The sequence below is a fragment of the Scleropages formosus genome, chromosome 3 (assembly GCF_900964775.1).
Source record: "Scleropages formosus chromosome 3, fSclFor1.1, whole genome shotgun sequence".
Lineage (NCBI taxonomy): Eukaryota > Metazoa > Chordata > Actinopteri > Osteoglossiformes > Osteoglossidae > Scleropages > Scleropages formosus.
The window spans coordinates 21,080,200-21,207,383 of record NC_041808.1 but is presented as its reverse complement, the minus strand read 5'-3'; the positions used below and the strand labels follow the sequence as shown (position 1 = coordinate 21,207,383).

Below are 127,184 nucleotides of genomic sequence, written 5' to 3'. Positions count from 1 at the left end.
AGGGCACTATACTAACATAAAAGGAAAGCAAGTGGCATAGTGATTAAATCTGCAACCTTGCAGTCAAAGAACCCAGATTTGGAGGTATTTCAATACCCTTGAGAAAAGTATTAAGCCTGGCATGAGACAATAAAAATTACCTAGCTGTATAAACAGGTAAATCGTTGTAAGGAGCTTAGCATACAAACCTACAACTGCACATTGTTTTGGAGACAACTGAATAAATAAATTAATAAATTAGTGCATGAAAAAACTAAATAAAATAAGTGTCAGCTGAAGGATTAAATTGGAGAAAAAAAAAAAAAAACTCTTGGTGTCATCATGGGGACCTTAGGAAACCTGATCCAATCCCCTCCCCCCAAAATTACATGCTGGTGGATTCAGTCAGCTACTGCTTTGTCCTGCAGACAAGGACTTTCACAACCGCCTCTATTAATACGCCTCAGAAGTGCTGCTGGGAGGTCCTGGAGACCTGTAGAGTGAGTGTACACCATCCAAGTTTGCTCCTCTGCTCCACTGAGCCATAGTGGATGATTGATTGAAGAACAGCAATGGTCATGTCTTCGTTTCCTTTCCTAGGGAAGCCTGTTGGCCTTTTCTCCTGGTCACAAAGACCAGAGAGTATTAGGAATGGGCTCAAATTATATCAGGTTTAGCTGCTCCCTGACCCTGAGGGGTCAGACAGTGGCTTACTTCTTTCTGGGAGAGGCAAAAAGCTACCTGTTTTATTACTGACAGCCTCATTACTGTTTCCTGTGCTTTGCCTGGGGACACACAAGTAAGGACTGCAAGGACATGAAGCATTTGCTGGAGAAGTGGACACCTCTGTCAAGGACTGTACAGGCCCTCACCGCTGTACCCAGTGTGGGAGAGAGGAGCATGTCCCTCGCAGCTGCCTTCAGTAGAAGCCGTCCTACGCCATGATCAGATGTGATGGAAGTCAGTGCGGTATCTTTGTGGGATAGCACGAGAATCAGTCCTCACTGCTTGTCACTGTGGGATGGAGGGTATCAGTGGCAAGGGCCAATGGAATGGTCAGCTGTGACCACAATTGTCGGGTCGTCACTGCCCCATTCCTCTTGCAATTTCACCTGTGCAAGGAGAACTCAGGTACTCCTGGTTACATGGACAAAGCATATTGTAGGTGACCAGGAGGAAGAAGAGGCTCAGGAGGGAGGTCGGTCAAGTCACCACTGCTGCAATGGGAGTGCCAGTTTTTAGAAGGGCTGAGAAGACTCCCCCCTTCTCCAGCTGACCCAAAGCACTCAGGATTGCTACTTACAGATTTTTCCCAGGTGGAATCTCCCCTTCCAGGTTCCCCTGGTGTTGAGTTGAACCTGGAAGCTGGTGAGAAGGAGCAACTCACTTGGTGAGACTTTGTTATGTTCGTAGGTTCTGGTTTTAACTTTCGATTGATTGATTGATTGGTTGGTTAGTTGGTTGATTGATATAATTTTAACTTTTTTTAATGATTTTTCCTGTGAATTGATAATTTCATGTTGTGCGAAAGCAGTGAAACTTGTTTCAAGTCACATTGACCAGTCACGCATCAAAATGTTAATATCCTTTTAATGTAAGTGTGCTGATAATAAGACTGATCATGAAAGAATGGCTTTTATGTCAGCGTATTGTATTTTGCACTTTTTAAAAATACTCTGTCTGCTCTCAGCTGTAACGCATGTCTCCGTCTCATTTTGCTACGGTCATCATTTTGTTTAAAATATGTGTAGCCCACATAGTTCAGCTGTATGTTTTTACCAAAATTGTGCACAGGGGTGCAAGCCAGGCTTATGGCTAGGCTGCATTCCTAGGCAAAGTGGGAGGGAGGGAATCTCTGCATTCCTAGACCACTGTTGTCCATAGAAGGGCATATCAGTGAGATCACACTCCAGACCCCCGACACCCCCTACCACTTCTCCAACCTCCGTAAAACCTAGGTCGCGTCAGCAAAATCCAACTGCTCTTCACAAGTCCTGCAGTTTGCCAAGTTCAAAATAGTTTCCTGTAGAAAATTAAAATACTGCAATAGCAATTACCACTTTGAAAGGGGTCCAGGGGAATTTTTGTACAATACTGCTTATTATATAATCATCTGGAGCATTCTTTAGTCCTGGGGTGTTCCAGGGGCCATGATGAGAACTGAGATCTGAAATAATTATCATCCATTATATGCTTTGGTTTGATTTGTCCAGGCCCTCATGTGCAGAAGGAGTCTAAAGTTGTACTCAATGCTTTAAAAGTATTGGTGCTCTTTAGATTATTTCATTTATAATAGGCAAGTGACATTGGGGTAAAAAAGAAAACAGTACATACATTTGTTCATTTAGCTGATGCTTTTCTCCAACATGACTTACAATCTCAGTGTACCTACAATTTTTTACCCATTTATACAGCTGGGAAATGTTATTGGAGCAATTCTAGGGTAAGTACCTTGCTCAGGGGTATGACAGCCAGAGGTAGGGATCAAACCTGCAATTTCTGGGTCCTAAGGTAACACCACTAACCACTACACAATCAGCTGTCTCCAACAGCACTCACAGTATTAACATTTGCCTCTTCCAGAAGGACACACCCCAAGAATGAATTATTTGAGAGAACTGAATGTTAGACAGTTCTGTGTCCTAACTGCCATATAAATAGAACTTGAGTTCAAAGGTCATGCAAACAGCTTGGTGAGCGCTGGGTGACCAGACCAATATACCTCTTGGTATCAATGGAAAAAATAATGTTTGCAACAACAGGAGAGAGGGGTGGAGCCAAAATTCTTGTCCTGAACCCCTACAGGGAAAGTGTGTTAGGAATGTTTGGACCAGGTTTACGAGTGGAACCCTTGTAAAAAAGGGTTTTGGTGCAGCAACATCTTCTGTAGGAGGTCTGAACATCACAATGCCAATTACGATGAAATTCTGCCATAAGTAAAAATTGTGGTAAGTCATATCTTTGTGTAAGGCGCATTATCTTTTCATATTTTAGTCCTGAGCATTGTAAAACAACGTAAGCAGCAACGTTTGGCCGCAGAAACCATGTTAAGGGTTTATGATCTTTTCTTTTTTAAATTTATTTTTTAAATTGTGTTTTTCTCACTTGTTTATGCTTCTTTGTTTTCTGTTGTTCAAATTTGCATTGTATATGTAAACTGAGGGGGGAAAAAACTTCCATGACAAACTTCACTATGTTGTTGTCACTCTTTTGAGTTCAGCTGAATCCAGGCCTCTTGTTCTAAGAATGAGTGGATCCAGCCATTCACACCCTTCTTATCTCCAGCCGCCTAAAGTATGTGTCTGCAGCTTATTTTCTGTTCCTGTCTGTGACCTAATGGCGTTTCAAGGAATGTCGATGTCAACTGATATTGCCGGGAAGAAACACTTGGACATTCATATAAAGGTTTTTCAAATACAGCCTAGCCTTTCCCTGAATGACACCGTTTTGAAAGCTGCAGTGATTCATTGAACAGACAGTCTGGCATGTTGCCACTGTCTCTGCTCCTGATTTTCCAAAGTGTGTGGCAAGACAGGAAGAAGGTATTCATTCTATACAGCTGTGGTTTCATGCATTATTCATTTCTAAAGAAATAACCCAGACAGCTAAAGCCACAGAAGCAGCCCCTGGTGTCCTATAGATCAGACGGTCTGAACAGTTGCACACACAAGTACCAGGCTACCCGCAATGTCGGTCTTCCTTTATGTCACGCGTTACCCCAATGTCAAGCATAGATCATCACAAGCTTCATCTCACTCTGAGATTTTTAGACAAACTGTGAATTATATTTTAATTATTTACCGAGCAATTTTATCTAAAGAGACTCACATTTTCGCTCAAACTGGAGCTAGATATGCTTTAGTCCTTATGGAAAGTATCTTCTTTAAGGACATTTTAACAGGATCCCTCCAGGTGCTTGAACCAGCAATCTTCAGGTTATGGTCTTATGCCTTGATCCCCTGTGCTACCTGCTGTTCATTTTTAAACTAATTGGTTTTTGGTATCTTTTGGTATTTTTTATTTGCAATGAACTTTGCAGCTACAGTAGTTATAGTGCTTATGGCACAATATGACGATATTAATATGCTAGGGTAGAGGGCACCACTCCTGCATATAGCAAAATTAAAGGGAATCGTGTTCCTCCAGAAGTTATTTCTCCTGAAAACACCAATGACCTATCAGAAAGCATTTGTAAATGAGAAGCATTTATCTAGTGAACACCAGCCTTGAAAGCCATGGTTCAAGAGATAAAAACCCCTCTCAGCCAGTGTGTGGTGTGTTTTTTGTCAATATGTGTTTACTGATGGTGAGTTTCCATTGTATAGACATCCTGTTTGTGATGTTTGCTACAGGCAGGAAGTACATGGAATAACACAGATGGGGATCATAGGCAAAAGGGCATTTAGCTGATGCTTTTCTCCAAAGCAACTTAGAGTGTTAAGATTGCAATTATTTACCCATTTATACAGCTGGGTAATTTTACTATAGCAATTTAGGGTAAGTACCTTGCTGAATAGTGCAGCCTAAGGTGGGAATCAAAGAGCCAATAGCTCTTACCACCCCTCCTGTTTACAAGCCTTGAACAACCACTACACCCCAGCCAGACCCTTCGAGCACCTACTTCTGCTCGCTTGGTGGTCCAGCGCACGAAAAGTAAAGCACGGAGGTTCTCGGTTCTGGCTCTATTCTGGTGGAATGACTCCCCCCCCCCCCGCCCCACTCAGAACTGCAGAGACATTCAAGAAGGGTCTGAAAACTTACCTTTTCCGGATTCACTTCACCCATGATTTATCCAGCTCATGTAAGATGTAAATAAATGTTCACGCACCGTAACTTCATGATCATCGCCAGATAAGCCTTTAGACAGCTGCTACTCTGGCATTGTACATGAATGTTTGTTTGTGTACCTTATTATAAAAAAGAAAGAAAAATTTGTAGAAAGGTTATCAGGATTCATCTATCCTGCGTTTTATGCACCTACTCGAGTGATGACGATCTGAGCATCAAGTGGAAAGTAACAAACTAGGTTTATTTAAGAATCACATGTCTGCAGCTATGTCTCTTCCTCCTGATGTAATGCACAAATTTGTATTTTTTATGTATGTACATCACTTTGGAGAAATGCATCTGCTAGATGAATAAATGTAAATGTAATGTAAAAAAAGAAAGCATGGGGTGTTCAAGTACTTGTGTATAATTCCTCCGATTACTAAAACTATATTTTTTGTCCCATCGACCTGTTCTAGAATTACTAATTGTAATGCAAGGAAAAACAATGTATAATATACTATGGCACACAGTACTCCTGGTTCAGATGTGGCAAGGAAGGACACATAGGTAGTGTTAATTATGCATGTTTATTAGTACACCAGCATACAGGGAAATACTGCTTTCAGTCAAAAGACCCTGTTTCCTCATAGACACCCAGCCCAAGATTTCTCCCTGTTTTGCTGCCTAACACAGCCATCCCCCCTTATATTTCCCGTAAGTCCCCCCAGTGGTTGAACAGTTTATTGACATCTTACCCACAATCCAACTATTTACAATAGACCTGCTTTCTTGTCTAAACTCTTGGTAACACAGGTTGTTACGATACTGTATGCTGTTGAACAGTTCAGGGCTGTTCTTTGAACTTTGCACAATACACTCCTGTAGACAACAGCACCTGTAAGAAATATAGGTTTTGAATTGTTTGGTTCTAAAAATGCAGGTTTCAAAATATGCTTGACAATTTAATACTTTTTTGTGACTGCACAATGGTCCAGAAATGGTGCTGAGAGCAACCCTAAGATTTTGTGCTGACAGGATCTCAAAACGTTGAGTTTCTGACACTACAAGCATCTAGGTAGCGGTGATTGGATGATTGTATGGCTCATACAGTAGCATTATAGCATGTGGTCCATGTGATGTCTGCAGAAGATGCACCAACTCTTCAGAGAGTGCAAGAATTGAAGGTGCTTGCATGCCGAATGATATTTCAGATCTCAGTGAAGCCATAATGAGTCCATGGATCCAAAATGAGCTCTTTTGATTTCGTTGACAAGGACAGGTTGTTGTCATGGCACTACTGTGTTAGCTTCACCAGCTAATCTTTGCATGAATTTCTCTGCTGTTGTTTCTTATTCTGGAGAGAGGAAGGTGTCTTGGTCATGGGGGGTGTCTGTGTTTTAGATCAGTGCTGCACTTGTTCAGGTGCTCAAGTGCAGTGTGAAGGGCCGGTCAGATGGTTTCATCCATAGATATGTTTGTTAGTTCACCAAACTGCAGGCAGTCTGAGAAGCCATGAACATTACCATTCATCTGAGGCATCAACAGTCTTTCCAAGCTCTTTGCAGTTGAAAAGTACTTGTTAATGGTCATTTAAGCATGACACCTTGGATTTCTTTGGCAGTGACACAGTGGTAGCTTTCTTGAAGCACAGTAGGACAATGGCAGAGACAGTGAGAGGTTGAAAATATCTTTGAAAACAGCAGTCAGCTGCTCCACACATGTTTTGAGGACACTGGGTGGAGTGCCATAGGGGCCAGCTGCTTTGGGAGTTTTCACTTTCATTAAAATCTCTACATCTCTTTTTAATGTTCAATTCTTGCAAATACTGATATGACGGAAAAACAAAACACACACACACATTGTCTGAAACCACTTGTCCCAATGGTTCCTCGCTTTTCGTAAGTCATGCGATTTACAAAAAATTCCCACAAAAATTCAAGATGCACTGCAGATAATGCACAAGAGCTCCCTCCAAGAGACACAGAGTTTCACCATCATTAACTGGTGCCTGACTTTAAACAGCATTTAAAGTTTTGCACGGGGGACTAAAACGGAGCACCAGCAGCGTGATTTTAAAGGTCGTTACATTCTTGTAAACCGAAAAACTGCACCTTAGTTTTAAAGATGCAGAACAGAGACATGTTAGCAATTTCATACAACACTGCAAACTAACACACTACATTGTTTGGGATAGAAGAGTCAGTAAATTTACATGAATTAGTCTAAAATAACTGATGTTAGAAGACGTGTTCTGTCAGTTAAAGCATGAAATGTGTAGCGGACGCCAGTTGATGGATAGGGTTCACCGAGAGTTTGAGCGGGAAACCTGTTTAATGTAAATAGTTGCATTATGGGGAATGTGAACGAAGTGTGCAACCACGCCGGGGCGGACTTACGGGCAAAATAAAGGGGTGTCCGTGTTTGTAAAGCGAGAGGGAGCGAAAGTCTGGCGGTAGGAAAGAGGTTGGGGAAGCTGCTTTGTAGTATATGTTCTTAAATAAAGAGGGTTCTTGAACCGAAAGCATTATTTTCCTGTTTTAAAATGAACGCTCTTTGTACGTCCTTCTTCATTTTATCTAAACCCTCAGAGCCATTCGCCCCAACATAAATATATAGCTTATAGGAGAGACACAGCCCCCCGAGTGTGGACTGACTAATGTTCTTATGAAATATAGTGTCATTACTTACAAAAAAAAGTAATTTAAAAAGCACCAATATACAAAACGTACACCGTTAAGGTCCGCGCACGTAAACGTCCCCCCCCCGTACGTCCTGCCCCGGGCGCTGAAGAGAACCGTCAGGGTTCGTGTAGCTGACTAGGGGGCTATTGATTTTTCACGCGAGGAAATCCATTTTGACATGCTTTTTTCCTCTAAAAACTTCTTCCATAGCTTCCTTCCTAAACTGCGCAAGTAAAGGCGAAAAAGCAGCAATTTTGCTGTAAGCGAAGGCTAGTAGATCGCCTGCTGTTTTCTGCACAAAAAAAAAAAAAAAAATCCTTTGACATTGCTTTACTTAAGCTTCAGCAGGTAAGAATCACAACCATGATCATTGCAAATTATACTAGCGATGTCTGCAACCTGTATACGTCTATATAATATGTTTATACGTATATGATGTTCACATATGTTATGGAGTATTTATGTGGGGCAACTTTCCTTTGCCTAAGGAAATTTTTACAGGACAGGTTATGTGCATATTTACCTGAGTAAACTCAGAAGTTATGTGCATATTTAATTGGTACTTACACTAAAAAAAATCAGGGCCTATTCCTATATTATTTTAAAATTTGTTATTTCAGCTACGGTGCCATGAATTACAAAACTATTCTTAGTGTTTATATCTTTCACAATCTTTGCGCTCATTCGGCGCGATACCGTTCTGCCCAACAAAAGGAATCGAATTCAGAAATAAGCCCCCTGATTGGTCTCTTATCGGGCCTCTTTGTGCGCTGAATGTTCTAACAGCCCTGATTGGTTCTGATCGGTTTCGATTGATCTGATTGGTTCGGATGAGCCGCCAATCATTCCTCCATCTCAAAAAGAGCTCATACAGCCAGAACTTTCTCCGTTTTTTCAGTCCTCCTGAATGAACTCTCGAGAGTAGGGGGAAGAAGATACTCACAGGTTTAAAACCCTAAAGCTGGGTGGTGCTAAATTTAATAAATCAAAGTACATTTTTTCTATTTTACTTTAGACGACAGAAGGACCCGTACCGTTGCTGCTCTTGTTGCCATTGTTTGTTTTGTCAGAAAACAAAGGAAAATGTCTCAGTTCAACAAGGGACCAAGCTACGGCTTGTCTGCAGAAGTGAAAAACAAGGTAAAAATTAGAAGTTATTTACCTGTGGTTTTGTTATTATTGATATTCCGTGGCTGTTTTATATCTAGAAACAAACTAGGCAGCCCTGGCTGAAGCCTTTTTTTTGTGTGAGAACCGTTCTGAAATTGACACCAACTGCATCAAATTTGTACTGTGTGAATTGCAAAGTTTTGCAAATTTTATGTTTACTGGCTGCAGGTTTGTTCCAGATTAGCTGATCAGTTTTATTTTTTCTAATTTATTAATTTCAGTGATTTAGATCATGGATGGCTTTTTTTTTTTTTTTTTTTTTTCGTTTTTATGATGTTGGAACCATGAAGTTACCTTATTGAAGAAACAAAGAAATGATGGTGAATAAAATTCAGTGACTGCTGACTTCCTGCTGGAAGTGTCCATACTAAACTTGAGTTTATGGAGGTGTATTGCTCTGATCATGCGTGTTAAACTTGTTGTCCAGGCTGCAGCTATGGATGGGGTGAATAGCCACCACCAGGTCCTAATTCCTGATGGAAAGGGTAATACTTGAGTGGAAATAATAGTTTGCTTTGGATAAGTGCTACTCAGGTCCCTTGCAGGTGTGCTTTATATCTGGTGTTTCACTCATAGGTGTACTTGACATTGTGTGTTGGTCCGGATGACAGTTTTCACCAGCAATGGGATACAAATGGACTAGAGCGGCAGTGCACGGAGAATGTATGTGAAATAAGCTGGAGATGGACAAAGAGTTGATTCCGAATGCATCCAGTATGTGATGGGAACAGGCCGAGAATTTGCCTGGAGTGGGGTGCTTTGCATTCCTAAAGCATTTCGTCATCGGAAACTAAACCACGCAGTCTGCATCTCTTCAACACCCACATCACATTTTGCCCCGTTCCACTTTCGCGTTCATTCATTTAGCTGATTCTTATATACTGTTAAGATACTTACAATTATTTGCCCGTTTATACAGTTGGGTAATTTTACTGGAGCAATTCAGGGTATGTTCCTTGCTCACGGGTGCTACGGTTCGGATTTGAACTTGCAACCTTTGGAGCCAAAGGTAGCAGCCCTAACTGCGCTACCTGTTCCAGATTAGCTGGTCAGTTGCATTTCTTCTAATTTATTAGAACCTGGTTTAAATGTCATGAATTATGAATGTTTTGGTTCATGAGTTTCCTCTCCTGCTGTTTTACACTTAGTAATTTGATTTTGCATTTACATGATGTTTATCATTCCTTTTTGGCCTATAATTATAGTTATAACTTATTGCAACCTTTAAGTTGCATTTTCAGTTGTGAAATGTACTGTTTATATATCAGCAAAACTAATGTTTGTGTTGTATGGCGAAGGAAATTAGAGGTGACACATGAGAACTGTAGATTGACTGACTGTGGTGCATGGTATTTTAGTCTACTACAGCTTAAAAAAAATTCATCAGCATCTGGTACAGTAGAAGCAACTGACAAATCTGTGGGCTCAAATTCCAGGAGTGAAATCAGGCATTTATCTGTCCTCTGTTAGTGGAAATGAGATGGAAAAAGAACAGTTTAAATGCACACATGCATTTTCAGAACCGCTTGTCCCATACGGGGTCACGGGGAACCGGAGCCTACCCGGTAACACAGGGCGTAAGGCCGGAGGGGGAGGGGACACACCCAGGACGGGACGCCAGTCCGTCGCAAGGCACCCCAAGCGGGACTCGAACCCCTGACCTACCGGAAAGCAGGACCGCGGTCCAACTCACTGTGCCACCGCACCCCCCAGTTTAAATGTTAGTTTGTAAATACCAAACTTAAAGCATTCTATTGCCGGGAGAATGAACCTTTTTGTATTTTGCAGAAATCTCTCATTCCAGTTTTGTCCAAATGGAATTTTTGAATTTGAATATAATTTTAAAACTTCCCCTGTTAATTTAGCTTTAAAACAGAAAGTGGGTTAGTTAGTTGTGCAACATCTAAATTTCTCACGCTGGCTTTTAATTACTCTTGAGTGGAAGTAAACAGATGGAAGTAGTTACAGGAGTTTGTGGATTGTCATGGTGACCACTCTAGTTGCCTGGTGGAGCTGTGAGCATGGCAGAGAGCCTTTGATGGGGTAATATTACCACAAATTCATCTCAGCTTTCCCACAGTTTCATTTTTGTCTTCTGGAAACCTGAATGTGGTTTGAGTTAGTGTCAAAAAATGCATGGATGTGCTCTCTTAAAAAAAGAGGTGTCCTCCTGCCAAGTTCTTGATGCTTATTCAGCCTTCAGGGCAATGTAGGTGTGCTCCTTGGGGATTCCCTTGTAGTACTTCTTACTTGAAAACAACATTGGCCCTGTTCAGCGAGACTGTCTCTGTTCTATGGTAACAGACAGACCAGTCCCAGGCATTTTCTTTTTTGCAGCCTTCTGGAAAAGTGGCATCACTGCTGGAGCGGCACTAAAGATGAGCATACAAGCAAAGTTATGAGCAGTTGTTTTGTTATAAAAATTTGTTAAATATGAAACTCATATCATGCATGAAAAAACTGAATTTAAGATTGGGTTTTTCTTTCCATTGTCTGTTCCATTCAGAATATATTCATTAGCTGAGCCTTTGACTCCAGTTCTGAGGTCTTTGATGCCCAGATGTGTGTTCCTCCTGTTAGTTTTCATAGTTCTTTGTTTATGTATCAAACTTGTTGCTTGTATGTGATCTGTGTGGCTGAACCCTAAATTCTCTTTCTAAAGCAGAGTGCTGAAAGTTGGTCTTTCATGACTTGAATAACATGTAAAACAGTAGCCAGTGATTTAATTTTGAGTTTCACAGTCTAACTTTCAAAACTTAATAGGTTTTTCCAGGGCAACGTAGGAAAGGGCATTGTCAGGACTTTACCTCTTTCTCGACATCAATATTAATGGTTACTTAACTGATGCTGTTTCTCAGGATGACTTACAATGTTGGATGCGTTACAGTTATGTAGCCTTTAGGATAGAGTAGTTTATTTCAATTTATGTTGTGTCTTTCTGAAAGTTAGCACACGAGAATGGGAATTTTAACCTTCAGTCTGCACCAGCCTGAACCACCAGCCACCATGCCACCTGATGCATTTCTGTACCTGCATTGTGAATTTGCCAGGGTTATTCTGGGAGTATGAAATATTTCCTCCAACAAGTCCTTTGGTTTCTACTTTTATAAATGACACAATACACAAGTTAGTTTGTTTTTTCTACAGAATGAGTAACTTCATTTTTGGTTGACAATTTTGTCATCTAAAGCAAAAAACCAAAAAAGAATGAAATTGGTTTCGAACAAGTAATTACCAGCTGTGCAGTTTCAGATTACCTTTGAATTTGCAGTGTTTGTAGGACTGGCCTGCTGACAAATCCACTTTTTCAATATACAGGATTTCTGCAATAAGCGGTATTATCAGATGAAAATGGTGTGAATGAAATAAGATATTTTTTTTTGGGTTTTATTGACAGCAATAAAAAAGACAATTGAATTGTAAATATTTTAAAAATCAATTTTGTGACTAAGTTGGCAATTTCTTGTGCCCAATGCTTTCAGGATAGGCTTTAGTTCACCGTGACATGACTCAGTGAAAGCAGTTATTGCGCTTGGATGGATGGACTAAGTTGGCAGTTTGTATTATTGCGATACTATACGAAGGTTGCACATGAAGCAAATGAAACGAGAAGCTTTAAATCAGCCAAACATGTCTGCCTTAATCAGCATTAACAAAATTACACACTCTGTAGACTGAGCAGGTGTGCCATACCAGAAATACCATTATCCTTGTCTAGCTTTAACAATGACTACACAGTGAACATCCATTAAGGCAGAGAACTTAAATCAAAGATGCACAGGTCTTTCTATCTTGTTGTCTTTGTAAATCTAGTCTTTCCCTAATGCCAGAGTCACCTCTAGAACCTTGTCACCTCTTTTTATAAGTTACATGAATGGACTTCAATGAGTCATGCTGAAGTGCTCAAAAGTACTGTTGCTTTAAAACAATAAGAGTACTCATCCAAGCACACACACACACACACACACACACGTGAAATTATTGAACTCGAGTAGTGAAGTTTAATTCAAGTAAGCTTTTTAATGTTCTGAAGCACTAGCAGTGTTAGTTTTATATTTAAGCCACTATCTACATATCTTTTCAATGAATTATATTGGGTCAATAACATTAGATCTTGTCAGACTAATCAATTAAATGCAAAGCAAATAAAACCACAGTCTGAGTTTTATAATTCACTCACTATTGATAAGTTTGTTCTCTTCAGGGTTACAATTCCAAGAAGCCTACCCGGAAGCGCAGGTTACTCCCTGAACGGCATACTAGGCTATCGCAGGGCAGTCTCACGCATGCTATGTGCAATTTTAACATGAACATTTCACCTGAAATGTGTGTCTTTGAACTGTGACAGGAACCAGCGAGACTAGAAGAAAGGTATACCAATAAGTGGAGAATACAGAAATTTCACACAAACTGAGCCAGATTTGAACCAGTCTCTAAATGCACAGTGCTGACAAGAAGCTGATGAAAATGGCAAAAAAATTGTATTTATACTGGAGTAGTTCAGTGTAAATGCATCGCTCAAAGGCAAAACCGCAGGAGCATGATTGGGGAACTGTTACGTATCATTAGCCCTAATCGCTCCACAGCTGACCATCCTGCAATAAGAAATCCCAGAACCCAAGTTAAAATGTCCAAATATCCAAGCAGTTCAGCTGCTCAGAATCCAAATTAATTTCCATTCTATGAAGTTTCTTAATGCAGTCTAGCTAATTTAACAATAAACAAGGCAGTGATTGACTAAGAAGATTATTAGTTAGTACCAGGCTTTAGCCTGAATGCAAGTTATGTTGCTCCGGTAGTTTGTTGCAGCTACCCGAATGCCTATTATTTAAGGGATATTCTTGTGCTAATGCAACTTTAAATTACAATTTATAACAAATAAGAACACAATTAGTACTGAAACATTTGCTGTCATATTAACATAAATGAAAATTTGTCACCATGTGATCCCAGGTGTCGCCTTATTTGCAAATGGATAATTCACCAAAATGAAAAGGTTTACATAAAAAAACTATGTATAGCTATTTCTCACCATTTTGCACCCCAGACTACAAGGCAATGCAGTTAGAATATTATTCAATATGTTAACCCATTTTCAAGAACTTAGTTTTACAATTATATGATCACTTTTTCAATTCATTTTTATAGAGTGCTCTTCTCATGCAGTGACAGAGCGCTTTAACACAGGCATAAGGCAAGAAAGACAAATACATCAAACAAAGATGACAGTTGACTAATGACTACCATAATACAGTACTGTTATAGCACTACAAGTATGCCTACTGGAAAGGAACAAAAACTCCCAACTGAAAGTTGAGGGAGAAAAAAACCTTTGGGGGTTCAAAGGCCAGTGGCTGCCCACCCCTCCTGGGCGTTCTAGATTAAGTTACAATTCTAAGCCAGTTAACAAGTAATAATGATATTGTTGCTATATGGTAGCCTGAATCCCCAGCTTAGTATTGTACGCCTCGTCCGTCATGGCGGTTGGTCATCATCTTCAGTCAGCACGGGATTTCTCTGTCACCACCGGCTGGCTTCCTGAAGTCTTATGTAGCGAAGCAGTGCTCAACAAGAAGAAAGAATAGAGTTAGTAATTTGTAACTTAAGTCAATTTAATATGCATTTGTATAAAGGTGGTTAAAAACAACCAAGGCAAGTGGAATTACATTTTGAGGTTGAATGCCTCAGTAAACATGCAAGTCTTTAGTCTGGATTTGAAAACGGAAACAGACGGGGCATTTCTGACAGTAACTGGCAAAGTATTCCATAGTTTAGGTGCTCTATAACTAAAGGTGCGACCTCCTACTGAGGTCTTATTGATCACAGGTACTTTAAGGTAACCTGCGTCCAATGAACAAAGATATTGTCCTGGGATATAAGAATCAACAATCTCACTGTTTATTTTTTATACAATTCTCGTTTTCCTCTCTTGGAAACATTTTAAAGTAGACTTCAGTGTTGCTTCTTGTTAGTAACAGGTAATATAATAAAATAAACTGGTGTCCCATTCATGTATATACTGTCTCCTGTCCTATCCTGATGTTTTCAGTATGGTGGGACATACCTCTGCATTGCACCAGCTGTTCATGAGGATAAAATAAAGGTCTTATGATGAAGTTCAATTTTTGCTTTGTCTGTTGCTTTCCCAAGAACCTAACCCATTCATAAATTAAGGGATTATTTTATCTGATACTTCTTTCCAAAGCAACCTATAGTGTTAAAATACCTACAAGTATTTATATACAGCTGAGTAATTCTACTGGAATACTTTTGTGTAAATACCTTGCGCAAGGGTACTATAGCAGTAAGTGAGATTTGAATGGGCAGCCTTCAGATATGAAAGCAGAAGCTTTAATCACTACAGTATCAGATGGATTAAGATGTATTATTAAGATTGTATTGATTATTATGTAGTAGGTGAAATTGCAAACGATTGAGATAAGAACCCAGTTCCTGTTCAGTTTATAATTTGAGGTACAAGTGTGTACATGGGTTTTGTTACGGAAGTGTGATCCTGTTAATAAACTACTGAAGTAGTATCTGTTTACATCCAGTACTTACACTGAAAGGGAAGAGTCTAGCCACAGCTAGTAGATACCCATCTCTGTGCTATCAGTCATGTCCAGGTTCATGTCGAGGTAATATACTAGATTTAGCCCAAAAACGGCTGACTGACACCACTGAGGGACAAGAAGTTTTTGGGTTTGAAACAATGTACGGTATATCTCTGGGCTAAAAGGTCTGATACAGATGGCAGTGCTGTTCAGCATGAAATTTCCATTGTGGAAATACAATGACTGTGTAATAGCCAGTGCCCTCGAACTAAGTTTATTGCATGAAAAAAGGTATATATTTTCATCAGCTATTGTAGTGGTTCCTCCTTGTGTGTGACCCTGTAATATAAAGGCTGCGGGTAACTAGATAATGATTCAAACTGCATTGGGTTTTTGCTTTACGTAGGGAAAATGCAATTGGAAATTAACACCTTGTATCAAATATTTAGTTTAAATTTTGTGACCCGAGTCAAAATAATGCATAATTGCACAGTTATGTTGCTGGTTATGAGAAGCTAATGGCGCAAGTGTTGTGTTAGCATATTGTGGATGCTGATATTCTGTCACGTTATGATGTTGTCTCAGTCTACAGTTTTATGTACTACAGGCATGTTGCTTCATGTGCAATGCTGTTATTACTTATGTTTCAACTGTTATTTTACCCTATAAACATTATTTTTCTGTGTGGGCATGGCTATTGATCATCCTGCTAAGAGTGAAAGTGACGGTAATGATTGAACGTGTGCAAGAAAGTAAATTTCTTCAGAGCTGAAATGGGATGCGATGGCGCATTATGCGTGCCACGTTCTCACAATCTATCATCACATCCAGTTTCATCTTAGAAAAAAATCTCTCTTGCTCTGGTCTGAAATCCTTTTCCCACATGTACCACTGTGGTAGTTGAGTATTGAAGCTATTTCATGTAAAGCAGGTCCCATCATTCACAGCATCTCCAGTGGTCCTACCTCTCTCCACTTTGTTTTTCCCTTTTTGGGTTCTCCTCCTAGATGACTGTTGGTACTCATTGTCACCTCCCTTGTTGAGTGTAGTTGCAGAATGATGCAGGAACTCAGTGAATGAAATCAGAAAGAAAGTGGGATTTGGTTCAGAGGATGGGGGAAGCTTGAGTAGCACAATACTAGGGTGAACAGTCAGAGTGTGGTAATCCCTGCAGTTCTGAGCAAACAAGCACGCTGGTTATGTTTCATCCTTCAAAGGGCTGACACTGGAGTTTCTACTGAGTCTCATCTGCCTTGTTCCTCCCTCTTGTTTTTCTTTGTCCCCACCACAGAACTACCAACAATCTAACCTTGCAAACTGCATGATTACCATGAGGTGCATGATTTTCTGAAGCTGCTGACAGTGAGAGACCTTTAGATCTAGGAGGTGATGGCTTAGTTTTACTGAAGTTTTGTGTCTACCAAATTCAAGCCACCGGAGTTTAAAAAAGCAACTGGAGGTCAAAGCTGTCTGCACTTAAAGTATTGCTCCATTAATTGAAAAACTATATCTTTAAATGTGGTACTTTTTTTGACCAGAAATATTTCATTTTCACCAACAGTGGTCAGTAGTTCAAAAGTCAGAGGCTAAGAAAGAGCCCCTGTGGGGGTTAACATAAGTTTTCTGGCACCAGAATGTTACAGCAATAGTGTGTGACCCTGATATTGAACATGTCCTTTCTAACTGTAAAGAGTCAGTTTGTCATTTGTCCATCCAGAAACCTATAGTGAGCCAGTGCAAAATGTAGCATTTTTTTTTTTAATAATTCAGAAGCTTTGCCTATGACGTCAAGGTTGATGGTTCCAAGTTTTGCAGTGAATGCTGCTGTAGTTCCCCTGAATGATGTATTCAGTCTACCTTGTACCCATGGATTCTCAGCTCTAGAAATCCATGAAAGGATAAAATTTTAAGGTGTACAAGTGATCTTGAACCCAGTCTTATGAGGAAATGATTTAAAGCAATAATGTGATGTACAGACTCCTTGGGTAAATTGTTTCGTGATGAAGCCATATCTTTCCAGAGCTGCTGCTTTGGGAGCTGGATTTCACAATTGTGCTTTTTAAAGAGACACTGGGCCCTTTGTGAGTATTGAGGAGTTACTGGAAGTGCTGGAATCAAAGGATAATTCCATCCATGGACCCCCTCAGTGCTGGTTTTGGGGAGATTTGATGTGTGTTCTTGCATTAGACAAGGTCTGTATCGTGGCTTTTTCATCACCATGTATTGTGTCAGAGCCTGTATTCTAAAGTTTGGAATTTATAGGGTGAAAAGTAGGTCATCTCCAAATACTTTTGGAAATATCATGGAAGGATTGTAAAAACATAAAAGAAAGCCATTATGGCAGTGTATGGGTTTTACCATTGGTTCATTGACTTTGAAAGAATTGTTCATTGTTCTTCTTTTATAAAGGCTTTTTCCAGTGACAGCTCACATTTTCTAGCGAAAACCCCTAACTGACAAGTGATGTACTGGAGGAGCGCAATAAAGCTTGGCCTATATGTGGAAAGGTTAACAGTCTACTTTACATCTTTCCAGCCATTTTTGTTTTGAAGAGAACTGTTTTTTTTTTTTTTTTTTTCTGTCAAAGATTTCCTGTGTCTCTTTTTTGTTTTTTTTTTTTTTTTTTTTTTTTTTTTTTTTTCCAAAAAAAAAAAAAAAGGTCAGTATGTGTTTCTCAAACAATGGTGAGGGGTGTCCAACTGGGAGGAAGTCTGGCGCTGTTCGCACTACTGTTGCTATTCTTTGTATGTGCTTTTTTAATAAATCTAAGGCTACATGAATTTAGAAGTCCATAAATGATGCCCATTTGCCTTGGTTTTTCTGCAAGTTTCTTATTTTTGGGCTTTTGTATAGCTGATTCTGTTGTCAGTCCTTGAATGACGATGTGACTCTTCAGTATTCGAATTATTCGTATGTCAGTACGCTGGTTCTACTTTAAAACTGATACTATGAAAGCATAACAATACAAATGCTTACTACAGAATTGATAGAATATAGCTTAACTGCCTTCTACAGGACTCTTTAGTTAATGTCACAAACAACTGAGAGTTTAAATTGTCTTGGACTGGTTTTCAGATGTCTGCTGTGTGTACGCTTTATATGCATTCCTTAAGTGACAGCACCACTTCTGGCCACTTCTAACAGGTCACGTGAGTTTCCCTTGCTGTGAGGAGAAAGATTTTCAATCAGAGAGAAACCCTAATACCGGTAGCCTAGTAGGTGTAATTTCTTCAGTTTTGACTGAATGCAGTTTAGAATAAAAAGGGTTATGGAGGATGTGCAAAACAACTGGGCAGTAATACAAACTTGTTTGTGTGAACGTCTGAATTGTGTGTGTGTGTGTGTGTGTGTGTGTGTGTGGTTTTTTTATTTTTTTTTTTATGTTTCTTTCCAATGCATTTCCAGACATGCTGATGCCTTTATGACAGACTGTCTACTGGTATGCAAGTTGGACTCTGAAAGAGCCCGGCATGAAATGGGGCCATTATTAAGTGAAAGTTCATGCAATTTCCTGTCTTGCCTAGGTTGGCAGTTCTCCTGAACAAACACTTAAAAAGTCTTTGCAATAAATTATCTTCTGGTGTGTCAGCACCTCAGCTATTTAAGTTGAATTCTCCTGTTTAATTCAGAATAAAGGCTAAACTGCATTTCATAAGTTTTTTAAATAAAGATTTCACTGCCAAGAAATGAATTTGACGTGAAGACTTAAGGGTAGTGTGGCATTCTGCCTATATACACTGTCAAGGTTATGTTTTTGCCAAAAGTGTAAATTGCCAGTGTTAATTTCATGGCCTGTTTTAGTATTTGGCACTATATATATAGTGCTTGGCTGGGTCCCGCTTTCTGGCGGGTCTGAGGTTCGAGTCCTGCTGGGGGTGCCTTGTGCTGGACTGGCATCCCATCCAGGGTGTGACCCCACTCCTCCAGCCTTGCACCCTGTGTTGATGGGATATGCTCCAGTTCACCGCGATGACACTTAGGATAAGTTGTTTCAGACTGTGTGTGTGTATTTTCTTTAATGACATACAAAACCCTTATTGTAATACTGTAACTTTTTGCAAAAGGAATGCTTAGAAATCTAAAATATGCTCTTTCCCATTGACACTAATGCAGAACACATTAAATAACCATCTAAAACAAATATTTTTGTGAAACATCTAAGTGCCTAAGACTCTTGCACAGTACTGTATGTATAATGTTTTTTTTTTTTTGTTCGCACAGTTGAGTCCACCTTTAACAACTTTCAGTGTCACATTTCCAGATGCCTTGGCTTAGGAGTTTTGTTAAGCCTTTAATTTGCAGCATATGGTACAAACAGACCTTACCACAACACCATCAACAAGCAGGCCAGACATCAACAGCACTCTCCACAATGTTTCTGGGCCTTTGATCTGTAGGAAATGAGCAAACATCTGGCCCTTTGACTGCCGTGTTCTGTGTTTCCTTTCCATGACCGTTCAGACTTCAGCCAGCCTAGTTGCAATCTCCAGTGTATATGTAGACTGTGTTCCAAACTGTTTGAGTTATTAATCGTTGCTAGTTGCTGTAAGAATATGTGGTTTTGCGTATTGGGGAAAAATCTGTTTTTGGTAAGATACTTTGAGATTTTTTATGACAAGTGGAGTAATCCCATTGTAAGCACTTAATGAACTTGGATGTGGTATGGAATAACACATCTGTCTGGGTGCTGGTCAGTGGCACACACCTTGTATAGTATTTAGTGCCAGACTGAGTTGAAACAGCCAATAATTTCTCTTCTTACAATGACGACTGGCCTTTTATAGACTCTTGGTAAATTTGTCGTCATATGGATTACAGTCAAATTTGTTTTTGAAGCCTGTGGCCTCATTAGTTTAATTTAGATGTTTGTTTGAAAAGAAATGTGAAAAGCATTGCTTAAAAAGCTGTTTACAGTTGCACTGACTGGTTGTCCCCACCCCTAACCCCATTCAGATTGCCCAGAAGTATGATATGCAGAAAGAGGAGGAGTTGCGCTACTGGATTGAGGAGGTGACTGGCATGCCCATCGGGGAGAACTTCCAGCTGGGTTTGAAGGACGGGGTCATCTTGTGCGAGTGAGTGTGTATGTGTGTGTGTGGGTGTGTGTACACTTGCCCCAGTGCCTTGGTTTTGGACTTCAGCCCTCACCAAAGCCTGACTTTGATGTTGATTCAATATTGAAATAAATGCACCCTTTCTTTACATAACAAGGTTAATTCATTCTGTGAAATCAGCACCCTTTAGGCATATTTCGGATGTGAGATAGTTGAATTATCATTGTTTCTTATGGGGAGGGAGTCAAGTTTCCAGATTGGGGGAGGGGGAGCCTGAAATTAAAATGCCAGAATGAAGTGTAATTTTATTCACGACAATAACACCAGGATATTTCATCATATTTGTACAAAAATATTTCTAGCTTTTTATTTTATTTTCGTTCATGCTTTATCAGTTACCACTTGTCCAGTGCAGTTTTACAGAAATCTGGAATGTATCCAGGAAGTATAGGAGATAAGATGGGGTACAAACTGGACTTTTTCTTTGCAAAGCATGCAGTTGCAGTGATGTCAGTGGCACTGTGTAGCATTACTAATATTTCATGTTGAATGATCACTGGATTTGTAAGAGGTTTTAATTATGCTACTATAAGGGTATTGATGTTAAAGCTGCTCATATCTTTAAAATTTGTTTGTGGTTTATTTCTAATATTTATTATTTAGAGACAGCTGGTTTGGTAGTCATCACTGTCAAACCTACCTTAGCCCCTAAATGGTTCATAAATCTGTATCACCATCTGTTATGATCACCTTTGTATTTCCTGTGAAATTTAATATTAAAAATTGCAGAGATTTGAGAATTTTTCACATCACTGGTTTCATCAGCTACTACTACTTTTTTTTTTTTTTTTTTTTTCTTCTCCTTCTTTTTCAAAGCAATTTTGTGCAGGACCTTGTTAAGTAAGGGCTGAATGTACTTTTAAAAAAAAAAAAGCTGCATAGGAGATAACAGCCAACCATTGAAACTCTGGAAAACTGGTATTTCTTATTCTTTTCTTTACCTTGTTACTGCCATGGTGTTCTACATCTTTCCACCATGTAGGAGTTTGTACTAACAGTATCATTTATAAAGGTACTGTGATCATAGGAGCTCTGGGTTCAGCACTAATGTGTTCAGACTTTGTGTATTTATAATAAAGGCAAGGTGTAAGCTAATGCACCTTCTGACCTTTATCTACTATATTTAGAAAAAGTTTGTTCATCTGGTTTGCTTGTGTTTTACAAGAGTAATTTTGTTTATGCATGTTGGTGGTTGTGTGTATGCACAGATTAATAAACAAACTGCAGCCTGGATCAGTGAAGAAAATCAACAACTCCAAGTTGAACTGGCACAAGGTAGGGTTTATCCAAATGTGGGTTTTCGAAAGGCGAACTCTGTATAGCTATACATCTTGATCGGTGTTTGAATCCCTTCGTGTAAAAGTAGTGAGTCTTATAGGTGAAACTACAAAGCGTTGACCACTCGCACAAAATAACACATTTGACCATTGTCTGTAAGCAACATGAGTAAAAGCTTGCTTCTTTCCTTAGCTGGAGAACCTTGGGAACTTCATCAAAGCCATTTTATCCTATGGATTGAAACCCAATGATATCTTTGAAGCGAATGACCTCTTTGAAAATGGAAACATGACACAAGTACAGACCACACTCCTCGCCCTGGCCAGTATGGTACGTTGCCACTTCTGCAAAGAACCAGAGCAAGTCCTCCACTTTGCATGTAGTCAGTATGGAAAGTTTGGGCTAATGAGTGGCTTTGAGATCAGGTATGGTCATGTTTAGCTCTAAAAGTTCTTTTGTACTACACAGCTTATTTTCTTGTTCAGTTTGTCAGACACAAACATTCTCACTGTTTGACAGGCAAAGACCAAAGGTATGGATACAAAGGTAGATATTGGTGTTAAATACGCAGACAAGCAAACGCGACGTTTCAACGATGAGAAAATGAAAGCGGGTCAGTGTGTCATTGGGCTGCAGGTGAGCACCGTTCATGGACATTATAACATTGATAACTTGCAGAATGTTTATGTGATGAGATTAAGTCAACTTTTTAATTCCATGTAGTGTGTGTGTGTGTGTGTGTGTGTGTGTGTGTGTGTGTATATATATATATATATTTTATATAGTATTGCTGGCACCTTCTAAGGATGATCAGAACATAAGCGCTTACAAGATTGTCATATGGTAATGGAAAATGAAAAAACAGAAGATCAGTCTAGTATTAAACACTTGATACTGTTGTAACAACAGAGCACAGCAAGACTAATGTGATGGGGGAAACTGTTAAATTAAACAAGAGATGTTATAGTACCAAGATACCATGAGAAAAGGATAACGCTTAGAATTCTCATTTGTAGAATTTGTTTAAATCCAGTCATAAGCATTTTAGGTGGTCTTTTGCATGGGTTTTCTCTTGTCTGAGAATAGATGGGCACCAATAAATGTGCTAGCCAGGCTGGCATGACAGCCTATGGGACCAGAAGACACCTTTATGACCCAAAGACTCAAACAGACAAGCCTTATGACCAGACCACCATCAGTCTGCAGATGGGGACGAACAAAGGAGCTAGTCAGGTAGCCACCCCTCCATCAGATATTCGCTTGTCTGTGTGCTGCGGTGGTAGATGGCATAGTGGTAGTAAAATTGAACTTCTTTCCACTCATAAATAAATCTCATGAAGAAATGATAATCATTCCTTCTGTCCTCAGGCAGGGATGGCAGCCCCTGGCACCAGGAGAGACATCTTTGACCAGAAAGTAGCACTGCAGCCAATGGACTCCTCCACCATCTCCCTGCAAATGGGCACCAATAAGGTGGCCTCTCAGAAGGGCATGAGTGTTTACGGCCTGGGCCGCCAGGTGTATGACCCCAAGTACTGCGCCACACCCCTGGAACCTGTCATCCATACCAATGGCAGCCAAGGCACAGGAACCAATGGCTCGGAGATCAGCGACAGTGACTATCAGGCAGAGTACCCTGATGAGTACCAAGGCAGCTACCACGAAGAGTACAGCGGGCACTACAATGACCAAGGCATTGACTATTAGCCTGTGCCAGTTATGTTCAATGTACTTGTTCTTTAAAACGGAGTTCTTGCTATCTTTGCTAGTCTTTCCTTTTGAACTGAGGCCTTTCAGAGAAATAAAATGCCATATGTGTACATTCCTCCCCTCCACTGTTCTGACCATCAGTATTTTAATACTCTCTAGAATGTACCATTTTTGAGTTCAGTTTCTTGATGTCAAGGACATTCTTATTTTTTATACTTTTAACATTTTTTTATGAAGTATGGAATAACTGTGAAATAACAATTCTCCTAGCCGCAGCTATGACGCATCCTGTTTGGTATACAATGCCATATAGTCCTTGTTTTTTAAATTAGCTTTTATGAAATGATTTCTCTATAAAGGAGAATCACAGCACAAAAGTGCACACTGACAATAGTATCCTGGATTATCTGTTAAAGAGCAGATTGTTTTTAAGACCAGAAAGATTCATGAATGTTGGGGCAAGTAGAGGAAACGAGTTTGTAAAGTTTCCTTAGCTTTAGGATAAACTTGTTTGAGAGCACTGGAACAAGTTTTGTCTTTTTTCTCAAAATATGAACAATTAGGGGTGTTTCCCATCCACTGACCAAATGTTTTGTTTTTATTGCATTGTCACATTATTAGTGTGATAATGTCCCTATGTCTGTAGAAACATTTCTCTTTATATTTATTACCATGTCTCCTTCTGTGGTTTTTTCATATGAATAAATTTTTAATTCTCAGATGAGATTTTGTTCATTATTTGCTGTATTTCTATTTAGCCCAGGGATCCCTTGACACTGTGCAAGATTGTTTTTAGCTTCAAGGACAGCAACTTGGCCATCAGCGGTTCATGAGAAAGGTCCTGTGGCTCTTATTCAAGAATCAACCCCCTTGCCTTTCCATTACCACAGCTTGTTACTTGAGAATAATCACTTCTTTGTGTACTAGTGGAATTCAGGCCAAGAACACAGAACTTGATTATTAGAACTCCAGGAAATGGTGGTTGCTATGGTGAGCATAGAAGCCAGAAGGCTAACCGGTCCTACAGCACAGCTCAAGGTTTTGTCACCTTAAAAGCTGTGTTAGAAACACTGTTCTGGACCTGCGTCCCCTTCTGCTGCGAGAAAATCCTGTGAAACAACATCGGTCGGCTGTGGCTACAAGCAAATGGAAATTTCTGAGGCTGTTAATGGACTGCTAGACCCTGCTGGTCTTAGCAATAAAATAAAACCTTATTTAAAAAAAAAAAAAAAAATCAAATGTGAAGCCTCAGTTTCAGTCCTGTCAATCTCTTTGTTTTATGGTTGTTCACTTACTGGAACAACCAAGTGGATATGCAGTAAAGTATCAATTATCTGGCCTAAATGGGAACAGCAGAACAACATAAAATCTGAATAATATGGATGTAATATGAGCTATATTTGTAAATGGATTGTTGGACAGGTCCAGTAATGAAATGAGGTGCCGTTTCTTAAATCTCGCTATGTGCTGTGTAGAAATGTAGCTGTGAAACATCTGTGGTATACATGTAATATCCAAAGCCCTTAGCCAACATTATATTATTCTTATACCAAAATGAAAATATTGTTAAAAGTGCGGTGTGGTGGCACAGTGAGTAGCGCTGGTGTCTCACAGCACCTGGGTGATCGGAGAGGACATGGGTTTGATCCCCACTCAGTCTGTATGGAGTTTGCATGTTCTCCCCGTGTCTGCGTGGGTTTCCTCTAGCTGCTCTTGTTTCCTCCCACAGTCCAAAGACATGCTTTTCAGGTTCCCCCATAGTGTGCGAGTGACAGAGAGAGTGTGTTTTACTGATATATGGATGAGTGACCCAGTGTAAGTAGTGTATCGAGCAGTGTATGTCACTGTGGTGAATAAGGTGTGTGGGCTGATGACACTATGTAGAGCTCATTGGAAATTGCTTTAGAGAAAAGTGTCTGTTAAGTGAATAAATGTAAAAGTTCATGTGTTTCTTCAAAAAATTCTTAATTTTTCTATTTCTTAGGGGATTTGCTTGTGTTCCTGGAAAGGTTGAAGTCTTTTCATAACCTTCTCCATCTTTAGATTTCTCAGTTCTTTGGTGTTTCTACGACAGTGTTAACATATGTTCTGTCAAACTTGTGAGACCTTATAAAATAACTAATGTTTGTTCTCCATTTATGCAGCAAAGCACAATACGTACACAAATCCATCTTGACTTCATCATCCAGACAATTCCTTCTCCTAAAATCATGCACAATTTAGGGTTTATAAGTTCTGCATTAAATTTGGATGCTTCTATTTTTACTCTATGTCCCTGGTACTTAGCAAACTGTATAAATTCCTCATGAGCTGCACCGCCATTCTATATATTTCTTGAAGCTGGAAATGAGTGCCACCTCAATGAAAAACCTCCTGCAGTAGCTTTTGCCTCGACTGCTATCTCGCAGCACGTGAACGCGGCCACGGCCAGAAGTCGCTCCGAATGGGACAACGACGGAGAAGGTGCGGCGAGTTTCCCTTCGCATCACCTCCCAAAGCGAGATGGAGCAAACAAAAGGATGCTGTTCTTCCCGTCCTCCTGAACTTCCTCGCCGCGAGCCAGCGGTCCGGCGAGATCAGGGCTCCGTCCAAAGACAACACCAAGCAAGCCCAAGAGCGCTCAAGAAGATGTCTCACGTGGACAATCTGGACTCTATTAGCCGTAAGTTTTACGGCGGCTTTTCAGGCTGTAATTTAAGGTACCGCTCTGCCGGGAGGGGGCTGGGGGTGAAGGAGAATATATTAGGCTTAGCTTGACACACAGGAAGAGAGATTTTTCCATGTGATCATACCGAAGTACAGTACGGGAGAATCGGGGAGGCTTAGGGGTAAAGCAGCTTTTCAGTTACGCACCGAATTGCCAATAAAACGAGTCGAAATGAAAACCAAATGGTGACTTTGCAGCTCATTGGAATGCAGCGACCCTGAGGTGAAACTGAAGACAGAGACAATGCGGAAATAGCCACTTTTCAGAACAGCGGTGCCCCTTTATTTCTAGGTATGGCTGGCCGTCATGCAAAATCGGAGACCAGGTGTAAATTTTACTTTAATGCCCTGTGTCGGTACTGTAACATAGGGTGCGGTGGCACAGCAGTTTTGGCTGGGTCCTGCTGTAGGGTGGGTCTGGGGTTCAAGTCCTGCTTGGGGTGGTGCCTTGTGACAGACTGGTGTCCTGTCCTGGGTGTGTCCCCCCCCCCTCTAGCCCTACGCCCTGTGTTGCTGCCTTAGGCTCTAGTTTGCTACAACCCTGGTTGGGAAAAGTGGTTTCAGCCTGTGTGTGTAGTATTGCAACAATCTGTGTTAGTGTGTTTGGGCAGGAAGATTTGTTTATTGTAAATAGTTGAATTGTGGGTAAAAAGTAATAGAGGGTTCAACCGCTAGGGTGGTTTATGGGGAAACTAATGGGGTGACTGTGTTTGGAAGTGTGTGGAAAAAAAAAGCCTGGGGGCGCTAAGCAGGCTGGGAAGGCTGGCTTGAGGTGCAGATCCTTGAGGAAACGGGGTCCTCGGACCGAGAGCCTTATTTCCCCGTGCGCTGCTGTTCAAATAAACGTTCAAAAATGAACGCCGCCTGTGCATCCTTCTCCGTCCCATCCAAACCAGCAGGCACTGCAATGGGTTCAGATTGAATATCCAGCTCAGCCAAAATGATGCTACAGACCACATAACAAAGCTGCTACACGGCAGGACAAACTTGAGAAAATGACACATTAAAGCTGAAGTTTCCGTCTGACTGTTGCGTACAGTGCAGGACATTGCTTGAGAGCATCTGCAAGTAGATGGTCTGTACCGCATCAGTGAATTAATGGAATTTATAAATTAATTGAATGGGTGCTGGGGGCGCGGTGGCGCGGTGGCGCAGTGGGTTGGACCGGGTCCTGCTCTCTGGTGGGTCTGGGATTCGAGTCCTACTTGGGGTGCCTTGCGATGGACTGGCGTCCCATCCTGGGTGTGTCCCCTCCCCCTCCAGCCTTACGCCCTGAGTTGCTGGGTTAGGCTCCGGTTCCCCGTGACCCCATATGGGATGAGCGGTTCAGAAAGTGTGTGTGATTGGGTGCTCATGCGCTCCTTGTTTGACGCAGCAGAGTTGTCCGTAAGCTTGGATACACCCATCGGTGTATTTAGACATTTATTTATTTTAATTTTTTTATTTTTGAGATCTCTTGGTGTAGCTACTCCAGTAGGAGCCGCTTTTTCTGTGGCAGCGCCTTACCCGGCTACCAGACCGCAGGGATTCGAAGGCCTGCGACCGTCCCCTTAATTCTTTTTCAGCTGCTCAGTGTGGCACTTTGGCAATAACAGAAGTTTGATTCTGGAACAGGTAACGCCAGGTTCTGCCAAAGCAAAGTGGACAAGTGGACATATCAATGTTTGACTTGTATTTGTACCTGTATTTTGGACCCAGTCATGTTGTCAAATAAAACACTGCAGTTGTCCACATCGTAACTTTACGTGTCAAAGGGCTGGTTTTCCATAGGCCAGGTTAAAGGTTAAATTCACTGCCAGTAGTCGTTCCCCCTTTTCAGCCTGAATGCTTAAATAGTTAATTTAGCTGAAATGACCTGTGGACTGCTGTGCTGGGGGTGAACGGTGCCATGTTGGCACAGCTGGTAACACTGCTGTCTCAGAGTGCCTGGGTGGTGTGGGAGGATGTAGGTTTGATCCCCCCTCAGTCTATGTGGAGTTTGCTGTTCTTCCCCTGTCTGTGTGGGCTTCCTCTAGCTGCTCTGGTTTCCTCCCACAGTCCAAAGACATGCTGTGCAAGTTCCCCAGAGTGTGTCCCACTGATGCATGAATGAGTGAGCCAGTGTAAGCAGCGTATCTAGCAGTGTAAGTCACCTTGCTGAATAAGGTGTGTGGGCTGATGATAACACTACATAGAGTTTGTTGGAAGATGCTTTGGAGGAGAGTGTCTGCCAAATAAATGTAACTGTAAATTGTTCTCATATTGTTTGCTCTTCCCTAATGTGAGGCTCTGCTGCTCTGTGTCTTTTGGACACAGCTGTACATTTGTGACGCACAGCTGCATAAATAAGTGTACTGTGGGTCATCAGAAGCGGAAGCAGCCTGCAGATTTTCTCCCCATAGTGTTAAATAAACAGCATCTCCAAGGGCTGACTAACCGCTCGGGGGAAGAGTGCTTTCCTTGTACGAGGTGAACGCAGGAAGAAAACTTGTTCTGCGTCTAACATCGATGGAGGGGTTGACTTTCAAAGTTTAATAATGTTAATTCCACCAGTGGTGTATCCTTTGTCTCTGATGTACGTCGCACACACATCGACTGAGACTACTTGTCCTAAGCAGGGTCGCGGTGAACCGGAGCCTAACCCAGCAACACAGGGCCCAAGGCTGGAGGGGGAGGGGACACACCCAGGACGGGACACCAGTCCATCACAAGGCACCCCAAGTGGGACTTGAACCCCAAGCCCACTGGAGAGCAGGCACAGGCCAAAGCCACTGCACCACCACACCCCTTCCTTCGGCTTTACTGTACGTTGCTTTGCAGAAAAGCGCCTGTTAGGTCAGTGAACGTAAGCATGATATGTCAGCAGTCCAAGTAAGTGTAATACAAAGGATGGCGTACTCCCTTTTACTATGTGTTCCAATCAAAACAATTTGTTATGCATTTCCCAATCCAATTACATTCATTAAATTACCTCCCTTCTGACATTCCTGTGCACTCCCGCTCCATTTCACTCAAGCAACCATTCCCTGCTTCACCCCATCCCCCACACTTAAGAACAGAGCCATCTATTCACTTATGTCCGTGTTCTTCAGTCCAGGTTCCATTCGCAGGCACGCATAGTACTCGGATTATTCGGAAAGAACGGATAGAACTAAGAGCACAGCAATATCGTATAATTGTAATATGTGTCGAGTCTGGATTTACAGTGGCTGCTGATGGATGTCGCTGCAGCGGGTGGAGGAATGCACGTTGCTGGGGAGACGCAGCTGTCTTAGAGACATGTGTCAGGCTGGGTTTCATAATTCCTGTCTCTAAATAATGAGGTGATTTTGCTGCTGGAAATATTCTTGCCATACGCAAGGAGAGGGCAAGTAAATCACCACGCTTCTGCGGCATCTTCACGCTCCAAGTGGAGCGGCCAGCATTCCTGCATTAATTCGATATAAAGCGGCCAGTGAGTTTTATGCATAGGCTGTGACACTAACTGCATTTTGTGTGCTCACGGGTCTATGGCATAGCTCTGATATAAACACCTATTTATGTTATCTCGCTGCTATTGTTATTGTTCGATATGCTTATACACACCCCGGTCAGTAATTGCACAGTCCTGTTTGTGCTCTTTGTGTATCATTTGCTCATATACGGGGACAGCTGGAAGTGTGCTGTGAGAGCTGCTGCCTTAGGACCCAACGGTTGCAAGTTTGAATCCCAGCTACAGTACCCTTGAGCAAGGTACTCAAAACTACCCAGTGATATAAGTGGGTAAGGGGTTGTGGTGGTGCAGGGGGTTTGTCCTGTGCCTGCTCTCTAGTGGGTCTGGGGTTCGAGTCCTGCTTGGGGTGCCTTGCGACAGACTGGCATCCTGTTCCGGGTGTGTCCCCTCCCCCTCCAGCCTTACCCCCCTGTGTTGCTGGGTTTGGTTCTGGCTCTGGTTTCAGTCAATGTGTGTATAAGTGGGTAAATAATTAGTATATACAGTAGCTTAACATTGTAAATCTCTTTTGAGAAACGCATCAGCTAAATATAAAACTATTGCATGTTCCCCAAAATGAGTCACTGTGATTGTTCTGCTTATTGAATGTGTCTTTATTGCTTTGTGCAAGACATGTATGATCATGTATTAAAGGCTTGTTATGATGTTAAACACACACACACACTTTCTGAACCGCTTGTCCCATACGGGGTCGTGGGGAACCGGAGCCTAACCCAGCAACTCAGGGCGTAAGGCTGGAGGGGGAGGGGACACACCCAGGACGGGACGCCAGTCTGTCGCAAAGCACCCCAAGTGGGACTCGAACCTCAGACCCTCTGGAGAGCAGGACCCGGTCCAACCTACTGCACCACCGCACCCTCCTATGATGTTAAACAGTATTGTTAAATTATCATTAAGAAAGGAAAGCTGATCTTGGCACGTGATGCCATTAATTTGAACGCTATGTTGTCCGTGCTTCAAAGCTGTGCTATTTCAAACTATATCCGTTTTCCCTGAAACAAGCCGTGACCCACAATGCCATGAAACACTAACAGCCCTCACTGCTGTAATGGTGACTGCCGTTTCACCGGAAACCACTGGAAGATCTGTTGGAAGATGGAATCCGACCAGTAACTCCACCGCTAATGCTGTGGCACATCCATTGGGGCTCTGATTCTGCGCAGCGTTCACACGGGAACAAAAGCGGTCAGCTGCGTCGGGACAGCTAGATCAGTGACGCAGTGGAAGTGCTTCCCTGCACATCCAGCCGCCCCCCTTCAGAAGCACTGTGCACATGATGTAGGATCAGCCAACCCTGAGTCTGCCTTGCTGCCTATCCTGTTTTCCCTCCTCAGTTTTACAGGGTCGGGAGCTGGGCTCAAGATCTGAGATGGGAGTGCAGCGGTCACAGCTTCTGCCTTTGGAACCAAGGTTCGAATCACACCTTCACCTATTGTACCCTTGAGTAAGGTACTTACCCTAAACTGCCCCAGTTAAATCACCCAGCTGTATAAACGGATGAATTGCTGTAGGTAGCTTAACATTGTAAGTTGCTCTGTAGAAAAACGTCCGCTAAATATGTAAGTGGAAATTTTTTGACCCGACTGCAGGCGGGGGCCGATCCAAAGGTCCCTGGTTAGTGTTTTTCCCGCAAAAAGTTTCCAGTAATGATGTCAGCCCTTTTAGCAGATCGCACCCATTTCGGAACTCGAGGTCTCCGTTGTGATTCTGGAGAAGGCCTGGAGATGGCATCCTCCACAATAGAATAAGCAGCGGTGAGCGAGAGAGGAAGTGCAGTCACGGGGTGAATGTTGCGCTGATGTCTTTGAGGTCTGTAACAAGAAAAAAACTAAATGTCAAAAACTGAGCGGTTTTCCATGGGAAGTGGCACTAGTACATACATACATACATTCTTTATTAAATGTATGTAAAGGCTTCATATGAAGTCCTAGAGATATTTTACTCCTGACTTTTGTTTTCTGGAATGTCTGGTGACTTTTTCATTTGGAACCCTATACATTATTTTATATGACAACCTGAAATTCTGTTAAATTCAGACATATTTTTTGACATATTCATCTGTTTCTCTATCTGATGTATTTGTTTTTCTTGCCTTATGTCTGTGTTAGAGCGCTATGTGTCACTGCGTGAGAAGAGTGCTCTATAAAAATAAATTGAATTGAATTGAATTGAACTAAATTGAACTGAATTGAATATTTAACAGGTCTGTAAAGTCAGTAGGCATAAAGCACAATCCTGCATGTACTCAAAGCCTAGTGGTTAAGGAATCTTACATTGTGATATTTAGCTGATGCTTCTCTCCAAAGTGACTTGCACTGATTTAACCATTTACAGATGCAGCAAAAGTTAAGTAAAGTCCTACTTTTTTCTGTAGTGCATGGAAGTCTGGAAGCTTCGAGCCCAGAGGCAGTAATTGTAACGTTACACCACATACTGCCCCTGCGCTGCCCCATACACTGCTCTTAAAGTAAGAGGTTTCATAAATTTAGCGCTGTTTCTAATCTTTACAGTAGCGTTAAAAATGATGGAAAACACGTTTCTATGAGTATGAATGTTTTGTGAGCTGGACAGCATGAAAATGTAGATTTTGAAAATAGGTATACATAGAACATTTACTTAATCAGTGAGGTACATTTAACTATCTTTCTGTGCAGATTGTTGTTTGCAGTCTTGTTATTATTAATCCATGTTGCCAGATGAATACTGTGCGTTTTTGGAAGACGTGTTCTATTTTTCTCGTGTTTTGGTAAATGGCAGGAGACAGGAAAGGAATGCTGATAGTTTTTTCAGTTTAATTTTTAAAAGTATGCGCTACTAAATCTGAGCATATTTACATTCATTTTGCAGATGTTAAAGGTACGTCTCACAGAAAATACAATGAGTGCATTACATGAGCAGAAAGAGAGACTTAGATGCAGACGCGTGATTCTAAAGCACAGTTAGTTTGTTGCTTTCCACCATATGAACCAATGTTCATCACACGAGTAGCTGCATAAAGGTTTATGTTATTCAAGATACGATCACAAAGTTATTGAGCATAAACATTTACACATTAACACGGAATTAAGAGATCATATAAGTGTTTAGATAAGTATAGCTGGTAGCGTAGTGGTCAGAGCTACTGCTGTTGAACCCAAAGGTCAAAACTTTTAATCTCACATCCACCTGCAGGTCCCTTGAGCAAGGTACTAACCTTAAATTGCCCCAGTATATCCCAGCTGCATACATGGGTAACTGTAGGTAGTTTGACATTGTAAGTCGCTTTAGATAAAACTGTCAGCTAAGCATAATTTATTTAAACATATGTAACCATACAGAGTAGCAGGTAGTACAGTCATTTAAAGATACCAACTGCCAAAACCTTGCTGATTCAATTCCCACAAGGGTCCCTGCTGTTGTACTTTTGATGAAGGATCCTCATGTGTATTACTGTGTGCACATGTAAACAGTGCATGATCTTTCCAAATTCACGGTGCTCTGTTCCTGTTTTCTGCTCAGGCTTTTGACAGGAGCTGTAGAAACTTCAAGAAAGTTGAATGATAACTGTGTCACTAATGAGCGAATCAAATTTTTTTCAGCTTGGTGTATCATTTCTGGGAAGGACCCCTGGTTTTTATCATTTGTTCTTATTTCCCTTAATGCAAATATTCATTGCTAGGGAGGTAACTTTCTACCTAGGATAGAGGACAGGGATTCCTGGGCCCTGATGAAATATAAATTATATCAGTCATACAGCGATAAATTATGACGCACTTACTTGCGTGATGAACTGTTCAGTTGAAAAATTAATCAACAGCTTCCATCCTACAGCTGCCTAACATATTTCCTACAAATAATGACCAAACTGTGAATTCTTGTAACTTTAATTCCGAACCAATATTTTTCCCATGAACTATTTCTCTCTGTCAGACTAGCAAGGCTACCTTTCAAAAAGAAAATGTGGTAGAGACGCAGCTAACACATTACAAACACCCTTTAACGGATCAATGAGGAAAAAAAGGTCTTTTTGCAATACGAATTAAAGGTTACTATCAAGACATCATTGTCTTTTTTGACCAATGCAAAATAATTAAGGCTTACATTTTATGCAATCGCTTCTGAATTAATTTGCTTGGCTCTTGCAGTAACCATTGACCAATTTGTGCTGATATTGCTGTTCATTGGTAAATGCAGCAATTCAATGCTTCACATCCAGGCACAAAGTCTGTCAATGCCTACAACTTGTGTGCACTAATAGTGTTCATACGACTCTTTGTGTAATTAATTCCAGAGGTGTGTTTCTATGGGTTGAACCTGCAGCTGAGAAAGATTTTGGAAGCCAGAAATTCCATACTGACGGCAGGTGTGTGCTTAGGTGTTTTCTGCTTGTTGTGGGTGAGCCATGTCTACCGATAAAGCTGCTAATTCAGCATCCATAGGTGCTCGTGGAGAAGTACATTAACTGAAATACACTCATCCCTCACTGAATGGGGTTAGTTTGTTCCCTGAAACCATCCTCTTTGGCATATTCTCTTTATGAGAGGGTTAAATTAGCATAATTTCTCATGGGGAAAAAATAACAGATGTAAAAGTGTGACCCAAAATTAAAGTAAAACCCAAAATAAAAGGTATTTTATGAATGATTAAGACAACCACACCAACTTGTTTTATAATATTTGTAACAAAAATATTATTTCTAGCTTCTCTATTAATGTTATATTTTCAGTTGTGATGTTATACATACATTGATTGATAGTTGTGATTGGCTGAGATAGTCAATGCTATAGGGCTTCGTTCTCCCATGTTATGCTCAGCATTCTTTAGTACATAGTTAATTTATTGCATTATTTTCTAATATTTTCCCATGAATATTTCTTCCAAGTCTGCTTTGCTGTTGTTGTGCTGACTGATTGCTCTGAATCTATAACCAGGGATTGTCACAACCACAAGGTCCACCGGAGGCACCAACTGGGATCCATGTAATAAAGCCGACACATCTGCATTCAGTTAACCTAATCAGGGATTGAAGTCACCTTACTAGTTTACAGATTCTGGATCAGCTCTTTACTAGTTTCCCTGTTATTAACTAGCAACTCTTGTTCACTGATCCTGTTTCTCACATTACTGTTCTAGTGTGTTTCCGTTGCAGTCTTGGGCTCCTGTCCTGTCTACGTCAGTCCTTCGTGATACTGTCCAGGTCCTGTGAGCACTGTGCACTTGTATTTGCACTCTGCTGTTCAGATCATTGCATTTTACGTCCGTCTCCGGACAATACGGTAAAACACGTGTGTTCATTTTACGTCTGGATGTTACAGGGATGATAGCTATGTTATGAGAAAGTACCTATGAAAAGCTTACTTCATGTGTCATTGTCCTCTGTCACGTGTTTGTCAGGATCGCACGATAAAGAGAATAAATGCCTTTGTAAGAAGAGTATACATGATCACATTGTCATATAAAATATCCTTTTACCCTCACCTGGGCACTTTTAGTAGGTCGTATGTATGACAGCTTAAACTGTTTAACTTGGTTATTTTCTCAGCTCTTCAGTAAAAAGGATGAGATTCTGGTTTTGGGGTATAAGTGATTGGGTGGAACATGGCTTTAATGTGGCCATATGCCCAAGAGAAAACCCATCTGTGACACTGTGGACCAAGGAGCTTAGAAGGGTGGACTGCAGCAATGTGTTCTCATTTAAAAATCTTCCTTGGGTCCAAATTCTGCAGATTTGTTTTTGTTTGCTTTTTGCTAGTAATCCTAGCAAGCAATCCTAGGGGTTACTTCAGGGAAATTCCCTAGAGGTACCAGAGATTTTGTCCTTCTGGGACACTATAATCTGCAATCTTTCAAAAAAATGTTCTCGTTTCAGAGTATATAATTAGCTGATAATGTGTAAACTAGGAAAAACCACAACAGATCCATACTTGATGTTTTTCTTGCGCAATTTTATTGCGCAAAACATCAGCTGCTTCTAGGGTAGAAGTGGAGAGGGGGTAGAGTACAGTGCACTGGTCCACAACTGCAGAATGGACTTCACTGGAAATTGATCTTATATATTGTCCTCCTTGTTTGGCCTCTTGTTCTTGTGTTCTTGTATATTTTCATTTAAATTATTCCATAGTAACTATATGGCTTCTGTTGTTTACATCTTCACTTATTTTGCAGTTGGATAGTGAGTGGATGTTTCTGAACTGTACAACTTCAGTGTACTCCTGAAATTTGAACCTGCAGTCAAATACATTTAAAAATATAGACTTTTATTCATTTAGTAGCAGCTTTTCTCCCAAGTTTGGGGGGGTGGGGTGGTCCCGCTTGCGGTGCCTTGTGACAGACTGACGTCTCGTCCTGGGTGTGTCCCCTCCTCCTCTAGACTTGCGCCCTGTTTTGCCGGACTTGGCTCCGGCTCGCCGCAACCTCACTTGGGACATGGCTTCAGACAGTGCGTATGTGTATGTTTTCTCCAAAGTGACTTACAACCGCATTTCACCAACAGATGGAGAGATACATGTGCAGAGATGCAATTCTCAAAGTACAGTACAGCATACAAGAGCAACCCAGTGCAGTATGTAATTGACAGGGAGTACATTCTTAAACAGATGAAGTGACAGTTGATGGAACAATCAGCAGACCAGGAGAGTCTAGGGTCTGGAAGAGATGTTTTGAGACCCTTCTTGATGTTGAGAGGGCTTCAGGAGCTCTGAGGGACAGAGGGTGCTCATTCCCCACATTGAAGCCAGACCCTAAACCTTCGGGCTTCTTGGCCATATCATACACCAAACAGCCATGAATTGTTTGTGTTTTATACCTTTAACATGCAGATAAACACAATAAAAGTGCAAATCAGATGTTTGAGAAGCCTAGGCTCTGACAACACTGGTGTAATACCAGAAACATATGGAAAAGACCAAGGCAATGGTTGCAAAGCAAAGTCCACATAATGGATTGTTTTATTGACACAGGGTATGGTAAATGGGGTACCTCTCATAATGAGTCTTGCGTGGCAATGTGAAGCTGGAGGAGGTTTATCAACCCCATAGACACTCCACTGGCATCTGTGGTATGTGGCTGAGATAAGGACCGTGATGCTTTCAGTAGCAGCTGAGCCCCACAAAGCACATAGAGATTAAGCTGTTCTCCACCTTCCCTTCCTCCCAGTTCCGAGGTAATCTCTATACGCATCCCCTCCTCTTCATGCCTGGAAAGCATCATTTGTCTGCATGTACAGTTCATGAAAAAGTTTGTACAAACCGGCACGTGTGTCTCGAGTTGTAGCACAGTTCTGAGGAAGTTCTTGCGAATGCTTGGGTCAGGCCACTATTTTCCAGTGACCCCAACCAACTTTCCATCATCTCTAGCTTGTACTTGAGACCAGAAATGCTCTGACAAGAATGGTTACACTTGTATAAGGGATCTCTAGGACTGCAAAGCAATGGAAAACTCTGGGCCAGTCTTTGATTTTCAGGCTGCTCTTGTGATCTGGTTTAATGCCTCCACATTTTTTTTCATTGAAAAATGAGTCTTGAAGTTTGTGGATGGGTGGTATACTTAGAGCTTGCATTATGCTAACTAATAGTCCGAAATGCATGGGAGAAATGGACAGCTGGGAAGTTGAACCAGGGTGCGTGAAACAGGCATCTGGGTTCAGCATACAAGGAAGATCCAAAGACCACCACCTAGTAATACCTGAAGACACGCCAACTCAAACATAAGCCTGATCCTCTCATTGGAGAGGCAAAAAGAACCTTCCCAACATCTTGTGTGGAACAATAACCCCTGAGCTAGAGTTTAAGAAAACACAAATGTCTTTCAATGTCTTTCAGATGCACCAGATAAGGTGAACCCACCAGTCCTTGAAAATCCTTGGGTGTTTTGAAGAAAAAGAGAAATAGACCTTGGATTTTGAAGGGTTGTTTAATCTGGTCATTGTCCAACACTATCTCAGGTTCAGCCATGTGTTTTTTCTGCAAGTCCACCCAACTGTTGCTTTTCTCTGAGGGGAGGGCTAGTTTGTTTTAATAAAGACAAAAGTAACTGGACAGCTTCTGGGGGGAATGTTGATTAAAGCAGCCCTTCCCTGTCTGCACTGGGCCAAATGGTTTGCAGCTCATAGCCTACTCGTATCTGTAGTGTTGAGTGACTTTTTCCAGAATTGCTGATACTGCAGGCCAAGTGCTCTGGAGCATCCAGCTCTGCACTCCCACAAGCACATGCTCTCCAACTCATCGTTGATACCGAATGTGCTCTACAGCTGCTGTATGCAGTGAAGAATGTGCAGTTTTTCTCAGAAACTTCACAAAATATCTTTGCTTCATTAACACAGAGTCAATTTATTCCCAAACAGAACAAGTCAGATTGTACTCTTGGTAGCTAATAATAATCAGTAAAATTAAACCAGGAGCTAAAGTTTGTTTACCATTGCTTCATGTTCCGTTTTGACTGTACTGAGGATTTCTTTCTTGCTAGTTTAGTTTACTGTAAATAGAGGAATGGAGAAAAAACAAGTGAATTATAGAAACAGGAACCTAATAACTAGTTCCTAGAACTAAATGCTGCAAACATTTTCCTGGTTCCATTTCTGAAAAACAGCACATGCGACAGTGGTGACCAACGAGGGAAACTGAAAGCTGCGTTTAGAAAACGTTTCGTCAGTCAATGAATCCCCTTGTAGCGCCTTACAGAACGAAGTGTCTAAAAATCCTTACCGCTGCCTGATGAAGTCTAAAACTGTGACACTTCTAAAATGAAATAAAGTAATTATGATTCAAAAACTGTAATGGACATTTTTTTCTTTTCTGTGTGTGGGTGTGAAGTTTTGAGAACAGATGAAGCTTAGTTAAATGAGGCATGGTTAAATTCTCTTGGGAGGCAAAGGCTTTGAGCTGCGTTCCACATCTGGTAAATGACATCTGGTCAATTCTTCTAGCAGAGTCTTGGGGCCTCTAAATGTTGAATTAAAGCTGTGTCACACTGGATGGAGGATACAGCCTGCGAATGGCATTTATGTATAAAGCACAGCATGACATAAGCGACTAAACATGGGTCCCAGAAGATAGACTCATAGTCAATACAAAGTGAGCATTTATTGTGAGATGGCTGTGTGTCTAGGGTGAGCTCAGAAATACTAAAAAACAAAAATTATCAGCCAATTGGTTGTTAGCCTTTTTCTTTCTTTGTTAGGTATCATTTTCTTCCAGAAAAATTTACAACATAACAGCATATATCATAATATATGTTAAGACACATATAGCAGGAATGCCCATTGGAGACTGCAAGAACATCTGTAAAACTATTAACCTATTTCTTCTTCTTCTTCTTCTTCTTCTTCTTCTTCTTCTTCTTCTTCTTCTTCTTCTTCTTCTTCTTCTTCTTCTTCTTCTTCTTCTTCTTCTTCTTCTTCTTCTTCTTATTATTATTATTATTATTATTATTATGGGGGGGCGAGGTGGCGCAGTGGGTTGGACCGGGTCCTGCTCTTCAGTGGGTCTGGGGTTCGAGTCCCGCTTGGGGTGCCTTGAGACGGACTGGCGTCCCGTCCTGGGTGTGTCCCCTCTCCCTCTGGCCTTACGCCCTGTGTTGCCGGATGGGCTCCAGTTCCCCGTGACCCTGTATGGGACAAGCGGTTCTGAAAGTGTGTGTGTATTATTATTATTATGAGCTTATTATATTATGTATTATTAATGTAGATTCTTTTGAATGATCTAATAATACAATTAGACAGACACACACACACACACACACATTTTCAGAACCGCTTGTCCCATACGGGGTCGCAGGGAACCGGAGCCTACCCGGTAACACAGGGCGTAAGGCCGGAGGGGGAGGGGACACACCCAGGACAGGACGCCAGTCCGTCGCAAGGCACCCCAAGTGGAACTTGAACCCCAGACCCACCGGAAAGCAGGACCGTGGTCCAACCCACTGCGCCCCCGCACCCCCCTTAGACAGACACATCACACCTAAAAAAAACTATGAAATACATAATAATTTTGCAAGCAGAGTTGCCGGGTGGGCTCCAGTTCCCCGCGACCCCGTATGGGACAAGCGATTCTGAAAATGTGTGTGTATTATTATTATTATTATTATTATTATTATTATGAGCTTAATATATTATTATATTATGTATTATTAATGTATTAATGTAGATTCTTTTGAATGATCTAATAATACAATTAGACAGACACATCACACCTAAAAAAAGTATGAAATACGTAATAATTTTGCAGTTTAAACTTTTAAGATTTAGAATGTTACATACTATGATTTTTCATAGAAGCAGCCCTTGGACCAGTTCACAACAGTGATTGTGTGGACTGGCCAAAAAATGTCGGACTGAATTAGAATAGAAAGATGCAGTTCCATATTACAGGAGGTGATCAGCAAATGAATCCAGTTCCTGGGTCCGCTGGACTCTAATGGGTGTGCAGCCAAGGTGGCGGCAAAGTAATATGGAAATTAAGAGCTCAGTGGACGGAGTTTTGAGCGTCCTCCCTGGTGCACTTAAAGAACAGCTGCTACTCTGATGGCCACCTGGGAAGTATTTCACACCTCATGCTCAACTGTGTCGCATATAGGAGTCACTTTAACCCGGTTAGTTGGCTGGAAATTACAAGTGATCAGTTGTACTTCTTTCATGGAAGAATTACAGTAAAGTCACATTATTAGAAACTTGAGACCGACAAGTACAATGAAATAGAGAACCAGACTCTTGTTCCTCATTTTTTTCATATTTCATGCAGTCTAGACATCGGTGAAAGAAAGAGATTGCTCAAACATCTGATTCTCTTCACTAGAAACCCTCTGACTGCAAATTTGGAAACTGTCTGACTTGTATATGTCTATTTATCTACACATTCCTCATATGTGCAATAAATGTTGAATACGGCAACAGACAGAATACAATACAGTATGTACACGTATATGAGGAAAATACCATTAAATACCTCCACATTTCAGTAGGTACCCCTAGATCTGTCCTACTCCTTTATCCGCTTCAATGCTTTGTCACCCCTAAAGGAATTCCTCTACAAGATCTTCATAACCAAGGACCAGTATTTTCTGATGTTTCTTGTACTGCTTTTACACAGTCTGGGACGCAAGCCCTAGAGACACGTGTGAACATCTGCCTCTGATGAAGCTTACGTCTATTTCGGGGTGAATGAGTCACATGATGGGTATTTGCTAATACAGATTTCTTCAGTTGATACTATTAACATGGGCAAAATTACAACAAGTGGCATGAAGCAGTCATCTTACTCAGGTTACTAAAAATAAAGTTTGGTTCTGTTAATACCCACCAGAATTTGAATGTGATTTAGGTTTCATAGTTCAGCATTGAGACAGCAAATAATTAGCATTACTCACTCAACGGTAGTGTAGTGGTTGGTGCTGTTGCCTTTGGCCCTGAAGGTGGCAGATTCAAGTCTCACCTCCAGCTGTAGTACCTTTAAGCAAGGTACTTACCCTAAATTGGACCAGTCAAATTACCCCAGTGTCTAAATGGGTAAAAAAGTATAAGCTTCTTTAGAGGAAAAGTGTTAGATAAGCTATGAATAATTCCGAAAAGCAGGATATCATTGTTCTGTGTAATCTGGAAAATGAAGTTAAAAATGAGTTGCAGCCCAAGTACCTAGTTCTTGTGCTTTCAGGTGAACAATCAAGGACCACAGGTACAGAAATGTGTATCCTGAAGTTGCTAGTTGCTGTCCCAGGAGCACTCCTACGCCTGCTCTTCAGAGCATGGTACTTAACCTCAACCGCTATCTTATCTTTCAGTTTTACTACACGCAGGTGTAAAGCCGACGCAAAAGCAGTGGAAGCCCTGTATCTCACCTTCTTTGCTACCCAGCCACAGGGGTTTGTTACCGTTTTATTCTGGACATTTTGCAAAATGCCTCTGGTTGAAAACCGGTCCACTTGAGGACTGTGTGCAGCTTCAAGCGGTGATGTTTACCCACGTCTACATGTCTCACTCCCCACGGAGATTTGTTTCGGAAGTTTGCCTTTTTAACCTCCGTTGGTTGCGTGCTGAATTGTGGCAATGCGATAACTCCGGTTTGATTTTGTTTTAGGTTTTATTTTAAATGCATTTACTCGTTTAGCTGACACTTTTCAGAAAAAGAACGTACAATGTTAAGATACCTACAACTGTTTACCCAATTAAAGCACTGGAAAATTTTCCTGGAGCAATTTTGGGTTAGTACCTTGTTAAAGGCTTTTACAGCAGTACATGAGATTCAAACCACTAACCTCTGGCTCTAAAGGCAGCAGCTTTAACCACTCTAACTGCCTCCATTGAATACACTGGTGTAGTGGTTACTGTCTAGAGTTGAAAATGAATAACTGAAGGTTTTCATTACTTTTCTTTTCTTTACTGAGCCTCACTATTCTATTTCCAAATACAGCTGATATAAGATATGATTCCATGTAACATTTTTTCACCTACCTGTTTTTCCTTTTTAGAATGGATAACTGATGCTCTACTGTATGGTTGGTGAAGGCTCAAAGTAACATATAGAACCAAACTTCAGATTGAACATAGTTTCCACAAATCAGTAGAAATAGCAACATCTTTTACAAATACACAGCACAAATACAGACATAATAAGTATAACTGAGACAAAAGAACACCAGCCACTGATCCCTGAGGAAGCAGCAACAAAAAGTTAAATATTATATTTAATTTTATAAAATTGTACCGAACACCTCTCAGTGTTATAGTGATATTTAAGTCATAAAACACAGTATTGTTGTAACGGTAAGCATGAATTTAATATAATGAACAAATATATTAATAAGAGCATGCTATTTATTTCCTTGGCAGATTTTTTGTTCAAAATTAAAACGGACACTTTTTTCATAGCAAACATCAAATTTCGATAGAGCAAACATCAAAATGTGTGTTAAAATCACATGTGAGGGGCTGCAGCGCTTGCGAATGAACAAAGTGTCACGCAGCGCCCTGTCTTACAAGTTACAGGCTGTGCCGTGTGTCAGATTGCATGACACTAATATACACACATACAGTATCTCCTAGTTTCACCGCAAACATTAATTACTTCACTAAATACGAATGCTGGATATAAACAGGATGTGAAGGAAACTGAGGCGCTCGAGCAGGCCGAAATGAGAAACTTCTCAGCTGGAGGGCATTTCTTCCAAACATATTGAGAAAAAATGGAAAAGTACGTTTAAACCACAGAAAAGGAAGCTTCTAATACAACTTCCTTAAAAGGATTATCTGTAAAATCTGACACATGACACCAAAAACGGGAGTGTAACAGTGTTTTTATTTCCTCCCTAAGGCTGCACACGTTATGCTGCAAAGTGATGTAACTCTGAACACACACTGGCTGAAGCCGCTTGTCCCAAGCAGGGTCGCGGTGAACCGGTGCCTAACCCGGCAACACAGGGTGCAAGGCTGGGGGGGGGGCACACGCACCCAGAATGAGACACCAGTCCATCGCAAGGCACCCCAAGCAGGACTCGAGCCCCAGACCCACCAACGAACGGGACCCGGCCAAGCCCGCTCCACCACCGCACCCCCCCCCCAACACTGAGAAGGAATGTACAAGGTCTCTTTTCCTTTAAAATGCAGGAAAGTTGGGGCGAAATCATTCCACGATGAGTGTGAAGACGGCCGTCCCTCACCAGTCCCCAGCTTCCTCCTAGTTCTGAGTTTTAGTCATGGCGAAGAACACATCTGACGGCGACAGGGCACAAAGCGACGCCGACGTGCTGAAACGCGGCAGAAAATGTGAAATTGGACGTTTTGTTTCTTGTCGTCCTCCTTTTGAGTTAGCAAAGGACGGTGGTGCATAGGAGGAGAGCTCTTGGAGACTGTACACTAAATTTCCTTGATCCCCTGCAGATACATCGGTAACACTGCGTTCGCACCATTGGCAGAAATAGATGGAAACTGGCTGATGTAAGCCCCTCTCTTTACTACATTCCTAGTCCAGACTAGGGAATCTTAGTCTAGAATCCAGACAGATTACATATTACAAAACAGATGTGGAATATCACTTTTGACTCACTGTACTACTCATGCAGTGTCCATAAATAAAAGGGTAAATCACGCCTTGGTCAGCCGGTCTGTGTACACCTGCACAAATATTTGTGTTCCTTCATCCGTCACTCCTGGAGCTGGTCTTACGTGGAGGACACCGGGGCGCTGGCGCTGCATCCGCTTCGGTCCTGCTCGTGTGATGGTATCGGTGCCAAGCTCTGCTATCTCTGCTGGCTTATTCAGGAATGTGCCGGAAGGGTAATGCCAACCCAAGTCACGGAAACAAGTGCGCTGAAATGTCACATGAAGTAGCAGGACAGGCTTGGGTAAAACGCAAATAGCAAACCCTAATATATAATTATATATATAAGTGATATAAGGCAAGGGGGGTGCGTTGGCGCAGTGGGTTGGACTGGGTCCTGCTCTCCGGTGGGTCTGGGGTTCGAGTCCTACTTGAGGTGCCTTGCGAGGGACTGGCGTCCCGTCCTGGGTGCGTCCCCTCCCCCTCCAGCCTTATGCCCTGTGTTGCTGGGTTAGGCTCTGGCTCCCTGTGACCCCATAAGGGACAAGCGGTTCAGAAAGTGTGTGTGTGATATAAGGCAAATGTATATGGACCGCGGGTGGCACAGTGGCGCAGTGGGTTGGACTAGGTCCTGCTCTCGGGTGGGTCTGGGGTTCGAGTCCCGCTTGGGGTGCCTTGCGGCGGACTGGCGTCCCGTCCTGGGTGTGTCCCCTCCCCTCCGGCCTTACGCCCTGTGTTACCGGGTAGGCTCCGGTTCCCTGTGACCCTGTATGGGACAAGCAGTTCTGAAAATGTGTGTGTGTGTGTGTGTGTGTGTGTATGGACCAGACATGGGATAGAGGTGATTGTTGGCAATGGTTGATGTTCAGTGTTTTTAACATGACGTGGGCACGGTGTAGGCAGCAGGAACGCAAGTGAGATGTGACGTTAGGGTGGTCTTGGTCAGTCTTGTCCAGGAGTTAACCGAGACTGTCGTCCACACACTCTATAACGCTCACTAACAAATAATATCGGTGATTATAATGAGGATGATGATAATTGTATGACTTATCAACATAATTTTAAAATTATTTTTATTGATTATTTAAATTTTACATTTTTATCACCAGAAGCATTCCTTGTGGTCAGAATCGGTTTAACCAGTTTGAAGGCCTATTTATTAACAGTGTACGCACACAGTGGCTGAAGGCGGTTGTCCCAAGTGGGGTTGCGGTGAACCGGAGCCTAATCCGGCATCACAGGGCGTAAGGCTGGAGGAGGAGGGAACACACCCAGGACGGGACACCAGTCCATTGCAAGGCACCCCAAGCAGGACTCGAACTCCAGACCCGCCAGAGAGCGGGACCCGGCCAAACCCATCGTACCACCTCGCCCCCTATTAACAGTGTTAATAACTGAATTTTTCACTCTGGAAATTATTGCTGTGTAGAGGTAGCACAAGCATAGGTAGCACAAGTCTTGCAGAACATGAGAAGTTCAGTGATGCAAACTGCTTCTGTCACATGATTTTTCTTTCATCCCATCCCACGATGGATGTCTCACCTGCTGTATATCTTTTGGAAACCGAGGACACGCTTGTGTAAGTTTTTGGTTTATGACATACCAGTGTGACGCTTTTTTTTTCTTAGTTTTTCGAAAGGAAGTTAGCCAAGTCACACCACGAGAATGGGAAAACCGCATACTCACTTCGTTATTGCCACAGGCATTAGGAGGGTTCTGTCAAGTAGGGTTCCCCCTGTTCTGGTTGATGCAGGAATTTGACAGTTTTAACACGAAGGAGACACTCGGCACGGGTAGCGCTGAGCTGGACAGCCGTGCTCAGACAAACCCTGTAGTATTGTCTCTGATATTATGAGCTGCACAGGACGAGCAGTTCATTAACAGACGTCTGTTTAAGGCATTAAGTTTAATTCATGGCTGTGAACCTACCGTAATAATCGATTCACCACTGCAGGATCCACATGGCAGTCACTGAAGTTGCTTTGTCCTTCGAAGGGATGGACACAGTAACGCCGCAGATAGTGCCGGTGCCTCGCATCGTCTGGGCCGTGGTTTTGAGTCCAGCTCAGCCCGCGTGGAGTTTGTGGAAGTCCTCATTGTTTGTGTAGGTTTCGTCCCACAGAGATGGAGCTTGAAATCGGTGGCTCTAAATTGCTTGAAGTGTGTGTTTTCGTGAGACTGAGTGAATGGCTGAGTGTGATTGTGCTGACATGGACCGGTGTCCCATCCCACATGTATCATGTCTTACGTTCTGTGCTTCCGGGATAGGGTCTGGATCACTGCCACCCTTCATTCTGGTATCTTGGTTCATTGGACGCAGGTTACCTTAAAGTACCTGTGATCAATAAGACCTCAGTAGGAGGTCGCACCTTTAGTTATAGAGCACCTAAACTATGGAATACTTTGCCAGTTACTGTCAGAAATGCCCCATCTGTTTCCGTTTTCAAATCCAGACTAAAGACTTGCATGTTTACTGAGGCATTCAACCTCAAAATGTAATTCCACTTGCCTTGGTTGTTTTTAACCACCTTTATACAAATGCATATTAAATTGACTTAAGTTACAAATTACTAACTCTATTCTTTCTTCTTGTTGAGCACTGCCTCGCTACATAAGACTTCAGGAAGCCAGCCGGTGGTGACAGAGAAATCCCGTGCTGACTGAAGATGATGACCAACCGCCATGACGGACGAGGCGTACAATACTAAGCTGGGGATTCAGGCTACCATATAGCAACAATATCATTATTACTTGTTAACTGGCTTAGAATTGTAACTTAATCTAGAACGCCCAGGAGGGGTGGGCAGCCACTGGCCTTTGAACCCCCAAAGGTTTTTTTCTCCCTCAACTTTCAGTTGGGAGTTTTTGTTCCTTTCCAGTAGGCATACTTGTAGTGCTATAACAGTACTGTATTATGGTAGTCATTAGTCAACTGTCGTCTTTGTTTGATGTATTTGTCTTTCTTGCCTTATGCCTGTGTTAAAGCGCTCTATCACTGCATGAGAAGAGCACTCTATAAAAATAAATTGAATTGAATTGAAGAAGCAGTTATTTATGATGGATGTGTTTAAAAGGTTTTGACTGCATTATTACAAATAATGTTATAAGGTTCGTAAGATGGTGTCACACACGCACATACACACACACACACAGACACACACACACAGAGGGTTTGTCTAGCCTCCACACCAACTGCACTGTCTTAAGAACTTCCTGTATTTATATTCTAGTGGATAAATGAGCTCCTTTATATGAAAATAAACAAACAAAGCTGAAACTAGCATACGGGGTTGTGGCCGCACAGCGAGTTTGGCCTGGTCCTGCTCTCTGGTGGGTCGGGGGTTTGAGTCCCGCTGGGGGTACCTTGCAACGGACTGGTGTCCCGTCCTAGGTGCGTCCCCTCCCCCCTCCGACTTTGTGCCTTGTGTTGCTGGGCAAGTCTTCAGTTCACCGTGACCCACTCAGGACAAGCAGTTTCACACAGTGTGTGTGTCTGTGTGTAACCAGCATGGGTCTGGTTCTGGTAAATATTACAGTGTTGTATATATTCAATTTTCTGTCAAAAGCATAATACTAAATGTTACATAGAATTGAAGTGCTGAATAGTCAAAGTCAACTTTATTATTGTTCTGCCTACAGGTGAGTTTCCCTTTGGACCTCTGTGCCATGCCAGACATACAGTGCACTTTGTAAAAAAAATAAATACAACAGACAAGTGCAGAAAAAATACAAGACAGTGCAGCACACAGGCCAGAGTCTGGCAACAACATACACAATATGTAATGTATACAGACAGTGTACGCAATGCTGAAAAAGATTTACATATAAAATAAATATAAATACAAAAATTAATGCTTTACAGGACATGTAATTGACACTATAACTAGAGGCAATTCAACATTAGATACTAGAAATTAGACTAGACACTAGAGACACTAGACACTAGCTATAGGAGGAACAATAAATGAAATAATCATTTGAGTAGATTTGATTGAGTAGTGCAGACTTTTCTTTTGTATGTAATGGAAAACTAAATAGGGAAAAACTGAATAGTGCAAATGTGTATATTTTATCACTGGGTTGCAAAACTACTATGTTTAATGAGTTTACCCCTAATATGACATCCTTGAGCTCTCATTATAACTTTGGTGAATCCAAGGCTCATACCTCTTGAGACGAAAGTAAAGACAGCACAGACACATTTGTACGAGAGCTTAAACAAGACATTTTAACGAAAAGCAGATGTTCCGTGAAGCCTGTGGTGCCACTCTGAGGAGAGGCAGAATGCATGTTTATTATGTTAATCCATCAAAGTCTGAATTTATTTTGCTAGACACAAGAACAGAATGAAATCCATGTGGTTGTACGTTCGTTTTAAGGGTTCAAATGGAAGGAAAACGGTACTTTTCACTTTAAGCCGGTCTCCCCGTAAAGGGCCATGAACATAACATGAGGAGCTTCAGCCGCTGGGACTGATATCGAATTGATTTTGAACGTTTATGTAACTCAAGTGTCCGTCAGCGGAGTGTCTAACATTATTTTTATTCAATCGGGAGTGGAAGAAATCATTGGGACATGTAATCAGTACGACAGAACACGCATAGGATACAACCCCCCGTCCGCTATGTGAGGTGTCCAGTTGCCATCCAATACTGCAGCAGAGGGTTGGTTTTTCCTTCTTTAACCAAGAACAGATATCCTTCGGGTTTTCGGATTACAGTAGTAAGCGTTCTTTTTCCCTTTCTGTTTACATTTATTACTTTGCTGATTCTTTTCTTCAGGCTACTTACAGTGATTCACTCATTTATACAGCTGAGTAATTTTGGCTATATCAATTCTGGGGAAGAACCATGCTTGAGGGTACAACATCAAGAGGTGGCATCTGAACCTTGAATTTTCCAAGTGGTACCTGCAACCCCCACAACTCGTGATTCCCCCATAATAATATCCTAAATTAATGCAGGAACTGTGAATTGCTGAAGTTCAGCCTTGATAAATGTTTCGCACCTGTAATAATATCCTCGCGAGCACAATTCCACCAATAACAAGATAAAGTAATATTTTTTTGTCCATGTTGAGGTTGAACTGCACTAAATAATCTGGTATCTCTCTGCAGCGCTTCAGGTGTGATGAATGAAAGGCATGGAATGAGCTTGGAATGTTCCCCTGTTATCAGGCACCTACAAAAAAACTAAGAAAAACACTGATATTTGCTTGCTGCGCACATTTTTCACCAGTGGTGTTCCATGTCAGCCATTTCAAAAGTCTTAAGTAACTTACCCTGATTTTTTCCAGTAATTCCTATTAAATAGAATAGCCAGCTGTGTCAATGAGTAAAAAGAAGAGAAAAAAAAAGCTTAGTATACAGACCTAAAATAGTATATCTTGTAGGATGAAGTGACAAGCAAGATAAACAGTGATCAAATAAAATAAATTAAGAATCAGGGTAATTATGAAATAAAAAGTTAAGTGAATTGATAGATGTTTCTACTGTTTTAGAACATTTGTAATCAGATTCTCTTCCAACAGGATATCTAGAAGGCATATTTGAGGCATCATTCAGCGAGTAGGCCCTGATATAGCACCGTTGTCTTGAAACGGTCGTGCAGCTACTAGGTCTCTTCGTCATTCTGTGTGACATGATCAGAGCATTAAATCCAGCTTTTAGACTGAGTGGCTTGTGAAGTTATTAAAGTTACCAAAAAAGCACAAATCAAGGCAAGTAGGTCTTATGGGAAAGGATAGCCACATAAGATGTGACACATGCTCAAACCACAGTGGCCACATGCTGTCACATGCATTGCACAGTGGAAAATTTGAGAGAAACTCTGATCTCATTTTGACCCGCAAATTAAAACCGCAATGTCCTCTCTTCTAAAGCATGATTTATGTGAACCATCTGTAGATGGGGCACCTATGTAGAATGGTACACACACACTTTCTGAACCGCTTGTCCCCTACGGGGTCGCGGGGAACCGGAGCCTACCCGGCAACACAGGGCGTAAGGCCGGAGGGGACACACCCAGGACGGGACGCTAGTCCATCACAAGGCACCCCAAGCGAGACTTGAACCCCAGACCCACTGGAGAGCAGGACCCGGTCCAACCCACTGCGCCCCCTAATTGTAGAATAGTAGTCACTGCAAAATGTAGAAGAATGGAAGATGCATTAACATACGCATAACAGAATACACCTTCTGCCAAGTAGTGTGATTCACTTAGAGGTCTGGAACAGAATGCCATTGAGCAAACCTCACTGGAATTCCACAGTGGTTAAAATTAGGAAAAAGACGAGGGTCTTTTCTATTATTAAAGGTGACCAGACTGCTTAGTCTGCATGGGCAGTATGTGTCAATGATCTAAGTTGCCATGGCTTGGCAATACACACAGGTAATTTTTGTGCGGGACAGTTAATTCACCTTTTTCCATTCCAACGGCATTTGAAACACACATGGGAATTATTTGGCAGCAGGTCAGATGAAGTAGTTTTACAGTCCATATTACTATATGAAGCCATGACAACCAATTTACCCATTTTCACCACAGTCCTCAGATTAAATCAACAGCCCTTGACTCCTCAACTCAGCCACATGTTCTGGAGGCTTTTTAAGGACTGTTTTCTTTGATAAATACTACTCTCCAATTCACCAAAAAAACAATAACGGACCTTTAACGGTCGCAAACATTTTTTCACTCAGTTCAAAACAATTGCTGACGGGATCCAGTTGTGAAAACAGAAGGTTTTTTTTTTTAAACAGTTTTTCGTGTAATAAATACAGTGAAGTGGAATGAAAAAAAAACAGTGCATAAAACATGGTGTAAAGAAATTAAATGTTCTTTGAATTTTAATGTCCTCGAACTTACTGAGTACTGGTACAGAATGAAAACAAATACACACACACACACACGCACGCACTTTCTGAACCACTTGTCCAATAGAGGGTCGTGGGGAACCAGAGCCTAACCCAGCAACTCAGAGAATAGGGCTGGAGGGGGAGGGGACACACCTAGGACGGGACGCAAGTCCATCGCAAGGCACCCCAAGTGGGACTCGAACCCCAGACCCACCAGAGAGCAGGACCTGGGCCAACCCACTGCGCTACTGCACCCCCTCTAAAAACCAATACTTCCTTTTTAACATGTAAAATTTTACCGCATTGTATGTATCATTTGTGTGTTTCTGGCCGTAAAGTCACTCACTTTACTCATTAGAATAATAGGGTACTGAGCAACCAGTACCACAGCAGTGCGACAAAGAATGGCAACATAAAGTAAGAGTAGTTACTTAATACTGTAATTTAAAGAAAAGAATGACTTTTTGGGGTCAATCATACGTTTTATCCTCGTTGACCAAATCAATTAAAGAGTGACTCCTTTCCAGCTAAAAATGTCTTGAGAATGGACTACCGTCGCCAATAATTTTCTTTTTTTAATGTTTATAGTTGTTTTAAATGTACAGTACACGTTTCTGCAGAATAGAGGAAATGCATGCACATAATGTATGGCGATGATACCTAATATCTCAAGTATTTTTCCAGACTACCTGCTCATGTGTTATCCTGGGTGGAGGGATCCAAGGAAGCTTCTGGTCATTTTCGTTTTGACTTAGCATACACCCAGGAAGCATTTTACTGGATCTATCCAAGTACGCGCGCATGCACGCGCACACACTAGCTGAAACTGCTTGTCCCAAGCAGGGTCGTGGCAAGCCGAAGCCTAACCTGGCAACACAGGGCGTAAGGCCAGAGAGGGAGGGGACACACCCAGGACGGGACGCCAGTCCATCACAAGGCCCCCCAAGCAGGACTCGAAACCCAAACCCACCGAAAAATTGTACCCGGTCCAACCCGCTGTGCCACCACGCCCCCCTATTCCAAGTATGTGTTTGAGTATTAATTAAAAAGCATTCAGGAGGCCCAATGAAGGTGGGTTGGGGGTTTAGAGGTCAGACCAGATCGTGGATGCCCCACCTGGTAAATTTCAAAGAAAAAATTTTAAACAGCACACTGTTTAAACCTTCAGTACAAGATTTACAGGCAAAATAACTACTTTAAAAAACAAAGGGGGGGGGGCGGAATGCAGCCTAAAGTGCATTTTTAAAATTTTCTTCCCGAGATCGTTCTACTCAGTTTTACACCAATACACTTAGAGCCTTTATCATTATGACACAGAATTCGGACTATGCCACATGAGCCACAAGTGCTGACAGCAGTGCTCTGGACCGCGTGCGCTTATACTCCAAACAGCGTGGTCCTCACTTCCGTTACGGAGCGGGACTTGCCCATATATGGCCAGTGGCGCCCTGGTCCCCCGGCACGAGGTGCGACAGAATGGTAATTCTTGAATGAATAAAGAGGGTGGAAGCGAAGCTCCCAGTGACTCAGGACGGAAGAAATGCACGTATCCAGCGCTCTTCTGCACTTATAAAAACCGAGCGGCACCAGCTAAGGAGTCGTGTAGCACAAGTCGGACAGTACCTGAATGAGCAGTTTCTCCCTTAGTTCACATAATATATAATAATATACTAGTCTGTGGGAAACAACGCGTGTCTCTTATTTACTGTGTATGATCATGGACAGCAGGACCCCTGTTTACTGTGGATTAATTTTGTCCCTTTTGCTTTGTGACATCATCTCAGGTCAGTAACTTAAGTTGTTGTTGTTGTTGTTGTTGTTATTATTATTATTATTATTATCATTATTATTATTAATAATAATAATTTATTTGTTATTATATTACTGTTGTTGTTGTTGTTTGTTGTTGTTGTTATTTTTGTTGTTATCATCATCATGATCATCATTGTTGTTGCTCACAGGGGAGGATTACTTTCCCCCAGCTCAAGGTGTCAGCTGGTCCTCCTTAAACTTCAAGACCATATTAATGTGGAACCCTGAGCCGCGGAACCACTCGTACACAGTGGAGTTCTTTGGGTGAGTGCAGAGCAGTGTGTGTGTGTGTGTGTGTGTGTGTGTGTGTGTGTGTGTGTGTGTGTGTGTGATGGACACAGAAAGGCAATGAGATGGCATGTTACTGTACACAGCCAGCTTGGAACATAATTACCAACAAGTAACGTGCAACCGAAACCTCCATCTATTTCATCCCATAATTTAACTGTTACTGGGCTTCAAACAAATTCATAAATGCTTTCCCTTAATTTTTCATTTGCGTCATAAACTGAATGGAAAGACTGACCGCTGCTGTGGTAGATTTGGCAATATTTGCAGTTAAGATGAAGCCAAAAATGAGAACTCACTTTTTTTGCTCCTCCGTTAATTATTTTTGCTGTAAACTTGGAAGCAAATCCTTACCTGAAGTAGCTGTTTAACCCCCGCGAAAGTGACTGTATTGTGTAAAAACGGACCTGTGTTTGAATAAGTGATGGGAAAGGACAAGACAATGTTTTCTGAGCTATGAAAAATTTTCTGCCGACATGCGCGCATCTGTTGGACGCTGGAGGAGGAGGATCTTAAAAACAGCACAAGAGTGCACATGAGCTTGGTGTGTCCTCCTTTCGTTTCACTGCTGCACTTTTGTGAGCCCAGCCTGCAGAACCGAACGGACAGGATTCAAATGTGATCCATTTTCTTGTCTTGATCTCAGAGTTGGGAAAGACCGAGAGAGGAGCCCACACTGCATCCGTAGCCTGCGCACCGAGTGCGATCTCACCCACGTGTTGATGGACCTGAAAGAGACGTACTACGCCGAAGTCCTCTCGGAGCCTTTGCTGGGCATGACCTCCGACCTCATCGAATTCCCTTACGCCAGATCGGAGCAGTTCACCCCATACAGTGACAGTAGGTATCCTGACCTGCCCTTGCTCATGAGCTGGTGGAAAACATACAGCCCAACACCGCATGGAAAAAAAAGAGTGTATCACTTAAATGGCATTCCATTCGTTAATAAATGCGATTTCTTGTTTTTAGCTTTAATCGGAAGACCCGAGTTCACCATAGAAGTGAATGAAGACAAAACGAAGATCACGCTTCAGATACAAGACCCTCTTTCTCCGTTTTACAACAACAGTAAACTGTTAAACATGCGGGACATCTTCCAGGATGACCTTCAATACAGAGTGACTTACAGAAAAGCAAAGAGCACTGGAAAGGTAAGGCAAATGGGAAACACTTTGACCTGCTGTGTTAGTGGCAAAGAGAAATGTTTGACCCTTGCAAAAGACATGTCTCTCACCTCCGTTTGCTCTGACAAACGATTTTTCTCTCCATACAGAAAGTAGAGATGACGGATACAAACGAGATTGTGCTGCAAGTGGACCGGGGTGAAAGTTACTGCTTCTACGTGCAGGCCTTCATCCCGTCTCGGAGGGGAGAGAAGCAGCTGGGTGCTCTGAGCAAACTCCAGTGCTCTCCTGCAGGAGAGAAGTCCTTACATGAAGGTATGTGAGAAATACAGACCGACCTTCTCAGAGGTGAAGGCAAAATGGAGCTTTAATTGTGTTTAGAGCTTGGGGCCAGAGAGCGCCGTCCCACTGACCTTCCAGCATGTGGTTGCAACCCCACTGTAGGTTGAAAGAATGACTGTCGTGTAGATTGTAAGGAGATGTCCTAGGATGGGTTGCATTCTGGTCCCTCGATTAAAGTTTTCAGCCTTGAATTGCTCTGGGAGAACTACTGAGTGGGATAAAGGAATAAATTTGAACTAGAGAAGCTATTAGCTCCTAGTGTACAAGAAGCAGGGGGTGCGGTGGCACAACGGGTTTGGCTGGGTCCTGCTCTCTGGTGGGCCTGGGGTTCGAGCACCGTGTGACGAACTGGCCTCCTATCCTCGGTGTGTCCTTTAGGCCCTGCGTTGTTGGGTTAGGCTCCGGCCTTGGCCCGACCACGGTCGGGACAGTTTCAGCCAGCATGTGTATAAGAAGCTGTGTTAAAAAGTATAAATAATGAAATAATTTTTTTGCTCGTTTCAGAGTATGGGTTCGTGGTGCTTTTGTGTGCTGCCCTCATGATCATCGTTGCCTTCGTCATCACCACCATTCTGCTCTGCCTGTGTTGTAAACGGAAGTGTCAGGCCAAGAACGAGGAGAAAGAAAAACCGTACGATCACGTTTAGGAACGGAGGGTTGATACCGTGGAAAACGAGCGGTTCGGAATGGCCGCTGTAACGTCAAAAAGGCATACATGCGGCCACATTCTAAGGACCAGAACTGCATTATGCGCTGTGTGTTTTGGTGGGTGTAAAAAGAAAGAAAGCAAGTACGTGAAATGTTTTCCGTTTTTGTCAGTCGACCTTTTTAGCACTGCTACGGTAATATTGGGGTACACTGATACAAAAGAAGCTGATGAAAAACAAGTGCCTTTTCTAGAACCAGCTGGGTGCGTATCTCTGCTGCAGACCATGCAGCCGACCGCTTTTTGACAATATTCACATCATGTTTTGATAACCTACCACTCTTTGTTGTTACATCGGCCTGGAATGACTGTTAAAAACCAGGAGCTGAGCACTATTATTTCCTCTCATGAAGCACTGGAATTGTTCTTTAACTGGTTTTTGTGAAACATGCTGCCTATCTGTTTGTACAATTTTTTTTTATTATTATTTTAAAAGAAATTTAAAACACTGAATCCTTTTATGCTATCCTTTTACCTATATATTTTTGTATTTTTGAAACTACGTTTCTTATCAAAAGTTTTAGAGCTTATAGAACACTAAATTTTGTATTTAAAAAGAATTATTTATTAAAACTGTCGTATTTGTACATTTTGCGATATTTTAGAAAAGCTGTATTTTAATATGTATTTTAAATTATTTTACACACATTGTTTAACTAATGTCTCGTTTGTACCATAGACTGTTGTTAATAAAATTTGATAAATGAATATGACTTGTTTTATCTACACTGTGTAGTGTCCATGGTACACCATCAAAGGACCAGAACTGCAAACAATTTTATACCACGACAGGCTTTTTATTAGGTAACTATTAGCACAGAACTTTATATTCAAGGCATCATTTTGTATGTGCAAGAACTCTGCAACTTTTCAAAAAAGCAAATTCAGTTCATTTGTAGCATGTAGTTAGTTATTCATAGCCAGTGCTTTTCCTCGAAGATACCCTACAATCATTCATTTATACAACTGGGCATTATAAAGATGCTTAAATATTTCTCCTAAGCACTTTCTTATGAAGAAAGAACCTTAAGACATTGCAAGTATATCCTCAGAAAGGAACTTCTGAAGTGAAGACAGTTACTGTACAATCTCCATTAGATGTTGTGTCACTTTGATATAGTGATCAATTGTTTGAAGGAAAAAGGTGAAAACAGGTAACTAGTGCCATCTCTAGGTTAGTCACAGCCATTTTAATATAAACTCAATGTGATATTATTATCACATATATTATTATTACATTATATTAATTTGACCAATGCCATTGCCCATGACCAAATATTTGATGAATAACTCTACAATTACTTAGTTTGTACAGCAGGAGATGGATTTGAATCATGAACCATGGGCAAAGGCAACAGTGCCAACCACTAAAATACCTGCCACAACACTCACACACTCTGTTATATAAATGAGACAGTTATGAATTGAAGGCATGAAGCATGAGAGAGGGGAGTGTCTGCTGCAGGTACCGTGGTACTGAGTGTAGGCGGTGCTGAGATGTGTAGGGAGTATCGCTGGCCGCTCTCTCTGAACACATTCCTCAGAAGCCTCACATTCCTTTTTTAAAAAGTGCAGCACTCTTGATAGTATGTATGCCCTGGCTGTTGCGTGTGTGTATAAAACTGAATTTGGTCTGTTCTTTTAGTTAAGATATATTGCTAAATTCTAAACACAATTTTGCACGTTAGATTTCATGCTGCCGATTTATGCTAAATTTGCATTTACTGCTATGTTTCTATTGGTCTATTGGGTGTCTTCATCAAAAGACAGCTGGTAGTGTAGTGGTTAGTGCTACTGCCTTTGGACCTGAAAGTTGTAGGTTTGAGCCTTACTTCCACCTCTAATACCTTTGAGTAAGGTACTTACCCTAAAACTGCTCTAGTAAAATTACCCAGCTGTATAAAAGGGTAAATAATTGTAACATCAAACACTATAAGTTCCTCTGGAGAAAAGTGTCAGCTAAATGAATAAAGGTATAGCTTTTCTTTCTAAGAAGTTAAAACCTTAGGGTTGGGAGTAGGATATATTTCCAGTGTCCGTGGATCACTTGCCTGGTTTGTATTTCTAACTTTTACAGTCTGTGGGAGACACATAAGCAACCGTTTCATTGTGCAATGTACAACCGTATGTACAACCGTACCACGTGTACATGACAAAAGACATATGTCTATATATCTAGTATATCCCCATCCAACTCCTGGCGAGACTATTGTGTCAGCTGGTACTCTGAAACATCTGCCTAGCAACATGAAGTTTATATAAACGCAGGAATACACACTGCACCTTAGTTGTCACACACTGCCGTAATTTAATATCGATTACTTTTCGTGTGACACACATAAGGTGCACGAGCACTCCACATTTCTTGTTTTTTATTTAGAAATCTCAAAATTTCCACGGCAGCTCCGAGACGCAAGTCAAAAGCCGGATGTTAAAAAAAGAGGACAATAGAGGTTTAGCGCGGCTTCTCTTTCGAAAGCGACACCCACGTTAAATTAGTACACGATGGTGTAATAAGCGGCAGCGGCACAGAGACTTTCTTGAGGATTGCTAAAAACTAGAATTTTTGCGCACGGCTGAAGGAAATCTCCCCGAATTCTTTGGCTTAAAACTTGGGATCACGGGGGAAATTTTCTCAGCGACAATAAGTGATGCGTGCAATAAATGAATGCAAGCGTAAACAGCATTTTTAATATGTGGGCCACAAAACCGCAGGATTACCAACTCATCGTGGAAGGCTTGGCACCCGGCCTCGGACTTGGAGGAAGTTCAAGGGATCCGCGTAGCTGTTATGCAAGTTAGTCACGTGGAGAAAAAACTGCACCGCAAGCATTGGACTCGGACTCGGACTCGACAGCACGCTGCCTTAAGACACAAAGACAGAGAACCGGCCGCACTACGGGGGGCAACGCAATGGACAGGTGTCAGCTGATGTCATTTTTTTTAATGTACAGTACAGCTTATTGCAAATCATGCACCATTTCTCACATGAGAAACACTATGTTTAATTCAGCTGCAGTCGTTTCGCCTTGACAGAAACCCGTCATGAACATCAGCTGCAATTATATAATTGACCACCGGAATTTGTAATTTTTTGGAAATCAAGGCAACTATTATAAACACAAAATAAACAAATGCGGGGGGGGATCAAATGAATCCACATTTGATGGTAGTTACTTTAGTCTTGCTTGACTTATGTATAAACGGAAGAATAAACACACATCTCGTACAGTACAGATAGTAAGAATGTGTCCAGTGAAAGACGCCACATCATAAAATCAGTTACAATTGTGCACTAATAATTTACTAACATTACACGACAAAATACAAACATTTAAACGCTTGTTAAAACTGCCACCATATGCGTAAAACATACAATAAATTTTAGTGCAAAAGTAATTTGTCCATCTAATAAGAATCGTTTACAAATAATAAATAACTCCCTTAACCATTTTCACCATACCCATGTGTTTCTATTTCTCCTATTAGATTGTTGAGAGCATTATTTCAATTTTTTCCCTGAATGAATGTTGAACTAAAGAGAAAAAGTTAATGTAATGTATTTCCTTCATGAAAAAAAAGGGAAATTTGTCCTTGTAGGCAGCTTTCATATGAAGTGTGTTGACATCCAGCTGTGCCAGTGGTTCTCCATCCAGACTGGATCAGTTGTGTACTGATGAGGGAAGTTTAAGGCAAAAACAGTTCGAGCTTGTGAACACGTCCTGCGTGGGACTTCAGTCCTAGGAGCCGAACTCGACGGTCTCGCTGGTGATCGGCTTGAACTCGTAGTTCCCTCTCCCGTCCATGTGCAGGTAGTACTGGATTCACAGGATTCGGTCTCAGACTTACAGGTGAAACACTACATGCGGGCAAAAGTACTCAAACAAGACCAAAAGTGCCTCTCTGTGGACAGCCAAGAAGCAGCGTGCACTACAGCGCCTTCCTGTAGCTCGGCGTTTTTACACCAGTAATCCCACATGACCAGGGACTCTTGCTGCTCTACGCCTGAAAAGCTGCTGGGAAGATGTGGCTGTACGTGCAACGGCCACATACCTTGCTTCTCTATTTTCACATTTACATTTATTCATTTAGCTGAGGCTTTTACCAAAGCAATTTACAATGTTAAGGTCACAATTATTTACCTATTTATACAGCTGGGTAATTTCACTGGAGCAATTTATGGTAAGTACCTTGCTCAAGGGTACTACAGCTAGAGGTGAGGCTCGAACCCACAACCTTTGGGTCCAAAGGTAATAGCTCTAAATCCTATGCTACCAGCTGTCCCCTTATTGAAATTTTACTTAGGGTAAATACCTTGCTCAAGGGTACTCTTTTCCCACCATATTCCTTACAATAAATCTTAACCGTGCACTAAAAAAAGAACATCAAGATCATACCTCATGGTGCTTCCACAACGACTTTCTGTGGGAGACTGTGAACAGCGTAATGCCAACCTGACGGTGAAACAAGACAACATTTTATTCAAAGAGCAGCCACTGCCGCGTGTGTGTGATGTGCCACTGGGTTTAGTGGCCTGACCGGGTGGTACTCACTAATGGTACTTACTGTCCTGCAGTGGCTGTAGATGAAGTCCTCCACATCAACACTCACAGCACTTGTGCACTCATCCAAGATGGCAAACTGGGGCTTGTGGTAGAAGAGCCGCGCCATCTGGACGCAGCAGAGTCATCGAGCCCAATCGGGAAGAAAACTACATCTGTCAAGCTGTCGTGAATTTTTTTTTTTTTTTGTGCTACATTCAATTCTGACACTTTTCTCTAAAGCAACTTAAAATGTTAAGCTACCTACAGTTATTTATTCACTTAAACAACTAGGTCATCTTTACTGGAACAATATAGGGCAAGCACCTTGCTCAAGGGTACTACAGCTAGATGAGATGGGATTTGAACCTGTAGCCTTCAGGTACAAAGGCAGCAGATCCAGCCACTATGTTACCAGCTGTCATGCAATAATTAACACAAAAAACTGATGGTAAAGTTGCTTTTTAAAAATTTAAAAAAAAAAAAAAAAAAAAGAGGTAGTCTTCTGCCACCTTATGAAGGTGATGTGTTCTTGAAATGCCTTTATAAGGTGAATTCTCACAAATGGGAGACTCAAAATAAACACCCCTTTTTGCCGAAATATTACCGAATCCCCCTGAAAACGATATCATATTGTAAATCAATACTTTACATTACTTATAACTCAACAGAACAAGGTTGCACTGCAGTGTATCGAACAGTGGAACTCACTTTGAATAAAGGTGTCACGTAAATACCAGTGAATAAGCGCTGTATGTCCATTTGGAGAAAAGCATCAGCAAAATGAGAAAATATCTCACACACAAAGTCCAAATTCAATCCTCATATATGCAAAGTAATGGCTTGTAAGCCAAAACAGGGGTATTAAATGAAAATCCCTGTAAAGCTGAATTCTAACAACCTGAATGGGCATATCTTTGGGAGGTGACTGCATTCTTCCTTTTGAAAAGGAGTAGATATTCTGTATTTTGCTGGTTTCATTTATGATGCTGTTATAACAACAAACAGATGCAATTTTAAAATGCCTCTTTGGCAGAGGGGGGAAGTGGGCATTCCCCTGGACCCTACCGCCATTCTCTGCTTCTCTCCTCCGCTAAGGATGTCCATCCAGTCCTCTACAGCATCCCAGCTCCCTTCCCGGTCCAGGATGTGTCCCAGCTGCACATTGTCCAGGTAGGCCTTCAGCACCTGGTGCAGCCCACATAGCACTCATGTCGAGTCACGTCATGTCATGTCATGTCAGTCGCTAGGGTTACATCAAGTCGTTGGGTCGGCGCACGGAATAACGGACCTGATCTGAAATCCCCTTGCGCTGCTGATCACCTGGAGTGTCCGGGTAGATCACCTGGTCCCTCAGAGTGCCGAGAGTCATGTAGGGCCTCTGCAACAATATTTAGCTGCCTTTTTGGTTTCTCATAAGCTAAGTATGATTTCAATACACTGCATCGACTGCCCGATTGATGATTTTCTAGGGACTTAAAATCATAAAATTCTGAAAATAGATGGGGATGATCTTATTGATTACATGCAGATTAAAAGTACCCAGAACTGCTATTATTGTAAAATAAAGGTAGTAAAAAAATTTTATTTAAAATGCGTCACCTGGGGCACATAGAACAGCTTCCCTCGCTCAGGTTTGACGAGTCGGCCGCCGAACAGAGGCCAAAGCTTTCAACGTGCAGGCACCAATATGGAAAGAATGTTGAGGGTAACTTTATGGACATACACGCATTCTGACACTATTGAAACTTTCAGCTCACCATACACTTACTTCTCCAAGGAGTCGGAAGAGCGAACTTTTCCCACAGCCGTTGGGCCCGCACACCAAGACGTTGGCCCCTGACTTCACCTGAGGTCGACAAAAACGTTTCAGTCCCCTTGCATGTGGCAGTGGCTGCTTCTGATACAAACGGTAAGGAAAATTTTATTCTCCACTATGTGGGCTTGGGGCGATTTTGATGACAGCGGTGAGACAAGAGGAAAACCAACCAAAGCTTATTTGTAAGTCATGTTCTGAAAAACGCAGAAGCAGATGCATATTCATGGCAAGTGTGAGTAGTATCAGAAACTATGCAAGTAATATTTGCTTCGTAAATGAATATGTGCTTTGGGCGGTACTGTCAACTCGCCTCAAAGGTCAAGTCTTGAATAAGAATATCTCCATTGGGCGTGACCAAAGGTGTATGTTCAAACCTGCAATGAAAATGCAACAGTTCAGACTGAACATTAAAAAAAATAACAGTTAATTTTAAAGAGACTGATATCCAACATTTAGACACACCAGTAAGAACTCACTTAATGATTCTGTCCGCATTGATTATCTGCCCACTTCCAGGAACCAAGCAGATTTTTTCTGAAGCATCACTTTCTAACACTGATAGACAGAAAGATATTTAAAATCAATATATATAATATTTTACATAATTCACATATATTATACAGTAAGACTTTAAACTACCTTTATTTTGGTGGGAGACCATGGTACGTTCATATTTCCCAGAATTCAGATCTTTCAGCACCATCATTAGTTCTGTGATACGGGATGTAAATCTGAGGGAGTAATAAAGTGGTTCATGCACACGGGTGCTGCAAGCGACCGCATCTCCAGCTTAACGACGGGCAACTTGTGGTCAATCATCATTTCCTGGGACGGAGCATCGGAAACCTTGCAGGACTCACCCTGATAGCCGGGACATCTCTCTGCCGGCAAGCACGACACGGCCTAAGGACTGCGACATGCGAAACAGCATGCGCCCGCTTTGGTAGTAGTCCTGCGGGGAAGGAAACTCGCGTTCAGAGTCGGGAGAAAAGCTTCCGTTGAACCCGTAAGCAGGGAAATTAACACAAAGCACTTCAACAAACATGTCAAGCAGCGTCAGTGTGCAAGGGTGTAAATCATGTGCCAAGCAGGGGACCTTCCTCACCTCCAGGAGTTCCGCGTTAGTGCTGTGCAGGTGACGGGGGTGCAAGCGGTCCAGAAAGGGACGGCTCACCACCAGGTAGCCCACCACTGTGGCAAAGTCTGAAAACAGAGGACAGTATGAGCCGCCACCCCAAAGCACGGTACTCAACTCGCATTGCGAAACACTTACATGTATTCATTTAGATGATGCTTTTCTCCAAAGTTAAGCTACTTAGTTATTTACTCATTCATGCAGCTGGACAGTTTTACTGGAGCAATTTAGGGTAAGTACCCCGCTCAAGGGTATTACAATTGCACATGGGATTCAAACTTGCAACCTTTTGGTCCTAAGGCAGCAGCTTTAACTGCTACGCTACCAACGCATATTGGTCATGTTTCAATTCAGGTTGAAGTTACAGAAGGAAGAATGTTAAGAACTTTAAGCATTCTCACACTTGGCCACAATGCTGTCCACGAAGCCCATTGAAAAGCGGAAGAAGATGAAGTTGTGCAAGTGATCCACCTGAGGCATAAGGCCAGAAGAAAGAAAGGAATGAGGACACTCTGGGAATAGAAACTCAAGTAAGACGTTCATCTCGCCTGCACTGGATTTCCGGAAGAGACAGAACATCTGTAGAGTAATATGAAATTCAGCACTGTAGTTTTTCCATTTTGTCCTAGTGTAGGAGATTCACTGCTCAAAAGTCAAGCACTGACCAGTTTCTGGAAGGTGGAGTGGATGGTCTGCTTCTCCCGCACGTTCCCATTGTAAAAGGCAATCTCTTCACTGTGGGAGAAGGCGGGTAGAGAAGCCATGTTGGAGCCGTCCAGCTAGCCCGAGCGAGACGGAAACACGGACACCCACCTGTTCGTGATGAGACGGGAGTTGACGTATCTGTACTCGCCCTCATACCGCTGCTCTATCACTGTCATTTTGCCAATGGGCCGTCGCAGCTTTGTCAGGAGGAGTCCAGAAAGCAACAGGTATGCGATCATGATCATGGGGCCCTGGAGTGAAAGCCAAGTCCCGTGAGAAGTTAGCCTTCTTCTCTCAGCAAACTTCCATATTTGCAATATGAGAAATCTGGCACGTTGTGGACCGTATTGTTCACCAGGTTACCGTACATCTGTTAAACGGTGTCTCTGAGCTAAAGAGCCCCTTAAACAAACACAAAGGCGCTATATCTAACTCTAGAGTGTTCTTCAGACCAAAAAAACCTCGGCTGTGAATTTTTGGAAATGAAACCGAAACGGGATAATGCTGACCACCAAATCTGGAGAACTTACCTGAACGCCTATGGCGGCCGTAAGCCGGAAGATGTACAAGGCAATGTCCAGTAGAGGCTGGAAGATGAAAGTTTCACTTGAATTAAAAAAAAAAAAAAAAAAAAAATATATATAAAAGCTACTACTCTTCAAATACAAATGAAGACCTGTCTGATATTACCTTACAAAGGTTCGAGTACAGATCCACCACGCTGTTGCAAAACTTCTCCACGTCCTGCGTGAGCAGCTGATCGGCGTTGGCGATGCGGTTGTCCAGGTTTCCTATTTTGTAGTACGTGTATCCTCTGGCGAAGCATCACGACGATCAAGTAAATTCATTCAGCCCATTATTATGGAACAGGATGACTGCAGTTAATGGATTTAATGCACGGCTTGGATGAACTTATCACCCAAGGGTTTACTTTTGTGTAGGGAAAACCCACAAGTGGACTTACTTCATATACTTATCACAGAGATGCTTGGTAAGCCTCACACGGAACAGGAGTTTCAGCTCATTCAGGCCCAGCTTCAGCAAATTGTTTATGAGGGATATCTGAAGACAGCAGAGATAAAAACTCGTTTCTAACTCGTGCAACGTCGGATCTACATGACAATTCAAAGGAATTCTGGAATCCTGATGCAACTCTAGAACTGAATGCTATGTCATCACATGTGTGGATCATCGCAACCTTTTCACCTTCTGCCCTTGTTTTACATATGTGGGCGTATTACTGTGATGTACTGCCTCTGTTTCTACGTTGTTCCACCAAGTGCTATTCATTAAATTCATTTTTAAAAATCTGTGCTAATGCACTACAGCACATGTAGTTAAACAAGGCATCAGTGGTGCTCAAAAATCAGAACTCCTCCTGACTGACGCCACTCTATGCCCAAATGATGGAAAGTGTCCGGTGCCGACCGGGGCCAGCAGGTGGCGCAGTAGTTAATGCTGCTGCCTCAACTCAAAGGTCACAGGTTGGAATTCCACTCTGGGCTGGAATACTCTTCAGCAGGGCGTCTACCTTAAATTGCTCCAGTAAAAAAATACCCTGCTCTATGAATCTGTAAATCTTTGTATGTCGCTTTGGAGAAAAGTGTCAGTTAAATGAATAAATGTAAACGTAAAGAAACTGGCAGTCACGTGCAGACCTGCTGAGGCCAAAATAAGGAATCTACATCCCACACTTTGCAGCGAGGATACGCAAAATGCATTTATTAGGTCTCCAGGTCCCGCTGGCTCCTCTCTTCAGCTCAGCCGCAACAGTCAGAGTATGATTTTGTACCACAATATGGTTATGGGGGATTTCCTATGCTAAATACCGATGTTTCGGAAACAGTGAAAACTCATTCCCCTGTCAGACACTAATGCGAGTGCCAGCAGACCAGCGAGTACCGAGGAGGACACTTACAAACGGCATCGCTGCGACAAAGTTGAGCAGGTACATCCTGAAGTCTTCTTCCGAGCGACCGACGATGGCACTGCAGTCCGCAGCGGTGCACAAACACAGAGACCGAGAAGAAGTGAGCGCAAACGAGGGCAATGAAAAGATCAGGGTGGGCAAGTAGAGCAGCTGGAGCTGGACAAACGGGTTCGGCAAGAAATGCTCGTCGTGGCTCACGTGCACGAGAAAGCGCCGATACGTCAGGGTGGTGTGTCGAAACAGTGCACAGGACAGGTCTGCAACGCGGGGGGTTGGCGGGGGGGGGGGGTGAACTACACCATTTCTCATGAATATAAAGGGGATAGTGGCCATTGTCATGCCAACACAGCACGGACATTTAGCATTTCCTGTACACCATGAAATCAGAGACACAAAGTGCACTTGAACTGCCCTCAATACAATAACTATGTAGATAATTACAGCAACATCATATAATAACAGCAATGAAACAATAAAAGTGCTTCTTGACTCAATTGGTGTAGGTCATAATTCCACTGTGAAAGATTAAAGGAAATCAATTACTCCTTTAAAACAAACTATTTATGTGATGTTAGTTACGTGTATATAGAGACACACATACAAGTGTTTCGAAAGGATAACGAAGAGTGCATTTCTTAAGCAAGATACAGTACTTAAAAGAAAAAACCCAAAAAATGCATTTTATTTTACAACGGAAGAGCTGGTTCAAATGAAATATTGGCACGGAACTATGAACGATCGCGTAGAAGATGATTATAGAGAGGAAGTCAAGAGAGATTAAGGAATAAGACAGACAAAGAGCCTAAAACACAACGTCTGATGCGAAGTCTGCTCACGGACTTTGATTGGAAGCCTTACCTTTCGACCAGGGTTGCGTTGTGGATCATCCAAACATCGCAGTACGTCCGGGACACAAGCATGGCTGCGACGAAGAGCAAGTACCCTGACTGGGGCCAAAACGGGGGACACACATTCCTCGAATGCATCGCGATCCATCATTCCACTCACATTTAAAAGAATGTGATGAGAAGCGATGTGAGACATGATGAGAGTCCGCAATAACTGCATGGATCAACGGGTTCCAGAGAGTTCTCTGTATTCCCTGGCTACTTGGAATTTGTTTTTGAAAATGCGTGGCTCTGTTCTCCATACAGACTGATTTCCCCCCCCCCCCCAGAGTAATTCAAATCATTATAAATTCCACCAGTGCATATGCTCACAATGCAGAGACAGGAGAAGAACTCTTTAACTACGACCAGGGGCCGCGGCTGAGAACGGTCAGCGGACATGGTCAGCGGACACACTCACCTCTTTGCAGAACATACCGGGCACTATGATCTTCAATATGCGGTAGAGGCGCAGGAAGAAGGCCTTGTCCACCCCTGTCCCTCCTTTCTTCCCAACTTTCTACAAAGGAAAGAAAAACGCTCCCATCACGCCACGGCATTACTCGAAACACTCCTATGGCTCGGATTTTTGGAAAGTGGGGAATTATTATCATTATTATCCTTTATTGATCCTGCTCCTCTGTCCAAGGTGATCACTTCAGGCTAAGTACCTTGATCAAGGGTATCAGAGCAGGATGGGGATCTGGACCCAGAACCTTCATGCAGCAAGGCAACAGCACTAATGACTACGCCCCCCGCTGGTCCCCCACGTGTTCTACTAAGCCAGGTAACTCCACCTCAGAGCAGTTCCTAGCATGTGGTTAAGCTTGATCAAAAGTGAAAACAAGATCAATACACGATAACAGACGAAAGATGCATGCAGAAATAAGTGCTTACATTGTTTTTGTGTGCAGGCCCAGGTTCAGTTTCAGCGCCGTTCCTGAAGAGCAGAGAAACAGCCGTTAACGTAACAGCACAGGAATATCTACTCTCCTTCTTCGAGAGGCCCGTGGAGTCGAACCCGACTTTCCGGCGAGCACGAAGAGCTGCAGCACCACACTTCTATACATCTACATTTCTTCCCCCGTTTAGCAGATGCTTTTCTGCACAGTGATGTACGGTGATTAATGGTATTTAAACTAACACCTTCATCCAAGGTGACTGGCAGCACTAGATACACTGCAGCAAACTGCACAAAACTCAGTTATTCACACACATATGCAACAAAATAAAACACTCACTCCCACACTGGGCAGAAGCCATGTCCAGTCGCTGCCAGGGACAGCAGCGCTACCCGCTGCGCCACCGTGCCGAAACAGCCGGTGATCCAGTACTATCGGCGGTGTTTCCATCGGCGTGTGTGTGTGTGTCAGTTCGTTCTCCTGTGTTTTCAAGTGTTTGCTCCCACTGACACAATTCCAGTTGCCCTTTCCCTGACTCTTCCCCCACAGTCCGAGATCCCTACAGTGAGTCAGTGCTCGAGTGGTTGCTGCTCATCACACACTGACCGCTGTGACAGATACCAGATCGAATCCCCAGATCATGACCCGCAGACTGATCCACGGGCAAAAGTCCACTTTACACGTGTAAATCGGTGTAAGTATGACTGCGGTCATTAGATCATGACTCGTGAACATTCCCAAGTCCCATCTCCACATTCTGACAGAAGCAGGAAGGAGCTCGCGCACGCGGCTTCCCGGATCCGCGCGCGCACACCTGAACCTGCTCTCGAAATTCGCCACGCACGGGCTGCGCGACCCCGACATGATACATACATCATCATACAGTAAAACATACCCCCGCAGCCGCCGGACTTCTCGGAGGACGCAGAGCAGCAGCAGCGCGCCGGCCCCCACGGAGCCGATCCTCGCCGCCAGGTGTCTACTGATCACCGCCATGTCTCACCTGCGCCAGTCACCTGTGTGGCAGCGGGTACGAGCAGGCAGCAGGCAGCAGGCAGCATGCCGCAGCATTTGCATTGGCCCCGCCCCCGCCGCCAAGCCGCCCTCCGGGCCCCCCCACCTCGAGCTGCGCGTGTCCAGTAGTAGTTGTGGTAGCGGCGCCGAGCGCGAGCTGATCGTGCGCGCGCGAGAGCCACTGCCCTCCCCGCTCCGACTCTGCGCTGTAACCCGAGGGTACTAAACCCTGCACCGACAGGGTAAAACGTCCCCAGTGTTGGAAAGTGGATGATGTGGATGTAAGACACCCCGCACAAAGAGGCGCGAGACAGACGAAGGTTAATAACCCCAATGAATGAGACAACAAGGAATTTTTTTCTTGGTGACAGAAACTTCCACAGCACAGACAGAACAGTGACAAGACAGATGAGAAGATAGAATATGTGAATGAAGGATAAAAAAAATACATATAAAAATATAAAGTACCCAATATACAAAAATACAGGTATGTTCTATACAAATGCAAGGGAGTGTGAGTAAGAGATATGATCATGTGATAAATAGATATAATTAAATATAAATATCGTTGTGTATTCCACTGGTTTACTCTCTGGGGGATTTAGCTGTTCCCCCTTACTTGTTTTTATTCAACGATTGCGACTTTACCTATAAGTTTAAGGGTCAAACAAAAGGACTCTTTACTGCACCCTTAGACATAGTCATTAGAAATCTCACACACATACTCTGAGTGAAGCCACTTTTCCCAAGCGGGGTCGCGGCGAACCGGAACCCAACCCGGCAACACAGGGCACAGAGCTGGAGGGGGAGGGGACACACCCAGGACGGGACGCCAGTCCATCGCAGGGCACCCCCAAGCAGGACTCCCAGACCCACCAGAGCGAGACCCGATCAAACCCGCTGTGCCACCGCGTCCCTTCTGTATAGAAATCTTTCTTATTTAAATTTGTGGGAAAAGAAGAGCGTGAAGTGCCCATGCATGGTTGGGGCTCGTGCGGAGGACGGGACCTGGCTCTAACCCCGCCCCCTTAACCCGTCCACTAAGGGTGATGTGCAAATAGCCCCCGCTAGAGGGCGCCAATTCAGGACTTTACAAATCACGGCCATGTGCTCTGCAGTTTTTTTTTTTTTTGCTTTTTCCTGCATTAAAATATACAGTACATGAGACATCTACAATACATTTCCTGCATGAACCTGGCAGAGTCGAGATGATTATGATTATTAACAAGAATGATTATTCAGTTTTTAGCTAATACCTTTACCTAAGGTGACTTACAATGCTGTACAGACTGCATTGAACTCCCTGTTGTCATTTGCAGGTTTATACGGCAGGGTAATGTAACACACACAGAGTGTTGAGTTCATCAGAAACATATTTCTTTAGACTGTGGGAGGAAACCAGAGCACCTAGAAGCATCAAACACAGGGAGAACATGCAAAGTCCGCAGAGACTGACCTGGATTCGAACCCATGTCCAGTTGAACAGCCCAAACAAAAACAATACCCGCCACTATGTTATTCGATGTTCTAATTAAAAATTATTCCTGTCCTTAATAAACATTTCTGTCCTGAATGAATAATTACTTTTTCCGTTATAAAATATGCCCTTTGTAAGTGATACAAAGCAGTGAACTGACCTCAGAATTAGGGAGTTATTATTATTGGGCAACTCTGTTCCTTTTACTGCACCAGTACATTTGAACAATTTAATTTAGTGTATCCTGTTTCCCCAGTTTCCAGTAGACTGAGTTTTCCAGCAAATGTGATGAACTCAAGGGCTGTGAAACTGTTGCTTTGTAACTGTACGGTCACTGAGGTTTTTTGTTAACCTTCTTTAAGATGCATCTTTACATTTATAATCACTTGACAAGGTTTCTTCACTATATGTAAAAATTGTCAACCATTAATGGATTCAAGAAAAATGTGGATACGAACAGTATCTGTCTGATATCTTTTTCTGGGAACACAGAAACACTGAACGTTTTCACTGTTCATATGCTGGTTAGGGGACTACAGAGCAGTGAAATTTAATTAAAAATATTTGACTGGATGATAAATTCACAGAAGTTTCGCAGAATAATTGAAAACGTTAATGTTTCATTACACAAAGCAAAGCACTCTCAGTCGGTTGGTAGGAGGAGCTGGTTGTTTAATGGTTAGAGCTGCTGCCTTTGGACCCCAAGGTTGCAGGTTTGAATCCCACCTCCTGGTGTAGTACCCTTGAGCCCTAAATTGCTCCAGCAAAAATACCCAGCTGTATAAAGGGATAATTATAAGTTGCTTTGGAGGAAAGCATCAGATGAATTGTTTAACCTATTGTCTTTGTGTTTTTCATGCAGAACATCCGCAGCACACAAGATCCCTTTGTTACAAACATTTGAGTTATGAAGTTTCAGAGAGTAAAATTTCTGTGTATTGATTTATTTTTAATTGATCTTTTTTTTAACTCTGTTTTCAAAAAATTGTTTGTGGAAGAGTGAGATACTAGTTGAGGCTGATACTAAGAGCAGGAGTGAGGGCCTGGATTAATTCAGATCAACAAATTATGTTGTCGTTTTATTTGTCCTATCTTTGTTTCGTTTTTTTATTTTTTTGGATTTTCACGGACGAAATTACCTTACTGCCTGTAGGTCCCGACTCTCCCACTAGGGGGCAGTCTCCTCACTGATGTTTTAGTGCCCGTTGCATTTCAGTTACTCTACAAATGTGTGGATGAGCTTTGTAGTTTCTATATGACACTAGATATATAATTTCTGTTAGTGCTTCTCTCTGTCTCCCCTGACAACAGTTAATAATCATTTACTCCACAAAACATAGCTTCTGACTCTATCAATTACATTTAATACATGAGGGCTGATGCTTGTGGATGATCCAGTGCAGCCCTTTTCCCCATTAGCTACAAACTCTATTACAAAAAACAATTAATACACACATTTTGATGTCACTTGCATAAACAACAACATACCAAAATGAATTTATTAAACGATGCAAATAAAACTTTGAATAGCCACAATGTCTTCAAATTCAGTTATCAAGCATTTTGTTCTGCTTTAGAAAAAGGTACTGGCCACCCCAGTAAACAAACTCTTTTTCTTCCCAAGCATTTCAATAAAATGCAATGTTTAATTTTCAAAATGACCAAAATTAAAATAGCAATTCCAACAGCAAGAAAACTGTAAAAAAAAAAAGAAAACAGATTACATTGGACACTCACTGCTAGTGACGTGAAAGTGTACCCTGTTTCAGTTTTATGGATTTACATAAGCCTTATCTAGCCCTCACCATGTTATAACAGTAAATATATTTAACCTCGTGTAAGAAAATACATTATTTTTTTCTCCTTATTTATTCAACCCAAAAATTTTGATTTCAAGGTGCAAAAAGTGAAGCCCCTTTAGCAGCAGTAACTTCATCTGAAAGTCTTCTGCTTTCTGAGTGACTTTAACGCTCTTACATCATATCAGAGGATTTCTGACCCCCTCCTCCATATAAATGTGTTTCAGTTTATCTGTGCGCGAAAGCCCCGGTTGCTGCAGAGCCCTCTCATGGCTCCATCACAACATCTCAGCGGGGCTGGGGTCTGGACGCCGACCTGTCCGCTCCTCCTGTTCTTTATTGGTGTACTTGGGATCGTTGTCCCGTTTCACCGTCAACTTCTGGCAAGCCGTGACTGTCGGACAGATGCTCTCCAAGTTTCTCCTGGAATACACTGACACAGAGAGCAATTCGCTGTGGGCTGAGTGACCGTGAGGCCTCCAGATCCCGTGGCAGCAAAACAGGAAATCACCCAATCATCTCCCTTCCTTAACCATCCTTAATAGCTGATATGCGGTTCTTGCGGTGATGAACAGTGTTCGGTTTCTGCATTTCAGCCAAACAACTCCACTTGGACCTTGTTTGTCTACAAGATACGTTTCCAAAAATTTAGTGGTTCGTTCACGTGCAATTTTTCCAAATCACAGCGATGCAAAATGTGCTTTTGGGAGAGTTGACCTTTTCTCCTGGTTTCCCTGCCACGGAAGCTGTACTTATTCAATCATTTCCTAATGGTAGATTCATGAAATCTAACATTTACCATGTTGACAAGCCTGTGGACTCCACTGGGTGCTCTGGTTTCCTCCCACAGGCCAGACATGCTGTTCAGGGATGTGTTCCACTGGTGTATGAATGAGTGACCCAGTGTAAGTAGTGTAGCTAGCAGTGTAAGTCACCACGGTGAATAAGGTGTGTGGGCTGATAACACTACATAGAGTTCGTTGAAAGTCGCTTTGGAGAAAAGCACCTGCTAAATAAATGTAAACGTGAATTTCAGTGAGCATCATAAAGTGTGATGTCGACGTGAATGAGCTCTCTAGAATGTACCCCATTTTTAAAGGATGAGCGGAAAGGCTTGGTTCTCAGACATCATCAGAAGTATGGTTTGTCCCCCATTATGATGTTAATACACATCTCGACCTGTTTCTGCTTTCATTTGCCGATGATCATTATCACAAGTTGCTCTTGTGGAATTTAGGGTCTATAGATCTCAGCGATCTGAAATGGTACGGGCTGTTGTGTGCGTGTGTGAAATCCTGAATCGTGTATTGGATACTCTCTTGGCTCTTCACTAGTCTACAGTGCTCCCATTTCCCAGGGGCCACTTAACCGACGTACAAAACCATGTGAATAAAACACGCACAATCAACACAATGAAACACGACCATTAATTTTATGTGTTCAGATGCGTAGACGAAAGAAACCATAACGAAACGTTTCAAATTTCTCAAGCGATCCGGAACATAAGTGGTGGGACCACCGGGATCTTTGAGCAGGTAGTGTGCGCAGAACGGCGCGCGCTCCGGCCACCACCTCGAATCACAGTGTCGCAAGGGTTGCCTCATGCGCTGCTCACCCAGCGCAGCGCTTTCCACGCTGCTCTCGGACATCCAATCAGAAGTTAGGGTTTGCCACACGTGACGCAGAGGAGGAGGAGGGCGAGGGCGGGAGGGGACAGGAGGGGCGGGGGCCGACAGCGAGGGACGGTGCTGAAGGCTGAGTGGCGCCCAGCGGAGCGGCCCACTGAGGGCAGGGGAACGTGTACAGCGGCGCGTTACTTTCCGTTATGAGGGCCGGGAAATCGTTCTCAGGAGTGTCCGCAGCGCCATGGTAGTGGGCCGCCAGTCGGGTGAGTACTGCTGCTGGCACGTGCAGCGCAGGGGAAGGATTAAGCAGCAGCAGCAGCGGCGGCGGCGCTGCGCGCGAGGACGAGGAGGCGCGGCGCCTCTTCTCGTCAGCGTTGGACTCCGGGTGCGGGCTGGAGAAACTAAGCCTAAGGGCTGAGAAAAGTGTTCAAAAGCCATATTTGAAGCATTTTTGCTCAAGGTGTCGCGCGTAGCGGGTTTGTAATATTGTATCTGCTGTTTTCGTTGATACTGATGCTCCTTAGGACCTAGCCTAGGTAGGTCAGGTATTTTGTGCCCCCACGTCAGTGACGGACTCGGAGTGAAGAGCCGAGTGTGAGTCAGTCACACTTTCTTTACCATGATCTGGGTTTAGCTTCGTTGACCCGTGACAGGAGGAAGTCCATTTGATATGAACCTATGCTACTAATAGGGTAAGAATTTCGAGTGTGTAGCTGGTTTTTCTCTCTTGGTATTTTTGGCAGATGACAGCCTGGAGGGTACTTTTACTGGAGTAATTTATGTGTGAAAATGCAGTACAGTATTGGACACTGGTGGACGTTAGGGATCTCTCTCACACACACACACACACACACCTGTGCTGGAGAGCAGAGCGCTCCAGAGACGCCCTCTTACACTTACAGCAACTGCCACCACACAGCGACAATGACAGCAGCACTTTACACTGTTACCCTAGTTGAAGCCTCTGTCAAAGGCAGTGTGCACATAGGTAGACGTCTTTGAATCAGTTTCCCCATTTATACAAAACGCTTTTCTTACTGTATCCATTCAGGGTGCGACCCTCGATCGGGGTCACAACTGCAGGAGTGGGACTCGAACCCAGGACCTCCCGATTATGAGACAGCAGCTTTACACTTTACTGACTGCCACCCCTCATGTGAGCAGGTTCCCCCCCAAAGTCTGCATTCAGCAGGCACTGCGAACATGTGCATCACCCTGTTTCAGGTGTATGATGCTCAGTGTAGTGCAAACTGATATTTTAGAAAAAAACATTCTACTGTACTGACACAGTAATCACAATTTGAAGATAAACCTTGTTCTTCACTTTTTCAGCCCGCGTTTTCATTTTACTGGTGTACACATATTAACTTGCATGTGCTGAATGCTGTCAGCAATTTATGCTTCCTTAGGCAATATTCTGTGGCATTTTATTTTCCTACAGGAGGCAAGGGAATAATTTAGTGTTTTTCCATACTGACATTAGGGTTTGGAAAGGAATGTTTTCAAACAAATCTCTCCTTACATTCTTAGCTGACCTGGCCTAACCACACATTTAATTTATTTATTTCGGGTTTCCTGTAACATAGAAACTGAGCAACAAGTCAGCAACTTCATTTTCAAATAGGCAATAAATAATATAATTATGGAACATTTCACTGATCTTGATTCACACTGTTGCGTGAAACCATTTCAGATATGGTTTACTCCACAGTTATGCATCATGTCTTAGCTAACATCTTGTTTCTACAGGCCAGTAATATGATATGGGTGTCACGGCTATGGTGAAAGGGTTCCAACACAAATGTTGTGACTTTGGTAAAGGTGTTATGGAAAAATACCGGTATTACGGTTATGATAAAGGTGTTATGGGTAAGATATAGGGTGTTACAGCTGGGGTATAGCTGATATGGGTATGGTACAGGTGTCACGGCAGGCCAAGAGAACCGGGACGGAAAGACCCAAGTGCGGAGTCGTTCGTCTGGAGTCAGAGGATCAGGCAAGTTCTCGGTATCGGGGACAGGCGGAGGGTCGGTCAATGGGTGGTCAGGGTCAGAGCGGGAATCCATGGGCGAGGTCAGGAGATGAAGCGAAGAGTCAGTCGAACAGCAATCGGAGTTGAAACGAAGATCCGTAGACGTGGGCGAGAAACAAAGCTAGGGGTCCAAACCAGAGAACGTGAACTGAGAACTGAAGATGCGTTTGTGCGAGGAGTCACAAGGAAGGGCGGTTGCCCCTGACGAGATTCTGCAAAGGTTTGGGAGCTGAGGAGGGTCCTTTAAAGGGTGAGCGGTTAAACGGGTGCTGGAGCAGAGTCAGATATTGTCGGTTGAGTTATGGGTGTGGACGTGACAACAGGTGTAGTAAAGGAGTTATTTTAGAGGTGCTACTTCTTTGGTATAGGTTTTATGGCCATGGTACAGATGTTCTGAGTGGCACAATGAGTAGTGCTGCTGTCTTGCAGTGCCTCGGTGGTGCGAGAGGATGTGGGTTCAATCCCTGCTCAGTGTGTGTGGATTTTGCATGTTCTCCCTGTGTCTGTGTGGGCTTCCTCCAACAGTCCAAAGAAATTCTTTTCAGGTTCCCCCATAGTGTGTGAGTGACAGAGAGAGTGTGTTCCACTGATGTATGGATGAGTGACCCATTGCAGGTAGTGTATCTAGCAGTGTAAGTTACCTTGGTGAATAAGGTGTGTGGGCTCATAACACTACATAGAGTTCACTGGAAGTTGCTTTGGAGAAAAGCATCTGCTAAATAAATGTAATGAGCAAGTAAAAGGGTTATGAGTAGGATGCAGGTTTTACAGGATGTTTTTGCTCTTCTTTCTGAGGCTGTTCCTATTGCTTGCAGGGTCTGTGCTCCAGCAAAGGGGTGGTCTTGGAATCAAAATTTAGTGCACCCAGGATTGCCCCAGAACCGGAGACCCCTGGCAACCGGGATGTGGCAGCAAAGTGATAGTGGTGGGAACAAGTGCTCTGTGGGCGTGGCACACCCCCCCAGCTCGCACCGGTTTCCCCCACAGGCAGACCACCTTCGCTCCGGCCAGGGTGGAATGGAGGCACCAGGAGCTGACCCTGACTACATCATGCAGCTGGTCAGCGATGTGCGCAGGTTCGCCGATGTGCTGCTGCACCTGAAGGAGGCCTTCCAGTGTAAAGGTAAGACCAGGAGCAATGATTTTGAGGTTATCATGTCAATAGCTGATGTTGTCAACTACTGTAAGTATACTGCTTTGCAGATGGGCTGTAACCCATCCACCGCATTACCACGTACAGTAGTGGCATGTAATGCATCCTTCTCTGAATCATCGTAGTTTTAATGCTTTACATCACTCTGGATAACTGCACTCTTGTAGCAGTTAAATAATGTAAAACAGTGCAGTTGTTATTGTTATATTTAATCTGCTTAGACTACAGTAGAATACCTGGCTGTATAAAAAGGCATGTGTAATTGCTTTTCTTTTTTTTTTTCTTTTTTTTTTTTTGTTACAATTCATCAGTCTTGACCAGTTGGTCACTCACTTTTTGTTATCTCTTTGTCCACATGGTAAAGAGAGGCAGTTGAATGTTTTCTTCTGTTCGTGTGCTGCAGGGTGGGGCAGCCCTATCTGACATGGTTCAAACCACAGGGAAGGTGCTCTTTTGCAGCACACAGCATGGGTCTGTCAGGGTGGGAATTCCTGTGTGACCCATTTGAGTCTAAATTAGACTTCCTTACTTTTTTCATCTGGGGGGACGGTTTTGTGTGTTGTGCTCTTGTTTGTACGTTTTGTTTGTTCCTAATTGACTGTGTACCTCCCTCTTACCACAACAGTTTATTTCCAAGCCCAAACTATTCCTGGTATGTGACTGTCTTGCAGGTGAAGAAAAATAAATATTGGTGCATATAGTGGAAAGTAACAAACTAATTTTACTTAAGAATCACATGTCTGCAACTATGTCTCTCTTTCTCTTAATTATATAATGCACAAATTGTATTTCTTTGAGATTTACGTCGCTTTGGAGAGAAGCCTCTGCTAAATGCATAAATGTAAATGTAATAAAGAGAGAAAAAGTGACGTTGCACCTTTAAAACACTCTTTTGCTGATGGGATGGTGCTCTGAGGTCTGAATTCATGAGGGATCACATTTGCATTGGACCTAAAAAACTGTCCTGAAGTTGTTTGAAAATTAAGGCAGTGAAACAAGGTGAATGTCTCCAGTTACACAGGCCTCACTTCAACTGCTGGTTCAGTCGTCCTCGCCTTACGGAGGCAGTTCATTCCTGAAAAACCCTTTGTAAGGTGAATTCTCATAAATGAAAGACGTAATTACCTTTCGCTTGAATAGTAAACATTTTTATGCATTTCTGAGCCCTGAACATTTATGCTAAAATATCACAAAATCCTATTAAAATGGACAGTTGCTTTAATAGTTTTGTTATCATAACACAAGACAGTTTTCCTTCATTATTTTCTCTGTAATTCTGTATGACTGGCCACCTGTGCTCATTTAGCTGTTTCATAGCTGTTGTGTACACTTAAATACTCACGAACACAGCTGTGCGCAAGACTTTGTGAACCTCTTGGAATTATCTGGATTTCTGCATGAGTGCTTCTGAAATCTTAATTTTTAATATTAAATACAGACAGTAGTAACAGTAAGTCTTATTTAATGGTTAATTATACAGGTTTGGAGCAGCACGGTGGTGCAGCTGGCTTTGCTGGGTCCTGCTCTCTGGCACGTCTAGGGTACAAATCCCACTTGGGGTGCCTTGTGACGGACTGGCATCCCATCCTGGGTGTGTCCCCTCCCCCTCCAGCCTTGTGCTCTGTGTTGCCAGGTTAGACTCCGGCACACCGCGACTGCGGTTTCAGACTGTGCGTGCGTGCGTGCGTGCGTGCGTGCGTGCGTGGGGGAAAAAAGCTGTGAAGTGAGAATGCTTCCAAAAATAATGCTCTTAATTGGTAAACTTTCTACAAAGGTTAGTAATCATCCATTGTCAACAACCGCTTGGCACGGTGGGTTTGGTCGGGTCCTGCTCTCTGGTGGGTCTGAGGTTCGAGTCCTGCTTGGGGAGCCTTGTGATGGACTAGCATCCCGTCCTGGGTGTGTCTCCTCCCCCTCCAGCCTTGCGCCCTTTGTTGCTGGCTTAGGCTCCGATTTGCCATGACCCCGCTTGGGATAAGCGGTTTCAGACAGTGTGTGTGTACTTTCTTTTTTTTTAACAACATACAAAACCCTTACTGTAATACTGTAACTTTTTACAAAAGGAATGCTTGGAAGTCTAACATATGCTCTTTCCCATTGACACTAATGTAGAAGACATTAAATAACCATCTTAAAACAAATATTTTTGTGAAACATCTAAGTGCCTAAGACTTTTGCAGAGTACTGTACAACGGAACAGGGTAAACCTCACAAATATTTTCTTAAATATAGTAACTTCTGGCAGTGTGAGTGAGTATTCTGAGTTTTAGGGTTCAAATTGTATCAGCCTTGAAAACAAAATGTTTTGTGCCGTTTGTTGAGACGTATGCTCTGATTGTTCAAGTGAATGGTTCACAGTGAAGCGGTGAGCATTGGGCTGGTCTGTAGGGGTTTTCTTTCATGTAGCCCGTTATTGGAGGAGCCATGATGGTAATTGGACTGGATTGCTACTCTGGCTCAGGGGTCACACTGGTCAGCATGCTTCACAGAGGTTTGACCTGGATCTTCTCAGAGTTGGCCTAAGATTTTGGCTTTCTTTGTTTGGTTTTGTGGACTTAACTCTGTGCAGTGTTTAGCCAGTTTCAAAAGCACCTCTTGGATGAGAGGCATATGAATTGGTTTTATGTGAGGGGGGTTACAGTGTTTCTCTTCCTTAGAAAGATAATTTATTCCTGAAAACCCCTTTTAAGGTGCCTTCTCATGAATTGCAGACATACTTATAATTATTTTTAATGCATTCTTGAGCCCCAAATCTGACACCTATTTATTTTATAAAATCACCAAATCCTATTAAAATTGACATCTAAATTGGCTGAAGGAGAGGTATTAAATGAAACTCATTGTGAAGCTGAGTTATCGTAACCCGAACAAGCATTTTTTGGAGTATGACTGTATTTAGATTTTAAACCTGTGTGGATGTTCTGAGTGCTCAGCACAGGGTTTTGAGCTTCCTTGTGTTGCTGTAGTGTTTCTGTCTTCTACTCTGAAGCACAGTGATGTGCTGGCTATATTCTAGTAAGGAAAACATCAGGTGGCTGCAAAAACAGCACTGCACCCTGACAGCGGGCACACACTTGCATAGGGCGTAGGGTTGAGCTGCAGGATGTAACTGCTGTCCTCGCTCTGTGCCCTCTCCCTTCATTCCAGTCCAGACACAGCAAGCCTCTGAGCTTAACTGCCCCCTTAGGCTCAAGAGCTTAGAGTTTACCTGAGCCAACACCTTGGTTCTCTTTTTGAGGAACCTCTGTGCAGCTAAACTCATGGTTGAAATCCTCAAATCATCCACTTGAATGTATGTTGCAGCACTCTCATAGTTCTGAGGCTGCTACACTGGGGTCTTCAAAATAAACCAGTTTTTGTGCTGAACATGCCTTCTCTGGCCACTTTATTAGGTATGCTAACTAGGATCAGGTGTGACTTTTGTCTGCAGACAGCATGAATTCAGCATCAAGTTGCTCACGCTGCATAGGGTTTTTGGTCTGTACTAGCTTCACAGCATCAGTTTCTGCAGATTTTTGGCAGCACATTCATTATGCCAACATGGAATGCCACCTAATCCCAAAGATGCTTCCTTGTCTTGGATGGTGAAGACTGTTTAAGCCATTTGGACAAAAGTAAAGTAGTTTTCCTGTTTGTTAAACTATTCAGATATATGCTTCATGACATGGCATATTTTCCTAATGGAAATATCCATTTTGAGAAACTCTAGACTGGCCATATAGGGGTGTACCTTGTTAGTAACATTGTTTTTGTAATTTAAGGAATTCAAATTATCCTCGTCTGGTACCAGAAAATCCCCACTTGGCCAAGTATACATCCCCCAAGGCATTACACTACCACCTCCAGTCTGTACTAGCCAGGTGTTCCTAATAAAATGGCCAGAGTGTGTATTTTTTGCGTTTATACTCTGCCAACTGTATTTAGAGTCCTTTCCCAGTTCATTCATGGGATTCCGAGTGGGAATTTTGGCTTTGAGGATGTCTTCATATCATGTCACAGAAGGGATTAACAACAAACAAGGTTAACTATGCCTGCCCGCCCTTCATCAAGATGGTCTGTCACCACATCTGTGGAGCCAGAGTTTGAAACCTTTGCCTGGGGGCTCCAACCTACCCTAACCCTTTACATTATTTGTTTAGGAAACACTTTTAACCAAAGCGATGTAAAATGACTAGTAACTGTTATTTAGCTGACACCTTTATATGAGGTAATCTAAAACACAAGATGACTGCAGTAAACTCCCTACAATCATCCACCCCTCTATACAACAGAGCAATGTACCACATACACTCTTAGACTTAAACAGATGTTTTTGGACTGTATGAAGAAACCAGAGCACCTGGAGGAAACCAACACAGAACACGCAAAGTTTACACATTCTGATCCAAGCACATAGCCTAAATGCTGTGAGGCACCAGTGCCTCCTGTGGGCCATGTGTATTTATTATTGTTCCCACACTTTTACCATATTGTCTCTGTTAGCATGTCCATCATTGTCATTCTGCCTCTTTCATGCAAAATTGGCACAAGACTTTGTGTGTTATTTTGAAAACTAAAACAGTTTTCTTCTTACATGCAACTCCACAGCAGTTGTGCGATATATTACACTATTACTTTTTGTTAATAGTACCAAAATAGTGTTTGTTATATGACCTTGCAGAAGATACATGGAAGGCACCAGGTTTAATAAGTGTCCCCTGTGTTCAATTGTCTGTGCAAATGGAGAACAAAAGAAGGCAAACTTTTGTACACTAAGACAGTGCAGTAAAGTATACTGTAGAGGAGATTCCCTGTAGCGTGTGGCCGCGCTGTCTTGCAGTCCTGCACGTTTAACAGAGCTGAAGAGTGCACAGCCCTTGTGTCCTTTAGTTTTTGTCTTGCAAAGTAGGCCAGAAACAATTGTGATAATGCAAGACAGAAAGTAATGTGCTACAGATGTGAAAAGTGTAACTAAAATTACTGCTGACTATAATAATGAAAACAGTTTCATGTTGTACCTTTAAAAGCAACTTAGCAAAGCATTTTACAGTAAATCTATGATACCCCAATAAAACAACAAAAATTTTAAAAAATCAACATCATAAAAAGTCAAAGTTTATGTTTTAGTTTATTGTTGTTCTGCATATAGGTGAGTTACACATACAGGAGAACAAAATTCTCTTTCTCTGTGGACCTCCGTGCGACACCAGACATACGGTGCACTTTGTAAAAAAAGATGAATACAACAGACAAGTGCAGAAAAAACACAAAACAGTGCAGCACACAGGCCAGAGTCTGGCAACAACATACACAATATATTATGTACACAGACCATGTACACAATGTTGAAAAAGATTTACATATAAAAGAAATATAAATACAAAAAAGGCTATACGGAACATGTAATTTAACTGTAAACTAGAACAATTAGACACTGGAGAATAGTGACATTACACAGCTAGCCTAGTAACAGGAGCAGCAGTAAGTTAAATAACTGTTTTGAGTATGTTATTTGCTTAAAGTGTCATGTGCCTTGTGCAAAGTGACATGTGGTATAAAAAGTAAGACATCAACAAAGATGCTGAAAAATAAGAGAAAATAAAGTAAGTGGAGAGGGAAAGAAAAAGGGAGGACTAAAGTGTGTTAATCAAAGGTAATTTGAAAATATTTCTACAAAAAAGTTTTAAGACTCGGATCATTGTAGAACAAGTTTTTTTTTTTTTTTTTTTTTTTTTAAAAAAAAAAGAAAAATTAATGAGCACACTGAAACTAAGCCTCCAGTTCCATGTCCCTTTTTAGAACCTTTAACTCTCCTTTCTTTTCCAGTCATACCTTTTCAAAAGGAATGTGTATTATTACTGTGTAAAGCAGTCTCACTTAGTAACAACACTCACTGTTACAATGACATTTAGCCAGATTGCTCAAGTCCATTTTTTAGCTATGCACATGTTTTCGTGTGTTTACTATTTGGTTTTCTATTCCACTACTCTTGAAATGTGTGGCAATGATTTATATTTGAAAAAAAAACACACACACACACACACACACACACACACACACACACACACTTTATTTCACAGTTGACAAACCAGACAGCAAGGATGTGCTTTTTTCCCACCACTGTGGGGTAATATGTCTGGAGTATTTTTAACTACTGTAACAATATTGACCCAGGGCAGCTCATTATTCCAGCAGGGGTAAAGAACAACCCCCGGCCCCACAGCCGAGCCTCCCCTTGTTCCCATCCCCCCTCCTACATTCCCCACATTCTTCCAGAACAAATACTCTCATGTTGCCATAGCGCCCCACATGAACCGTTGCTAGGCGTTGTTAGGCGTGAGGCACTTCCAAATGTTCAGCCCAGAAATTTCACGTTTCCATTGTTTTCTCAGATTTTTTGTACCTTTCTGAAGAAAGGCATGAAGGGGAGGTGGTGTCATGTTATTGTACAAAACCAGAATGACATTCAGAGGTTTGAGAGGTAGGGGGTACAGTGACACTTTCCATCACCACTGTTCACTCATATACAAGTTTGTTTCATCGCTTCATGCCCATGCAAAGATATTTTGTTTCAATATTTGTTTTGCATACTTTGCAAATGAGTCAGTGTTTAAGGTTTAGATCTGGCTGTTTCGCAGTGCAAGAGGGATGCAGTGGTGCAGCAGGTTTGGTCTATGCCTGCTCTCTAGGGGGTCTGGGGTGTGTCCTCTTGTGCCCTGCATTGCTGAGTTAGCCTCTGGTTTGCTTCAACCCCGCTTGGAACAAGTGGCTTCAGACTGTGTGTTTGTTTTAAGGTGCATGGGGTAGTAGTGGTGGCAGCCTCCATCTCTCAATGTAGCCATGAAGGACAGTTGGCTTCAGTCCTCAACTTTAGCAGTTTGGGGAAAAACAAAATGAAAAAGAAAACATGCCTGAGTAATCCTATTTATCAGAGCATATTCTTCAAAGTAATTTACACTATTAACACTTCTTACAATTATTTACCTCTTCATACAGAAAGGTAATTTTTACTGTATGAATTCAAAGTACCATTAACAGGGGATCTACAGAATTGGTTGGGATTTGAATTAGGAATCATCCAAGTTCAAGGTGGTGCCCCAACCACCACTACCTGCTGCTCCTCATGTACATATGCGATTTACAGTATACTTACATATAATGTACGCATACACACTATACACATTCCTGTGTGTTGCATAGTTAAGAACATCTGCTCTTTGCATGTGAAGAGCTGCTTTTCCTGAGCCGGATAGTATGGGTAAGATGATGGTTAAAGACTTTTGGAAAGAAAGCATGTGTTGCTGACCTTGATATAGGAAAGAGGTAACACTGCCTGGAAACGTGAGCTCATGGCTACACACGCGCTCTGGGTTGCGTCATTGTGGCCCCTGCGACATTTGGAACTCAGGAGGTCATGCACTACCACCAGGTGTTGGTGTGTATATACATGTGCACTAATGCTTGTATGTGAGATTATCATTTTTGAATTCTGATTGTGTATATTGTGTATACATGCTGTCTCTCCTGTGTGTCACAGATGGCTTATGAAAATACATATCCTTTTTTCATACAAGGTGCTTGTTATTGAGTGACTGACAGCAGTTTTGCTGAGTTCGTAGTCATTTTACTTATAAAATAGGTACAACAGCATCGTCACTTGTATCAGAGATAAACTATTTGGTGTCTAACTCAAAAGGTTTTTGTCCCTTAATGGTGTCAGTCATATTTTTCCCCCCTTAAGTTTCCCTAACACTGTTACACTTCTTACATAACAAAACTAACTATGTAGTTCTTCTTCAAGACATCAAAAAATGTCAACCAGTCACCTAAATGTGTCAGAACTGAAATAGTATATTCAGTACTGTTAGTATTATTTACTGATTCAGCTGACACTTTTCTCCAAATCTGCTTACCATGTTAAGCCTCTTACAGTGTTCCCTTTTTATTGAGCAGAGTATTTTTTTTACTGTATTAATTCAGGTAAGTACTTTGCTATAAGATATTACAGCCAGAGGTGGGGTCAAACATTTGTCATTAATGCTACATAGTGTCTTCAGTGGAATAGTATCTGTATGCTTTGCAGACTGAAAGACATAGGCAGTGATCTTACGAACTATATTTCTTTATATTGTGAACACATGTGAGCAAAATTGTCTCCATTCAGGGTATACACTTTCTCACACCTTCTACTTCCTGTATAGATTCTGTATCTATGTAATGTTGGACATGTAGTTATTGATAATGAATGAATAGAATTATAAAATTACATGACAGAGTTTTCCATTACCACTCAGTCACATAGACTGATCTGTAGCTTTTCTGCATTTTTCTAAAAATAAATGTGAATTTAGTGTCTTTTTTTCTGTCTTTTTTTCTGTCTATGAGTCCAGCTTTGCAGGGGGTGTGGTGGCGCAGTGGGTTGAACCACAGTCCTGCTCTCCAGTGGGTCTGGGGTTCGAGTCCCGCTTGGGGTGTCTTGCGACGGACTGGCGTCCCGTCCTGGGTGTGTCCCCTCCTCCTTACACCCTGTGTTACCGGGTAGGCTCCGGTTCCCTGTGACCCCGTATGGGACAAGCGGTTCTGAAAATGTGTGTGTGTGTGTGTGTGTGTGTGTGTGTGTGTGTGTGTGTGTGTGAGTCCAGCTTTGCACTACTATGCAGCAGGTGTAAATCTTGACTCACTGCACTTCTCTACAAGCCTACAAATCGTTTTTAGCGTTTAACAGCCTGCTGCCCTTAAGCAAAGATATGTGTTGATTGGGTGTTTTGTGCATCTCTGGGGAGGAGTGCAGATTTACAGTTATGAGCCAGGGCACTTCTCCTGAGTCTGGTCGCATTTGTGTTGGTAGGGGGTGGACAGTTTAGCAACAAGGCAGGAGGATCCCCGTGTGTTGGCTTGCTTCGTGAGGTCTTGGAGATTTATCACGGTGCATAAGCTCTTTAATCGCACAAAAGTAAAGGCACAAATTCTGCCATTCTCTGGGTTGTTTGTTCTTGGGCTCTAGGCAATTGCAAGTTTACCCCATACACTGGTTCTGCATGTTACAGATGTTGAACCCACACATTTTCAAAGATAAGAACAGTTTTTGGTCTGTTATGAAGCAAAACATTACCTGGATTTCCATATTTCACTGTTATTTGAAAGCAAAATTAACTCAGAAGGAATATAAACACAATAGAGGTCAATAGGCCACCTTCATTCAACTTGCTTTCCGTGTTTCCATCTTGAAATAGTATGAAGTTAACGAAAATGTTAAAATAAAATTCCTTACAATGTATTGTATTTTTCCTTGCTACATATAAAAGATTTTTATGCAACTTTACCTGTAAATAAATCCATGGACATTCGTTTTAATTGATTATGCAGGTAAAGGTGGAAAGTAGCCTGATTGGACATGGCTGGGTGAGATCTGCAGCATTGACTGGGAGGTTATTGAGGTGGCATCTTTTATTGTCAGCAATTTTAACAACAGTAATAGGTGTTATGCTTCAGTGCAGTGCTACATACTGTATGTCCTGTCACCGGTCATATGTGCCTGTTTCCGGGATGCAGCAGACCACCATCACCCTGCATTAGACAAATGGTTTTTGATAAAAGGATGGATGGAAGCATAAGAGTATTTTAGAGTATTTATTGTCTAAGGCTTTTACAGAACCTGTTCAATTAAAAACTGGAGTTAAATATGTACTTAATCAGCTTTTATTGACGAGTTTGGTATTAAGTGAATTTCACTGTACAGACAAATCAAATTACAGACTCCCAGTCCTAAGTTTTATAGGTTGAGGACCTAGTGTACTCACTGATGCAGTGCACTGATATACACACGTGCAGGTTGTGCTACACCTGTCTCACTAAAGCATTGCTCAAGCATTGCTCAGTCTGGTGCTGGTACATGTTTGCTTTTGATGAGTTCATGCAACATATATTTTTTCCACAGCCTAGCACAAGAACTTACTAAACAGAAGTGGCTGAAAATGAAGCAGTGATGACAGAGGAATTAGTTAACATATTCAGAACTCCATTGTCTGTGATTAGAGTTGTTTGCACAGTGACTGCCTTCAGATGCTTTCCTCTGAAACCCTAGCCATGTTGAAGGCCACTTTAGTCTTGTGGGCTGCATACAAGTGATAAACAGGATTGTTTACCAAGCCGTGGGGAAGGGGGACATTGCTGGTGGACAGAGATAAAATGTGTGTAAAGGGAACATTTGGCAGTTTGACTTTTTTGTTGTCAAGCGCTAAAGACGGCATGCAAGGTGCAAGTTTTCTTTGCATTGGCTCCTTCACTTACAAAAAAACTGAAACCAGAAATGATCTACATAAATATGTTTGTCCCTGTTACCACTATGTTTTACAGTTAGTAAAAGTTTAAGAATTTGTAAAAACACAATGTATTAGAGGGGGTGCAGCAGCGCAGCGGGTTTGACCAAAGTCTGCTTTCCGGTAGGTCTGGGGTTCAAGTCCTGCTTGGAATGCCTTGTGACGGACTGACATCTTGTCCTGGGTGTGTCCCCTCCCCCTCCAGCCTTGCGCCCTGTGTTGCCGGGTTAGGCTCCGGCTCGCCGTGATCCCACTTGGGACAAGTGGCTTCAGACAATGTGTGTGTGTGTGTGTGTGAGATAATGTATTAGATTTCCTTTAATTAATAAACGGGTTAGGTTCTGTAAAAGTGTCAGATAAAGCTGTAATGCATTTACATTTATTCATTTAGCAGACTCTTTAAGACAACATACAAAGTTCATTTTACCAGCAGTCTGAATTACAGACACACGATTCTTGAAGCAATCAGTTTGTCAGATACCATTCTTTTGTTATTATTGTTAAGTATCTGTAGCTGCGTGTAGAATTGACAGAAAATACAAAGGTGACTGACGGATTGCATGATGCAAATTTATGCAGCAGTCAGGAGATCAGGAGAGAAGTGGGTCTTAAAATTATGTATTTTGAGACCCTTCTTGAATGCTATATAAAAAGAGGTTGTGAGACTTTATTCTTTCCCTAATTTATTGCATAAATGTGCAACATTCTTGTCTTGATTGCAGACATTCATAAAACTGCCAACACTGAACTGACTGAGACTAAAGCACTGACTTCCCACCCTAATGTTCTGAGTGTGTTTTACTGTCTGCTAATGGTGAAGTGAAGCAAATACCATTAAAAGTAAATGTTTTAAATTTTTAAAATAAAAAAAATCATAAATTGGATGTTCATAACATGAGTGTACAGTCATACCCCACATAATGTCTTACCAAACTATGTCTGTTCACTTATACATTCGTGGTCCCATAAGAAAATAGAAATTAAAGAAGAGTTTTTTTAAAGGTTTACATTTAACATAAGTGTTTTATGTTTTTATGTTTGTCATGTGGAACCAAGGACATGGGAACGGCTGGACCCAAATGCAGGATCCTTTGTCAGAAACCGAGGGGCATCAAGCAAGTTCTCGTTGTTGGGGTCAGGCGAAGAGTCAGTCCATCGGTAGTCAGAGTGGGAGCAAAGATCCGTGGACGTAGTCAGGAGACAAGGGGAAGGGTCAGAAGCTGGGGAACGAAGAACAGGGGCATGAGCGCTAAGGAGGACAGTTGTTTCATTAAGATTCCATGAGTGCGAAGGAGCCGTGGAGGGTCTTTTAAAGCCGAGTGTTCTAATTGTCATCAGGCACTTGATTGTCTTCAGGTGCTGTCGATCGCGGTGTGGGCGTGGATGTGACAATGTTTTATGTTTAAAAATTTCAAATGCATACACACACAACACACACACATTGAAACTAATTAAAAATCTCATTAAGTGAAATAAAAATAAAAAGCTTAAAAAAGAAAGGTATTTTTGTTTGTATTATTGTAGTGTACTGTATACTGTACGGTATTACTGTGCTGTAATGTATATAATTTTACTATATTATACTGTTATTAGAATGTGTAGATGGTGTCTTTTTATCCTTTTTAACCTATGTTACTATGCTTAATTACAGTACTGTACAGTAATATAAAGTTGTACAGGTATTGACTGAACTTACCATTCCCATACAACAACAAAAGGATTGTTCGAACAACTTCCAAATCGTACAATGTCCTATTTCTCAGAACGTGTCTAGGACATTATGCAAGGGATGCCTGTTTTGACAGGAAGTTTAGCCAGAATGTCTGAAGCCCAGTGAATGTGTAAGAATCAGTATAGGTGGCCGTCACCTGCTATAAATCCATTGCCATGTGTGGTGAGCCTGTCACACCAAACCACAAATCTAAAGAACATTACTTCACCTTTTTAAATGTTTAAGTCACAGTCCACCTTTATGGGAAAGACAGAGGCACAGATGTAACTTACCCCCAAGGACTTGTTGCCATACTGTATGTATGAGAATGACTGAGGATTGCTGTGAGTCATAGCTCTGCTGTGCAAAGAGTACAAGCATGTCACAGATGACACATAATTCTTCATCCCATTCCCAGGGATTGTAAAAAGGATGATAGACAGTATTTATTATATTTTTATAAGCATGGTAGTACCTGTTGAATGACAGGTAGCACTGAGCAATACTCTGGTATTTCCCATTGGTTACTCACAGGTCTGTGTGCAGCTGAAGATACCAAACCATCTGTGTTTTGGATGTATTTTGTATTTTTGAAAATACCAAACCATGACAGACATGTAGCAGCACAGCTCGCCTTGTGTGCAGACTGCTAGTTTGCCCTTAGGGAAATATGATTAAATATCCAGGGTTTGAGGTTTTCCAGTGCTCTCCGAACTGAAGCCCAGCTTCACTTGTCATGAGTCATTTAAAGCCTCAGTTGCACTGGGTTGCAATTAGTGTTGTTCAGTACAGTCTTCCTACCTTATCAAGGTAATTTCTTCTTGAAATACCCTTCATACAGTGAAGTCTCGCAATTCAAAGACATTATTACCTTTAGCCTCAATAGTAATTTTTATGTGCTCCTAAGCCCCAAAATTGAAACCCATTTATTTAGCATATGCTTTTCTCCAAAGCAACTTCTAATGAACTCTGTGTAGTGCTATCAGTCCACACACCGTATTCACCAAGGTGATTTACACTGCTAGATACACTACTTACACTGGGTCACTCATCCATACATCAGTGGAATACTCTCTCTGTCAATCACACACTATGGGGGAACCTGAACAGCATGTCTTTGGACTGTGGGAGGAAACCAGAGCACCTGGAGGAAACCCACACAGAAGACATACAAACTCCACACAGATTGAGCGGGGATCAAGCCCACGTTCTCTCGCACCACCCTGGCGCTGTGAGATAGCAGCGCTCCTCGCTGGGCCACCATGCCACCCGTTTATACTAAAATACCACCAAATCTTATCACAGCAGTTTCCCTTTATTAATTACCCTATAGTAGTTTATGGCTGTATTCCTACTCTTGTTTAGCTCTGTAGCTGTTATATACTATACAATTCACTGTTCACAAAACATACAGGATTGTAAGGTACTACAGCGAGTGGTGAAAGCTTCTCAAATCATCTCTGGAACGTCCTTACCATCACTGGAGATCCTATACCAGGCCAGAACCATCAGGAGAGCCATAAACATCGTCAAGGATCCCCAGAATAGCCTTTTCACACCCTTACCATCAGGCAGACACTACAGGGGTGTTAAAGCCAGAACTTCAAGGCTAAAAAACAGTTTTTACCCACAGGCCATCAGGCTTGTGAACGACACGCATCCACTGCCTTTCCACCCATCACGGCAGACACAGATTACCCTCTGAGCCAGAGAGGTGTCAACTACCCTCATCCCTCGTACACATACATACACATCCACAATGCCAATAACATCAGAGACCACAGACTACCTCCGCATACCTTGCGCACACAAATACACACCCCCTTTCAACTGCGAATAGACCCAGTCTACCTCTGCAGGACTTTGCACAGATATGACTTCCATGTTTACATTGCGCACTGCACACTTTATATACGTATATAACTTAGTTTCTTGGATTTTTGCACTAATAGTAATTTTTGTAAATTTGTGATTTACGCCTTGTGTTTTTCTTTCCTTATGTCCTTACAATTTATGTCATGGGCTGCTGAGAGGATTCACAGAGTAAGAATTTCATTGTATGGTGTAATGAACTGTTTACTGTACACATGACAATAAACTCTTGAATCTTGAATACATTTAATTTAGTATATGTCTTAAAGCCTTACAAAAAAAAAAAAACTCTAAAGTGAAAAGATGTCAGTGAGAACAATGTAGAGGAATTCACATGCACCACAGGAATTGACAGTGTTTGGATAGTCCAAACAATGACCATAATTACCAAAATTATTACAGGTGAACCTAGCAAAATATGGGTAGTGGTGTTAATACAACTTGAGTTAGACTTGTAATTGAGGAGAAGACTGTGTGGTGCATCTGATCTCACACCATTCAGTGGTTGTGAGGCCCACACAATCCATATTTGGTCCTCATAAAAGCAAGTAAATGCTTTGAAAGCCAAAATGAGGTTTTAAATGAAACTCTTCATAAAGAAGAATGTGTTGTAATTGAAATAGGTATATCTCAGGGTATCACTTACATTCATTCATTTACAGTGCATTCATTTATTGAACATGCACATTCCTTGCAGACTGAGTGGAGATTTAATCTGCATCCAGTTGTGCTGCCCAGGCAGTGTGAGGCACCAGTGCTACCCCCTGCACCATCATGCTACCTCAGTAGTCTTGTTAGTGAACTTCTGCAGAAGCGCATTGCTGTCGGCGGAAGTGCTTCTCATCTCAGTTGTCAGTCTTTTACAAAAGGACACAAACGTAAGGTGTTTGTTCAGTGAGACCTGCTGCTTGGAGAGCAGGTCATGTGAGTTTGATGTCATCCTTGGGACAGGTTTAAAATGGAACGCCAGCCATTGTGCCCCAGCTGATCCCAGACCAACATCAGGGTTCACCACTGAATGCCCAATCTAACTGCTTTAAATGGGCCATATATGATCAGTTGGAGTAATTAAACATTTTTGTTACTGGGGCCTCGAAGCTCAGTGGATGGTGTTAAATTATTAGCATGATTATCAAATCTGTATTTAAATATGTGAACTGCGTTTATTGTGCCAGTAGGCCAGTTTCTGTTACACTTGATCTTTTGCAAACTATAAACTCATTCCCCATTATTTGGTCTCTTGTTTCTTGTTATCTGTTCAGGTTCCCCCATAGTGTATGAGTGACTGAGAAGTGTGTTCCACTGATGTATGGATGAGTGACCCAGTGTAAGTAGTGTATCTAGCAGTGTAAGTCACCCTGGTGAATAAAGTGTGTGGGCTAGTAACACTACGTAGAGTTCATTGGAAGTCACTTTGGAGAAAAGCATCTGCTTAATAAATAAATGTAAAACGTACTTTTTTTCACATTTTGGTCCTTGATTAGTGATAATGGCTTTTCATTGATTGGTCCGGATTTTATGTCGTCTGTGACATTTGATCCGGTGCAATAAATTGAGACCACATTTGCAAAATGTGCCAAATGTGCGAAATATGCAAAAATGTTTAGTTATTTCAATCCATATACACTGTCAGAATAAATTTATATTTCATGAAGTCATTGTTTTTTATATTTTTTTTATATGGTATATTGTTGGTTATTGTCACTCATTCTGTTTTAATGTTAAATTTGGATGGTTTTTATGTAAACTTTGGAAGTAATTGAAACTTTTTCCCGTGAGCAATAATAGTTAGTAACTTCATTGTTCAGTTTTTGGATGTTCAGTCTGTTTTCAGGAACAAATTCAAATTAGTGTTCAGCAGAAACAAAATACACATGTTTAATGAAATGACACAAACTAGAGCATTTGGGTAAACCAGGTATGAGCAGAGGAGTGTGAACTGCAGTCAGGGTCCATGCTGTGACTCTTCTCTGGGAGCCAGAGAACAAGGCTGAAGGCCAGATGTTGGAGAAAAGTTGCTTGGGGGAGTATGGGAGGGAGATCGCTGCACTTTAATGCGGTTACAGACTGTGTGTGTGTGTGTGTTCTGGAATGGGCCAGGAAAATGGGACCCATCAGGTGTTCCTGCTGATCTCATTGTTAAGAGTGCAGCCTTCTGCTGGGCCCACACATGTGGTGTGTAAGACGTGCACTCTGGCAGGAAAACACCCGCAGAGGGAGAGGTTCTTGCTCCATTTGCTGGGCTTTTTATTTAAAGTCCTACTTCTAAATTATACAGTTTCAAGTTACAAAGAAGTAGTTTTGACAAGTAAGCACAGTTCAAACATTTCAGTATTCATCTGTTACTCTTGAGTAGTGGGCTATACCACAAATTTTGTGGTTCTGAAACACACTGTAAACACTGGAGTGCAGAGTCTTTTTTCCCCTTTTCTAGAGGTGAAACACTGGAGCTTTCTACAGCGAGACAGGTGGCATCATGGATAATTAGCTTTAAAGAGAAGTTTGCGAGTTCTGGATCTAAGTGATGGATAGTGGGGAAAAAATATAACAGCTACTCCCAGGAGTGCCAGGGTGAGCCTTGATACAAAAATCACATTAGCGTAGTGATCAAAGTTGTCAGCTTTGGTCTTGGACCCAGGTTATAATGTAACCACTTGCTATAGTACCCTTGATCAAGGTACTTACCCGAAATTGTAACTATTTAGTAGACATTTCCCAGCTGCATAAGGTCTTAACATTGTAATTTTCTTTGGAGAAAATTGTTAGCCAAATAAATAAATGTAAATTTAAATAAACGAAAGTTAAAATGTGGATGTTCTCGGTTCTGACTCCGTTGTGGTGGAACGACCTCCCCCTCTCACTCAGAACTGCAGAAACTCTGTCTACATTCAAGAAGGGTCTGAAAACTCACCTCTTCCAGACTCACTTCGCCGGATCTGTCAAGCTCATGTATGGTGTAATTGTTCATGCACCGTAACTTTATGATCATGTCCAGATCAGCCTTTACACAGCTGCTACTCCTGTATGGTATGTAAATGTTTGTGTACCTTTTTTTAAAAAAAAAAGAAAATGGTTGGAAGGTGATCAGGATTGGTCTATTGAGTTTTATGCACCTATTTGTGTGAAGAACATCGATGCATAAAGTGGAAAGAAACAAACTAAGTTTACTTAAGAATCACACATCTGCAACTATGTCTCTCTTTCTCCTAATGTAATGCACAAACTGTATTTTCTCTGAGATGTACGTCACTTTGAAGAAAAGCGTCTACTAAATGAATAAATGTAAAAGTATGTAATTGTAAATTTCAAAAACTAAATATTTATTTGCAAGGCAAAGTTCAGATCTGTAACTGAGTCTGAGTAGAGGTTAGCTCCTACAAAGAAAATATGAATTATGTATGCAATGTGTACACTGTAATATGCAGGGGCAGCAGGTGGTGTAGTGTTTATGGCTGTGAATTCCTCCTCCTGCTGTAGTACCCTTCATCAGGGTACTTACCCTGAACTGATGCAGTAAAAATTGCCGAGTTATATAAAAGGATGAATCATTGTAAGTACATTTTCTTGGAAAATTTAGAGACTATGTAGGGGAAGAGCATAGGTTGCATAAGTAAATAAAAATGTATGACAAGTGAAGCCCATGCAGCTGCTGCTAAGGCTGTGCAGTATGGCAGACCAGCAGTGAAGTGTGTGGCCCAGTTAGCGTGTGCCGAGAGCTTTGTGTGCACAGTGTAGACAAGACCACATCCTCCAGTGTGCCACGAAGGCGGCTCAAACTGGCTGTCTGCGCAATGACGTCAGCGCGGTTCCTTGAGCCCGCTGCTCCTTCCTTTAAAATGTAGCCATTCTTACTTGTGTTCAGGTTTTTTGAGACAACTTTAACTCCATTTGTACAGTTGGAAGGACGAGGAAGCCACTGCTGATGCGCAGTGCAGAACGTCTAGTAAAGACACTGAGACTGGGTGGATTTGCTCAACACTGCAGGTAATGATCTGTTAGTACATTTACATGTACATTTATTCATTTAGCAGATGCCTTTCTCCAAAGTGACATACATCTCATAGAAAATACAATGAGTGCATTACGTTAGCAGGAAGAAAGGCTTAGATGCAGACGCGTGATTCTAAAATATAGAACCTAGTACAAATTTGACTCTTAGCCATTTTGTCACATTATAAGATCAGTCACAAGGCCAAAAACCTCTGAATTTGCTGCGCACGTTGTTAAAACACTTTAATTCTCACTGTTGGTGCACGTATGATGCTGCCTGTACTGACAGGTTAAGAACAGGGTAAGAATGTTCACCAACTAACCACACAGCGTGTTATGTCATGTGCTCTGACGCAGGCTCTATTGGTGCAGGTTGCCTCTCAGGACTACGGGGCCTCAGGTTTACTTGTGCACATAGCTACCACTAGCAGAGGGGCCCGGGTCCACGCAGGAGGGCCTCGGCTCCCACTAGGCTTCTTATTAGTGGCCTATTGTGTGCGTCCATGGGAAAAGACGCTTCAAAGGCGAAATGACAGGGGAAGTACTTGCGGGGGAAGCACTGCTAAACTGAGAGTTCACTTCCCCCCCACGAACTACGTGTAATCCCCTAATCCTGAGCTGTGAGGTGGGGGCCACAGCCCTCAGCCCACACGCTTTACATTTGCAGTCATTTATTTTGCTGACTTTTTTCTCCAAAGCAATTTACAATGTTAAGCTGCTTAGCGATTGACCCGTTTGTTACCTTGATCACGGGTACTGCAGAAAGAGGTGGGATTCAAGCCTGTGTCCCTTATGTGCAAAGGTGGAAGCACTAATCACTACACCACCTGCTGCCTCCTACTTGAATTGATATTGGGAAGGAATTTAACTTTTTTGTTTGAAGTGCCTGTGATATATATTGATGAAGTAAGTTCGGGGGCTGAACATTACCGGTTGTCCAGGTGTCAGGTAATTTATCTTAACGTTTCATAGTTGGACAGGTAGAAGTGTTCTGATACCTTTCTGATGGTATCGTATCACAATCACCGTGTGACGTCACTAATTACATAGTCTTTTTTTGTTTTGAAGTCATTTTCTTACTAGAAAGCACCCAAATTTGACAAAAATAAAGGTAAAAAGCCCCAATATCTGTTTTTGTTGGTTTCTTTACGTTTGAGCATTTTTTTGTAACTACACTTTGTTTCATGTGAAACCATCCTTACCTAAGTTTGACTGCAATTTGCATTGGTTTGTTGAACACTGACATTAACTTTTTAATTTTTTTGTTAAATTTTTCATATGTTCCAAATTTGGACAGGTGCAGAATTTGATTGCAGTTAAAATTTGGACAACCAGACACAAAAAATTATTTTTGAGCCCTGGTTTTGGGATTACTGAAGCAACATCTGTGAACTTTATGACATTCAAAATAATACATCCAGTACAAGTTCATAAATTCATAATAAACTGGAACAGGACAAATGTATGAATATGGCTGCTAAAAAGTATGAATGAATTTGTAATAATTGTACCACTGTTTTGCACTGCTGTTTGGTATCCCAGTGTTACTCACGTTTTCAAAAAAATTGCTGACATGAAGCAGGACACTAAATAGAACTGCCTAGTTGTAAGAAGGGCTGTGGAGTCGGTACGCAAAACTTTCGAATCCGACTCCACAGCACTTCCCACAAGTTGCACATTATTTTGGTTGTTGGCTTATTTGACAAATATAGGCCTAAATCTATATTACACCTCTGATTATTGGGGGTCGACTTAAACGCCAGACCAACTTATACGCTGGCATATATGGTACATTTAGTTGGAGTCGGTACATTTTTACCGACTCCGACTCAAGTAACCCAGTAATTGCTTCTGACTCCACAGTACTGGTTGTAAGTCAATTATTAAAAATGGTTTACTTTTATAAAAATTAAAATGGTTTATTACATTCAGAATACAGTCATTAATGCAACATATCCTTCTGTGCCATTTGTTTGAATCACTCATTGTTTCTTCATATAAGTGCTGGTGTGAAGAGTATCGTTTTTATTTCTCAGATTATTGGAGCTGTCAACACACAAGTTTCAGTGAATTATTACATGGAACAAGTTATGACTGATTTATCAAGATCATGGAGAAAGTTACTTATAAAGCCTTGCGCGTACTTCATAAGCACTTATAAAGTAATGGCTTGTATTTAAATTTTATGACTTGTGTTTCTTCTCTGCCATATGTACTGCCATTATTTGTATGATTCTTATCTGAATACAGCTGCCTTTTAGAGAGATCTTGAGAAATGACACAGCTTCTTGATTATGGTACAGCTCTGTAGACTATTTTGTAAACTGGTTAAAACAGTATTTAAATCTTGAGACAGTTTTTTTTAAATCCAATGAATAAGCATCATCTCTCCTGTCTGGCCTTCCTGCTACTGCCATAAAACCTCTACAGCTGATACAGAACGCTGCTGCCCGAGTTATGTTTGACTTGCCGAAGCATTCGCATGTATCTCCTCTACTTGTTTTTCTGCACTGGCTTCCAGTAGCTGTCTGGATCAAATTTAAGACTCTGGTTATGGCTTACAAATGCATTAATAGAACTGCTCCCAGATATCTACAAGACTTGATCAACCGCCACACCCCAACCAGACTGCTATGCTCTTCTACATCTGCACGCTTGCTGGTCCCGCGCACGAAAGGTAAAGCACAGAGGTTCTCGGTTCTGGCTTCGTTGTGGTGGAATGACCTCCCCCTCTCACTCAGAATTGCTAAAACTCTCTCTACATTCAAGAAGGGTCTGAAAACTCACCTTTTCCGGACTTACTTTGCCCATGATCTCTTAAGTTCATGTAAAGTGTAAATGTTCATGCACTATAACTTTAAGATCATGCCCAGATAAACCATTATGCAGCTACTTCTGTAATGTAACGCAAATGTTTATATGTATCTCCAAATAAAAAAAATACTAGTAAGGTGATCAGGAATTGCTGATATTCTGATAAAATTTTAAGCAGCTACTCGTGTGATGAACATTGGTGCATATGGTGAAGGAAGCAAAATAATTGTCTCTATAACAGATACCTTCTCTTTGTGTATCTTAAGAAAAAAATGTTGGAAGGTGATCAGGAATCGTCTGTTCTGAGTTTCTGAGCTACTCTTGTGATGAACATTGGTGCATATTGTAGAAAGAAAGAAACTAACTTTACTTAAGAATCACACATCTGCAGCTATATCTTTTTCTCCTAATGCATACATTTTATTTTCTATGAGATGTATGTTGCTTTGGAGAAAAGTGTCTGCTAAATGAATAAATGTAAATGTAAGCAAACTTCGATGATAGAGAGCTTTTGGACTCATTCTAAAAATGTGTGACTAAAGATGAAAACTAAGTGTCATTGTAGGACAGAGTGATTTTCACATGTGGTTATCAGCAATTTTGTTGTCCACCACCAGCCTGAGGTTTTCATACTCATGCACTACAGCTTGTAACCTGAGCCAGTGGTTTTAGGGAATACTGCCAAGTGCACTAAAATATTCCATAAATGATTCCACTTCTTTTTAGCCCTGTTAAGAATGGCCACGAAGGTCGGTGAATTTTATCATGAAGAAGGGTAATAAAATATTCTTATTCGCTGTTATCCAGTCCTAATTCTTTCCTTTCTTTTCCCGGCAGAATATCAGAAACCCATATTATAAAATTACTCGTTATCATTTCTTATGGGTAAAAATTCTGTTTTTTCTGTTCGGGTGGCATGGGGTTGCAGAAAGTAGTCCTGTTGTCTCACGGCATCTGTGTGGCGTGCGAGAATGTGGGTTCGAGTGTGAAGTTTTTCTGACTCGCATGCACACAAATATGTGGTATGAGGCGTGTCATGGAGTTTGCATGTTCTCCCTGTGTCTACATGGGTTTCCTCCGGGTGCTCCGTCCACATGCACAGTCCAAAGGCATGCTGTTCAGGTTCCACCATACTCTGTGAGTGACAGAGTGTGTTCCACTGATGTATGGAGGAGTGACCCATTGTAAGTAATGTATCTAGCAGTGTAAGTCACCTTGGTGAATAAGGTGTGTGGCCTAGTAACACTACATAGTATCTGTTGTAAGTTGCTTTGGAGAAAAGCGTCTGCTAAGTGAATAAATGTAAATGTCACACCTGATGCCAGTCTGGCTGCTTGCTCCATTACCTCATTGTTATTTGGACAGACAAAGACAGACAAGGCTGAGGAAGGGCCAAAGAGCTCTGTCTTCTCTCTTCTCTTCTCTGCTGTCTTGGACGGCATGGTGCCACAGCGAGTAGTGCTGCTGTCTCACAGCACTTGGGTGGTATCAGAGGACATGTGTGGGTTTCCTCCCACAGTCCAAAGACATGCTGTTCAGGTGGATTGGTGACTAACTCCGCCATAGTGTGTGAGTGACAGAGAGAGTGTGTTCCACTAATGTATGGATGAGGGACCCAGTGTAAGTAGTGTATCTAGCAGTGTTAGTCACCTTGGCGAATAAGGTGTATGGGCTGATAACACTACATAGAGTTAGCTGACAGCAAAGACAGCAAAAAAGTGCTGCTTTGATTCACTATTTTTGACCCCACAATCTATGTGAGTTGCTAGATTCATGCGGGAGGGTGGCTGAGACTGGTTTGTTCTCGTGCACTTGAGAGATGTCTTGCTGCTACAGATGTTACACTTGAGCTGTGTGATGCAGAAGACAGAGACCTTGGCGGGCAGGACTTTAGTGGAAATGAGCCATCTGTTGGAAGTGTCTGTAGGAAAGCACTGAAAGATTCAAAAAAGCTAGCTTTGTGAAAGTTTTTACCTTTGACTCCAGTAGCGTTTTACAGTATCTCCATAATGGTGAATAGTTTGTATAAGAGAAGATGGCTTTTCACAATGGAGATGTGTATTAGCAGTCTATAGCCCTGTGTGCTGGAAAAGGTGCGTGGAACTGTTTTGGGCACATGCAGCGGTGGTGTGCTGGGTATTTTGTGTATCTTCATTGTGAGTTTGCTGTTGTACGCGTGCAGTCAGCGTGGCCTGCAGTTGAAATCCATAAGAAAATGTATCATATAGTTGAACTGTGTAAGTACCTTCCTCAAGGGTACTACAACAGGAGAGTCAAACCCAGGTGATTTGAAAGGAAGGCAGCAGCTCTAACTGCTGCACCACCTGCTGCCTGAGGAGCAAAATATTTAAACTTTCTGCTGTCACACCTCTATCCTCATATTACATATGCTCATACACATTCCTGTCAGTAATTGTCCTGTACTGTGTATATTATTGACTTGTTATACCCTCTTCAAAAAGTTCTACTATATTTTTCCTCTACAGCTGTGATGATGTTCTGTATCTTAAATGTGTCTAAAGGAGCATCAACAGTGTAAAATTCTATGTATGGGCAAACATATTTGACCATCAAAGTTAGAGCTCACCCTTGCATGACCATTGTGGTTGCACTGTTTCAGGGCATTAACAAAAGGCATAATAATGAAGTGAGGGTCTACTTAGTTCTTCAGTACTGTTTTTTTATTGATTTTTTCATGGAACTCAGTTTAGTGAAAGGTCCTCTTAACAGTAAAAGGCTGCATTTTCTCAGACAGCAGAACAAGGAAGGTTTATGGCAAAGATGGCAGCTTGCAAAGGCTTTGAATTTACTGACCATAAGAGTGTCAGCCATACTGTGCTGTGCTTCCTGTAAGAGCTTCCTGTAAATGGCCGCTGTTCCACATATGATGCACCATGTTCCTCTTCATGCCCCCTTACAGAGAACCAGGAGAGCCTGGAGTGCATGGTCCGGGAACGCCTTGCCGAGTTGCTGCGAGTACTCAAAGCGGTCATCGGCAAATACCAAAGCCTCAACTCTGTGGACATATTGAGTGCAGCAGGCACAGTCATCGCCAAGGTGAAAGGTCAGCATTCCTTGTCGATTCTTTCTGTGTTCCAGTCAGATTTGACAGAATTACAACTTTTGTCTATCCTAAATATGATTTCTAACATCTAATTCACATTTCATCTTTAGCACTAGGCATCTGAACACATAAAATTAATGATCACCAGTCCTTTTCATTTTTAAATATTTTATTTACATTTTGTACATTTGAGGCAGGTATGGTCAGATCTGGCCAGATATAGGAAATGAATGATTGAGACTATAATGAAGAGCAAAGAATACCAAATACACAATTCAGGATTTTACACACCCACAGAACTTGTACCATTTCAGGTAAATGAGGTCTATAGACCCTAAATTCCAAAAATAAGTGTGGAACTTATAAAGACTAGGAATCAAGTTTGTTATACACTCACTGGCCACTTTATTAGGTACAACCTTACTAGTACTGGGTTGGACCCCCTTTTGCCTTCAGAACTGCCTTTATTCTTCGTGGCATAAATTCAACAAGGTGCTGGAAACATTCCTCAGAGATTTTGGTCCATATTGACATTATAGCATCATGCCGTTGCAGATTAGTCAGCTGCACATTCATGATGCAAATCTCCTGTTCCACCACATCCCAAAGGTGCTCTATTGGATTGAGATCCGGTGACCGTGCAGGCCATTTGAGTATGATTTGAGCTTTGTGACATGGTGCATTATCCTGCTGGAAGTAGCCATCAAAAGATGTGTACACTGTGCTCATAAAGGGATAGACATGGTCAGCAACAATACTCAGGTAGGCTGTGGCATTTACATGATGCTCAATTGGTACTAAGGGGCCCAAAGTGTGCCAAGAAATTATCCCCCACACCACTACACCCCCCACCACCAGCCTGAACCATTGATACAATGCAGGATGGATCCATGCTTTCATGTTGTTTACGCTAAATTCTGACCCTACCATCTGAATGTCGCAGCAGAAATCGAGACTCATCAGACCCTAGGCAATGTTTTCTCCAATCTTCTGTTGTCCAATTTCAGTGAGCGCGTGTGAATTGTAGCCTCAGTTTCCTGTTCTTAGCTGACAGGAGTGGCACCTGGTGTGGTCTTCTGCTGCTGTAGCCCATCTGCTTCAGAGTTCAACGTGTTGTGCATTCAGAGATGCTCTTCTGCGTACCTTGGTTGTAACGAGTGGTTATTTGAGTTACTGTTGTCTTTCTATCAGCTCAAACCAGTCTGGCCATTCTCCTCTTACCTCTGGCATCAACAAGTTATTTTCGCCCACAGAAGTACCACTCACTAGATATTTTCTCTTTTTCTGACCATTCTCTGTAAACCCTAGAGATGGTTGTGCGTGAAAATCCCAGTAGGTCAGCAGTTTCTGAAATACTCAGACCAGCCTGTCTGGCACCAACAACCATGCCGCGTTCAAAGTCACTTAAATCACCTTTCTTTCCTATTCTGATGCTCAGCTTGGACTTCAGCAGATTGTCTTGACCATGTCTACATGCCTAAATGCATTGAGATGCTGCCATGTGATTGGCTGATTAGATATTTGCATTAACGAGTAGTTGAACAGGTGTGCCTAATAAAGTGGCCAGTGAGTGTGGTGTAACACAATGTAGATGATCATCTATGTTTTGTAATTGCCACACACACACACACACACACACACACACACACACACACACACACACACACATTGGCTGAAGCCGCTTGTCCCAAGCAGGATCGCAGCGAGCTGGAGCCTAACCCGGCAACACAGGGCGTAAGGCTGGAGGGGAAGGGGACACACCTAGGATGGGAATTGCTACACACACATTTTCAGAACTGCTTGTCCCATACGGGGTCACAGGGAACCGGAGCCTACCCGGTAACACAGGGCGTAAGGGGACACACCTAGGACGGGACGCCAGTCCGTCGCAAGGCACCCCAAGTGGGACTCGAACCCCAGACCCACCGGAGAGCAGGACTGTGGTCCAACCCACTGCGCCACCGCACCCCCCAGAATTGCTACATAATCAATTATAATTCAATTCAATTTATTTTTATAGAGCGCTCTTCTGACACAGTGCGCTGAACAAAGGCATAAGACAAAGAAACAAAGAAAACAGTTGAGTATTATGGGCCATCCAATTTTGGAAGGAAAAACAAACAACAGAAAGATGTTTCAAACACAGCCCAAGGGTTACTTTGGACGATAAGATGCATTTCCTAAAAAATTTTGTCACTGTGAAAGAAAATGTACATAAAATTGTAAAGCACTTCCCAGTTTGCACACAGACTGGATCGTCTTTTGCTTCTACTAATAAAATATATGCATCATCATAGATGAGTGTGAATAATTTCAAAACACACAGTTATTGAAGCATAGCTTGGTTTTTCAATGTGGCTGGTGTCATAGCACACATTCCAGCAGTTATGTATCAAAGTTACATTTAAATAGAAAAGTAAGTACATAGAAAGTAGCAGCTGGTGAAGGACCAACCTGCAAAGTTTTCTGGAGCTCAGGAGAGAAAAGGGTCTGAAAGAGATGATTTCTGAGATGCTTCTTGAATCCTAGGAGGGATTCAGCAGCTTTGAGGGAAAGAGGGAGCTCATCCCACTACATCAGAGTCAAAACTGTGAATTAATTTTGATTGTGCACCCCTTGTGAATAAGATCACCAGGCGGCAGAGGTGAAGAAGCACAGTGCTCTCACTGCGGTGTAGAGAGTGATCAAGTCCTGTAGGTATCTGTAGATTCTGTCTGTGATAAATGCCTCTGAAAAAACTAAAATCTATTGAAAATAACCTGCAGTAAGCAAGTGTGTGGCTGTATGTAGTGCAGGCTCAGCTGTGTGCACTGAACTCAGCTGTCATGGCAAGTCCTGTTTTTAAGGACTTGATGGGAAATATGGCTGTGTGTAGAGTTTCCAGCAGGAATTCAGCACCAGAATGTGGTCTGGCGAGTCCCCCACTGACAGAAATATGATCCGGCGTGTGGGGTAACTCGTCCGCTGGCCTGCACACAACAATTTCACCATACAAGCGGGTGCAGTTTGCATTCCAGCACAGGCAGTGTGAAGGGAGCATTGCTGACTTCTCTGACTGGCCACACACGGCTGGGGGGAGCTGTGCCTAGTCGGGGGGTTGAGCAACTGGCACACAAAGACACACACACATATGCAGTCTATCCCCACCCTACAAAGGTAATGCATTCCTTTTGGAACACCCTCTGTAAGATGAATTTTCATAAATTGAAGATGTAACTTAAAAATTGTTATTCATTCCTGCGCCCCAAAATGTACACCCACTTCTGTTAAAATGTCACCAAATGTCATTAAAATTGGCAAAGTTACTTTGTCAGTAGTTAACATTAGTTGCCATAACACAACATATTAGGGTAGTTTGCCTTCATTAATTACTCTGTTATACTATATGGTTGGCTACCTGTGCCTGTTCAGCTCTTTTATTTGCTACTTTTATTTGCCTTACACTTACCCAAAGCTCACAAACAAAATATACATACACAATACTCAGTGTTTTAGTATTCATTCAACTTTTCATGAAAAAGCTGAACAGTAGAGACAAGAAATCAATCAGAAGAGTGTAAATGAATTCACAGTCACTGACCAAGGTGACGTGCGGTGGCGCAGTGGGTTGGACCATGGTCCTGCTGTCTGGTGGGTCTGGGGTTCAAGTACCGCTTGGGGTGCCTTGCGACGGACTGGCGTCCTGTCCTGGGTGTGTCCCCTCCCCCTCCGGCCTTACGCCCTGTGTTGCCGGGTTAGGCTCCGGTTCCCCGTGACCCCGTATGGGACAAGCGGTTCTGAAAATCTGTGTGTGACCAAGGTGACAGTGTTTGCACAGTCCAAATGGGTCCATGATTACTAATATTATAACAGGTAAAACTAGCAAATAATTGCTAACGGAGGTTGAAAGCTTAATGTAGCATAAGATAAACTGAAACTGTGAAGAACGCCACGTGGCGGCCCTGGTATCGCACCACTGAACTGTCGGGAGCCTTGCAAAATCCCTGTTCGGTCCTTGTAAATGTGAAGAAATGCCTCTTAAGTCAGAGTAGGGGTCTTAAATGAAAAATCTCTCATAAAGTGAAACTCCTGTAACCCAATATATGGCTTGTGCTACATTCAGTCCTAAACCTCCATCGGCCCTTGTTTCTCCTGTCAATGATCATGGACCAGGTTTGAACCATCCAGACACCGTCAACTTGTTCACTGAGTGTGAATCATTTATGTTGAAGGTTGAATTAACACATAAACATTGAGTATGAAATGTATGTGTTTGTTTGTGAAAGTTTTCATATTAGCTACAAAAGAGCTGAACATGCACAGATAGGCAACCATAAAGTGTTATAATTAATGAAGGGAAATTACATCATTGAAGTCTTCTTTTTAATAGGATCTGATAACATTTCAGAATAAATGGTGACAGTTTTGGGGCTGAGGAATGCATTACAATGTTGACCATTAAAGCTAATGGTAGGTACAGCTTTGATTTGCGAGAATTCACCGTATGATGCGCTTCTCAGGAACCAATTACGTTTGTAAGGCGGGGAAACACTGTAACTTAACATTGTAAGTCACCGTGGAGAAAAGTGTTGGCTAAATAAATGTATGCAAATGTATAGTGCCCATCTTAATGTGTCCCCTCTGAGTGAAAAGCTTGGAGAGTTTACCTTTACATTAATTTATGTGGTGCTTTTATCCAAAGTGACTTACAGTGTTTTACCCATTTATATAGCTGGGAAATTTTTACTGTACCAACATAGAGTAAGTACCTTGTTCAGGGTTACTGCAGCAGGAGGAGGGATTCGAAGCAGGATCCTTTGAGGGCAAGGTGACAGCTCTAACCACTATCTCATCTGCTGCCCAGTGTTTTACTTTCGTTTTACAAACCTTTAGAGCTAACTGTGCAAACTGCCAGTGACACTGTGGTACACTGCAGTCCTCCCAGCCTTGGCTCCCCCTCTTAGCAGAGCGCCACCTTGGTGGCTTATTGTCTCCGACAGGACAATGTTGTTTTTTTTTTGACTGCTGGGGTTTCCATATTTGTCCTGTGATATCCCCTGTCCACCGACCCTCTCGGAGGTGCGCATTGTGTGCGAGCGGCAGGATGTCCTGATGCAGACGTCAATGGCGTGGCGCGGGCTCACTGCGCACCCTCAGCCAGGGAGTTGCCTGCTCTGCACTGCTGTTCTGCCTTGTGTACGGGTTCGGGGCATTGCCTCTTCTGCTTGCCTTAGCATTCGGGGGCATTGAAAAATATTGCTGAAGACATTCAGAAGGAAGAAATGTCTTTCATGTGAGGAAGAGAAGTGAAAGTGCCGCTAGGAGTCGACGGGGATTTCTCCTTCGTCCATTCGAACCCGGATCTACACAGTAAACCACTGCAAAAATCTGGTTGTGGAATTCTGGGATGGATGGCAGGTTAATACATATTTAGGTAAGTCATGGATGCAGCAGCAATATTTTTTTAAATTTGAATTTGAGAGTGCAACTTTTCTGAGGTAGGTGGTGAGAACAGGAAGCCTTGGCTGAGGTCTGACTTCAGCTCACACATTTCACTGTGCTCCTCCTGCCTCTTACGCCCTGGTTTCAGTATTACCGGATCATTCATTCCCAGCTGCTTTTAACTTGGTTTAATCGCAAAAGTTAAGCATGTGCCAGTCATGCTTCAGGGTCTAGACTAGACCTCCTAACAAATATTTTCTTGTTTCTTACAGTTGTTGCATCAGTGTTATTAACGGTGATCACATAGGGGGCAGCAGGTAGCACAGTGGTTCGCTCCACCACCCTTGGACTTGGTCATAGTAATTAAAGGCTCAAATCCCACCTTCTGCGGTAACATACATGATGAAGGTGCTTAGCCTAAATTGTTCCAGTAAAAATTGCCCAGTTGTGTAAAGGGGTAACACTGTAAGGCACTTTGGAAATCAAATGTAAATCACCATGTTATTACAGCCTCTGTCAGACCTGGTGGGGAAAGGAGTGGTGCCTCTCTTTCTGTTGACAGGCAGTTTGTGATGTTTTTTCCTCTTCTGGTTGTTTCTTTTATGGAGGGAAGTTTGCTGCCGACAGCCTGCTCGTGGCTTATTTACACTGGTGTGTTTTTTTTTTTGCTTTTCCTTTCCACCAGTGAGGGTGTTTAGAGAGCTGGCAGGAAGCTGACGTTGAACCAGACTAGCTGGAACGGAGCAGCGACCCAATTCACAATAGGCAAAGCACCGGCACTGAACGGGCTCATGGCTCACGGCTCCCAGCACACGTCTCCAAAAACCAGTTGCACTGGAGCAATGCTCAAAACACACACACACACGCTCGTTCATTTGCTGTTGTGACAGATTTTTCATGAAGTCAGTGATTTTTGTTCATCCGTTGACTTTGCGCACAGTGGATGGTGCTGCAGATGAACTAACAAACACCCTCTGGTTTCTTCACAGCGCTCAACTTCAGCAATGTGAACGAAGAAAACAGGAGACATATCTTTGGCGAAATACACACCTCTATTGACACCTTGGCATTTACATTTGGCAATGTGTAAGTATTTTTGTAGTTTTTTTTTTTTTTTTTTTTTTTTTAACTGTGTAGAATTAATTTTTGCAATGCAAAATGTGGTCCAAATGAGAATTATTTAGCAAGCAAATTGAAATGACTCCACTGTGAATGCTTGATTTACAAATTTTCACTCATGGTACTTTTAAATATGCTCTACAGCCACTGTTTTCACAGATAGAAACATCTCCGTTTGCATCTGAGGAAAATTTTACATTACATTAGATTTACATTTATTAAATTTATTACCTTGATCAAGGTACAACCCTGAATTGCCCAGCTGTATAAATGGGCAAATATGTACCTTAACATTGTAAGTTGCTTTGGAGGAATGCATCAGCTAAGTGTATAAAAGTAAATGTACACCTCTCTGGTGCAAAGCATTGTGGGATAGAGTACATTATTAGTTCCGTGGTTCCCTCAAGGTGGTTCCTTGTGTAGTGATTATTTACTGTTAGAAATAACACTAATCAGAATCATTCGCTAGGCTGCTCACCTTCTTACCTCTTAGTTTTATTTAACTAGCTAACCAGTTAACTAATGTTTGATCCTAGTTTTTTTCATGAATTGTCCAAATCTTTGATATTTGTAACAAAATTTGCCTAATATTCCATTAGCACATACATAAATAGGTACATATATATTTATATAGGGGACAGTGTTTTATAACAGTCTTTTTAATAATTATAAAGTAAATTTTAATAATTGTACTCTCTGGTGATATAGGAATAATATTGCTAGTATGTGGATATTTGGGTGGTTTTTGGATGAACTACGGAGAAAAGAATTTTCCCCATAAGAAACAATGGCATTTGTCATTTAATTGTATTCATTTTCACCTAATGACTGGATTTCTAACAATAAGTTGGGTTCATAAACTGATAAACAGCTAGATTGCTTTGTAAGCTGGCCATTGGACAGGCTGCATACAGTACATTACACTGTTGTACTAGGTCCGTGGTTCTTATGTGTGCTGTCTTTGCGTGTTCCTGTGCCAGAGTGTCTGACTTCCTTATGGGAGATGTAGACAGTGGCTCAGTGTTGGGGTCCCCCCATTCCAGGAGAAGCCAGGTGAGCTGTTTCATTGAGCAGGTTTTGCTGCTGCTATTATTATTATTATTATTATTATTATTATTATTATTATTATTATTATTAACCTTCTAGAAAATCATTTTTGAGCCCTAGACATCCAGTTTGTTTGTGTCATAATGACTCATGCTGTTTCAGTCCATTCAGACTGATTGGAGTGTTTCTCACATACAGATGGAGATCTGTGGCAACACACATATGGAGCTTATGATGTATGCTTGTTTTTTCTGCTGTATTGATGCTTATTTCCTCTCTAGTCTTTTGAAAATGTGTCTGTGGACTTCAGAGGGTCGGTCCTAGAGAAGGATGACCCGCCAGGTGAGTGAAGCCTCAGCCAGGCACCTCTCATTAAGATCAAATCATTTCATCCTATGTGATAGGATATTGGGCAAAGTGAAATACCGTTTTCTTTAAAAAATAAATTAATAATAATAATAATAATAATAAGAAGAAGAAGAAGAATGATGATAATCATAAAAATAATAATTAATAAATAAAATCTTTGTATCAGTGTTATCAATTTAGTGATTTGCAAGCATACATCTGTAAATGCACAAAATATACTTTTTTTTACATCATTTTTTAAAAACTATTTATGTAAAGCATTAATATTTTGACAGTACAATTTTTCAAGTTATCTGTACAGTGTGCTGAAATGAGAAATGAATGATATGACCAGAATAATGGGTGGAGGGTTGTCCAGTCATAGTAATGGACAGGATGAGCTGTATTCAGGGCCTAAGCCACACTGGGGAATGTTATTCTCACTGCGCTGCATGTCCTGGGCTCATGAGCAGGGCCCCTGTGTACTGAGGAGCTGGACCTCGCCCTGCTAAACCAGCACAGCGGTGTGGAGTCGGCCCTGCTCTACGCCAAGGCCTGGTCCAAGTATGCCAAAGACCTGCTGGCCTGGGTGGACAAGCGCCTCGGTCAGGGTGAGCACCCCTGCTTCCTCACACTATAGACACTGCAACATATCTTGTAATTAACCGCTTAACTGAACCTTATTGTGAAGCTCATTGCAAGGAAAACTGGTACATGTTGCTTCAAATGACCAGACTTCACACTCTGCCTTTATGCACTTTAAATTTTTTATTGTCATTTCACTATTAAACAGGTGTACAGCAGAAAGAAAATATGCTTTGTGCAGCTTAAGGTGTAACCTTTACTGACAGCACCACACAGTACGCAGTTTACAAATGCAATGACTCAGATAAGTACAGGAAAATGAATACAAATGAGACAAGACAATAGCAACCACTGATCTCGGTGGTAGCGTTAACTTACATTCAGTTGGTCCTGATATTAATAGCATGTAGCCTTTAAATTTAGATGTCGATATAGTGGTCTGTAGATATGTAGTATAAATAAGTATCAGTGTAACATGATTTAAGTATAAATGCAAGGTTTCAGTGCAAGCCAAATAGTATCAAGTAAGTAAGTAGTAATAGTTCTTTCTCTGAGGGCCAGAATCATTGACTAATCAGTATTCTCGTTGGCTGAGCAGCGGAACCATTTACGTGGTGCATGGTGTTGGACCACATACTACTGGGCTGTGGCTCTTTGAGAAACCTGTTTTCACACATGCTGAGGACACTCACCGTGTGTCCCCTGACCTGAGTATAAAATGCGTGTCACTTCTGTCAATGGTACCTTCTATTTGCAGATATCGAATGTGCGAAAAGTTTAGCAAAAATGGCAGAATCTGCAAGGAGCCTCGCAAATCAACAGGTATTTTTGTGTCTTTGTATGTATATTACAGTTTGTCTTCATGAGGCCAGACAAATGTACTGGGCTGTCCAGCCATTTCAATATCTGCTCACCTGAGGTCTGGTCATGTGTGAACAAACTTTTTATTTACATTTTCTGTGTATTCTCAACACTTTATGCTGTGTTCTTTCAATACAGGACACAAGTACTGTTTGTCCAGATAAGGTTAAAAGGTAGTTATTGATTGTTACGTGTGCATTATTCGGTACTGATTTGTTCAATTTCATATTCTGTATCTCATGTCAGGAGTTCATGCCCTTCAGGGATATTTATGTGTCGGCATTTAAGAACGATATGGAGTATAGCCAGCTTCTGCTTCAGACTGCTTCCGCCCTTCAGACCAACAAATTTGTCCAGGTAGCAGTGAGTGCCTACAGTGCATCTCCCCACAAATTGCACACTGCATCTTCTCACACTGTGTGTTTGTTGAACACTCCTTAGCCGCTGCTGGCCCGCAAGAATGAACTGGACAGGCTGAGGAAGGACATCAAGGAGCAGTGGCAGAAGGAGCAGAAGAAAATGGTGAGTAGGCAGTGAGTGGTAAGGAGCACTGCAGAGGTGTACGCGTTTGTGTGTGTGTGTGTGTGTGTTTGTATTGCACTGTTTGATGACAGTGTGTAGTGTTTGCCCAAGATATGCAGTGTCCAAAGAAGGTATTTAATGTTAGTCATGGGTCCGCGCGTCAGTACATGTTTCTCATTAAAGCCGAGTGTGTTGCGTAGCTCAGGGTATATTTTGAGGGCGCCAATGAAGCCTAGTAGCTGTGATTCAACAGAGGTTGCCAGGTGCCGTGTGGGTTTCCTGTGTCATATACACACGCATGTGCGTATTTGCACACACTCACTCTGACGTGCGCCTGCATCCCACAGCAGGAGGCAGACATTGCGCTGCGCAAGGCCAAGGCTGTGCAAGCACAGCGGAAGGAGGAGTACGAGAAAGCGCGCTGCTCCGCCAGCCGCATGGAGGAGGAGGCCCCTCCCCCTGGAGCCAAGCAGTTGGAGAAGAGGAGGAGGCTGGAAGAGGAGGCCCTACAGAGGGTGGGCTTGTTCTCCACTCCACTGGTCTTGGGTGTCACTGCTGCTGTAAAAATCTTCAACAGACCTAAAGTGCTTGTGTATGGACAGTACCAATGCCATAGAGTACCAGTCAAAGGTTTCAGTCCCACTGAGTAACCCCTGTATGGGATGATCTAGGGAGACAAGTAAAAGCAACATACAAATGTCCTATATCTGTGTGAAATGTTGCAGAGCAGCTGGGAGGTTATGGCAGCTCGTTTCCTCATCAGATCTGTTAATTGAATGCCTCCGAGTTTCCAGCAAATGGACTCATTTACATAATCTTTACATTTCCATGTATTCATTTAATAAATGCTGTTCTCCAAGGTTGCATACAGCTCAGAGTAAATAAAGTGCATTAACAGCAAATTCTTTAGTTGCAGACAAATGATTGTCAAAGCAGAGAGTTTGTCCAATACTGGTCTTGTACATCACAAGAGTAGCTGCCTACAGAAGTGGTAGATAAAGAGGTGATTGTGGCAGATGGTGTGATTCAAGTTCATGGAACAGATAGGAGATCGGGAGAGAAGTTAGCCTGAAAGAATGTGTTCTGAGACCCTTCTTGAGTGTTGAAAGCGATTCAGCAGATCTGAGAGTCAGAGAGATCCCATTCTAACACATGGCAGCCAAAATCAAGAACTTGGAGACTTTCACTTTTGCATGCCCTGTGAGGGGGATCACCCAGCAACTAGCCCTGGAGGAGTGTAGCGATCTTTCTGGAGTGCAGGGATTGACGAGGTCATATAGATATCTGGTTGCAGATTCAAACTTTGGACCGGTACTGTATGTGTTTGCGAGCAAAAGCATGAACTGCATAAACCTTGTTGTATGAATATTTTTATGCTAAACACAAAATCCATTTATTTCTCATAAATTACTACCTGCTTGCTGCAACATTTGCTGTGCACTGACTGTCGCCCTCGTCCCCCTGCAGGCAGAGGAAGCCAATGACCAATATAAGGCCTGCGTTGCGGACATCGGCCTGAAGAAAGTCGACATGGCCACTGCTAAGAGCCACATTTTGACCCGGGTTCGAGAACTGGTGTTTCAGTGTGACCTGACCCTGAAGGCAGTAAGTGTTCTCCACCCCAACCAAACCGAGCAGCTCACTTTGTCGTCCAAGTGCCAGTTCATTAATGTGGTGGGTATCGCTCCCTGCAGGTAACAGTGAACTGGTTCCAGATGCAGCAGGTACAGGCTTCGTCAGTGCCACTCAACCTACAGACATTGTGTGAGAGCGCCAAGCTGTATGAACCAGGACGCTGCTACTCCGAGTTTGTCAGGAGCCTGCCCAAGGACCGGATCCCCCTGGAGTCTTTCTCTTTGGGTGCTCAAGGCCCGCAGAACACAGGGTGAGCCCTCCCAGCTTCCTCTGCTGCAGCCAGGGGACTCTTATCACAGTTATAGTCATAAAGTGTCCTGTTGGCTGCGAATTCAGGGCTTAGCAGTGTTGCTCCTGCCGTGCCCTGGATTGTTTGTATGGCTAAAGTGAGCTCTGTAAATAAAGAATTTAGAGCAGCAGGTAGTGTAGTGGTTAGAGCTTCTGCCTTGTACAAAACAAAGTAAATGCCCATTGGAACCAAGCAGGCTGGTTATCTGTTTATCCAACCCAAAGGCTACACTGTGTACAGTTGCCCCATGAGCTGAAAACATGGTTTGGTACACATCATCCTGCATTTCACACGTGGGTGGTCATCCATATCTGCTAAAGGATGTCTGTCTCAGTGTACATAAATTCCCAGATTCAAATCCCATTTCCTGCTGTTGTACCTTTGATCAAGGTACTTATCTTGAACTGATACAATAAAAATTACCCAGTAGTATAAATGAGTAAAATCACTATAAGTAGCTTAATTTTTAATGAGTTTTGGTGAAAAGTGTCAGCTAAATAGATAAATGTCAGTGTAATTATAATATTGGTCTGCAAATACTGTACTAGCCTAACAAAATACTATTTGCAATATGACGTGAAGTATTATTAAAAATAGAGGATAGAGACTGGTCTGTTTTTCTTTTCAAGTGGTTAGCAGTTATTTTAGTTTATAGGTATGTGTACATATCTGTACTTCGCTTGTTTGTAGTCATCTAGTTTCGCATACATTTAGGAATAATAGCCAAATCGAAATTCAAACAGCGAGGTAAAACAGAAGGCGTGTCATCACTGAGGTTCTGCCGTGGGTACACTGGTTTGCAGCAGCGTTGACTGCCTGCAATGGGCGGGAGGGGGTGGGAAGAGCGGCAGTCCGCAAGCCTTCCTCAGGAAATGAGAGTCATGCTCGCCCCACTTCTCTCTCAAAAACAAACATACCGACTCACACAGGTTTACTTATCTGACACTTTTCTCCGAAGTGGCTGACAGTGTTAAGCTGCTCATAATGATTTGCCCATTTAAGGGCAGCTATTACTGTATCAGCTCAGAGTGGTATGTACCTTGATTAAGAGTACTACAACAGGAGGTGGGATTCAAATCTGAGCCCTTTGAGTGCAAAGTGTCAACTTTGACCACTACAGCACCCACTGCTTCCATACACTTTCACTGTCAGTTAACAGCTGTTGCTTAGAACAAAAGTCATTATGGGTTGTGTTATTACACTACGTGACCGGATACTGGAATGACTGGACCGTCCAGTGTGTCAAAATATTATTTTTTGATATTGTTTATTTCCATAAAACTCTTAATAATAACATAAAACAATTTTATTATAAATGCAGATTTAGCAAGGAAGTATTGTAAAGACTGTGCCATCAACACAGCATTGAGATCATAATAATTTTGATCTTCATTAGTTGATTAATGAGCAAAACTAATTTTTTTTACCATATAAGATTTTTCACCCTGACTTGCTCCAGTAAAATTTCCCAGCTGTCTAAATGGGTAAATAATTGTAAGTAGCTTAATATTGTAAATCACTTTGGAGAAAATCATCAGTTAAATGAATGAATGTAAATTTGGTAGATTCTGAATGCACCTATCTGCATGTCATTTCTGTTGCGGTATGATCACTCTGGTTTTCTGACACAAACAGCGGGTCTCAGGTTTTGTAACTGGGGCTGTGGGACTGTGGATACAATATAGGGGGGGAGCAGAACCAGGTAGACCAAGCTTCCCAGCAGCAGGGCTTATGACCTCTTGTGTTTGTGTCTCTCAGTTCACTTGTCCACTCTTTGAGCACAAAGCTGCACTTTGTTGCTGTTTGTTTCCGTTAGAGGAACAGCGGTGCTTCCTGTTTTTTGCCAACACGTGACTTTTTATTCACGTCTGGAAAGAGCCCGGGAGAGGTGGCTCATGGAGGGCTGCTGCTGCTGCTGCTGTGAATTTGCTTTGAAAAAGGCAAGGGGCTCATTGCTTTGTTTGCTCGTGTTTCGTAAGCCATCCAGCTGCCAGGTGCACACTTGCCTCCTGACTCGGCATTTCGCATCTGTCTTTACCGAAGGGGACCCTTGACGAAGCAGTCTACCAGCAGCACCCACTCATCACACGGAAACCTGTCGCAGATGTCCGTCACCTCCAGCGACCTCCACAGCACAGAGGAGGTGGAGAGCCCCGCCCCCACTCGCACTGGGCAGGTGCAAGAATTCCCGTCAGACAGCAGCACCGATGTGCGAGGTGAGGCACAAAGACCCATGTCAGTGATGCATTCCACCTAGTACACATCTACTTCAAAGCCAAGATGACTTCTTCTAATAAGTCGTATTTTCCACTGTACAGAATATTTAAGCTCTGGGTTTTTTTTTTTTGGATTTATGTTTCTGTTTTTACTTTTCATTTTATCTTCTTTAGCTTTGCCTAAAATCGACTTCAAAAAATGGCAAATTGAACATTACATTTCCTGCACAGAACCTTGGGGCAGCAGATGGCTTAGTGGTTAGAGCTGCTACCTTGCACTCAAAAGGATCCAGGTTCTAATCCCTTCTCCTGCTGCAGTACCCATGACCAAAGTACTTTTTGTAACACAGTAAAAACTACTCAGGTGTATAAAGCAGTAAATCATAAGTAGCTTAAAACTTTAATAAATGAATATGACTGTGTAGCAAAAAAAATTGTCATTAGAATAGAAAAAGCTGTCAAGTGTAATCACTAAACAGATTCATTGCTGAGTGTCATTGGCATCAAAGATTAACTGGCAAATGTGCCTCAGGATCCTTTCCTGCTAAGAGGTAGCATGTTGAGGGCCATGTGAAAAAAGCCTGTTAAAGTCACTGTTTGCCTTGCTATCCTGCCATGGCTTTGATGGGTGGCTGCTTGTAGCTGCCTTATAGACTGTGGTTCCCATGGTCCATGGGGGTCAGTTGTTCAAGGCTGCAGATTAGACTGTCTCATTCTAGGAATCTCTTCTCGGTGAACCAGTGATCCTCTCTGTGAGTTCAATCCATGGCCTCCTATGACCTTATTTCTCACATGCCATGAGGCATGGCACCTCAGCAAAGAGCATATCAAGTCAAAGGCTTTGGCGTGTTGTCATGAGGCTCTACATTGACATTTATTTACATTATCCTCATAGAGCTATTGTGGAAAGAAAAGCTGTGTGACTCGGTCTTTTCCATTTTGACTTTGTCACATGTGCAAAATGTGATCAAGAAATACAGTGAATGCGCCGCCACACACTCAACAACATGTGAAGGACGAATCCAGTGGCTGAAGCTTATACCAGCTACCTTTCTAAAGCAGTCTGATGAGTTTAAATTCTATCCACTCACTGGGTTTGTAGTGATCAAAGTTTCACTCAGTGTGTGTTTTGCATCTTTTTTGTGGTGCAGAAAGGATTGCATTCATCCACTTGTGTGGCCTTTTTCTTACGGTTCTGTTTATCCAAAGGGGATAAATAGGGGATTGTTTTGAATGTGACTAACTCAAATTTGTGCACAACTAATAATTTTTTTTTTTTTTTAAATGCATACATTCGCCATGTTTTTTTTTTTTTTTAAATCACATCTCATATTTACATTTAATGTTTGTAAATCTTGAATACTTACAGTGCTCATTCTGCTGTAAAAGATGACACAAGTCTAATGCTAATGTCACTGGGTGTTATTCTACCTCCAGCTGTGAAGCCCGAAAGGGCACGGAGGGTCTGGAGCTCAGGCAGCCAGGGAGGCGGCATGTGCAGTGATTCGGAGAGCGTCGGCGGCAGCAGCGAATCGCGTTCCATGGACTCACCAACAGCCAGTCCAGGTATAGCTTTACCCTGTCTTGACTGTGACCTGTCTGTTGGCATTCTTGGCATCTCCTGCCACATGTGCTTCCCTGAAGACACAAATTTGAGAAGTAAACTGTGTCTCAGTACTTATTCATGAATGGTTTATTATTGTTGCTGTTGTTAATAACAGCTTGTTCCTGTGTATGTATCAGTCATGATGTCTGTTTATCCTTTTTTTCAGTCTGTGAAAAACCTGAAAAAAGCCTATGAGAGGAAAAGCATTACTTCAGTATTATTTTCATGCCATTTCTTTGGGGTGTAAGCTCATGTGTGATCGAAGGTGTTCCAAAGTACTTGCCCCCTAGCTTCAATCAGCTTAATTAAAATGCTAATTAAAGTTTATTTTAAATATAATCAGACCTAACTTGGGCCAGCTACATCTAATATAATTTTCAGCTACTTAAACCCTTATCAGCAAAAGTCACATTGCCAAGCGGAATCACAGAAGCACATCATGCCATGCTCAAAGGAAATTTCTGATGATCTCTAGAGAAATGTTGTGAGAACAACTTTTTTTTTTTTTTTTTAAACTTAGACCCTTTATGTCAAGTGAAAGCCAAATACGGAGTAAATTTTGGAGTAAGAACCTTTGGACCAACTATCAAGCATGGTGGTGTTGGTGTGATGTCCTGGGGATGTTTTGCTGCCACTGAACTTGAGCACCTTATTGTCATTGAAGGAATTCCTGTTTCTATTAGAAAATTTTCTGTCCATGAGTTGAAACTGAAGACCAACTGGGTCATTCAGCAAGACAGCGATTCCAAACATGCAAGCAAGCCAACATCAGAATGGCTGAAAAAGTACAAGATCAGTTGTGGAATGGCTTATTTAAAGTTCTGTCCGTTGAAATGTTGTAGAAAGGCATGAAAAGAGCTGTTTGTGCTTGAAAACCCGCAAATGATGCTGAGCTAAAGCAGTTCTGCATGGAGAGGTGGTGACAAAATTCCTTCATAGTGATGTGAGACCTTGGTTAACAGCTGCAAGAAGCATTTAGCTGCAGTCATGGCAGCCAGTGGTAGTGCAGCCTGTTACTGGATACTGTTGCTTACTTATTCACATCTGTTATTGCACATTTTATTATCTTATATTTCTCCATGTGCATGACTCCTTTCTCCAAAGTGACATACAGTGTTACGCTGTTTATGTTAATTTACCCTTTCGTACAGCTAGATAATCTTTTTTATTGATGTCATTAGGGCAACTTCCTTTCTCAAGGAAGAAGAGATTTGAACCTGGCTTCTTTGAGTCATAAGAAGACAGCTCCAGCTTGTACACTACTTGCTGCCATATCTTCCACAACAAGGAAGTGACATGAAAACAATACTGGTGTCAGTTTTTCTCACTCAGGCTCCATTCTTATACTACTGGAACTTAGAAAAAGATCTAGTTACATTTAATTTCAAGCAGCTACAATAATAGAGAAAAAATAACCCTTTTTCACAGCCCTGTATATCTCAACTACTTCTAAAAAATTAACAAATTCTTGGCTTCTGCCAACTTTTGTTCAGTGAGCAAAATGCACACTTTCAAAGAGCATTGCTTTTCTTTGTTATGAAGCTCATTCAGCTTTTAATTTGCTGCCCTGAGGTCTCCTAATGCTTAGTGGTTTCTGTTCATTTTATATAAATAGGTGGTAAAGGGGTTAAAGCAAATGGTGGCAAAAAGGTTAGAGCTGTTGCATTGCAGTTGAAAAACTCAGGTTTAAATCCCAACTCCTGTTGTAGTTCTCTTGATCAAGTGGTTATCCTAAATTAATACGGTAAAAATTACTCAGCTGTATAGATGGGTAAATCATTGTAAGTATCTTAAAACTAAGTGGGGTGGCACAGTGGGCTTGGCCGGATTCCACGCTCTGGCAGTTCGAGTCCTGCTTGGGGTGCCTTGCGATGGACTGGTGTCCCGTCCTGGGTGTGTCCCCTACCCCTCCAGCCTTGCACCCTGTGTTGCTGGGTTAGGCTCCAGTTTGCCATGACCCCGCTCGGGTCAAGTGGTTTCAGACAGTGTGTGTGACTGTAAACTGTTTTGGAGAAAAGCATCAACTAAGCAAATACATGTAAATGCAAATTAGTTGTGGATGGATGTGTGTCATTGATCTGGATGATTTCATTAACCTCCTGGAGGTGAGGTCTTTTATTCCCTCCTAGTGAGTGTACTCCCCAGTCCCAGAGTGTAGGGACTGTGGTGTGAAACTGGGTAAACTATGTGTGCGTGTGACATCTCTCATGTGCACGCATCTTTAAATTGGATCACCTGCTATCACTGTGCTTAGCAGGAGATTGGCTGAAGGAGAAATAGCATTGTGTGATCTTTTCCTAGGTGACTTTAAGAGAAGACTTCCCAGAACGCCGTCCACGGGTACCATGTCCTCTGCAGATGACCTGGATGAGAGGGAGCCACCTTCCCCTTCCGATAACGGTGAGTGGGGCTCTTGGTGTGAGTACTGGAGCAGGAAAGATACACTGCAGAAAACAGATGGAGAGATGGTGAACACGAGTCGAAGCAGGCTGATGCATCACATTTCTCAGACTGCAGTTCTCCTTTTCTGATTCCTCATTGAGAATGTTTCTTTTTATTCCATGAATCTGTAAATCAGTCATTTACACATTTTTTTTCTTTTAAAAACATTTACCCATCTATACAGCTGAGTAATTTTTACCGTATTAATTTAGGGTGACCACTTGGTCAAGAGAACTACAACATTCCTTTAAGAGGTTAGATCAATTACCTTAAATATTTTTAGATGGAACTTGTACTTTTAATAGCATGTTTGTTCTGAGTATTATTGCTATCCAAGCACTCTGTAGGATTTACTTTTTAAATGAAAACTTGCATTTGTTCCTTTTACTGCCTTAATAAAAATTGTTTTAGATACTTTAAAAAAGTTTGACTCAGAACATCAGTGGACTTAAAATGGTGTCATCTGAGCTATTTTCAGTAAGTTGTGAAATATGCATGTAATAGAGCAAGACATGTTGCAGTGTTTATGTCCACATTTGACACTGGTGATGTATAGTACTGCTGAGTCCTTTCCTTCCTCTTGCCCCTTGCCTGCTCATGCACACAGGCCTTGGTGTGATGGTGACTGAGACAGCCAGCTCTCCAGGCCCCTTCCGGAACACACAGATGTCAAAAGCGGCACAGACACACAAACTGCGCAAGCTGCGTGCCCCTTCTAAGTGCCGGGAGTGCGACAGCCTGGTGATGTTCCATGGGGCTGAATGTGAAGAGGTGAGCAGTCCAAACTTGCACGCCTCACCCATTGTGACCTGACCATTCAGTAATATGCAACCTGAATTCATTTCCCCCATTGCAGTTCATGGTTTTGGCACATAACCGATTTTAATTCTGTGTACTTGGTCCTCAGTGCTCCCTGGCCTGCCATAAGAAGTGTCTGGAGACCCTGGCCATTCAGTGTGGTCATAAGAAGTTGCTTGGTCGGCTGCATCTCTTCGGGGTGGACTTCTCCCAGGCAGCCAAGAGCAACCCCGATGGCATCCCATTTATCATTAAGAAGTGCACTTCAGAGATTGAAAGCCGTGCACTCAACCTCAAGGTGATCCCACATGCTCATAGACACTCATTCAGGAAAACTAGCAGACCAGCTGTCACTGCTGGTCACTACTGAGAACATGCTTTTCTGCTACTTTACTTGAGTACGCTTCATGATCTTCTAACAAAAGGCTCTTCTACCCAAATGTATAGGGTATTTACCGTGTGAATGGGGCAAAGTCTCGAGTGGAGAAGCTCTGTCAGGCTTTTGAGAATGGCAAGGATTTGGTGGAACTGTCTGATTTCTACCCCCATGACATCAGCAACGTGCTTAAACTTTACCTTCGACAGGTAAATCTTCTTCCCTTTATCACACTTGCTTAGTGTTCTCCTTTCTCATCTCTTGATTTCATAGCTATTTGTAAATTTTACTTGTTGTCATAAAGACACCCACTGTTATGAGAGCTGTATACGTTACATTTACATTTATTTAAACTTTAAGTTTATGGTTTTGGCTGCCAAAAAATTATCTTGTTGTACCTTTGAGTGAAAGGTCTTGAACCTAAAGCACTACAGTAAAGTAGCTAAACATATAAATTAATAAACTAAGGATAAAAGGATTTGGATAAAAGTGTTTGAAAAACATCTAAATTATATACACTTTAGCCTCCTTTTACTGGTCCTAATTTGTTACTGAAAATCGATGGAATTTTGAAAAAGTTAATCAAATGAATCATGAAATTAGTTATTCTATTATTCCTTACATGGAAAAATTACAATTGATTCCAGGCCCATTGAAAATTCACCCCAAAATCACTTTATAAGGCCTTTCATTTTTACCCCATCACCTTTGCGAACTGTTTTTTTTTTTTTTTTTTTTTAAATTCTTCACATGCCCGGAAATCTGTTTTGAGTTGCACATATATATATATTTCACTTCCTCCAGCTTCCGGAGCCATTGATCCTTTTCCGCTATTACAATGACTTCATTGGCCTGGCAAAGGAGAGCCAGAGCATCATTATGGATGAGGTGGACGCAGCTCGTGCTCGATCCACGACCAATCCAGCCCAGCCAAGTGTAGAGCTCAACAGAGTGCTCTTCAAGATCCGAGATCTTCTCCGGCAGCTTCCTCCCGCGCACTACAGGACGCTGCAGTTCCTCATAGGACACCTGCACCGGTGCGTACTCACTACAGTAGTGCAGAGATATGTGGTCTGCTCCCAAAACCTGTGACCATTTTATCCTTTAAAAAAAAATATCTAAAGAATGGTATGCAAAGTGCTGATTTAGAGGAGTTTTTTAAGCTTATAGCTGCCAATTTTTTTCTTCTTCTTGATTCCCAGGGTCACAGAAAAGGCTGACGAGAACAAAATGACAGCCAGCAATCTGGGGATCATATTTGGTCCCACCCTGATCAAGCCACGGCAGATAGATGCAGAGGTGTCTCTGTCCTCTCTGGTGGACTACCCCTATCAGGCACTGATCGTGGAGCTGCTCATTCGCCACTACAACAAGGTGTTTGACATGCCGCCAAATCCAGTTACTGCAGGTGGCTCTCTGCTGCCCCCTAAGGGTGTGGAGGCCCGACTGAGTGCTGAGGAGAAGGAAGCACGCCTGAGCCGCAACTGCAAGTCTCTTGTGGACGTGAAGGAGGTGGGTGTTGTGTTGAGACTGTGTTTGTCCAGTTTCTCGGCCTGTCATACTCTTTATCACTAGAAGATTTTTTTAATGTTTTTGTCCCCTCCGTTTGTGTCTGTTACTGTTGTGTTGCAGCAGAACAGCAAAGTGTACAAAAGGCACTCTTCTATAATCCCTACCTCCCATTTGGTGGATGATGTAAAGGAAACCAAATCCAGACCTGGAGGCAGTGAACTTGCACCTGGTCAGTATAATGCCAGTATACTGAACTGGGTTGGGCGGAAGTGCCACTACTGCCCTCTGGCTGTGTTTGTAACTGTGTCCCCTGATCCTTTCTTTGTGTTTATAGCTGTGGTTTCGTCTGCAGAGAAGCTCAATGGCGAAGTTGCATCCTCTGGTGTACCAGAGGTTCACAGGTCCACACTGGTGCTTGAGAGACCCAACGTGAGCACAGCCAGGGTGCTGCTTAGGCCAGCCCGGGCTAGGCTTGTCTCCCGGCCAGTCAGCATGCCAGTAGAGCGGCTTCTGGGCCCTGCTCAGGTCCTTGAGAAGAACACTCGCAACAGCTCGACTCATGAGCGCAACCATGCCATCCAGGAAGGAGTGGAACCGGAAACGTCGGGACTCCGTGTGAGCACCTACTACCGGAGCCCATACATCGATACGCAGACATTGCGCAGGACCTGGGACAAACAGTACAAGCATTATGATATCACCCCCCGGACTGCCATGATCATGGCCAATATCCCTTCTGACAGCAGTGGCTCTGTGGGGACAACGGTCTCCAGCAGCAGTGATCCCCCTGCCATCCCCTATATCCCTGCAAGGACTTTACGGAGGGAAAACAATATAGGTGAGACAACCCTGGTGGCTGGTGCATTAAAGCCTGCTCGAACTCTAAGGCCCCCACCTGGAACTTTCTACAAACCTCCATCAAGTCACAAAGCCAAACCACAGAAGGAGTCAGAGGTACAGCTGAGTGCGACACCCATCAGCAGCGCAAGTGCAGAGGCTCTGCCAGGCCCTAGGAACCTTGTGGATGAACCCATGGAGGCCGAGGCCACCGTCTCCCCGTCCCGTTCTCAGCCCCAGTCTCCCAGTTCAGGTCCCGAGGACTTTGGGCCAAGCGAGGCTCGACCTGTTTACCAGAGATTGAGGACCCGAAAGATGCAGGAGTTTGAACACAGAGAAGCGCACTTTGTGTGATCGTCCACATATGTGGATCAGCCATATGTTCAGCAATAACTGTATATAGTATGTATATTTTATATATATATATATAAAACTATACACAACTTGTGCCATATTGTGTATTCAGAAAGAATTGTCTTTGAGTGGAAAAAATTCAAGAACTGTGAAAAATCACCTTGGAAGTGTTACTATTATGAGCTCTACTTTGACCTAGACATTGCTGCTGCTGGTCTCACATTAAGGACATGCACTTAATGTGTATTAAATTTTCACACTCGCTTTACTTATCTTGCAATTTCAATACACATTTTAGAAAGTAGATCCCACAGCTACTGCATTTTCTTCAGGAAGTATGGAATAGAAATTAAATTTATCAATCTGTAAAATTGAACATCCTATTCAAAAACATGTTTGATTGTTGGTAAAACTTCTCTATCAAGCCTTGTGTAACCAGAGAATTAGATGACATAATCCATCACTTCTTATACTCCAAAACCAGACTTAGTTGCACTTGTGGTATGTTTGCCAAAAAGAACTGATTTGTTACAGCTGTCTAATATCTTGTTACCATAGTAAGAATGGACTTGTTAGACCTTCATGACACAAACTGACTAAGAGCAGTGATGCTTACCAGCAATGTTGCAGAGCAGATACAACAACTTACTAGAGTGTTTGCTTGAGGCTGCACAGCGAACACTGTCCCCTTAAGATCTAGCAAATTTATTTTTGTCGATACATATCCCGTTGGTTGTTAAACTGCAGGAAGTGCATTGTGCACTTGTTCCTTGTAAACTTTGTATAAACTGCAGATAGAAAGTTGAACAGTTTTAAGTATTAACTTTCTTATTTACAAGTAATACCTAAGAATATACCCTTATTGTAAGTTATTAAAATTGTACTGCACAAAAAGAAGGTGCAAAAGTATTATTGTCGATACATGTTGTTTGGCATTGATCATATATATGTATGTGTGCAAGTTATTTTAAGATGAAGTTTACCATGGCTGTTTTATGGAGGACATCTATGCAGGTGTGGAACCCAAGAGAAGGCTTGTTATCGATGCATGTGTTGTGGTCGAACATGGCCACGGTTCCTCAGTGGTGACCATGTATGAGAGGTTTCCTGCTGGGAGGTTTTCTTCCACACACACACTCAGTCTGAGCCAGCGGTGCTGTGCTTATCCAGGGACTCAATAGAAAGAAACATCCAGTTGACAGTGTTTCCAGGTCTCTGTGAACTGAGAAGAGGATTCAAATTCAGCCTGAACTGAGCAGTTTAGTGCCTTGTTTGATCAAAACCGTTTGAATTCTCCTGTCCTCAAGGACAGTTTAAACCTCATTCAAATTTCAGTCACACCATGCTTTAAAGAATTATATAATATGACGCATAGTGTATGCAGTGACTGTATGGTTCTTTCGTGGAAAGCAAGTTAGTATCTTTATTTTGCCTTGAGCACGCAATGGAAACCACTGGCTGCTGTATCCCTTGATAGATCCATGGCCAGCTGGCTTGGCCTCTGCCTCCTTATCCACTTGTACATTGAGTGCGATTCTATGCTGTTTGTACAGGAAATGCATATTTTTACTTTTTAAATATCGATGATACTAGTGTTGGAACATCCAGAGACATGGACTCCAAGATGATGGTTTTTTTTCATTTTCCTGTTGAAAAAACAATGATTTCTGCCTCAGTGATGGTAACTGGATGCTATGTTCCTGGTTAAACTGGTATATGAATATTTTAGTATTGTATACTGTGTATAATATATACATACATGCCATTGTCTACAGAATGACAAAATAAAGCAATTTTTGGAAAAACAAGAATATACAAAGTTTGTTTTAAGGAAGGGGGTGCGGTGGCGCAGTGGGTTGGACCACGGTCCTGCTGTCCGGTGGGTCTGGGGTTCGAGTCCCGCTTGGGGTGCCTTGCGACGGACTGGCGTCCCGTCCTGGGTGTGTCCCCTCCCCCTCCGGCCTTACGCCCTGTGTTTCCGGGTAGGCTCCGGTTCCCCGTGACCCCGTATGGGACAAGCGGTTCTGAAAATGTGTGTGTGTGTGTGTGTGTGTGTGTGTGTGTGTTTTAAGGAATATGTATGATCGTACAGATCTGATCTAATCCGGAAACATTTAAAAAAACATCTTTTTTCGAAGTAACAATATATTTTAGTAGTTACTACATTTATTGGTTTTGGAATTCTGGAATTTAATACAAGCTTTGTTCACTGACTGTTTATTTGCTGAGAGAAAAAGTAACAGCAATATTCTATTCATGCCATTTTCCAAGTGTCCAACATATATTGGACAGAACTAGCCCAAATCAGGCCATATTGTACTCAAACAGCTGGCTCTAACTATAGCCTTAGTTAGGGTGATTTAAAGTTACAATTTTTTTCTCGGTATGATTACACATTTCATTATCTTCCACACTGAAGAAATGATGTTATAATACTGGTGTCATTTTTTACTCTCTCTCTCATGTTCCATTCATATACTGCTGGAACTGAGAATAAATATGATAAAATTTAATTTCAAATTAAATTATCTATAAATTATATAGGATATGATATACTGGATTTATATTCTATACATATACTGTATATCCATATATATGTCCTATTTAATATATAGGATATATACACTATATACCCAATATATAGGATACGATATTACTGTTATTAATCCCTGCAGCAAAATTTACATGCAACAGTTTGGCATGAAATAAAATAACTAATAATATAAATAACTTAAAATAATAGACAGACATACAACAAAGTGTTAAAGTACTGCATAATAAAAATCAAAATAAACCGTGAAATAAAAAATGTCAAAATTCTTTACAGGTCACAGGTACACCAACCAAGAGTGAAAAGACCAGTCCAGTGCAATGACTTAGGTACTCAATGCACCTTCCTGCATCACTGTGTTGAGGAGCTAACAGGCACTTGACTGCTGTGATGGAGGAGGGTGACTGTTTCCAAGAAGGACTTCCAAAAGCACCTCCTTCTGCACCATAAATGGACAATTCAGTGACTAAAGCCCCCCTCGTGGAGGGGATGTGAGCCTCTGTCTATAATGGATACTAACTTCCGCATCATCCAGGCTTCCGTCACTGCCTATACTGGTTCGGGGGTCAGACTCCTGACACAACCTGCTGTCTTCACCAGCTTGATGAATCTGTAGGTCTCACCAGCAGAGATGTTTCCCCTAGCACGCAACAGCATGTTGATATGCACCCATGGGTACTTGTGGGAGTAAATGACCTCCATATCTGTACCCTCAGTGGTAACCAGGCGCAAGGGTACTGGCTCCTTCGTCTGGTTGCTATTGAGCTGGAGATTGCCAACCTTACACCATGAAACAAAGTCCTAAGTGAGATCGTCACCTATCTCTGTACATACAACAACTGCAGAGTCATCTTCTGCTAGTAATTCAGCTCAGACTTGTACTGGAAGTTAGGAATGTAGAAGGTGAAAAGGAGTGAGGCAGTACACTGGAGTACACCCGTCATGTTTACCACAGTGTCGGAAACACGGTCCTGAAGCCTGAAAAACTGTAGTCTGTCTGTCATGTCGTCCAAAATCCAGTAGACCATAAGTGCATCCACGGTCATTTTGAAGAGCTTATCCCTCAGCTGGAACAGCTGGATGGAACTGATGATACTGGAGAAGACAAAAGTCATGACCTGATTCCCATGAGGCCTGGTTGGGAATAATCATTGTGGAGAATGTAGATGACTGCCATCATGTCATACATGGGCATGGTAAGCAAACTGCAGGGGGTCCTGGTGTCTCACAGGAAGTTTAATGCAACGAAGCACCAACCTCTCAAGGGTTTTCATAATATATGATGTAAGAGCCACTGGTCTGCATGATTCAGGTCACAGGTTCCACTTTCCCTAGGAACCAGGATGTCTTCCAAAGCAGTAGCACTTTCTGCAGGGCCTGCAAGAGGCTGAAAAGGTATGTGAGGACACGGGACAGCTGGTTGGCACACTCGTTGAGCACCCTGGGACCGGTTCCATCAGAACCCACAGCTTTGCCAGTGTCTAGTTTCATAAGGTCTTTTTTCCCCTGGTCTACAGTGATGGGTCAGTGGTGGCTGGGCACAAGTGGGCATCACAGTGGAGTCATTGAGCGTAGTACTGATCGACTGGGATGGGCGGCATGAAAGGCCCCCCTGTGTGTTTGTGTGTCCACAGAAGAGGTGGTGGAGGCGAAGTCCATTTTGGTCACTTCGTTTACCGGCGTTTTGAGAGGAAGCCGGGAGATTGGTGTGGGCACCACTGAATGAAACCTGTTGAAAAACTGATTTGGCTCATTTTCTTAATCCAGAGCGCCATCAGTCACCTCCCCTACAGGCTGCCTAGGATTTTACCCAGGTCCATAAACATCCCCTCAGGTTGTTATCCTGGCACTTCCGTTCCAGCTTCTCTGTAGACGCACTGCACTTCTCGCGAAGCCGTTTTCATCTCTCGCTCCACGTCCTTCAGCCCTGTCCTGTCCCCGCCTCCGAATGCTCTCTTTTTTATTATTCTGGGGCCGCTCAAGTCTTTTTTGTGATCCATATATCTAAATGAATGAATGAAAGATCGAATGAATGAATAAATGTGTGCACGTGTTTCGGTCTGTCTGAGTTTGTGTTTTCCAACTCTAATTTACACTATATCATGTGGCCTTTTCTCCAAGATGTGCACGGTAATTACACTGCAGTAACGTACACAGCTTCTAGCATTAGGTAATTATATTTGGCCCTCACCTGATCACTCAGCGCTCCAGCCCTAATTAGATATGTCACACACACTCCCTCGGTGAGCCGCCGCATGATGATGACCCAACCCCGACCGATGCTTCTGAAATAAATCGAGAACTTATTACGGGATCAAGAGGTGTTGCCGTACTTGAGAAACGAAGTGAAAGAGTGAAGCTTCGTAGTTGCCCTTTCCCGCTTACTTTCACTGTTGAAACATGTGCCCCTCTTGATGTCGTAGGTCTTAGGACAAATGGGTGATGTTTTTTCTTTTTTTTTTGTGAGCTGGTCCCTATGCAGAGAGGAGATTAAAGCAATCTGATTACAAGTGTCACTCTAGTCTGGAGGTAGCAGCTGCGCCCGCGTCGCCATGTAACGCTCGCGCCCACCGTTTTTTTGTTTCCGCCGCTCCTTTGCTCCTTCTAGATGTTTGTTCAACTTCTGTTTTCTCCTTCTGAGGTAAGCTGCTTTTCTGATGCGCTATATGTGTAGCAGCAGTGCACACTTTTGTTTGTTAAATAGGGTCAGGTTGTGTGTTTGTTGGGGGGTCAGGGGAGGGGTTCCATGATAAAACAATATCCGAAATGTTATCAGAACTGTTTGTTGCCTTGAAAACCAGCCCGTACAGGGCAGGGGGTCCATATGCTGCGGTGTAATTCTGCAAGTCCGTTTTTATTTTAGTGCAACGGACTTTAAATCTGTGACTTTTTAAAATTTTTTTATGTCGGTAATATTTTTCTACGTTGAATACATACTAGTATGTAAATATTCTGGTTTTGTGTGTTCACCAGTGTTGGGTGTTTAATATTGTATTTCCATAGAATGACCTCAGAGGTTTTAGTAGCTAAATATTGTAGTACAGTAATGTAATTTTGATTAATTGCACTATTGTATAATGGCACTGCATGATTTCTTTTTTTTTTTTTTTTTTTTTTTTGAATTGTGGTTGTTGTTTGTAAAGCCAGTTCATAATGGCATGTTTGTGTTAATGTAACTAGAATCTTCCGAGGGAGCAGACTATTACCAGTGTCCCTCCAGAGAGGGGGCATTGACCCTGTCTCTGTTAGAGCCTGTATTACTGCTTCAGCAAATGCAGCCTGAGTCATTAGCCCCGGGATGGGGACACCAGTGCCATATGGTTATTCAGTTT

The 127,184-nt window shown here is 42.2% G+C and overlaps 4 protein-coding genes across 11 annotated transcripts; 3 read left to right on the top strand and 1 right to left on the bottom strand.

Moving 5' to 3' along the window:
• The first annotated feature begins 8,304 nt into the window (after positions 1-8,304).
• Positions 8,305-23,633, top strand: LOC108935293 (calponin-3-like). 2 transcript variants are annotated; one of them, XM_018753800.2, is made up of 7 exons: positions 8,305-8,570; positions 20,108-20,164; positions 21,477-21,543; positions 21,739-21,876; positions 22,066-22,182; positions 22,633-22,779; positions 22,915-23,633. In XM_018753800.2, exons 2-7 carry the CDS (start codon positions 20,121-20,123, stop codon positions 23,251-23,253), a joined length of 852 nt encoding a protein of 283 aa, XP_018609316.1. In that variant the 5' UTR covers positions 8,305-8,570; positions 20,108-20,120; the 3' UTR covers positions 23,254-23,633. The 2 variants fall into 2 exon arrangements, with proteins under 2 accessions (XP_018609316.1, XP_018609315.1); XM_018753799.2 differs by having other exon boundaries at positions 20,108-20,229.
• A 28,162-nt stretch (positions 23,634-51,795) lies between these two features.
• LOC108935064 (tissue factor-like) lies at positions 51,796-55,079 on the top strand. The gene is made up of 6 exons (XM_018753335.2): positions 51,796-52,077; positions 52,255-52,369; positions 53,040-53,233; positions 53,363-53,544; positions 53,667-53,832; positions 54,364-55,079. The coding sequence occupies exons 1-6, from the start codon at positions 52,005-52,007 to the stop codon at positions 54,504-54,506; spliced, it is 873 nt and encodes a 290-aa protein (XP_018608851.2). The 5' UTR covers positions 51,796-52,004; the 3' UTR covers positions 54,507-55,079.
• A 2,399-nt stretch (positions 55,080-57,478) lies between these two features.
• LOC108934953 (ATP-binding cassette sub-family D member 3-like) lies at positions 57,479-67,530 on the bottom strand. The gene is made up of 23 exons (XM_018753189.2): positions 67,380-67,530; positions 66,480-66,522; positions 66,004-66,102; positions 65,554-65,642; positions 64,684-64,753; positions 63,730-63,827; positions 63,456-63,579; positions 63,296-63,352; positions 62,874-63,016; positions 62,726-62,795; positions 62,462-62,531; positions 62,031-62,128; positions 61,786-61,877; positions 61,565-61,656; positions 61,402-61,480; positions 61,236-61,299; positions 60,878-60,955; positions 60,709-60,774; positions 60,398-60,487; positions 60,175-60,294; positions 59,132-59,236; positions 58,963-59,019; positions 57,479-58,383 (listed from the first exon to the last, which is right to left on the bottom strand). The coding sequence occupies exons 1-23, from the start codon at positions 67,478-67,480 to the stop codon at positions 58,306-58,308; spliced, it is 1,983 nt and encodes a 660-aa protein (XP_018608705.1). The 5' UTR covers positions 67,481-67,530; the 3' UTR covers positions 57,479-58,305.
• A 4,983-nt stretch (positions 67,531-72,513) lies between these two features.
• On the top strand, positions 72,514-123,081 carry LOC108935217 (rho GTPase-activating protein 29-like). 7 transcript variants are annotated; one of them, XM_018753642.2, is made up of 23 exons: positions 72,514-72,662; positions 75,247-75,554; positions 99,190-99,333; positions 105,744-105,840; positions 106,854-106,926; positions 107,202-107,262; positions 107,742-107,879; positions 108,611-108,675; positions 108,961-109,071; positions 109,156-109,236; positions 109,584-109,751; positions 110,704-110,841; positions 110,931-111,121; positions 113,204-113,376; positions 114,814-114,942; positions 117,284-117,382; positions 118,032-118,195; positions 118,332-118,520; positions 118,670-118,807; positions 119,403-119,635; positions 119,801-120,110; positions 120,234-120,339; positions 120,445-123,081. In XM_018753642.2, the coding sequence occupies exons 2-23, from the start codon at positions 75,335-75,337 to the stop codon at positions 121,299-121,301; spliced, it is 3,885 nt and encodes a 1,294-aa protein (XP_018609158.1). In that variant the 5' UTR covers positions 72,514-72,662; positions 75,247-75,334; the 3' UTR covers positions 121,302-123,081. The 7 variants fall into 7 exon arrangements, with proteins under 7 accessions (XP_018609158.1, XP_018609159.1, XP_018609157.1 ...); XM_018753643.2 differs by having other exon boundaries at positions 120,231-120,339; positions 120,463-123,081; XM_018753641.2 differs by having other exon boundaries at positions 120,231-120,339.
• Positions 123,082-127,184: the final 4,103 nt, after the last annotated feature.

Excerpts from the sequence above, each read along its gene's own strand:
- LOC108935293 (XM_018753799.2), top strand. The coding sequence starts at position 8,514 with ATGTCTCAGTTCAACAAGGGACCAAGCTACGGCTTGTCTGCAGAAGTG. Across the intron at positions 22,183-22,632 it reads AGTGTGTCATTGGGCTGCAG|ATGGGCACCAATAAATGTGC; the intron begins GTGAGCACCGTT and ends GTCTGAGAATAG. Across the intron at positions 22,780-22,914 it reads CGAACAAAGGAGCTAGTCAG|GCAGGGATGGCAGCCCCTGG; the intron begins GTAGCCACCCCT and ends TTCTGTCCTCAG.
- LOC108935064 (XM_018753335.2), top strand. The coding sequence starts at position 52,005 with ATGATCATGGACAGCAGGACCCCTGTTTACTGTGGATTAATTTTGTCC. Across the intron at positions 53,234-53,362 it reads GTTCACCCCATACAGTGACA|CTTTAATCGGAAGACCCGAG; the intron begins GTAGGTATCCTG and ends TCTTGTTTTTAG. Across the intron at positions 53,545-53,666 it reads AAGCAAAGAGCACTGGAAAG|AAAGTAGAGATGACGGATAC; the intron begins GTAAGGCAAATG and ends CTCTCCATACAG.
- LOC108934953 (XM_018753189.2), bottom strand. The coding sequence starts at position 67,480 with ATGGCGGTGATCAGTAGACACCTGGCGGCGAGGATCGGCTCCGTGGGG. Across the intron at positions 64,754-65,553 it reads AACGCAACCCTGGTCGAAAG|TGCCATCGTCGGTCGCTCGG; the intron begins GTAAGGCTTCCA and ends TGCGGACTGCAG. Across the intron at positions 60,956-61,235 it reads TTCAAGACTTGACCTTTGAG|GTGAAGTCAGGGGCCAACGT; the intron begins GCGAGTTGACAG and ends TGTCGACCTCAG.
- LOC108935217 (XM_018753641.2), top strand. The coding sequence starts at position 75,335 with ATGTGGCAGCAAAGTGATAGTGGTGGGAACAAGTGCTCTGTGGGCGTG. Across the intron at positions 99,334-105,743 it reads AGTCATCGCCAAGGTGAAAG|CGCTCAACTTCAGCAATGTG; the intron begins GTCAGCATTCCT and ends GTTTCTTCACAG. Across the intron at positions 111,122-113,203 it reads CAAGGCCCGCAGAACACAGG|GGGACCCTTGACGAAGCAGT; the intron begins GTGAGCCCTCCC and ends TCTTTACCGAAG.